Here is a 144179-nt window from a genome sequence, read left to right as displayed (position 1 = left end):
ATAATTTGCTTCTGGCCAACAGAATGTGACAAAGGTGAAGATATTTTGCAAATATGATTAAGGCAGTGATCAGTTAGATCTGAGTTATTCAAGAAGGAGGTTAACCAGGGTGGGCCTGAACTAGGTAGGTGAGGCTTTTAAAAGGGAACGAAGATCAGAGATATTCTCTTCCTGCCCTGGAAGAAGAAAGCAAACTGCTATACTGTAAACTGCCTGTGTAGAGCTGAGGGTCTCAGTCCTACAACCCTGGTAAATGAATTCTGCCAACAACCATGTGAGTTTGAAATACCTAAAAACCCCAGATAAGATGACAAGATTGGATGACGCCTTGAATTCTGCCTGGCAAAACCCTGAGTAGAGAACCCAGCTAACTCATGCCTGAACTGACCCATGGAAACTGAGAGAAAATAAATTTATGTTGTTTTAAGTCCCTAAGATTGTGGTAATTTGTTATGCCATGATAGAAAACTAATACAGGGACGGAGGCCAGACTGCAAGCAAACACCCATGCACACACTCTGTTCCTCCAGCCACTGGCTGAATGGAATCCTGACACCAAACAGATGCATCATTTGAAATCACGCTGCCTAAAACAACCTACTGTTAAAACCCAGTCAGCAGACAGGGTCCCACTAGCCTGCAGTCTCATCCCAGATCATACCTGGGTTCACATGTCCTTTTGAAAATTTATGTCAAATTTCTGGCTTTACCCTCTTATGCTTCGGTCCCATATTCTTACCATTACAACATCTTAGGAAAACAAAAACAAAAACAAAAACAATGTAGTGTCATCTGAATAGTTTTATTGCTGTTATTTGTTAATTACTATAGATAAAAAAACAGACTAAAGAAGTTCTTTAATTCACTTATGTTATAGAGACTCTTGCTAAACAGTAACAAAATAAAACCTGTGAAAAGAGAATCAGCAATAACAATACAGCAACAAAAGGTCACCATTATAAATTTGAAGTCTCAGCAATTGAAATGGAAATTAACGGTGCTCACGAAGCTTTCCTAGATGACTGGTTAGTTTGTTTTCTCTACCAGACACTACTTCCCATGCTAGGCATGATGGCGAAAGTATCCGTGACAAATTCACAAAGGGATACACAGCTACGTCTATAATAAACAAGCTGAAGCAGAAACTGGTAGCATCGTCGCGTACAGCTGAGCTGAAACTCCTTAAGAAAGCAATCTGAATAACCTTGTCACGTCCGTTTTCCACACTTTTCCTTTGGCAAGCGCTCTATGTCCCCGTGAAGCCTCATTTCCCCATCTATTGCCAAAGGCTACCATTTCATATCACACATCAAAGCGTGAGAAATGTCAAGGTAATGAAAACGGACACCGTGGTAAAGAGAAGGTGAGCCACAGCCATTGTGGGGAAAGTGAGGTCAAGGTCCTTTTCAGAAGAGCGGTGCATCATCCTGGCTTTCCTGCAGCTGTGTTTGCCCAAGAGCTGGACTCTGCAACAAGAATATGCCTCTTGAATAGCAGCCACAGAACACAACTTGGGATTCAAAATGAATTCAATGGCAAGATAGGCAAAGCAGCTTCTATATTCAAAACCAAAATCACCCTTGACCTTGAGTGGTTTATTATGTATTTGAAATATCCCTGGCTTAACTTAATAAACTGACCATTGAACTTTTATCCATACATCTGGCCAAATGCATTTAAATCTTCTCAAAGAGAATTATATGTTAAATTATGAATTTGGCTTACTAGCTACCTCTTGCAGAAACAGAGCCATATAAGTAAAGACTTTGGGAGGCTGAAGGCTTTGGTTCTTATACAGATCAAACTCTGGGTCTTTGGCCAAGTCACAGAATTTCTTTCTCCAGTTTTCAATTTCAGAGAGTGAACTCTATTTCAGACCTTGAACTTTTGTGTAGTTCTATTGCCAGGGACTCTCTTATGCAAAGACAAATGTTGGTGCCAAGTCCAAAAAGGACACCAGGAATAGTGATGTAGTTGAGGTAGTCAACGATGGTCATTTATAATGACTGATTTCAACAGTGTTACAAAGCCTTCAAATGCTGTACAGGTGAGATACTTGTGTTTGCTCAGAGGCAAAATAACTCCAAAAGGAGGATAATTTTAGGACAAAGAAGATTAGTATTCTTATTTAGGGTGAGGAATACCTCTTGATTGAACATTCAGAGGTTGTATCTGGATAAAAAAAGTATGCAGTAACAGGAGTGAAGATAGAAACCTAACCAGCCAAGGAATATGTGCTTTTATAAAGAGGGTCTCATGCCATCCTTTTCTTTAGACTTTTTTGCACTATTGTTATTTGGTACTTTATCAGGATTATAAAGTAATTTTTTTTAATGTTTATTTATTTTTGAGAGAGACAGAGACAGAATGCAAGTGGGTTAGGAGCAGAGAGAGAGGGAGACACAGAATCCAAAGCAGGCTCCAGGCTCTGAGCTGTCAGCACAGAGCCCGATGTGGGGCTCGAACTCACGAGCTGTGAGATCATGACCTGAGCTGAAGTTGGATGCTCAACCGACTGAGCCTCCCAGGCACCCCACTTTATCAGGATTATAAATAGTACCAAACTTCCTGTCTTGCTCTATTTCTTATTTTGTTCTGGTTTAAGTTCAAATTCATATCCCTACATCGTTGGTACTGGAGGTAGAACAAGACACTGGAAAGCATCCCACCCCCTGTCATCTATACTAATTACTAATACTAATAATTACTAACTAGTAATTCACCATTACTCAGTTCCCCACCCATGCATGAGCTATGACTTCAACAGTGCTATGTACTCGTTTGTCATATTCCCTCCAATTCTGAATTAGTCCCTCTCACCAAAGACCAAGTTATTTTTTTAAAAAACTTTAGTTTTTGGGGTGCCTGGGTGGCTCAGTTGAGTGTCCAACTTCAGCTCAGGTCATGATCTCATCATTGGTAAGTTAGAGCCCCATGTTGGGCTCTGTGCTGACAGCTCAGAGCCTGGAGACTGCTTTGGATTCTGTCTCCCTCTCTCTCTCTCTCTGCCCCTTCCCAGCTCAGATTCTCTCTCTCTCTGTGTCTCTCTTTCTCTCTCTCTCTTTCAAAAATAAATAAACTTAAAAAAAAGAAACCTTTAGGGGCGCCTGGGTGGCGCAGTCGGTTAAGCGTCCGACTTCAGCCAGGTCACGATCTCGCGGTCCGTGAGTTTGAGCCCCGCGTCAGGCTCTGGGCTGATGGCTCAGAGCCTGGAGCCTGTTTCCGATTCTGTGTCTCCCTCTCTCTCTGCCCCTCCCCCGTTCATGCTCTGTCTCTCTCTGTCCCAAAAATAAATAAAAAACGTTGAAAAGAAAAAAAAACCTTTATTTTTAGAACACTTTTAGATTCACAGCCAACTGAAGGAAAAAGCAGAGTTTCCCATAAACTTTGTGCCCCCATGCAATGCAGAGCCTACCCCATTATCAACACCCCCACTAGAGTTGCATATTTGTTATAGCTGATGAACTTCACTGACACATCATTACTACCCAAAGTCTATAGTTCACATTACAGTTCACTCTTGGTGTTGTATGTTCTATGGGTTTGGACTTATGTATAATTACATGTATCTATTATTAAGGTATCATGCAGAGTATTTTCACTGTCTTAAAAATCCTTTGTTCTGTGCTTATTCATCTCCCCCTGACAACCTTTGGTGACCACTGATCTTTTACTGTCTGCACAGTTTTGCCTTACATATTTGGACTCAGAGTATGTAGTCTTTTCATATTGGCTTCTTCCACTTAGTAATATGCGTCTAAGGTTCTTCCCTATTTTTTTAATGGTTTGGTAGCTCATTTCTTCTTAGCACTGAATAATATTCTATTGTTTAGGTGTACCACAATTTATCCTACTGAAGGGTATCTTGGTGCTTCCAAGTTTTGGCAGTTATGAGTAAAACTGCTATAAAAATCCATGTGCAAGTTTTTGTATGGACGTAAGTTTTCTTGTCCTTGGAGTAAACACCAAGGAGTGCAATTGCTGAATCCTGTGGTAGTATGTTTGGTTTTGGTAAGAAAATGTCAAATTGTATCCCAAAGTGGCTGCACCATTCTGCATTCTCACCAGCAATGAGTGTTCCTGTTGTTCCACATCCCCATCAGCATCTGGTGGGGTCATGTAATGGATTTTGACCATTCTAATAGATGTGTATGTCATTGTTGTTTTCATTTGCATTTGTTGCTTTCATTTGCATTTCCCTAATCTCATATATTAAACATCTTTTCATATGAAGTTCTGTACTCAAAAGTAGAAAATTTTTAAAAATTTTTTTAAAGTGTATTTATTTTGAGGGAGAGAGCAAGCAGGGTAGGGCCAGAGAGAGAGGAGAGAGAGAAAATCCCAGGCAGGCTCCACACTGTCAGCACAGAGCCTGACATGGGGCTTGAACTCACAAATGTGAGATCATGACCTGAGCCGAAATCAAGAGTCAGATGCTTAACTGACTGAGCCACCCAGGCTCCCCAAAACTAGAAAATATTGAAAATAAAAGAGTAGTATTAATGTTCTCTTCAGGGATGTGTCCTATTTTTGTAAACTCCAACTAGCTACTTAAATATTTAATTCATTAGTCCATCAAATATTTAGTGACCACCTATTTTCAAACTGGAAGAAAACATCTTTTTACACATGAAGAGGTAACTGTTTCTTAAAGACAATAAATGATATGCCTGATGAGGGGCACCAACAATAAATAATACATTTGTTCAGAGGATTAAGAACTTCAAATTGGAGTTCAGAGAATGTTTTGTGGGAGGATTCAAACATAAAAACAGTACTGGAGGAAGTATTCCATGAAAGGCAGAGTGATATTTGCAAAGACAAAGGATGAGTCATTTTCCCTATGGATCCTCTACTAATCCTACTCTCCTCCCTACTCAGTGCTTAACAACCTCCAAAAACCAACTTTTGCTTCTCTTCATTGGTGTGGAACATAAATCTCAACCACCACTTACTAGCTGCATGACCTTGGGCAAGTCATTTAACCCCTCTGAGGTTCAGATAATAAATTTATAAATTGAAAGTAACATTAGCTACCAGTTTGTTCCAGGGATTAAAAGACTACATGTATACAAAAGAAACCAGCACAATGATTTGTTTAGAACATAGAAGCCAGTCAAAAAGTATTTCCTTTCCTTTTGCCTATTCAGAACTTTTGTTTACCTAGTGCCAAGGCATTATAAATGTACAGGGGGAAAAAAAAGAGTATGTGAGTGGGCGTAAGCCCCAAGTTCTATTCTTGACTTATCACATAACCAGCCGTGTGGTCTGGGGTGAATAATTCTGGTTTGCCTCAGTTAGTTTCCCTGTGAAATGAGAAGGATGGCCATGAACTCTAAGGTTGCTTCCAGCTCAGTGATTCAAGACTTTGTACTGCTGAGCATCACCTAGGGAATGTTTTATCATAAAACACAATGAAGAAAGATAAGCAGCACCGCCAGAGGCCCTGTGTTCCCCTATCACCTTTTCATTACCCGAAGCGTGTTTGGAAGATACTATTTTTCTGGACAGGACACATTTCAGACTGGTATAGCCTCTGACTCAGACATCAGACCAGTGGTCTCCAGCAGGGCTTTCCAAAATCTGGCTCCGTGAGAAGGCAAGGACACCACACCTTGCCAGAGGACAGGCAAGCTGGCAGGATCATGCCACCCCAAAAGATAAGGATTCTGGAAGCAGATACTTCACCGGCCTTCTGCAGCTGTATGGAAAAAGGAACATGGTTGATGGATTTCCACCTTTCACAAAGCAAGGAAACATTTGCCTTTTACTTGTTTTTTCAGCCTGTGTGGGGGCTTTTCCTGAGCAAGAGTGCCTCCGTCTCAGGTGGGGACACACTGCCACCTGCTGGCTCCATGCTTTTTTACACCAAGGCGTGTTTTCTTAGGCCAAAGCGATGTAGACTGTCCCAGACAGCCTATTAGACATATCAGAAAATACCAATAGTTTCTAATCTACTAATTATGAGTGTATGATCAAAAATTGAGATCCTCAAAGAGTAAAAAAGCACAAGGTAATTCCTCTGTGGATATTCAAGGTCATATGTTTGAAAGAGATCTTCACTAAAATTAACAGCCAAGGATAACTGAGGATTCCTTCCATAATTTCAGCATCTCATTTATATTTAATAGGAATTTTTTAACATGGATGAGTATTTTGAATACATTATGTCATGTGATGTGGAAAGAGCTTTATGACACGTGGTACTTATTCATTTACTATTTACATATACGGCAAGAGACAGTTAAACTGCATTCTTGTTAAGCACTTCTGGCATTTGGTACTATCAGTAATTCAGATTTGCCCTCATTAATTTACACGATTAGGCTCCGTGATTAATCTTCTACTATTGGAATGGTGCAGAGGTTAAAAGTTAATACCGATATAAATGGAACAAGCTCTGTAATTTTATCAGGAAAGTGGTTTGAGGCTAAGAGTTCAGGAACATTTTATTTGAAATGGCTTTTGTGTTTCTCCATCACTGACAGTATTCTTTGGGTTTGGAACCTTTAATTGCCTTTACCCCCTCCCCCTAAATTGTTCAGGGTGTGTGATGGGTATTGTTGTCAATGTCCACACTAGTGCTTGATATTTAATAGTGAAGTGGCCGTCTTCCCTTTTCACCTTGAAATTTGGTCCACAGCGGAAATGATACTGAGATTTTTATGCCAGGCAAATCATGTAGCTCCACATTGCTTTGATTTCCCCCATTTTGAAGCTAGGTTTTTGCTTTGTGTTTTCATAACCAAAAGGTCCATTAAAATGCTGTATTTGGCTCTCTTTTTGGTCCATCTCAAAGGAACAAGAAGAAAAAGACGTCTTGGCATTTCTAGCCAATGAGGCTTTTAAAAATGTTGATGTCCAGTCTCAGATCACCCCATTATAAACCTGATGGGGCAAGAAACAAACTTACCCACCTACCACTCTTCCCTTGGTGTCCCCTTCCTCTCTCTTTCAAGAGACAGTGTTGTCCAAAGTATGGAAACATAAAAAAAAGAGAAGAAAAGAAATGAAGGAAAGAGGCAGATTGATAGATGCTCCTGACATGGATGAAGAAAGGCCAGTGGGACTGAGATCCTACTTCCCACATGGCAGAGCCTCCTCTGAGCGCCCCAGCAAGATGGGGACACTCACAGTGGATGGTCAAACTGCCAGCTGGACTCATTTTGCATATACAGCTTTTACCCACATTGATCTCCTTATGTTTTCCAGACTCTTATTTACCAGACTAGGCTGTTCTCTAGTTTGGAGAGGCAGTGCAATAGAAGGGACATAACCCAGCCTTTGGAGAGTCACACACAGGGTAGGCACCCCCCTTCTGCCATCTTACTATCTCTGCATTCCTGGGGAAGTCACTTAGCCCTTTTATGAAAATGGGACTCATAGTCCCCACCTTGTTCAGTTATTAAAAGCACAAAAAGAATGTAATTATATATCCTATCTGTGGAACACTTGTGTGCCAAGGACTATGCCAAACACCTCGCACAAAATAACTGATGCTCGCAACAACCTCTTTATTACCATTATCCCCATATTTCAGATAAGGAATTGAAACAGAAGACAGACTCAGTAATTTCCCCAAGGTTAAAACGCTGAGAAACAGTAGGGCCTCCCACCAAAGCAGATCTGTCTCCAGAGTTGTAGGTCATTTCATGACATGGACTCCTTGCCTGGGTACTGGCTGGAAAACAGCAAATGAGAAATACATCATAAACATTATGTTAGCTAAGCACATAGACCAAGTCTTATATATCTGACTTCCCAGCCCCCTTGACATTGTATTCTGCACAGAGCAGGCTTTACAGCTTTATGGATTATGTGTGGCTTGCTTGCTTGCTTTAATTGCCATTCTAATAAATACAAACACATGTACATATGCCCTTAACCCAAGAGTTTCCTAGGGTTGCTATCACAAAGCACCACAAACTGGGTAGCTTAAACAGTAGAAATTTATCATCTTACAGTTCTAGAGGCTCAGAGTCTAAAATCAAGGTGTTAGCAGAGCCATGCTGTCTCTGCAACTTAGTGGTTTGTGGACAACCTGTGGCATTCCTTGGCTTACAGATGCATCATTCCAGTCCTCCGTTTTCACGTAGCATTCTTCCCGTGTCTCTTTTCTCATGGCTGTTTTCTTATAGGACACCATTCATATTGCTTAGGGGCCCACACTATTTCAGTATGACCTCATCTTAACTAATCACATCTGCAATGACCCTATTTTCAAATAAATTCACGTTCTAGGGTAATGGGGGTTAGAACTTTAACTTACCTTCTTTGGGGGATATAATTCAACTCATAACAAGAGCCGTCTCTCCTTATCCATACCTGGATGATCTCAACTGAGCAAATGAGCCCTGAGAATCCAGGATCAGATAGACCTACATTCAAATGAGGCATGTATCTTTGGGAAAGTTATTTAATTGACTGAGGCCTAGTTTTCTTATGCAGAAAGTGAGGGTATTTACAGCACCTATCGCAGAGTGGTTGTGATCTTTAAATGAAATAAGACAGAATTCTGAGCACTGTTTCTGGCACATGCAAATCCTTCAGTCCGACTAGTAGTATTGGGTGCATTCTGCCTGGAGTCTCTAGTGGGAAGCACCGCCGTGGAGATGGCTCTCTAGCCTTGCATTGACTGATACTCAGAGCCGTTAGTTAGGCAGTCACAAGCCCAGCCCTTCCTCCAGCCTTCTCTGCTCTCTTTTGAAAACCAGCAAATGGCATCTGCTGCCCATAACACAGAGTCAGAATACTCTCTCTGATCTAAAAGTTAGAAACTTCACTAGCTTGGCATTATCCTTGGAAATCTAGCGGCCCAGACTAAGTTGACTTTGCCTCTCATCATTGTCAGATTTGGCTTCTGATCACCCCACCATGTGGCACAGGAACTGGCTGCAGCTAAAGGAATCACTGAAGCAATTGCAAAGCAAGGGAGAAAAAAAAAAAAAAAAACAACAGTGGCTTCAGATATGCTGGTGTAGAAGCCAGTAGAGCAAAATTAACCCACCTCTTTAATCACAATTTTGCATCCCAGAATCTTCAGCTGACAGAAATGATAATCATTTGGTTCATTGATTCTGGGATTAATCACTGAAGTTAATCCTGGCATGTATTGATTCCATTTCTGCTGGCTGTAACTAAAGTGTTCAAATTACTTACTCCAACTCTGACAGCAATGGGTTCCCAAAACAAAGGAAGTCAAAGATGAGCTATTACACCTGACAGTTCTGCACAGCACCTAGTGACAGCGTTGAGTACCCATCTCTCAGCAAGAGGAGCCCCTAATAGGGTAGGATCAAGTACCTGTTCTTGCTATTATACACTGGTGTTTTATAAAGTTGATCCATCAGTGTCTAGAAGAATTGGAAGTAGTTTTACCTCAAAGATTCTAAACTCAAAATTTGGCTGCAAAGACAAGCAAATCGTGTAGGCAACACAGTAAAACAGGTCCATTTCACCAACTTGACTTCTATCATAAAACACCAGCATCTATTATGCTGAGGTCCTCCAGAGTTTCACAGTACTGACCATTACCCAACAGAAACTTCATTGCAAAAGTAACATTTGCAAAAGGACAACACAGTGTACTCATCCCTTCCTTAACCTGTCAACGTGAACTGCTGGTCTTATAGAAGCAATGGACTATCTTTTACTAAGCACTCTTGTACGGCCTCTTAAAAGAGAAAAAAGGAAACTTCCAGCCTGGTGTTACGGCTGACTAGTGGTTCCAAGTAACCCTCTCACTACAGCACAACTAAAGCCTAGAAGAGATACAATATTAATGGCATGGCTGATTTCACAAAAGGTAGGGAAAATCTCAAAACATGATAATATATAGGGGAGAGAGTAATAAGAATAATGAGGTGGAAGGGGAACCTGTGTGGCTCAGTTGGTAAAGCCTCCAACTTCAGCTCAGGTCATGATTTCACGGTTCGTGGGTTCAAGCCTCTTGACGGGCTCTGTGCTGACAGCTCAGCACAGATGCTGTGTCTCCCCCTCTCTCTGTCCCTCCCCCACTTGCACTCTGTCTCTCTCTGTCTCAAAAATAAATAAACATTAAAAAAAAAAAAGACCTGGGGTATGAGTGGACAGGTCTTTGGTATGAGGGTCTGTCCTATGTGTCACAGGATGTTTTAGCAGCATCTCTGCCCTCTATCCATCAAAGGCAAGTGGCACACATTCCACTCCATTTTAACACGGAAAATGTTTCCAGTCATTACCAAATATCCTCTGAGGGGTAAAGTCACATCCAGTTGAGAACCACTAATTTAACTGTATACTTTTTTAAATCTTATTTTGAGAGGGGGTTGGGGAGAACAAATGGGGGAGGGGCAGAGAGAGAGGGAGGGAGGGAGAGAATCCTAAGCAGGCTCCATGCAGAGCCTGACATGAGGCTTGATCCCACAACCGTGAGATTATAACCTGAGTCAAAATCAGGAGTCAGATGTTCAACTGACTGAGCCACCCAGGCACCCCTAACTTTATACTTTTTAAAGCTAAGCGTATATGGTAAAATTTCAAGGATCGCCAGTAAAATAGAAATACATTCTATAAATTCCAAACACATTGAGAGAAAACAAGCAAATATTTTTAAAAGCCCAAAATAAGGCAAAACACATAAAACTGGGACAAGTACGCATCGTAAAAAATAATGACAGTAAACCAATCTGAGTATGTCTATCATAATATAGAGTTCCACTTCACAAAGGCGGCACGAGGAGCTGTTGTCTCCAGCAAAACAACCATAACTGGCAAAACTTATTTAAAAACAAACAAACATTTAAAGTCTCTGGAAAGTGTCTTTTTTTTTTTTTAAGTTTATTTATTTTGAGAGAGAAGGAAAGAGAGTACAAGCAAGAGAAGGGCAGAGAGAGAGGCAGAGAGAGAGAATCCCAAGCAGGCTCCATGCTGTTAGCACAGAGCCAGACATGGGGCTCGAACTCATAAACCGTGAGATAATGACCTGAGCTGAAATCCAGAGTCAGATGCTTAACCAACTGAGACACCTAGGCACCCCTGTGGAAAGTGTCTTAAAAACATACAGCAAATAAGAAATATTTATTAAATAAAATCTCTATCATGGTGAAAACAGTGTGAACCACTTGAGCCCTCCCCCTCACTTCCCGAATCAGCATGGTGGAATCATAAAGAATCAGAGAGCTTGTTAAATAACACCTTAGGGATGCAATCAGCCAACTCCAAAATGTTAGGAATTGCAGTACAAATGGCAGTATTTCTTTAATGTGTAAATGGCAAGTGACAAAGAGGAAGGCAACATCCTGATTTCCCTGCCCCATCCATGCTGTTTCAGGGAATTTGATGTCATTGTCAACTGCCAGAATAGAGCCCTCAGCTTTGGTGTAGCCAGTCTACTAATCTGTCCCTTTGGTTTCTGTGCATGGTTCACAGGTGATCATGTGATCCAAGGATTCTAAACAAGAACCCAAAATAAAGAACCAAAATAAACTTTGGGACTTCTGGGAAATACAAGTCAAGAGTATACTTTGTTCACTTGGACATTTTAGTATTCATTTGTGCATTGCAGTATGCACATGTAAGATAGGGAATTGCTGCAAAATTTGGACCATGGCAAACCAATCTAAGGAATAAGCTAAGCATAGAGAAACGGTGGATCTGAACCTGCAAATAAATTTTCCCATAACCATAAAAGAATTGTATTCTTTTCAGTTAATGTTAGCCAATACATCCTCTTTATTTCACAAGCCAGTTTGACTTGAAAGGTCCTATACCTTGCAGAAATCTTGCTACTGGCATTTGAATGTAGTCAGAGGGACTATGTCATAAACCACTAGGTCATAAAACACCTTTCCAAGGAATAGGCCACTTATCAGATGCTAGTTTTCCTCACTGATTAACTCACTGGTTCAGTGAATGACTGTGAATGACTGTCATTCAAAGCCATGAAAAACAGTGAAATAATCAGATATTAGATTCATTGTTGTGTTTTTAATTAACACATGTATTTGATAATTTTTAAGCTTTTAGTCCTCCTTATGATTATGCTTTACATCTCCTTTTCTGGAAATTTTTCATTCCCATTTTTAGATTAGTCCAACTGTTTAGGTCAGTCAATGGGTATTGCTTTTCTGCTTTGCTGAAGTTAGCAATATCCAAAGTACTGTCAGTTCCAAGACAAACATAGCGGGGCTCTTCCCTAAGGGAATTTGTGGCCTAAAAGAGGACACAGACACTATATTAAAAAATGCTCAGACTGTATCCTAACGTTCATGAAAGTTGCACATAGAGGAGAGGAGGAAAGGAGGAGGTGGGGATCCTGACAGTTGCACAGAGGAGAGGGGAGAGGAGGAAGTGGGGATCCTGACAAGTGCCCATCACCCCAGCCTAATAGTTTATGTCCTTTTCCCACAAATTGACCATCAGCTGATTCCAACAAAAAGCACTACGTCAAAAATATGATATATATTACACGGCATGTTTTTCATTTGAATCAGAGCAACCTCTATTACTCTTATTAGTTACAATGTAATTAGGCAAAACAAAATTTTACCTTAGAAGTGCAGGAAAAAGGAGAGGCAACAGCATATAGACGTGCATCAATTCCCAGGTTTCCTCCGTTATCAACAGTGTCACCGACCATTTGGACCAAATGTTTATGCTCTGCCCTACCCTCTGCTGTATTTTCAGTTTCTGAGTCTTCATTTTGGGTCCTGTCCCCCTGAGGTCAAAAGACGTGTAGTTCTTACACTTTCATTCAATCTAGTAATAATAATACTAAGCTTCACCCTACCTTCCCAAAAAGAAGGGCCCAACTCTGATGTCTATCTCAATTCCTCTTTGTCTGTTTTTGAAATATCTCAACCATGATATAATAATTTTGTAGAAGTCGAACAATCGATTAATTGGTAATATTTTCTAATAATTCAATTTTAGTGGATACTTTATAATCTATCCTTTCTAAATGTCACCTCCCTAATATATTCTAAGTTAATATGTTTTTAAACATTTGAAAGCTACAGTAGAATATTAGTTTTACTTCTCAACACTACACACACACACACACACACACACACACACACATGAAACATTTACTCTGTTACTCTGATATTTGCTGTCCTTTTTGATGTTTTTAAATTCTGGTTGCAAACCACCACATGATTTCTCCACCAAAAATGTTTTCATGTAACAGCTCAAATGAATCTAATAAGCTACAGAACTGCAGAAATATTTTCTAAGATTTTAGTTTCCAGTTTCAACTTGGTTATTCCTCTTCTCTAATTCTGCTGTCAACAAGTGGGTATTTGGGGAATTTATCAAATAACATCTGGAAGTCTAGCAAATAAAGAGATGGTGTTGCACTACTGAATCCTGTCTACAGTGAAATATTTGGATATACTCTATATATGTAACAAAATTTGTTCATTCTATTAATTTCCTACAAATGTTTCTGCTGATTTACAGTTACTCATTACTCCCAGTTGCTCACAAATTTAACTCACTGTCCCTTGCTATTGAATTGTTTTAACATTGCTAGTTTTGTGCTTGCTTTTCCTCAGCGCCCACATATTACCAGTGACACCAACACGGAATCCACAGGGTGATTTTCATTTTCATAATCATTGCCTACAGTTGTAAAACATTGCTGTCATAAATTTAATTTACAAATATTTCAGAAATTCTCCAATTCACAGTGGCTGCCCTTTTTGTTTTTAATTTCATCTAACTAGATGTATATATAGTCCATAAATCTGACAAAGTACACAGAATGAAATATTCATTAGAAACCCAAGTAGTATGCCAAACTTTGTTTTTTAGCCATATGGTCCAAGATTAGCATTCTTATCTTCATGTACATTCTAATATTGTATCCAAAGAAATATACCAATCTATTTCTAAATTTTTTTTTTTCAACGTTTTTTATTTTATTTTTTTGGGACAGAGAGAGACAGAGCATGAACGGGGAGGGGCAGAGAGAGGGGGAGACACAGAAGCGGAAACACCAATCTATTTCTAAATTAAATTTAAAAATAAATAGAAATCTGTCAACCTCATTCTTGGCTCCTAGTCATGCAGAGTAAGCAGTAGTCAAGCAGACTTGCAGCTGATTGGCTAAGCAATGGGTCAGATGGCTCGTACAATCACTAAGAGTCTACAGGACTCCAACATCCTGGTCCCTGGAGGAGATCCAGAAATATGGAGTATCTGAGGGCAGGTTCAGATGGATCTCCAGCTGTATCTATATCCCTTGAAGACTTGCTCCTCTATTCCCAATAACATCATCCCAAATTTTTACCTTTTCCTTGCAGCTCCAACTTACTTCTTTTAACAACCCTGAGCAGATGATCTAGTCTTAGATTATAACAACAGTGTTTCTAATGGCAACTGACATATATTGAAGGCATAATATGGCTAGGGTCAATTTTAATTAACATACATGTATTAATTCACTTAACACTCCTAACAGCCCTAAGTTCCTAAGGTAGGAACTTTAGTATCTCCCTTTTAAAGGTGAGGAAACTGTCACCTTAAGGTCAACTACTCAAGATCATACAGCTACTACATGGGAAAACAAGAGATGTAAATCAGAAAATGTGACTCCAAAGGTAGAATTTTGACAGTAACACTAAAATAAATTCTCCCAGTCAAAATCTTCCTCAATTTTCCTGCTTGCATTTACATATATCTAACCTGTACCAGTAAATATATGTCACCTATAGCTGGCTAAATACAACCTTCAACTTCTGTTCTAGAATTGGCCCCCTCCAATAGCCACTTGTTCCCTTTTTCTATCCTTTCCTAACTCTTTCTTATCAGCTCCTCAATGTAAAAGGTTACTCATTTGGTTAATGTAAAAGGTTACTCATTTGGTTAATGTGGTATATCGTATTGATTGATTCAAGTATGTTGAACCATCCTTGCATCCCAAGCATAAATCCCACTAGGTCAATGGTGTATGATTCTTTCAATGTGCTGTAGAATTCAATCTGCTAGTATCTTATTTATGAATATTTTTTTGCATCTGTATCCATCAAGGATATTGGCCTATAGTTTTCTTTTCTTTGATATCTTTGTCTCACTTTGGTATTATTGTGACACATTACAAAGAAAAATACCACATTATTACCCCAACAGATAGGGAAAAACATTTGACAAAGTTCAACATTCATTTATGATTAGAGCTCTCAACAAAATAGGAACATACTTCAACCCGTATATGAAAAGCCCACACATATAATAATTGATGCAGAAAGCTAAAAGTGTTCATTTTAAGATACAGTACAAGGCAAGGACTCTCACTGTTATCACCTCTCTTCAGCACAGTACTGGAAGTCCTAGTCAAAGCAATGAGACACAAAAAATAAATAAAAGGAATCCAGATCAAAAAAGAAGTAGTAAAATTATCTCTGCAGATGACATTATCATATATGTAGAAAACTCTAAGAACTCAACAACAAACCTGTTAGAACTAATAAGCAGATCTGTTAAAGTTGCAGGATACAAAACCAACACACAAAAACAATTGCATTTCTTTACACAATGAACTATCTCAAAAGAAACTTGAGAAAACAATCTTACTCACAATGACAACAACAAAAAGATACTTAGCAATAAACTTAACCAAAGAAGACTTGTATGCTGAGAATTATAAAACATTGAGGAAGAAATTAAGACAGATCAATGGAAGGGCATCCTGTGTTTATGGATTGGAAGATTTAATATTGTTTAAAAAGTCAATGCTACCCAAGAAGACAAGAAGCTGAAGATAGGACATTGAGGCCATCAATATAGTTAAGGAATTGGTAGAGCAAAAGGGACAAGAGGAATCTGTTAATAATCAACTCTTTGAGAAACAAAAAGGGAATAACTAGAGAGGATTATGAGAATGAAAGGAGCTACTTTTATTTATTTAAAAAAAATTTTTTTTAATGTTTATTTATTTTTGAGACAGAGAGAGACAGAGCATGAATGGGGGAGGGTCAGAGAGCGAGGGAGACACAGAATCTGAAACAGGCTCCAGGCTCAGAGCAGTCAGCACAGAGCCCGATGCGGGGCTCAAACTCACGGACCACGAGATTGTGACCTGAGCCGAAGTCGGACGCTTAACGGACTGAGCCACCTAGGCGTCCCAAGGAGCTACTTTTAATAGGGAGCTTCAACTATGCCTGATTCTGCTGACTGTATTGAAAAGTTAGAACAGGACAAGAACACTGGGTTCAAAAGGAAGAGATTTTTAAGCCCTTTGAAGATTGTTTTCTGTGAATTTAGGAGTAACTTTGAGGAAAATACACGTAGGCATCCATTGAGGATGGGGGATTGGACTACTTTCTTAAAAAGCTCAGTATGAATGGAAGAAAGATGCACATCTAAACTCAGGATTAGGTGAGGCTTAATTAAGGTGGGTCTCATTGTTTCAGCTTTATCTCTTCTTTCCCCTGCTTTACTGAGGTATACTGATGTAATGAAAATTGTGTAATTTTTAAAAAAATTTTTTAATGTTTATTTTATTTATTTTTGAGAGACAGAGAGAGTGTGAGCAGGAGAGGGCAGAGAGAGAGAGAGGGAGACCCAGAATATGAAGCAGGCTCCAGGCTCTGAGCTGTCAGCACAGAGACTGACACGGGGCTTGAAATCACAGACCGTGAGATCGTGACCTGAGCCGAAGTTGGCCACTCAACTGACTGAGCCACCCAGGCACCCTGAAAATTGTGTAATTTTAAGATGTATAACATGATGTTTTGATTGTGAAATAATTACAGTCAAGCTAATTAACATATTCATCACCTAACATAGTTACAACTTTTGGTTTGTGCGGTGAGAACACTTAAGGTCAACTCTCTCAGCAAGTTTCCAGTATACGATACAGTATTTATTAACTATAGTCACCATCCTGTACATGATACCTCCAGAACTTATTCAGCTGCATAACTGAACCTTTGTACCTGTTGACCAACATCTCCCCATTTTTCCTACCTTCTAGACCCTGGCAACAATCTTCTACTCTTTGTTTTTATGAGTTTGACATTTTTAGATTCCACACATAAATGAGATCATTCAGTATTTGTCTTTCTGTGTCTGGCTTATTTCACTTAACATCATATCCTCAGGGTCCATCCATGTGGTTGAAAACAGCAGAATTTCTTTCTTTATTTTTAAGATTGAATGATATGTATATGTGTGTGTGTGTGTGTGTGTGTGTATGGTATGTGTGTGGATATATATATATATATATATATATATATATACTATTTATATATGGTATTTATATATTTATATGTATCTTCCCATTTTTTATTCCTTCCCTCTCTTCCCACCCCCAAGTTCTAGCTCTAGTGAAATACATCCCCTTTTTTTGTATGAACTACATATTTTTCACTCTTCTGTGCTATTCCCTTTATTGGAAAATGCTCAGCTTCAGAATTTTACACTCATTGCCTTATATTCATCTTTCAATATCCAGTTCAAAGTGTCTGCATCTCTGGGGTCAAGTCATACCTCCAAGACAAATTAAGCTGTCTCTTTCCTGACACCAGCTTTTATTTGTACGTCCCTGGACTGGTTCATGCATCACATCTTATTGCAATTTGTTTATACTTCCCTCTCCCTCACTAATTTTCTAACCTCAGTTCCTAGTCTGTGAAAAACACAGAGTCTCGGTGTTTTAAAATTTAAAGCTTATTGGGCACATGGGTGGCTCAGTCGGTTAAGGGTCCGATTCAGCTCTTGATTTTGGCTCAGGTTATGATCTCCTGGTTTGTGGGATGGAGTCCTGCATCACACTGCTTGGGATTCTCTCTCTTTCTCTCTCTCCCTCTCTCTCCCCCTCCCTCTGTCCCTCACCTACTGGTGTGCACACTCTCTCAAAATAGATAAACTTTTTTTTAAGTTAAAGGATAAATAAATGGGGTGATCTCAGTTGAAAGAATTAAAATGACAAGGGCTAAGATGTTAAGCTGACATTAAAAGCATCCAAGAAAGATTACCACTTACTTGAAATTTATAGAGACAGTGAGAGAGAAAGAAAATGAGAATGAAAGACGGAGGGGGAGAAAGAGAGTGATTGAGACACTTCAGGTGATTCAGCATATCACTCAATGCCTCATTTCTGCAAAGTGAATGTTTAAGCTTCTAGATTCTGCAGTGCAGACAGTAAAAAAGGCAATTGACTAAAATTTGGAAGAGTTAGGGGTCTAGTCCACAGAGCATCACTGATGATTTTTATCTCTTTAAGAAATTGATCTAATTCACAATTCTTAGTTTTATCTTTTGTGACATGTGGACATTACCTCATGGTCCTGAAGGGTCCAGGAAAAAATAGTAGGGAAATAGTAGGAAAATAGTACTAGCTATGTTTTCACCTGCTCCTCCTGGAGCTCCTCACCTTTAAGCTGCAAAGTGAATACAGAAAGGTAAAAGACTACTGGATCAGCACCAGAAACAAGGAAGTTGACCCACCTCTGCCCTCTTCCCACGCCTGAGTTCTTCCTGCAAACCATGGCTTGAGGAGAAACTTCTTTCTCAAATTGTGGGAGAGGATGCGTATTACAGCAGTAGCATGAGCCCTGAACTGAAAACTGTCCCTTATATATTCCATGTTATTTGGCCAAAAGTTGTTCAAATGAAAGGGAATTGGTTAACGCTCACAATTTAGTTTAAATGGCACTTTGATCAGAAAATAAAGTCCCCAGTGACTTGTTTTAGTGATGGTACAGTTTGGGGTGTCCGTTGGGGTTTGGGGAATGGTTTTTGCAACTCCTAAATATTTTGGCTCTTTTTCAGAATGAACGAAGTCTACTTATTTTTGTTTTTTTCTTAAATTTCTAATTCATTCTCAACCAGCATTCTGTTCTGTGTTGTAATTGTTAAAACTCTGAGCAACGTATCGGAGCAGGTCCCCGCAGTACTGGGTACTGGGGGCACTGCGCGGGGTTGGCTGAACCTCAACTTCTGATTAGCCCAGCCTCCAGCCTGTCAGGCTTGGCTGAGGGCACGTTGGGCTCCGCCCCAAAACGGATCGGCTTCAGAACCACTACTCCCCGCACGTTTTCTCTCTTTTCCTCCCAGAGTTTTTTCCTTTCTCCTTCGTAAGTCTCCATCTCTCTCACTCTGTACCACTGTTCCTATTTCTCTGTCCAGCCTTCAATCTTTCTCTTTTTGCAAGAGTTTTTATGTGCGAATATTGGAAATGTTTCTGCACTCTTCCAAACGCCCACCAGAGGGGGCCCTGTAACCCGGCGGTCCTGTCTCCGTCTCTGCGCGCCCTAAAACGACCCTACTTTCTAGGGCTCTAAACACTCAACCGATTCTCAATTCCCTAAATTTCCGTCTCTCCCAGCCCTTAAGGGGCTAGGCTGCTGCCTCTCTAATCCTCATTCGCTATTCTCCTCCCCAGCGCCCCGCCCCACCCCCAAGACCCTCTGTTTTCGGCTTCCTGGAGGGACCCACGTTCCCCACGCTGCTTTCCCCCTCTCTAACTTTCAGCCTCCGATCCTATAGTCCCCGTCTCTGCCACTTCCTGCCCCAACTCTCCAAAGAAATGTCCTTGACAACTGTCAAAGATGCACATCGGTAGGGTCTCCTTTGTGGGGCTGAACTCCCGTCCCGCATCGCTCCCCTTTTGGTGACTCGACCCTAAATGCCTACCTTTCCTCTCCCAGGGGAAAGGGCCTAGGACCCATCTAGGATTCACCTTGAACAGCTCTCCCTCCCGGCTTGATGTTACTCGAAACACCAAGAACAACCCTCCTCCCCCCCGCCCCCATTGCTACCCCCGCCTCCCTGTACCAGGCCACTAGGGTCTCTTGGGTGGGCGGATCTAAGCTTCTGCACACCCGCGCCAGGGCCGCGGTTCCGAGGCCCTCCCATGCCCTTCTGCGCGCCTCGCACTCCTGAAGACCCCCATTTCGTGGGCTCTGGTCATCACCCCTGGTCTGCCCGACATCCCCACTGATTGCCTCTAGTCTTGTAAGCCGGCCAAGGCTTCCTAGAGGACCGCCCCGTTCGCATCCTGGGCGAACCCGCCTTGTCCCCCGCCCGGTTCCACCAGCAGCAGAAACCTGGGGTAGAGACCTCCTTTTCAGGGCTGAAGGCTGGCGGGGGGGGGGGGGGGGGGGGGGGGCGGAGCGAACCCGACGTGGGAAGGGTTCCACGTTCTGATGTCTTGCTCTCCTTTCTGACCACAGCCCCCACTGTCGCACTGTGGTTAGACCTCGGATGCCCTTTGATCCTGCCCCCAATCCCACCTCCACCCCCCACAACCCCTGTCTGCGTTGTTCCAAGAGCCTCGCTTTACCAGCTTCTCGCTCTCCTGTCTTTCTACTCAAAACCTGTCAAGGACACTCTAGCCTGCTCTTCCCTGGAGGCCCAGCCCCCGTCGTCGGCATCCGAGGGTCCCCAGTCTCTTTTCCTAGAGGGATGGGGCTGTGGTTTGCATCCCTCGTCTTCGTTTCACCGAGTGGGCTGTTATGAGTATCCCCTCATGCCCAGTTTAACAGCCTCTGGCGACCCCCAGGACACCCCCCGCTTCCCAGCGCTTCTCCGGTGCTCTTTTCCGCAGCCTGAGAGCCTCTGACCCCTAAGCCCGGGCCTCTGCACCGTCTTCATTGGGCCCTTTAGGTTTCCTGGCTGCTCACTTACAGGCCCTAACCGTCATTGCTGTTCCCCAAATCTCGCTCGCTGACCCCGTCCAGGAGGCACCGTTTAAAACTACTTTTCACAACACCTTTAGCCCTAAGATACCGGTCTACTGAGCTGTTCCTCTACCCACAACCCATCCCAGGAGATCAGTTTTCTCACCTGTATTTAAATGGTATGATGTAACTCCTCCCTCATAAGGTGACTAGGAAGATTAAGTGGAAGTAATTTGCCTCAAGTTTACAACAGCCCCTGACACTTGGTAAGTATTTAGCATGTGTTAGTCATTATTATTGTATGTTAGTGCCCCCAACCCCACAGTAACATACTTCTTCGATCTTCTACCTCCAACACTAGGGGGCGTCCGGGGGCCTACTTCCAGTTCTAACCTAAAACACCAGCGCTTTTGATGAGTGACTCCCTTAGCTTACAAAATCCTCAGTGCCCATCTGCAAGAACTTAATCCTCAAATCTCACTCCAGGGAAAATTTTGATGAAGATTTTGATGAAAAACAGGAGTACACCCCTCTGGTTCTCATTCTGAATCTGATTCTGATTCTAAGAAGGTCCTGTCCATTCATTGTCTTTGGAGCTATTTTACATCTGTGTGAAGCTTTAGATAACATAATGATGTAAATATTTGTTGTCTGTAGACATGCCAAAAAAATACTGTTGGGAACAACCCCTCAATCATTTGTAAATATAACAGTTTTGCAACCACTTGCAAAATGCATTTCAGTATTAATTACAAACAGCTTTCTTTTTTTGGTTTCTTTAAACTTCTTATAATATCTTCCTGGTTCTATCACTTAATAATTAAATAAAATATTTGACAGGTTCATTTTATGTCTGTAGTCATGATTTTACCTGTTTTCAATATACCTTTAACAAAACCTATGAGCCCATTACTATTAATTTTCCCTTTTTATGGAACTTAAAACCGAGATTGTGATTCTCTCTGGCTGACGCTAAGAGAGACTCTCCCCAGGTACTTCTTCACAAGTCCAAACCTTCCCCTTAGCATAACTGCTTCTAAAGGACCTCTCAGTGGTGTCCTCCCAGGCTGCTGCCCTGGCCACTGTGGGAAAACAAGCACCTGCAGCTTGCTCTGCTCCCCAGTCAATCCCACAAGACTACCCCCAAACATGCATCCCAACCCAACCTTTTCCAAGGCGGCCCTGCATCCTGCATAGCTGAAAGCCTGCTCTCCTGCACAGGCTTTAGCCCCAATCCAGCCACATCCAGTTCTCAAAAGGCTGTGTGGATCTGGGCCTCCAGAAGAGGGCGCCCTAGACCCCGGCTAACAGTGGCTGACCACCAGTTCCAGGGACTCCCCTCTGTAGAAAAGGCCTTGCCTGCAGTTCTAGATTCCCGCTCTTCCTTCTCAGCTGCTGCGGCACCCAGTGCACTTCCTGCCCAGTGTCTCCTCTCTTCCGGCCACTCTCCCCACTCAACTCCCACCTCCTGATTTGAAACCAGGTCTGTTTGATTGCTAATCCTATGCTCTTTTCTGCTCGAAGACATCTAAATGCTAGAGGCCCATGGAGTTTGATTAGTGGAGCCTCTCCAATAGTAAATAATGATAATAATAGTAATAAAAGAGCAAAGCTTAACTCTGTCGTGGAGGGTGTAAATGGATAAGATGAAACAATCCTGACTTGAATTATGCCAGCATCTGACAATTTTGTTCTTGTCTCACATCGGCTGGTAGGGTGGGCATTCCTCTTTTGATATTAAAAAAAAATGAACATAATATTTTTGACAATATAAGGAACTTATTCATATTTGAAAATATATTCTTATAAAACTGATTCTCTCTTTTATCCACCCTTCAGTCTTAAGCTACAAGTAGTAGGGAGTTGGAATAGAGGCAAATCCAACTCTCCTTCAAATAATTTAATAGGAGAAAAAAGCTGATTAAACAAATAGTTAAAAGAAACAAGCACATTGACGTATTCAATTTTAGCAGATTAACCAGGTGAATTGCCTTTGCCTGCCATAGGAAGGCATTTCGTGAATGGTGGCCCAGAGCTAAATCTAAGGGGGTGCTGTGTTTTTCAAGGGCTGTTGAGGTTCAGAGTTTGGTGATTTGCTCACTTTGAGTTATTACATCTATATCCTTCATTGATTTGGGGGCTGGGGGACAGGTTGCATTAAATTGCTATGAAATGAAAGAATCACAACATCTTAAATTTGGGGGGGTTTCTAAGAAGCAGTGAGCCCATCCTCTGCAGGAGTCCCATCTCAGAATCACCTCTAGTGTCACCCAAAGTCTGTTCAAAGATGCAGGTTCAGGGAAGTCACGCTCTGGACACCAGACATAACCTCAAAGGATATGAGTGGCTAAGCTGATATTCTTGTTGGAGGCTCTGTCTCATTCTGAGCCAAATATGGACTATAATTCTCATAGAGCCATCTCTGGTATAGCAATAAAACCATTAGTAAATGTAGAACAAAGATTTATCATTAGATTAAAAGACAATATATGTGTGTGAGAGGAAGTTAAAGCCCAAGAAGACAAGTCAGTAAAACCACCTCCTTCGTTCCTGCCATGTCCCTCCTTTAGGTAACAATGATGTTATTACCTTAGGTTCTGTGTTCCAGGCATTGCTGAAATTCTTTCCAAAGTGGAGTGAACAAATACCACTATAATTAATCTAAATTGTAGGCTTTTGGCCTGCTGTTCCTTTCTAGATAATTAAAGAAGCAGGAGAGAAGGTGTATGAGCTTAGACTGGCATTGTAGTGAATTCAACTCACAGGAATCCCTTGGCAGTCGTGTGCAAGGTCCCCTTTCTTTTCTCGTCACTGCATCCTGTAACCAATACAAAGATTTTCCCTCTACCTCCAGCTTCTTCTTTTGAAGAAGGTAGTTCTACCAGGCCTCCTATAAGAAGAAATCACTCTTTTTCCAGATTTGAGGTACTTGAGAATCATACCTGCCAGAAAGGGCCACCTTTGTGATAAGAGAAGTGAATCTGGATATGCTCCAGGAAAGGGGTCTGTAGATCAGAAATCACACATGTGTGTACATGTCCTCTCTTGCTGGCCCAGGCCTAGATGCCTTCTGAGGGAAGATGACTTCCTCTCTTGGAGAATTGTGGGACTTAGCATCCAAATACATGTGGGATATAAAATCTATTCAGCACGTGGCTGACTCGAAATTTACTCTCATCTCTGTTTACTTCTGGCTGGGCCCCTTCATCTCTCTGACAGTCAGTCTCCTCATCCTAAAATGAGGTGTTAGACTAGACCTGGAATCAGCTCAGTTTTTATGAAAAAGGCCAGATATTAATATTTAGACTCTGTGAGCCACACAGTCTCTGTTGTACCTCCTGGACTCCACCTTGGTAGCACCAACAGCAGCCACAGACAACACATAATGGAGTGAGGGAGGCTATGTTTGCAGGCCATAGTTTGTGGGGTACTGGACTAAACGGCCTCTTCGCTTGGGTCAGCCTTATATCTTAGGGTTCAGATTACATGAGGCAGAGCAGAACTTGATGGTCTCCGATTCTGAGAGCTCGGGTCTGCTTCTCTACTTCCTGCTCTGACAAGGTTGTCAGAATCTTGCCGAGACTGACAGTTGGCCACTCCCCTGCTGGGTCTCCTGCCCAACCAGACTAGGGTGCACTGTTACTCACCTGATGCTACCACATGCACACCTGCTCCCATCAGGCAAGAGAAATGATAGCAGCATACTCTCTTCACCCTAGAATCGGCTCTACCCTGAACTTAGCTCCGCTTTGTTCCTGCCCTCAACCGGGGCTGCTGGGACCATTTGCTGCTGTGTGTTGGTTTCTCCATGTGGAAAGAAAGTCTGCCCTATACTCCACAACTCCAGTTGTCAAACCTGACCATTCTTCAGCACTGTGTTTATTGTATCTCCTACCCAGGACCTACCCCAGATAAGGCTTGGTTCCACATCTTAGATCCTTATTCTCCTACCACTGCCCTGCTTAGAGCACCAGACCTGGCTCATTCAAGTGTTAAGATGTATCAGTTATCAGGATAGAGGCTCAGATTTTGGTTCTAGAACTGGAAAGAGGTTTTGAAAACAGGCAAAAAAAAAAAAAAAAAAAAAAGCCCACTTATTAGAATTATTGCACAAGGTCAGAATTGGATGAAGAGTCAAGCTGACAAGCCCGTAGTAAGCTGTCCCATGTTAACCTCTACATGGAGAACATCAGTGAAGCAGGGTGGCATAGAAATCTAAGCGTTAAAATTGAAATGGAAATGCCTAGGCCTTTGGACTCCTTGGCGTGGGCTTATGGTGCCCTCTTGTGTTTACTTCTGAGAAGTGTAGACTTCTGTCTGAAATCTAAAAAAACTTCCATTTAAAAAAATCATTTAAACTGTCTGATTCATTCCCCAGTGAAATTGTAAAGAAGGAAAAATTTCTAAGCATACATATTAATCCCACATTGATCTCGAATCTACATATTATCTCATTTTATCTTCAAAATGTTTATCTGAAGAAGGAGGCCAGACAGGTGTTGACTCCATTGGACTTAGTGGAGGCAAAGAGCCTTGTCTGAGGTCACATAGCTAATCTGTAACAGAGAAGCCAGTGACATCAACCAGGGCTCCTGACTGCACCAAGTCTCATATTTTCACTGGTTATTTCTCAGGGCTTTTCAAGTTGAGCACAAACATCCCCAGTTCCCATCTCTCCTGGGGTCAGAATACCTCCAAAGCAAGCAAGAGTCAGTGGCTTCACAGAGTGTGGGGTGTAAAGTAGGAAGCTGGTGTCAGAAACAAGGGTGGGCCAGGATTAATGCCAACCAGGTAGACTTCTGCATCCTTCCCCACCTGCCCTCATACCTGTGCTAAGTAGCTCGGTAGCAGTGTTCTCTGTGGGCAGTGGCAAAGTGGGGCTGGCATTTGTGTTCTGTGCCACTAAGGGGCTGGGAGTCTGGAGCGGGGCTCCACTGATGAAAGCTGAGGTACTTACAACACATGGAACCTTATCCCTAGGCCCTCTGCCTATGCTCCCTCTGTTCCAGCCACTATCTGCCTCTTCGCCACAGCCATCTGTGTATCCATACCTGTGCATCTTTTCTCATGCTGTTTGTACTGCCTAGGAGCTTTTCCTGCTCAAGCCTTCGAAATCCTACTCATTCTTCAAGGCCAAGTTCAAATGTCATCTCTTGCCTCTGGCTTTCCCTAATTTTTCTTCTTCTGTTACCTCCTTCCCACATACCTCTCCTCCCTGAACTCATAACTGCTTGTGCACCTGTTTATAACGCATGCATTGTTCAATGGTTATTTGTCTCTCCTATACTTTGTGAGCATCACTCTAAAAAAATACACCATACTGGGTAGCTTATGAACAACAAAAGTTTATCTTTCACGGTTCTGGAGGCTGAAAGTCCAAGATCAGTGTGCTGGCATGGCCAGGTTCTGATGAGGGCCCTCTTCCTGGCTCACAGCTGGCACGTTCTTGCTGTGTTCTCATGTGCTGGAAGGGACTCAAGATCTCTGTAGATCCTTTCTTATAAGGCACTAATCTCATCCATGAGGATTCGCCTTCATGACATCAGCACCTTCCTATAGGCCCTACCATCACTTTGGGCATTAGAAGTTCAACATATGAATTTTAAGGGGACACAAATATTTAGACCATAGCATACTCTATACTATATCTCTGCCTCTTATCATTTCCTTCTTTAAAATGAATTTGACTTCTCCAAAAACAGAGACTGGCTGTTCCCCTTTCCCTATTCTCTCCGTGGCATGGCCTAGCATAGGAAGAGGCCCATGTTAGGAACTGAAACGTTCTTGAAAAACTGTGCATGATCCCTAGTTTCTTCAGTTTTCCTCAGCTTTGGTATCCACATCATCGTCCTGTCCTGTGCCAAGCCTAAATTTCACATGCTCTCCAAATCCCTCCACCTTCCCTTTATTCCTTTTGGCACTGAGTTTATGCCTAATCCTTTCTCTCCTGTATCTGTCTGGTCCTCTGAGGGAGACAGCAGCCATCCATAAGGGTGGACCCTGAGGACAGGGCAGGACCAGGGAGGTACTGTCCTAAGTGGACAGGTATTGGAAGCTACTTTTTAAGGTGAGGTCTAAGGAATAACATCATGGCTGAAAAAGGAAAAACAAAGTAAATTGAAGGGCTCCTGGGTGGCTCAGTCGGTTAAGTGTCTGACTTTGATTCAGGTCATGATCTCACGGTTCATGAATTTGAGCCCCATATTGGACTCTGTGCTGACAGCTCAGAGCCTGGAGCCTGCGTTAGATTCACCCTCTCTCTCTGTTCTTCCTCAGCTTGCACTGTCTCTCTCTCTTTCTCTCAAAAATAAATAAAGGTTAAAAAAATATTTTTTTAAGTAAATTGAGTTAGTGGCCAAATTGACACAGAGTGGAGAAGGGAGTGAGTGGAAAGTAATGGTTACAACTGGGTCTAGGGAGATAGAGCCACTTTTTTTTCTTTACTTTTTTTTTTTTTTTTTTTTTTGGGCTGTAGTCCACATGGTAAATGAGTGAACTAGCCTGAAAGTGGCCCAGAAATGTTTCTGTTTTAAATATTGCCAGCAGACTCTATGCATGACCCTGTCCCTAGGAATGCTGTCTTAGAGAAAAAGAAGAGAAGGAGGGAGGGAGGAAGGAAGGGAGGAGGGAAGAAAGGGAAGGAGGGAGGGAGGGAGAGAGGAAGGAAGGAAGGAAGGAAGGAAGGAAGGAAGGAAGGAAGGAAGGAAGGAAGGACAGATTATGAAAGAAAGACAAACCTCCACCTTCTCTCCGTCATTAGAGCAGAAATTACTCCAGGTCCGAATCATTTTTTGTTTTTCAAATCATTTTGGAGTCAGGTTTCTGTGTCTACACCTTGCTGGAAGTGCAGCCAGACTGTCTTTTTTTCCAACCAGTCTTAGTGTTTCTGGCTATAATACCGGAATTTTCCCAGAGAGGGCCACTTCTCAGTCATCATTGTGGGCACTGAGCACAGCACCATACAGGCAGCTAAATTGTTCCCTAAGCCCCATCCTTACCCTGTGGCCAGGATTCCATCCATGGTCTAGGCAGAGCATGGGCCCCTGCATCCTACAGTTTCTAGGATTTTTCACTGGTCTAGTTCTTAAGGTGGTGGTAGGAAAACAGCAACCCGAGCAGCCTTCACCGCTGGGTCATGTCTCCCTGCTGCATAAGTGCACTCACATCTCCCCAAATTGGACATGGCAGGACCTCACCATGGCAGCCAACAGCCCAAATGTATGGTGTCCCCTCACTGCCATGAGTGCCCAATTTGCTTTTGTCAGTCTTCCCAGGCCTGGCATCCTCTAGCTCCTGAAACGACCAAGTCTGTGGCTGAATTAAAAAGTGAGGTCTTGCTGAGATCTAGCCAACCTCCCCTCAGCTTTTTATGCTTTTTTGTATTTCCCAATTATTTTTAATGGATATTTATGGCTCATGTAATTGAGGAGAAAGCAACCAGAGCTGCTGCAAAGACCAAGATTATTTTTAAAGAACGCTCCTGGAGACAGTTCTGATTTTCTCAGAATAGACACCCAGAATTGTTGGTTACAGTTTGCTCTCTGAGCAGTTCACAGTAATGGGATCCAGAACTTAAATGACAGTCCTCTGGTGTGGCAGCTCCTGACATCCATTGCAGAGGGCACAGGAGGTCACCAGACAGCAAAAGACTAGAGCTAGAAGCCAGTCATCACTCCCACATCTTGTCAGACTAGAGAAGTCATGACGAGAACAGCAGAACTATTGATCATCTGGCTCTGTGCTTGAAGCCTGACCTTTGAAGACTGCCAAAGAGATGGAGACATTTTTTGCAATAGTAAAAACGATAAGCATGTATTGAAGCTTTATTATGAACCAGGTACTCTGCTAAAATATCTTACTGAAGATAATATTGAGCTTGTGGGGTAGGTATAATTTCCCTTTTTCTTTTAGACAAAGCCAGTATGCAGACATCAGTCTGACAGATTGCAAAGCAAATTATTTCAAACAATATGCTATATTATCTGTCTTACAACAGCATCTGTATAAGAAAGAGCTAAGCCAGCATGAATCCCAAACACACACACACACACACACACACACACACACACACACACACAGAATCACCTGCTTACTAGATCATTAAATGAATACATGATAGATACATAGATGGCACCATCTATGTTTTGGTCTCACCAAATTCTCACCAACTACTAAAATAACCATTTCAGTTGGGCTTCAGGTTTAGAAATTGACATTAAGATATTAATCACAAAGGTGGTCCCCTTCTAGAAGAGTTTGATATTTGAGATCTGATGAAACCCAGTGGTAGGATTGCAGAACTCCTGTTGACTGTGAGGTAGGACTAAGGCTATACCCCTTTTCAAATATCAGTGCTCTGAGGGAAAGGGACAGGCAAAACTTCAGGATCCTAAAATAAATCACCAAACTGCGGATCCTTCCTCCTGGTTAATATGACCCACCCACACTGAACTTTGAACTCCTTTATCATCATCAAAGTTTTCCAATATGGAAGAGACCTCTTTCTAGAGTCAGTTTTCACAGGAAAAGCTATCAATGGATAACCAAATTAACAATTATCTCTTTGGAAGCAACAACCAAGCCCTGAATCAGATGAGCTTTGCCTTTTTCTCCCCCATTCTTTCTTTGTCCTCATTAAGGGAAGTATATTATGAAAATGTATAATTTTCCCACTTTGTTCCTCATGCTTAATTGATTTCCAGCATTAAAAAAAAAAAAAAAAGATTATTAGCCAGGAAGAGGAAACCTCAAACCTCATGAGTGTCCTCTTAATAACCATTTAATCTTAAATTGTGTTCACAAATGCTAACTATAAACATCTTTAATTGTGCATGCCACCTACCACGGTTGAGTGCAATTCAATTTCTTAGACTTTGACATAATACTCTACTACATCACCAGCCAAGGAACTGTCAGGAGTTGAGCCTTTTTGCTTTCTACTCAGGGAAGCAAAACTGGTCATCAGTTCAAGCCTAGTAAATCAGTATCCATCAGTGAGGAGTATCTTAGGAGGTAGCAGTCCTTGCCAGGACATGGGATATGGCCACTTGCAGCAACAGCTCTATGTTAATTAATAAATCAATGGAATTAATTAATTCACTTACCATGTGCTGTGAACTAGTAGTAGTTCTGGAGACTCAGAGATGAGTTAAGATACAGTTCCTGCCTTCAGAGGCAGTTTACATTATGGAGAGAGATACTCTCCAACTTGCTAAGGCAAACTCTGCTAAAAGCTGTGGTACTTGTTCAGGTAAGCAGTGGTGGAGAGCAGAGAATTCTTCAGGCAGATAAAAGGAGAGAGGGAGATGGAGAGAGACATTCTAGGCGGAGGGAACAGCATGGCCAGAATCTCAGTGGTATCAACTTGTTAGGGGTATTTGGGAGGGGCCTGTAGCCCTGTACAGAGGTGAAGAGGGTTCTGTCAGACAGAGTCACTGCAGAGGCAGGGTGAGATCAGAATAGAGAGGAGCAGCAGTGTTTTCAAAGGGGTCAGGACTTCATCACTCAGGGAGTCCCTGAAGAGCCCTTAAGATGAGAAGTGATCTTACCTACAATTTAATGAGACCATGCTTCCATTTACAAATGCTCCAGATTGGCCTGTGGCTCAGTTTTGTAGGTAATGTTTGTCACTGAAGCCTCAAGGCTCTCATCCGTCTCTTTTTGTGTCCTTCTCTTCAGACCTGGTACCCCCTGCTCCCTTGCAGGAATCCAGCTAGAGCCCCTTTCAAAATAGGTAGGCTCTCAGGAGATCTTGGCTCATCACCTCCAAAACAGTAACAGAAAACAGCTCAGGGGTTCCTCACCTTCTCCCTTTCTGAATGCTTTCACATCCCCATTGTGGAAGAAAGCAAACCAATAAGCAAACTGTGGGCAGCAGCTGCTGTTATGTGTGAAATCCGAGTGCCTCAGGCCACCCTTCAACTTCAGGGGAGAGTCAGAAGCAAAGCCAGAAGTGCTGATGTCCTGGATCTGGGACTGACAGCCACTACCACAGTGTGGGAAGGGGGCAGATATAATGGACTTGGCACAAGTGGAAGCCCAAGAGAGGAGACACAGGGACCTTAGAGGAAGAAAAGGAGCAGAGAAGAAGGCTGTGGAGCACAATAATCAATTTACTAAACACCTGTTCTGCAGTGTTCATTGACATTCTGTGAACTACAGCTCAGACGTAGAAAACCAGGTGGATTTCTTTGTAAATTTTCTCATCTTGCTCTTGACCTTTCATTTCCAATGATAGCGGGGGGTGGGGGGGAGGAAAGCTTACCCAAAGATTTGCGTTTATTTCTAGTTTAAAATTTATTTTCTAGGTAAAGAGGCAATCAAGTTGTAATGATGTAAAAGACATTTGCTTTTAGAGAATATTCATTTTTATTATTGAAGATGAATTTTTGTAAGACTTACTCATCTCTGATAAATATTTTAAGTTATGTTACGTATAGATAAGTGGTTGGTAAGTGGAGTATATGTGTGCTAAACATAGGAAGAGATGGAAGGAGCAAAAGACATGTAATCGTCACGAGTCACCTGGGTACTAAATGATTGTTGTACACTAATTATGCACGAGACTTATGAGGCACTAAATATATGTGAGCACTTTATACACATGAGGCCTTAATTCAGCTGCCCATTGGAGACTCCCACTCTGGCCCCATGTGTCCTCTGCCCAAGGAACACAAGTAAGACAGATTAACCAACTGTGTGGCCAATTGGCAAGCTTAGATGTTGACCAGAGGTACTTTCCCTGAGTCTTTTTGATAGAGCAAGTGTGTGTCATCGGCCAAAACAACTTCCATCTGTGGGCCTCTTGCTTGAACTTCAACTCTGTCCCTCATAACCACACTATCAGTGAGGGAGGCTGCGGCTGACAAAGACAGGACATGAGACTTTGTAAATCCCATCTTTGTACTACCCCATGCAGGTAGTATGTTCCTTCATCTCCACCTGCAGCCTCTCCAGAGTGTGTTAACTTACCCCAATTTTTCCCTTGCTTCTTTTTCATTGTGTTTCCATTGATTTAATGAAGATTGTGAGTTGAGCATTTAGATTTGGTCTGTTCCATGACCTCTAGGATAGCCTGGTAGTGTGTGAGTCTACTGCAACATCAGACTAATTTTCTACTCACTGCAAGTCAAAGTTTAAACTAAACATGTTTCTCCTACTGTCTCTAGAAATCACTTTCTATCCTTGATATCTAGGTGTAGGCTGCATAGGGAGGGCTGCTTGACTACATGCTGCCTTTGGATGTGCCCTGCCCACCTTGTCTGGATATTAAGTGTCCTCTCCAAGTGACTAAAGAGGTCTTACTTGCTTGCCTTACTTGCTGTCTCTAGAGTTAAACTGGCTCCTACTGATGGCAACAGTGTTTTGAATTTGCCATTTGCCTTCACTGGTCAGGTTGCCACACACTCGAACATCCTCATCCCAATCCCAGGCATTTTCCAGTCCACTCAGGCCCTTTGCACATCCTGGGTTTCCTTTCACAGCACAGACAGAGGGCATCAGGAGGACCCCGTGAGGACCTTTTACAGACATGTGGGACTGCTCCTGTACCATGTAGAGAATGGCAAGAGAGAGCACCACATTGAGTAATTTCATATCACTTCTCATTTTTCTGGGTTTTCCATATGAGATTTCTTTCATCTTATCCCTAAAAACAGTCCGTGGGGAAGGCCTGGGGGAATAGGTACTACATTTTTTCGCAGGGTTCAGACATCATAATAACTTAGTCTCTGCTTGAAGATTTAGTATCCTATTCAGTTTTGGAGAATCTGCTCTGATATTATACTCTGTATCTCTCTATGCTATTTCTTAAGGTGAAATTTGTCTTTAGACCTTTGGTGGCTCAATTGGTTAAGCATTCAACTCTTGATTTCATTTCAGGTTATGATCTTACAGTTGTGGGATCAAGCCCCGTGTCAGGATCCACACCCAGCACAGAGTCTGCTTAAGATTCTCTCTCCCTCTCCCCCTGTCTTTCTCTCTGCCTCTCTCTCTCTCTCAAAACAATTTTGTATTTAGAAAATCCTTTTCAATTAATCTTAGACCACAGACTATGAAATTGCCATAGACCTTAAGCTTCAAAATGAGACGGTCATTTCCCCAATTCTAGGCTGGTTTTTCTGCCCTAATGGCCAGGGGATGCTCAATCACCTGATTACATACCTAGACGACCTAAAGATGATCAGGAATGAAAATACATTATGTTAAAGTTCCATTGATTTTGCCCTATTTCAAAGGCACATCGTATGTTGGTGTATACACAACACCATTTAGATAAGTTCATTTAACAAATATTTCTTGCAGGGCTATTATGTTCCAGGAAATGAGCTAAATATATAATGGCAAATCCAATGGTCAGGGTTACCTTCCTAATGGAACTTACACTCTAGTAGGAGATGTTGATCACGACTAAGTAGACATACAGATAAGATAATTGAATTTGTATTGATAAGCAAAATAGTTCAACAAATAACCCCAGAAATCCATTCCTGATAACCTGGCAAGGAATTAACTGAGGAAAGACTCTCTTCCCAGCAATGGGAGGGGACTGCTTCTGATCATCTCTGATAATCCCCATGGGGCCAGGCACACCTAGACAGCTGGAGTTTTCCAACAGTTACCTGAAGAACTCATTCCTCAGTTCAGACTGCTGGTGCCCAAGCCAAAGGCTTTGCCCCACACTGTAAAGTCACCCTTATGTCCAGCCAGTAAAAGGCAAAATAAAGGAGAGGGGCTTCCACAGGGGCTGAGAAAACAAAAGCCTCATTCCCTGCCTTCGAATGCCAGCTGACATCAAGTGATGTTGCCTATACCACATGAGCCTTTTACACAATAGCTTTTACACAATAGCTTTAAAATAAAGAAATAGAGTAATGTGATAGTAACCGGAGGCAGAGACTACCTGCCAAGAGAAGGAAAGTCCAGCAGAGCTTCACTGATAAGCCACATTTAAGTACCTGAACTAAAAGACTAGAAGGAACAAGTCATGCAAATAGTAGGAAGGGCCCATGCCAGCCCAAAGAAATAGCCCAGTGGCAAAGCCCAGAGGTGGGAGCAAACTTGTGTTCCTCAGAACCCAAAGCTGGTAGATGTTCAGGAGCAAAGTGATAAGAGGTGAGGTTGGAGCCTCAGGTTAGGAACAAACTAAATCAGGCTGTTTTTTGTTTGTTTGTCCCTCCAACCCCCAAGTACAGAAGCCATAGAAATGAGGTAGACACATGGGCTAATCTGATAAAATTCTTTTAGAAACTCCCTTAGCATCTATATAAAGAACAGGGATAATATGAAAAGAAGGCAAAAGACCTGACTGGCATCTTTAGTGCAAGTTTGATGCGATGTTGGTCTGGACCAGGATAGTTGCGCTGAGGATGGAGAATGATAGGCTGATTCTTGATCCATTTGGGAGTTGACAGTGGTAAAAATAAGGGGCATCAAGGAACCCCCTCAGATTTTGGCTTGCGCAACTAGGTGGACGGTGCTATTGCTTATTAGGTGGATGAGAAATACTGGGGGAGAGACAAGTCTGAAAGCACTGGGGTGGTATGGAATCAGGATATTTTGGAATACCATCTTTGAGATGACCTACAGACATCTGTATGCTGGGGAGGCACTATATGAGAGAGCTCCTCTCAGCTGTGACCCCTACGGGCCCCTGGCACATAAGCAATAGCCCACTCCAACTGAGCATTGATGGTTCCTTCCCCCCACACTGCTCTCTACTACTTGAGGGTAAGTCAGTTGGCAGTTTGCACAGATGGCATCTCTTCTCGTGACCTCTCCAGAGCTTGGCCACTTCCAGATTATCTCCAGCATTTTTCCTTTGTCTGCCTAAGAGTGGTCCATCTTCTGGCTGCCAACCGGGCAGGCAGTGAAACCCTGTGTCTTCAGGCCTTCACTTGAAAGAAAAGGCAAATGGCAGCAATATAAATTGAAAGCCATTCTTCACCATCTGGAAGCTAGTTTCCTGTTGTCCAGGAGGCAGACGGGTAGGGGTTGGCTCGCCAGCTGCCTTGTCTTGCCTGGATGAACTGCCAGCAGAGGACTGAGTTTACATTTCAAATGTAGGGCCGTTTTCCTTCTCTTCTTTCAGGATCTGGAGAGAGGGGCAGTTACATGATAGAAAGCGATAAAGAATTGCTACACACCCTTTATTTATTAGGTTCCTCCTGCCAGGAATTCAGAAGACTCTCCCCTCCCTTTATATGACCCCCTTTTACACTTGTGATCTCAGTGACCCAATGAGGCCATTCACCTCTGTCAGGAAATGCGTTACTAACTACTTTTTGATTATTACCTTGATGAGCGCTTTCCTTTGTGAAAAATATATTTGCTGAGCATTAGCAGGTTCAAGGCACAAAAGTCCATGCTAATGACATGGCATTACACAGGCCAGGCCTTGCTGTTTTGGAGTTCTTACTCTAGTAGGGGTCAGGCAACAGAGAAAGAATCAAGCAAATGCAAATAAAGGTAATCCTGGATAGTGATGACTGTTGTGGAGAAAATAAGGCAGGGAAATGCAGTGTGTCAAATTATACAGAGGAGACAGCGGGGAAGTTGCTGAGGAGGTGATAGTTGAATTGAGAAGGAACTACTGAGCACAACTCTGGGTAAAGTGTGTTCCAGGTCTTGGATCAGCAAGAGCAAAACTCTTCAGATGAAATTAGATTTAGAACGATGTGGGCTGTGTGGCTGCAGCCTGTTGAATGGTGGAGATTGCAGTTTGAGGTCTGGTCAGAGCCCAGAAGGTATCACATCTTGAATCCTTGCATGTTCTCAGGGCACCCTAATTAGTGTGGGATTAGGCCAATAGCATAAAAGACACGGTTGGAATGGAATTGAACCAGATTTAAAGGGAATTGGTGAGGACCCAGTTGGGTCCAAATAGCAAATTATAGTTTCTCCTCCTTGCTTTGTGTTACACTCCAGCTTTGCCAGTCAGCTTGTTGCCACCTGCATACACCTGCAGTGTGCTTGATGACCCTTGGGATGTCTTCCTTCTCTACCTCTCTTTGGATGGCTAGCTTCTCCTCACCCTTGAACACTTCTCTCAATGTCACTACCTCCAGAAGCACCTCTCCATGAGTTGTGATAACCAAAAATGTCTCAAGTCATTGCCAGAAATCTTGGTGGGGGCATGAGGGGATCTCCCCAAGCTGAGAATCCCCCTACCCCCGATACACCTTTCTCTCTTGTTAGGGAGAGAGGGAAGGCAAGAAGCAGCAAAATGTCAGGAAATAAGCAGCCTATATCAAGTTTTGTTGCATTGTTATAAAGCTGTCCTGGGCTAAACCCACCTTAAATTAGTGCAGCCTGTAGTATTTCAGGTGCACAAAAGACACAACTAATGAAAAACCTGAGAAAGAGTCAGATCAGGAGACCCACTGAGGAATTAAGGTTCTATTTTTGTACTCATCAGCCTAACAACACTGTTAAATTTCAGGTTGGTGAAGTCAGGACTACACTAAAAAATGTTACTACTTTTTAATTACTGTTAATTACTGTCACTATTATTTGCATGTTGGTTTGTTCAAATACCTCAAAAATGTGAGGACTTTGCCGCCTGGCCTTGATAACATTTTTGTGTTTGTAACTTCTTGCCAACCCGTGTTCTGGGAGGATATTCTTCACCCTTACTCAGAAGGAAGACATTACCCCAGAAGCAGCTGTGTGTATCTAGAGGATACAGAATGTGAGAGGCTGGGATTAGAACCCAAGTGCAGATAAAAGCTCCAGGGTTCTGCCCATGATGATTGAGTTGGATAAGGCAGGCGTTTAATTCAAGCCTGGCAGGTATTCCTAGGAGTCAGGCTGTGTTTAGGCTAAGCTGTTCACTTTTTCCTCCAGATTCTCTGGAGAATACGTCCGTGTTCAGCCAAAGGTCTGTGGGTCCTCAGGGAAGTACCTCCTTTAGGCCTCTGAGCAAAATATGACAGGTTTGTCAACAATGGAATGCTGGCAGGTTTTTCTCTGAGTCCCCAATCTGTCTTTTTTGTGCTCATTCCACATACAGGCTTTCTGCTCCTCCCAATATTTTAAGGTCATTTGCCTTTTTTCCTCAACATTCTGGCCCCAAAACCCAATTGCAGGAAGAGCTTCTAGATTCTCATTCCATGAGGAATTGAGGGCTGCTAATGGCCTAATATACTGTATCTTCCAAATGAGCCTACAAGTTAATCTCCCATAGTAGAATTTATCAGCTGGAGGAGGAGGGAAAATTTCCTTTCCTTTTCTTTGTTTTTAAATTTTACATCTACATGGTATTGGTAGTGTTTCATCTCTTTGCAAGGTCGTACTATGTTTAAAAAAAAAAGCATGATTAATAATTGCACAGAGCTCTGCTGTTTCACACTGTAGCCACTAGTCAGCTGTGTCTGTTGACTAATTGAAATATGGCCAGTCTGAATTGAGATGTCCTGCAAGTACAAATCAAACTGGTATTTGAAGAATTAGTGTGAAAAACGGTAAAATGTCTCACTAACAATTTTTATATTGATTACATGTTGAAATGATATTTTCAATAATATTAACATTATACATAATAATATATTAGGTTAAATAAAATATATAATAAAATTAATTTTACCTGTTTGCTTTTATATTTTTTTAGGTAGTTACTAGAAAATTTGAAGTTACATAGGTGGTTTACATCTTATTTCTATCAGACAATGCTGATCTAGAGATTTGTACACCATTAAAGTACTTCTGTAGTCATTTAATCCATTAGGGGATTGATCATTATTCCATTTAACCAAAAAATAAAAACTAAAAATGTAAGAGGTTGGCAGTTTGTTCTTGATCACAGCTAGCAGTAAAAATAGATACTGAGTCGGCTAACTACAAAAATTACCCTCTGTGTTGAAATCCAAGGACAACATCATCTTTTTTGATAAAAGACTGGACTTGGGGTTCGGACAAACAAACTTCAACACAAAGCTCTCCTTTCTAAAACTTTATATTTCCCTTAAAGCAGCGTTTCCCTTTTTAAGTTGGAACAGCGAAGACAGATAGAAGGGTCAGGAAATCCCATTGCTCTGGGGGCTCAGAGTGGTTCATGCCTGGTAAATGGTACTGCGGGACAATAAAACAAAAAGTACTGGTAAATAAGAGTCCATAATACCCCCCCCCCCAAAAAAAAAAAGAAAGGAAGAATTAAGTCCCCTTTTCAGGGAAAATAATTTAGCTGACTGCATAGTTATTTTTCCTCAAACACTTCTTCCTAAGCTTTGCAGAGATTAATTACTCACACCTTGCATTTTGCTATTACAGACTCTGAGTGGAAACACGCCCTGCTTTTCTTCCCCAAAACACCTGCTGCATCCTCCCTGCATCAACAGTGATGAAAATAAGATTAGGCTGTTGGTATCCCATCTCTAAAATTATCTGCATGTTGTCCTGCATTCTGGCCAGAACCTGTGATGTCTGTGATCCATTGTAATGGGTGAGCCCAGAGTGAGGGGCAGCAAAAAGACTGGGGCTGGAATGAAAACACTTGGCTCAGGAAATTCCCCATTATCAGAGGTACTTAGACTTTAGGTAGAATTGATTTGGATCAAATTTTGTATATCTTCCAATCCCAAGAGTCAATAATTCTATGGCAAATAAATTTTCTTTTTTAATGTTTATTTATTTAGAGAGAGAGAGTACAAGGAAGGGAAGGGCAGAGAGAGAGAGAGAATCTCAAGCAGACTCCATGCTGTCAGCACACAGCCGAACCTGGGGCTTGATCCTATGAACTGTGGGATCATGACCTGAACCAAAACCAAGAGTTGAACACTCAACTGACTGAGTTTCCCAGGCACTCCTATGACAAAAAAATTCTGTAGAGGAATAAAACCCTTTAGAACCCTTTCTAGTTGGCAGCCTAACCCATTCTCCATTCCCTCTGCCTTTAGCCATTGCTGTAGAGATGACCACTTCACTGCTGTTGAAGTGTCTCTTCCTGATTCCAGAATATTTGTGTCTGAAAGGCTGAAGATAAATGCAGCAATTCAGTCTGATAAACAAATAGTCCTGATAATGGAGCTCAGTGGAGATAGTTGTGCCAGGAATATTTAGGTGTTGAATGTAATTTCAAAGGTCAGTAAATATGCCAAGTGAATGCAGTCTGAAGCTGAACACACAGTGAGAGCGGGTGAGGGACTAGACTGTTTTCCCACCTCCCTTGCAGAAAGAGCTTAATAGTCTACCTCCAAGTTGACATTTTATTTCTATATTTTGCTATAGGCTAGGACCCTTTTCCTCTTATGTTTCTTTCTTTTTTTTTTTTTTAATAATTGGAGACCTTTGTTGCAGAATGGCAGGAACAATAAATCACAAAGCCTTTATATTTATTTACATTATTTTACTTGTCACAGACAGCTGGGTCTAGAAAATTTCCAGGAACTGAGAAGTTATCTAGATGTCTATTTCCCCCCCATTTGGAAGTCTTCTGTACCCAGCCCCACACTAGGTGGTATATTAACAGGACAAAGACACAATCCTCACCCTTAAAGAATCTTGATGTAGTTGGAGAGACATGAACAGATGAATTTATGAACAGCACAGCATAAATGTGGCAAAAGAGGGGTATATGTGCTGCTTTACCTATACTACAGACTTCCATGCCTTCTCACTGATTCTCAGCCTCTGGCATTTCACTGTTTCCATTTAATTCTCTCCTCACCCACACCAAGGGATTCAGGGGTCATCTCAAATAAATGACTCCACTGTGAAACTCGAAACCTGACCTTATTCCTAGCCTTGAGCCTCACATTTCCTCTTGGAATTGCTGCTAAAAACTTAAACTAACATATCCAAAATCAAAATAATCTCCACTTCCCATAATCAAAATTGTCATCCAGGTGCATATATTACTGTTACCTAGACTCTAACTAGGTTTACATCTCACTAAATGTGTACACTTGGAAAGGCCATGTATCCTCCCTGAGGCTCAGTTTCATCACATGTAAATTTGATTACTAACATTTGTTTCTTATACCAAGGAACCATTGGAAAAATAATAAAATGATAAGATCAGGTGCACGTATCAAGCATCACTAATACTCTTGTGTTAGTAGTTTGGGTATACATTCTTTTTTGTCCATATAGCATTTGCAATCCCTGACTGGTCTCCCCATCTCTATCAGCTCTATCACATTTTAACTCCTATTCTTACCATTCCTATACTGAAGTAAGCACATAACATTTTTCCTGGATTCTTAGTTTTAGCTTTATCCTCCAAGTATCAGACTGAGCCTAAGCTGTGTCTAGATCTTGGGTTCAGGTATGTTTCAGAATATATCTGGAAATGCTCCAGCCAGTCATAATATTATTTGTTTGTAGGAGGTTGAGGAGTCTTTTGGGAGAGAATTTACCAAGAAAAGAGGATTGGGCAGACAAGTCTGACTGTCACAAAACCTGAGTTATGAGAGAAGAGGAGGGATTCTGAATAAGGTGTCATAATCATCACACGAAACCTGCCCCAGCCCCATTGCTCAGATCCATGTCTGTTCCTCAAGAGAGAGAGATAGCTGTCTAGCCAGAGACAGAAATGGCTGGGTCAGTAAACATCATTGGAACAATGGGTCTCAGGGGCACCTGGGTGGCTCAGTCGGTTAAGCATCTGACTTCAGCTCAGGACTTGATCTCACAGTTCATGGGTTCGAGCCCTGCATCGGGTTCTGTGCTTACAGCTCAGAGCCTGGAGCCTGCTTTCGATTCTGTCTCCCTCTTCTCTCTGCTCCTCTGCAGCTCATACTCTGTCTCTGTCTCTCTGTCTCTCTCTCTCTTTCTCTCTCTCTTGAAAAATAAATAAATATAAAAAAAACAAAAACAAAAACAAAAACAGTGGGTCTCAGGCACGAGGGATCCCAAAGCAGTAAAGATGTTGGCACTGCATTGGAAATCCTCCCTCAGTGTATACCATGAAGTGGGAAGGTCCATCTTCCCCTCCTCTATCTCACACACACTTTTTGGCTGCATGTTATAGGCTGTCATGTGAGCATTGGCGACATCGCCCCTTTGAAAACTATGCATCAGTGTTAGTGCCTGGTGGGAGACTTCAGTGGAGACCCTCTCTGGAAATTGGAGTTGCAATATCAGAAGACCTGCCCACAAGCACTTTTGAGGTAACCCCATGAACCTGCAGAAGGTCTTGAGGTGACATGAAGGGATAGAGAGATTTTACAGAAGGCTCTGTATCAGCAAGAGTGGTCAAAAACCAGTGAATTTCAAATTTTTGTTCCTAAAGGGACTCCATTCAAATCCACAATTAGAGAAATTTGGGTTATAGTTATGTGTACCCTCAAACTCCCAGAAATTCCCACATACAAATGAATATAGTTTGAGTATGATGACTTCCCATACATTAGCTAAGTAAATGTTGAATGAGCTCCAAATCTCTAGTATCACATGAATATTTCATGTGGACCATTTTTAAGGTCCATGGAAAACCGTACCCTTCATAAATACCTACATAACTAATACAAACACACACACACGCGCGTGCGCGCGTGCACACACACACACACACACACACAGAAGAAAGAAAGAAAGAAGAAAGATTTTCCTGGGTAGCTTGCCATGGTGCACAGAATGAGCACATTTGCTCTTGCTTAAAGAATAATGTCTCCACGGGGAGCCTGGGTGGCTCAGTCAGTTAAGCATACAACTTTGGCTCAGGTCATGATCTCATAGTTCGTGGGTTTGAGCCCCACATCAGGCTCTGTGCTGACAGCTTGGAGCCTAGAGCCTGCTTTAGATTCTGTGTCTCTGTCCCTCCCCCACTCACACTGTCTCTGTCTCTCTCTCTCTCTCTCTCTCTCTCTCAAAAGATAAGTAAACATTAAAAAACTTCTTTTAAGAATAATGTCTCCATAAAGGTCTTATAACATCTCATTAAGCAGTTAATTTGAAAAATTACTTAATTTTTATCTCAGAGAAACAGAGTAGGGGTTTATAATTCCAGGGTAAGGAATAAACAAATTCTGGTCCTCAAGATGGATTTCAGCTGGAGTAGGTTGGACCGGGCTTCATGAGAAGATGAAAAGTAATAAATAGCTGTGGGCCTCAATGAGGCATCTTACACGTACAGGCAAAAGGGATTTGGGAAGGAAGAGTAGGCATGGAAAGTGGTCATGATGTAGAAGCTATTAGGTAATAGCAAATATTTGTTCATCCTATAAAAAAAGCCTGGGTATTAGATGTTGCCATCACCATTTTATGGAGGAAACAAATTTAAAAACTAAGGCTGAGATGAGGTTAGCAGCATTCAGGCACACAGTCAGTAGGAGAATAAAGTAGAATGTGAACTTACAGATGACTGGATCCAAAGACTACACCAGCCTCATTGCCCTCGTGCAGTGCAGAGAAAGTCAGTGTTTCTCTTTGATCCTCAGAAGAATCTGAGATATTGTCTCCATTTTATCACTGAGAAAAGAGATGCAGAGAAGTTAAGTTACTTGACTTTGTTCACGTATCCAGAAACTGTGAACATTCAGGTGGATACTGTTTCTGACCTGAAACTCTCAGTTTTTCACTCTTGTTCAAAACTTCACTATGGATAGAACCTGATGTTCCCTCAGAAAATAGCACCACATCCATGATGATCACTTGCTACTGGGAGAAATTTAGTAAATATGCTGTTAAACAGCTCCATGGTTGCCTTGCTTGTTGCATTCTGATTTTATGAGGTGAAAGAAAGGACCTTAACACTTTATCTAAAGCATATATAAAGTGTGTAACCACAGGGACAAAACTACTTAGTTGCCACCAACCATTCCCCCTGTGAGAGGATTAAAATCCATTTTAGGGTATCATGAGACATTGGTTATGGTGGGGAGAGGGGTGATTAATGGTTATAATCACTGGTTCAAAGATCTCTGCTTTTGTCTTGAGCTTAAGCCAACACCAAGGTATGCATGTTCTGCTAAATAATTCAAACACTTGGAGCTTTTCTTGCTGCCTTCTCCATTTGAAAGCAATGTCCCTGACCACTCTTTAGTCCCCATTAGTAGTGCTGAACTGTGACTCATATCCCCAGCAAATATAATGTCTTACTGAGTTGTGTTCACCCCCTGAAAGTTGAGTGCTTGCATTTATGAACAGCTGGTGGGCTACAAAGCCAAACCTTGACTTTCCTCAAACCATATATACTAAGCCATAGGACGCTAAGGAACAAACATCCAAGGATTCAAGTTCCTACTGGTCTTTCCTCTTAATAAAATAGAATACGTAGAGCTGTCCACCTGTTCACTTAATAGAAAAATATAAATGTTCACCACAATGAGCATCACTAAAAGTTTATATAGGAAAATTTGTTTTGAGGGAGTTAGACGCCAGTTTCAGCTCTGTTGCTGACTTTGAGTGAGTCACGAGTTGTTTGGACATCAGTTTGTGGGATTTCAGTCCAACTGATCTCATTAGAATGCAAGATGAAACTTGAGATGTAGAGCACCTTGAAAAAAATAATGTTAATATCATCTGTTTATCCATGGTTACATCATAGTTTTCTCAAAGCATCTTTATATCATTAATCACTAGATTATCGTATCATACCTGTGGATTAGAATGGGTCATGAGAACACTGTTTCTCAGGAATGGACAATTGACACCAGACACGTTAAGAGTAAATTCACTGATGATCTAAACAAGCCAAATGGTGTATTGGACTAATAACACCAAATCTTCTATTGGAAAATTCTTTCTATCTATACTGAATACCAATGGATTATAAGTCAGGAAACCTGGATTTTAGCCTCAGCTCCAACAATACAGTCATATGGCCTGGGTCTTTAACTTGTAAGTCTTAGTTGGCTGAGATTCAGGTCAGACCCAATGCTAAGGATGAAGACAGCAGTAAACAAGAAACTGTAGTCTTTTCCTTTACTGAGCCTAGAGCCTAGAGGGGAAAATAGAAAAATAATTGCAATAAAGTGCAGACAGTTAGTATGTTATGGGAACATGTAGCAGAAGAACCTTATCTAGACAGGACCTCAGGAACACTCTTCCTGAAGAACTGATGTTTAAGCCAGAACCTAAGTGATTATTAGGAATAAGCTGAGGAAAATATGAAGCAAGGAGCAGATGAGTGTTTCATAAGGAAAGATGAACCTGTGTCGAGTTGCCTGAAGCTGGAGAAAACATGGCTTGGTGAAAATATCATTTCTCCACACTGGTTTCATCCATCTCAGACACAGAACCAGTCCTAACAAAGGTAGCCACTGTTCTCATAGATCTTCCCACTATCTTATAGAATTTGAATTTACTCTTCCAGCCTAGAAGCTACTGACTGTGGAGTAAATCCTCAGGTTACCCTTGAGAAAAATTACTTTCCCACAAACCATTAGGCTATTCAGTTTGCCTGGGTTTCAGCCTTCATTTCATTATTTGCACCTGAGTTCAGCAGGGGCTCATAGTTCAGTTTTGAATATCTATTCTTTATGACTGATGATACCTTTCCCTAATACTCCTAATATTTCCTTGTATAGCCTCAGATCTTCCAAATTCTGAGGCCTAAAACTACTTCAGCTCCCAGGGCTTAACATTTATCCTCAATCCATCCCCTAAGATGAAGAAAGCTGTGTCTAATGGACTTCTGTTTGTACCCATTCCTTGGATTTGCTGTCCTGGATTTGGAAGAGCTGTTCTCTTAAAAAGTTTTCTCTGTACTCTTTAGCCATGTGGATTATCATACCTTCCCAGTCCAGAAGGATTTCCCGGAATATACTGCAATCAAGCTCTTGTATTACCTAAAACTGGAACAATTGTAGAAAAACTTACCACCAGAAAAATCTTGAAACACGTCTTAATTTTCGCAAAACAAGACAACCTTTCTCAACTGATGTTTGCATATATGTGTACCTAAATTCACACATGTTAGCACCTATACTTACCCAATAAATCCCAGTGACATTATTAAGACTCACAGTGCAACTTAATGACAAGAATGACATGGAACAATTCCTAGTTGCAATCAAAAATTAATTAGACTAGTATTCCATGCAGTAAATATCTTTGTATAGAATGACATTTAAACTCTGCATGAGGCTTAGAAAAGGTAACCAACCAATCACCCTCTGAAAATTCCATTAGCAGAAAGCAAATAAGATGTTCTGAAATTAATGAATCCATCAGCTGAGGTGAAACCTTTCAAAAACCTATCATGTCAAAGAGCAATTAATTGGATCTTTTTCAGAATTTAGCTCATTGCTGATGAGTGTCTGAAGAATTTTAGTTAAAATATAGTGCAGGGTCTAGTGTCAAGAAGAATGAACTCAGGAGTAGAATTAAGTTCTCATCCTGACTTGGTCACTAATGTGCTGTGTCACAGACTGAATCAGTCTCCTTCTCTGTTCCTGAATTGTTCATTGTAATGTGGAAATAATTAATTAACATCTGTCATGCCTAACATACAGGGTGGTTTTGAGGATTTATTGAAAATATGGGTGGTATTGGGATTTTAGACAAATGTCGACATAAAGGGAAATTGGAATTCTCAGCATTTGGGTGATTTACAGGGTGAGCAGGAACAATATCAGTTCTTTTCTAGAAATAAGGATTGATGGTTTTGTATTTTAAGTAAGTAAAGACAATCTGATAACTCTACTGAACACATTCTTTTTCTTAGTGTCCATTAGGTTAATGTAGCTTAACAAGTAATCACACATGGCTGTTGGTCACAGAATTTCCCTGGTGTATTCAATCTCTTCAATGCCTGATTTTCTGGTCTTCTAAATGTCAGGTCCATCCCAATAGTAAATTGAACATCTTAGGAAAAATATTTCCTGTCTCGTGGTGCAGAAGTTAATGGCCTTGCAGCAAAGGCCAGTGCTCTATTTTCTTTTTTTATAGAAAAACAACATCTTTTCCCTCCACAAGATGTGTGTAATGGTGATTAAAAGCATAGCTTTGATGTTTGGGTTTTAATCCCCATTCTGTTACTTTTGGGAAACCATAACCAAATTGTTTAACCTCTCCAAAGTTTTGTTTTCTTATGTGAAAAATGAGGGAAAACATAGCTCTTTCATAATGATGATATGAATATGATATAGGATAATTTATGTAGAACTCTTAGCACAATGCCAGACACAAAATTAATGCTGAAAACAATAGTAGCTATTATTAGATGAGTTCCTGCACAAATTAGTCTGGCAGTTCTCTGATAACAATGAATTTATGAGTAAAGTGCTCTCTTGAATTAATAACATCTGAATAATTTTTTAAAATAAATATTAGTTCATTGTTTTAAGGATATATAGAGAATGAAGAAGGCTGGACAAACATTGCTCTCCTGAAGTTCTCAAGAGAACATTGTTAAAGGTTAAAGAATAGATCAAAATGGTTGCAACTAATAGCTAAGCTATGAAATGATTCAGAGGAGTCACTTCTCTGAAACCTCCATCTGTAGATCATAGTTATGCATTTATGCCATTCCACTGAAAATTATTGGGCATCTATTATGGCACTACCAGACACTGAAGATAAAATTGTTAGCTGCCACTGATTATGTGATTATATGTGCTAGGCACCATGCTTAAAGATATCCATACATTATTTTAATTCCCACCAAAACCCCATGAGGTGGGTTTGTTTTCCCTGGGAGCCTAAATAGTGAGGCACTATGCCTCACTGATTTCCCTTCCACTAGCCCATTGTCTGGAAACGTACATGGGAATGAGTATCTTGAGGCCCAAGGAAAAATCATGAGTAGGAAAGAGAGTACAATAACCTTAAAGCATCCATATTCTCTCAGAAAATTTCAAGCCTAGAAATCCTACTGGGAATCCCAAACTCACATTTTCCCCTACTACATACACCCAAGGTTCCCTACTCTGGTTGAGTCACCTAATTCCAAGTACTTCCTGAGAGCTGGGACTGGTACTTCTTACCATATCCTGAGAGCACTGTCCATGTGAATTTGTCTTACGAGTGTTTCTTTCTCTGACATTCTCAGTTGTTTTAGATCAATTCCAGCTTTGAGACATGCCGTTCCTTTTCTGCCTACAACTTATTTTGGGGTGTCTGGTTATTTACCTCCCTTACCTAGAAGTCCATCTCTATCTAATCCTCTGGTTGGTGTCTCCATATTGCTTCTGCCCTGACTCTTGATCTTTCTTTTGATTACAATGGAATATTATTGATGTTTTCTTTTTCTCTCATAAGCAACTAAGATTGATCTATGAAACATAAAAAGGAGGGAGGACGTGTGAAAAAAGGAAAGTCTTGGATATCATTCATTGTGCTTTGAGTAGAATTTTTTATGAAATTCCTTTCCTCTTTAAACTCACTTCAGACCATGAAACATGAGGCATAAGGAGTAAAACTTTCTTTACTCCAAGTTCTTAACTCTAGCTAATCCAAAAGATCACCTACCTTGAGGGATTTCAGATTATCTATTTTCCTTCTGCTTTTGATATTTATTTTCTTTTAGTAAACTGGTCTCTAAAAATAAACCTTCAGAACACTCTCCTCCATAGAATATATTTCTGCATTGACCTGTGGTCCCTATTCTGCTCTTTGTCATAACCCAAATTGCTATCTTTACTGGACTCAAATTAATTCCTAGAACAAAGAAGAATTAGAAACAGCACCATCAAGTTTTACTAATTTTTGAAAGACTTTGTGAAAAAAATATGTCCTTCTAGTGATCAGATTCTCCCCTGGTAATTTTTCACATATATGCCAGTAGCAATTTTAAGTACTTTAAGCAAAGTGTTCTTTCTTCTGAAGCCTCATAGATTCTGAGCTCACAGAACTTAATAAATTATTGCAATTTGAATACAATTATTTAACTTAAAATACTATGTGATAGTTATTTATATTAATGCAAATATGCACAGACAGCTAAGTGAATGCATGTTTTCATTTTGGAAATAAGTTGTTTCTAATAGCTGATACTAAACAATAGAGTGAAAATTCTCTGTGATGGCTTCATTTCCAGACTGGTTTCATGCTAGTGTACTTCTCACAAAGCTTGCTCACAAATGGAATAAGATGGAATCTTGTTCTGAGGGAATAATATATGAAGATGGCCTTCCCAAAGATTATCTGATATTTTAATATGGGAACAATAACTATTTTCCAGAGGCTCTCTTGCCCCATACTCATGATATTCCAGCGTTCCAGCCAACAATAGAATTGTAGAATGTCCCCCAGAGAGCTCTTTGTCCAACATCCTCATTGGAAAATTGAGAAACACAGATCCAAGGAGGGGAATATAAAGACGTCTACTCAAAATAAGACAATAATGGGAGAAATAAAGTATTCTAAACCATAAAGCATTATGAAATTAAATGCAGTTGCCATAACTATAAAAATTATTATGCATTAATATATTAATTTATTCAGTAAACATTACTGAATGTTTAATGTTCTTAATGCTGGGGAATATAAACTCATGCTTGACCTATAGAGTATGGTAGAAATTGTATAATGGCATTGCTCAACTTAGGTCTAAGAGGACTGACAGCTTCTGCTTTGCCCTCTGGGATCCATAGCCAACAGTGACATAAGTCCTACTATTCTGAAATTTCCATGCTATAAGAAGTCCAAGTCACACAAAAAGACCCTGTGTTGACACTCTAGTTAACAGCCCTGACTGAGTTCTTGACCAACAGTCAGCATCGATTACCATCCATCTGTGTGATCACATTTGAAGTCTGTTCCATATGATCCTTCATATGACTTCAGCTCCAGCTATTATCCGCATGAGAAAGCCCAAGGGAGAACTGCATAAGTAAACCCAATTAACTCACAGATTCATGAGAAAAAATAGTAAGTTGTTTAAGCCACTAACTTTGGGATAGTTGCTATGCAGTAAGAGGTAATCACAAGAGTATGTAATGAAGAAATAGTTTAAAGATTTTAAACAAGAGAATGATGATAAATTCAGTTTATAATTGAACATGTTGGCTAGCTAGGGCCCTAGGGATCAGATTCTTTAGATGATAGGAAATAAGCATTCTATCTTCTACTAGTCTCTTCTACTAGTGAGACTAGTAGACTAGTAATACATCCAAGTTCAGTTGGAGTTTGAAGGCGCTGGATGGAATTGAGTGAAATTCCTCCTCTCATGTACAAATTATACATGTTACATAGATTCATAAGAGTCTCCTAGGGGAAAAAAAAGTACCAGGCCCCTTACACATGATTTTTGGCTTGTGACTGATAAAGTATCAGATTCCAACTCTGATAACAGGCTATTAAGGTAGCGCCCAATGAACCCTGATTCCTAGTATTTATGCTCTTGTGTAATTCCATACCATATTGGAGAGGGGTGACCCACTGAACCAATAAGATATTGCAGAAATGACCATGTGCAATGTCTGAAGCTGTTTTAAATGGCATTGAAGTTTTTGCTTTGTTCTTCCTTGGGTCACTCATGCTGGAGGAAGCCAATTACCACGCTGAAAGGATACTCTGAAAGCCTTATGGAAAGATCCATATGATGAGGAAATGAGCCCTCCTGCCAATGGCCAGCACAAATTTAGCATGTTAGTGGAGTCATCTTGGAAGTGGATATTTCAACCCTAGTGAAGCCTTCAAATGAATGTAGACTGGCCAATATCTTCATGAACCTTTATCTGAAGTTCAACAGTTGTTTTAGATTGATTTCTATGAGCTAACTCCAATAATTTGAAGGCCATTTGAAATTATTTCTAGTCTCCCTACATTACTTAGTTCAATTAAAATTAAGTATTTTTTCTTTAATTTCTATTATATATTTTATGTGTAGAAGACAATATATATAACATGTATATGATTAAAAATATTTTTTTTAAAGTTCAAGTACATTTAAAATATATAAATATATATACCTACTAATTTAAAATATATATAACTACTAATATATTTTAATCTTCCTGTATCCATATTCTACTAATTTTTTTCTCCCTTGATTTAGATGTAACAGTTTGGAATTACAAATTTACCATTCCCCTACTTAGTATAACTTTATTACGCATATACATATACCTAAATGATATATTATTGTCTTATTTTGTTTTGGGCCCTTAAAAAATGAAATTATACATTATATAATCTTCTATATTATATTTTGATATTTTTCATCAATATTATATCTTTGATATTAACCTTACTGATGCTTGTAACTGTGATTCCCTCATTTTTACTGCTGTAATGTTTTATTTTTCTTATTTAAACCACAAAATACCCAACTCTGTTAATGGACATTTGGCTTGTTTTTTGTTTTTTTGCCATTGTAAATAAGGATGCTATGAACATTCCTGGATATACCACTTGGCATGCATATTAAAGTTGTAAAATCCTAGGAGTTGAATGATTAAGAATCAGAATATAAGACAATGCCAGTTTTCCCAAGAGCTTCTATGAATTTATACCACCATCTATCAAAAATACAGAGGACTCATTGCTTCAAATCTTCACCAAAATTTTGGGAAATAAAACTTTCTTTTTTGGCAATCTAGCAGGTGTATTATGTTTTATTTTATTTTAATTTGTTTAATTTATTTTTATAATTTAAATTTAAATTTAATTTGAATGTCACTCATTGCTAATGAAGTTGACATAGTGTCATATATGTATTGTTTACTTTGCTTCTTCTTTAGTGAAATCCATGCTCATTTTTGTCACTTTTCTAATTAATGGATTATTCTTGTTCTTGTTGATTTTTAATGTTATTAACATACTCCAGATATCACTTGTGTCAATTATGTGTCTAAGGCATTCTTTCTCATTCATGTTTATACATTTACTTTAATTTTGTATTTTATTTTAATGTGGTCATATTTAGCAATATTTAATAATGTGTGCCTTTTGTGTTAAGAAATACATTCCAAACCCAAAGTCAAAAATATTGTTTTTAAATTATCTTCTATATAACTTTACATTTTTGGTTTTTTGTATTTAAGTCATCAATTCTCTTGATTTTTTTTTCTTGGAATGGGGGGTTGTCATTTTATTTTTGTGTTTTAAGAGATAGATTCTAATTACTTTGGTTCATATGGATAACCAATTAACTGAAATCATTTAGCCCATCCTCTGTTACTGATCAGCAATGATCTGTTTATATTTACAGTTTCCATTAATCATAATTATATTTTTAGGCCCTCTCTTCTATTCCTGGTCACATTTGCTATTCCCACATAATACTTTATAGTAAAAAGTCCTCATGTATGGTCAAACAAATTTAATTTTTTTATGTTTATTTATTGTTGGGGGGGGCAGGGAGAAAGAGAGACACAGAATTGGAGCTCAAACTCACTCATGTATCGTCAAACAAAATTACTAATCTCATTGTTTTTATTCAGAAATTTGTTGACTATGTTTATATTAGTTTATCAAATTACCAAGAATATCCTGTTAGTATTATAATTGTACCTCCATTAATCAATACAGATAGACAAAGCATCTTTAGGGTATTGATTGTTTCTCTTTATAAACATGATAGATTTCTCCATATATTTAGGTCTTCTTCACTGCTTTTTATTGGATATATTTCTTGGTAGGATATCTTTCTTAAAAATACCTTTTCTAACTCTGTTACTGGAATGCAATTCAATCGGAAATTATATGTTGATTTCTTTCTTGCTTGATAAATTCTCTCATTGATACTAACAGTTTGGAGATTCTTTGGGGTTTTCTATGGAGAAAATATATCATGTACACAAATAATAATTCCCCTTGTTCTCCTGCATGTTTAAATATTCCTTATCCTTTCCAAGTGTACTTTTTTGATGTTTATTTATTTCAAGAGGGAGAGAGAGAGCATACAGAGGGGAGGGGCAGATCAAGAGGGAGAGAGAGAATCCTACGCAGGCTCTGTGCTGTCAGTGCACAGCCCAATGCAGGGCTCCAGTCCATGAGATCATGACCTGAGCTGAAACAGAGAGTTGTATGTTCAGCCCTTCAACTGACTCTGAGCCACCCAGGCTCCCATCAGGGTACTTTTTATAACATGGTATTGTTGAATATAATCAGGGAATATAGAATGTTTTTTCTCCTGATTTTTAAGGAAATGGTTCCATTGTCTTATTTTTGAATCTCTGTAGGTTTCTTTATCATCTTAAGGAATTACTATCTATCCCTTCTTTGTTAAGAATTTTTATACCAGGGGCACCTGGATGGGTCAGCCAGTTAAGTTTGTGACTTCAGCTCAGGTCATGATCTTTCAGTTCATGGGTTCCAGCCCCATGTCGGGCTCTGTGCTGACAGCTCAGAACCTAGAGCCTGCTTCGGATCCTGTGTCTCCTTCTCTCTCTGCACCTCCCTGCTCACACTCTGTCTCTGTCTGTCAAAAAAAAAAAAAAAAGAACCAAATAAAAACATTAAAAAAAAAGAATTTTTATACCAAAGAGAATAATACCATGAACCTCTGTATCTACCACCAAGCAATGATACCTTCGCCTCATGGGCTCTCATTTCACCTATATTTCAATTACACTGGATTATTGTGCATCTTTTAAAGTTTATTTATTTGTTTTGAGAGAAACAGAGAGAGAGCAAGCAGGGGAGGGTCAGAGAGAGGGAGAGAGAATCCCAAAAAGGCTCTGTGCTGTCAGTGCAGAGCTTGATGCAGGGCTTGAACTCACAAATCAGGAGATCATGACCTGAGCTGAAATCAAGAGATGCTTAATGGACTGAGTTACCCAGAAACCCGTCACACTGCATTATTTTTAAGTAAATTCTGAACAACTTATTTCGTCTGTTAAGTATTTTATGTATCTCTAAATGATGAGAACACTTAAATAATATAATTATAATTCCATAATCACACCTAAAAGCAATATAATCACATAACATTTTCAATGTTCACTTTTAGTCAGATGTCTAATAATTATTTTTCCCATTCGATTTGTTCAAATTAGGATTTAAACATAGTTCATACATTATATTTGATTGGAACATCTCTTAAAACTTAAGTGTGTTATATTGCATTATTTTCTTAAATTCCATGTTTAAGAATATGGAATCATTTGTCCTGTAGAGTTTCTAGACTAGAGATTGTATCCCTGTGTTGTAACGTGAAATCTGGGTCCAGATTTTCTAGAAATTGATAGCTTAATGTTAATCAGAAGTTCTCAAATTGTTCTGATCTGAGGATACTTTTACATTCTAAAAATTATTGGATTCTAAAGAATTTTTATTCATATGATTTACTATTTATAATACTACGTATTAAAACAGATATTTTAAAAATATTTACTAACTTGTTTTTATCATATTTGAAAAAATATCAACAATATGCCCATATGCATATAACTAAAGTTTTTCTGCTAGTCCGTTTTTCAAGAATTGTGTTCCATGAAAACGTGGAATAAAACTCCATGTTACAAATGCTTTTCTTCAAGACAACCATTATAGTTTAGCACGCAGATTCCCATTTAGTCACACAAAATAGTAAGAGCAATGTATTCAAGGTTTGCAATTACTAAAATTAAATGTATTTACTGTTCTATCAAATTCCTCAAGGATAGTTTTAAGTGAAATGTCTTTTTTGTTTCTTGTAAATGCCTGGAAATGAAGGATACAGGTTGATGCCATTGCCTTGATTAATGCCATGTCACCAGAACTTTTAACCACCATTGCCTTTGCTTCATCAATGCAAATGTCAGCACAGTAAAAAAGGCAACTACCATTTTAGTATTGTTATGAAAATTACAACTTCACAGTCCCCCTGAAAGGGCCTTGAAGACACCCATGGGTCTGGAACTCACAATGGAAATGCTACTTTGATGTATCAGATTACCTACTCAGAACTAAACTGAGGAACTATTTCTCAGTCTTCCTACACAGAGACAGCTAGATGGCAAGTCTACCTGCTGTTCTTTATGAACCCGGCTTTCCTTCTGACTTAGACACTATCGCTCCACGCTTCCTTCACACCTTGCCATAATATTGAGGAAGCAGCTCTGAACTTGTTCCTGTTCGTGTTCTTGGTTTCAATTCTTTCTTTTCCCTCAACTTTCTTTTCCCAATACTTGGCACTCACCAGCACTTCCAATTCCTATACCCACCGATTTATACTTACTAGTTTTTTTTTTTTTTTTTTTTTTTTTTTTACTGGACAAAGTTTTTACTCTTACTGGCCAAAGTTTAAAAAAATTCATATATATGCTTACAGGAATGAATTTTTGACTGATTAATCAAATACCCTCTGGACATTTTCCTTAACTATCCAATGCTACTATATTTTCTAAGCTATGTACATCAGAATTTCTGCCGTAGGGCTGCCTCCCCTGCCTTAAGTTTTTCAGAACAAAGTATTTGGCAAAGAACAGGGAAAGTTCAAACTTCACCTGTTCTTGGGGAAAGTACTGGCCTGTTAACAGGAAAGAGGCAACATCTGTGGCAATTCACAGGCTTTGCTGGGAAGACACTTCTCCCCATGGCGGGAATCTCCTGGAATATAGGCCAAGCCCTTCCCCATGACCCTTGTTCTGGTTCCACATTCCGGTTATTCATTTGAGTGCCCCTCCTTCTAATTTTCTTATAAAAGCACAGTCTTCTCTGACATGACAAACCACTGCAAATCCCTGCAAGACAGGTGAGTGGAAGCTGACAGAAGATGAGACCATGGCAAGAGCTATACTGTACATATTTGGGGGAAGATACAGGAGGATCTCTGTCAGATACAGGAGCTCTGAGACTCAGCACAGGCAGGCTTGGGAGGTCTCATGGGGTAGGAGCATGTACAGATTTTCTAGTTCTTTCCAGAGCTATACAAGGGGATGGATGTCACTAAGATGAACTTATTCCTAGGAGACTAACAAAGGAAAGACAAGGATCTGTATATGTCCTCTCTCTGATCACACTTCTCTTAGTGAAATCTGATTGCTTCCTCAGGTCACAGACATGATGCGGCCTCACACGGACCTCCCCAGCATGTCCTGGATGCTGTTCTCCTGCCTGATGCTCCTGTCTCAGGTCCAAGGTAAGATTTCTCTGCCTCTAACACTGGGTCCTTGCGAATGCTCAGGGCCAAGAGGAGAAGGAAGACTCTTGTGGTACTGGTGACATATATCCCCACACCATGAAATGGCCTGTAACTCGTCCATCACCACACCATCCTTCAGGGTAACCAGGGGTGGCAGGCATCACAGTGGTCCACTAGCACCGCAAGGAGGTCCTTTGCTTCTTGTCAGTGCACTCTCATTTATGTTGGTAGGCAAAAGAGGAAAGTGTGAAGGGACAGAAATAAAATAAGGGGAAGGAAAATGAGGACCCAGGGCAAGAATGTGTATCCTAGAGCGGGGAAGGGTTGGACTGTGAATGGGAAAGATGAAAAGAAAGGAGAGGTTTCCTCATTTAGTGGGGCTGGTTCAAGAACAAGAAATCCTGAAAGTGTTGGCAGTGGTGAGAGGCAGTCAGGACTTTGGCATCACTTCCCAAAGCACTGACCCCATAGATGTTCCTCTAGGTCACCTCCCACCCTGATCCCCAGTCTCCTATTCACCTCTTCTCTCTCTTTTGTGTCCTTCCATCCTAGGTGAAGACTCGCCCAAGGAAGTGCCCACTCCACGGATCAGGTGTCCCAAAGGCTCCAAGGCCTATGCCTCCCACTGCTATGCCTTGTTTATGACACCAAAATCCTGGATGAACGCAGATGTGAGTACTTGGATTTGCAGGTCAGGGTTTTAAGGGAAAGTACACTAGAGACCTGGTGGTGGTGGGGGTTCCATTCTCCAGAGTTCCTTGGGGGTGACGGTGAGCATCCTCATCTTTTGCATATATACCTCTTCTCCCCTACCTCTGCACTGCCCGTCTCCCAGTGATGTCTCAGGCCTCCCCTGAGTCTCTCCCTTCCCCACACAGATGGCCTGCCAGAAGAGACCGTCGGGACACCTTGTGTCTGTGCTCAGTGGGGCTGAGGCATCCTTTGTGGCCTCCCTAGTACAGAACAGTGCGAACACTTACTCAAACATCTGGATGGGGCTCCATGATCCCACAGAGGTATGAATACATCTTCTCTCTATAACCTCTCAAGCTGCTATCACCACCCGAGCCCACTCTCCGTCCCCTGTGTCTGCCCAGTAAATGCCCTAGAGAGCCTTGGAGCTCAGAGATACAGGAGGATATTAGGGGAAAAGGGAGGACCTTGTGGCCAGCTGAACAGCTGAGTTCTGTGGAAGTCTCTTGCCTCTGCTGAAGTTAATCTGCTTCTTAATTTGCACGTGAGGCCATGTAATTCAGTTCTCTGAGCTTCACAGAGTCTACACATATTGTGCAGAGTGATTCCTAAATGACGAGACGATCCATTTTTGCTCTATGGAACAGACACTGTCTTTGAGGTTCAGAAGCTAATCACATATGTATCACTCGTTGTTGTTCAGTCAGTGACAGGTTACTCTGAATGGGTCTATTGGTCTTTGTGTTTATGGGCTTCAGGATTTGTCAATAAGAGCAAGGAGTTAGGAGGAGTCTCCCAGAGGAGAGCTTTGGCTCCCAGGCAGCATCTAGAGGAGCAGACCAAATTCCATGATGCTGGGGAGGGGTTCCTGCAAGGAGCCCTTTAATGGCCACTCAACCTCACTAGACTCCATCCTCTCTAGGGCTATGAGCCCAATGCAGGTGGGTGGGAGTGGAGTAGCACGGATGTGCTGAATTACCTTGCCTGGGAGAGACACCCCTCCACTAACCCAAACCCCGGCTACTGTGGGAGTCTGTCAGCAAGCACAGGTAAGTAACAGAGGAGCTCCTTTCTGCCAGACCTCTCCATCCTCTTTTTCCCTATTTCTCAGTGTGACCGTCAGAGAATCCCCTTGAGCAAGAAAATGTAGGGTTGGTTTATCTTCTCCCACCCCTTCTCATCTCTCCTTTCTTTGAGTCCCATTCCCCTGGAGTAGGACACTGCTGAGGATGAGGGAGAGGCTGTGAATCCTACGCCAGAATCTGGGCTGCCTGTACCTTGGGTTCATGGGCTCCACCAGCCACATCTACCTGAGCTCCTCTGTCTCTCTAGGATATCTGAAATGGAGAGATTATAACTGCGGTGCGATGCTACCTTATATCTGCAAGTTCAAGGACTAGGTCTGGTGGGACGTCAGGAGCCTGAGTTTTGTGTGCAGCTCATCATGGATATATGACCAAGTGTGAAAACCTACCCTGGAAAGGAATAGTCTCCCCCTACCCTCTAACCTGACCCTTCCTTCTGATCATTTCTCCTCCCTATTCATTTAACTTTATGTTCTTTTTGTGTATTACATGGCCTGAGATTGCAGAGAGCAATAATAAATACTTCATTCCACGTTGTGTGCTTTTGTGCTCCTATCTCATAGCAAGAATATGAAGAACAATCGGTATGGGAGGAGTTCTAGGTCTTGCCTCTGTCCAATGTTATTTATTCCCCCAGGGAAAATGCTTAAATGTACATCCCCACCAGTGTGTTTATGATCAGTATATAGTCCCTGTTCATGTACCTTTGTGTTGTTTATAGAAAAAGACATTACTCACCTACACGTTCTATTACACATTCCTCCTATTTGTAATACTAACAGCTTTAGTGGTATCTGAAGATCTTAGAAGAGCACATCTGTAATCATTTGCTATCACTGATATTTTTTTTTCTTTAATTTGCAATCTTCCTTGGACCCTGACTTTTATAAAATACATTGAAAAATGAATGGGTTTCTGATTATAGTGCTTACAGGTAGAGCATTAGAAGTTGTCACTCTCTTCCTTAAAACAGTTCTATTCTTAAACTAACCACCAGAAAAATGTTTGAAATTGCGATAATTTGTGGTGACCAAATTGGGATTCATCTCCTGGGACTGGACTTAATTGCCTTCCATACAAAATCAGATTAAAAAAATTTTTTTAAACATTTTTATTTATTTTTGAGGGACAGAGAGAGATAGAACACGAGTAGAGGAGAGAGAGGCAGAAAAGGAGACACAGAAACTGAAGCAGTCTCTAGGCTCTGAGCTGTCAGCACAGAGCCCAACGCCGGGCTCAAACCCAAGAGCTGTGAGATCATAACCTCAGCCAAAGTTGGACACTTAACTGACTGAGCCACCCAGGTGGTCCTGATTTTTTTTTTTAATGTTTATTTACTTTGAGGGAGAGAGACAGCATGTGAGCGGGGGAGGGGCAGAGAGAGAGGGAGACACAGAATCCCAAGCAGGCTCCAGGCTTCGAGATCTGAGCTGTCAGCACAGAGCCCAGTGCAAGGCTTGAACTCATGAACCACCAGATCATGACGTGAGCCTAAGTCGGAAGCTGACTGAGCCACGTAGGCACCCCCAAGATCAGATTTTTTTTCAGAATTTAAAAATAATGGCTTTTGTCAAGTCAGTCAATATTGTCTACTACACCTAGAGCCATGCTTGAGTTCCTAAAATACTAATCACGGAGGCTTTGTTGCTAAATTCATAGTCTGTATTCATAACCATTTATATCCTGAATAATCATAAATTTATTTCTTCTAGTGAACTCTTATGAACTTTTGTATCTAGAAGTCTAGAACAAAGGTAGGCAGGGAGTTTTTATCTCTTCTCTATCTGTTCTCTCCCACTGAACCTTCCATAATATAATGCCCTCTGGGTAGTTCCAATGCAGTTGATAAAAATGCTTCTCTCTCCTAATAATAACAACAATGATAATAATAATAAATAGTAATAAATAATCTCTTATTTTCTCTCACTAAAAATTACTCGTACACCAGGGAAGAAGGTGTGGGTTCTCCAATTTGTGATGGAGCCCTGGATGCCTAACATGTATGCAAAAAACTTTTTGTTATATCCAATATCTGAATTCCCCATAATTTCTTCTTTCAGAGTCCAGCTGGGTTGCTGACAGCTTGTAAGTGCCTTGCCTGAGACACACATAGGCTTGTGTTAGGCTGACTCAGTGTGGACTATTTGGATATAAGCTGCTGACATGCATTCTAACTCACTCAAGCAAAGGGGGAGGTTTTGGGAAGTATGTGGATTTATCTCAGTGCAACAAGATTAGGGAAGATAGCTGAAGGACTAGGAAAAGGAAAAATAAAGTTAGGAAATGAGGTTAATTTCTTCTTCCTTTTCTCTATTTTATTTCACTGGGTGTGATTTCTTTTAGCCAATCAGTTTCCTTGCCCTTGGGATAACTCAAGGTGACATGGCTAACTCATTCTACCAAACTTTTCACTCCAGGGATTCAAAACTTTAAGTACATTTTCAGTAAACAAATTTCTTTTCAGGAGAATATCTGATTATTCCAGCTAAGACTGGGTATTCACCTCAGTCTAGTCAGCTGAGGGAAAGAATTTGAGTCATGTAGTGTTACTATGGGAGCCAAACTCACCTCTTAAGTAGGATCTGTGGATGTGACCCAGTTTGTAGTGAAGGGGGGCAGGAAGGCACTCCAACAGAAGTTTGCTGCAGTAAACATGACTTAATTGTCTCATTGTTTTGTTCTGACCTTGGCCTGTTTTCTGATTGAATCTTATTCTTTGGGTACTCACATATTGCCACAGGTACCATACCTGCCTCTGTTCTTGGACTGTCCTCCAGACTTTCAGTAGTTGTCAGCTGGCTATTGTGCTTACTGTGGTCATTGTATTTACCCAATTCCTGTTTGTTTTGAGGACTGTGAATAACCTGTCATGATGTGGATTTCTGCCAGTCATTGTAAGCCAATGAATTGGACAAAACCTTCCCATTTGGATCAGCACATCACCACAGGCTCCTGGGCCTCTTTATGGTGTTTCTGTCATGGACTTTACTCTCATCTAGAGTTCAGGAAGCAAAACAATTTGATAGAAATAGCACCTACAAAGAACATCTGGATAAGAGTTAGGTGAACTGAAGCACCCTATTTCCTAATATCTCTGAATGTAACTTGGCGATTCATCCCTTTAGTTTTTTTTGTAATTTATTTTTTAATTTTTTTTAATGTTTGTTTATTTTTGAGACACAGAGAGACAGACCATGAATGGAGGAGGGTCAGAGAGAGAGGGAGACACAGAATCTGAAGGAGGCTCCAGGCTCTGATCTATCAGCACGGAACCCGACGCGGGGCTCGAACTCACAGACTGTGAGATCAGGACCTGAGCTGAAGTCGGAAGCTCAACCGACTGAGCCACCCAGGCACCCCTCATCCCTTGAGTTTTAACAGAGTTCTTCCCTTTCCACCTCCAAACCTCCTACCACCAAACCACCTTTGTCCATTCTTCTTAAGTAGTTTTTCAAGTGCACCTCCAGGGTACCGTAGCACATCAACCATGTAGATCTCTGCAATTTATGTGTATATCTAAAACATGGATTTATTTATAGATTTCTCCCATATGTCTAAAACAGAATTCTCTAAAATTGCTTTCCTTGCAATACTCATTTCGTGAGCTACTCATGGACAACAATTTTGTTGTGTGTGTACATTTTGGAAATACTCCTTAGGAAGTTCTAAAGTATACAGAGTTAAGTAGGTTTCTTTACTGCATGGCTTTTCCAAGTATTTCTATGCAAATGTATGAAAATAAAGTCATAGGGTTGTCAGCTCATCAGGCATTTATTTGGTCACACGTTTCTGTGTGCCTGTTTGTGTATCTATATTTGGGAGAAATACCTATTAATAGATCATAAGTTGAATTCAGTTTTAATAATAGTCAAAAGTACTGTTTTTTCAAAGCAGGGATTGCAACTTACAGTCATTCGAAGTCATTAAATCAATTTAGTGGGTAATACAAATATATTTTCTTAAAAGAGAGGAGAGTAATATAGAAAATTCTGCAGGATATTGCACAAAAATGTTTAATACTGTTTGAAATTTTGATTCGTTACATATATATGTGTGTGTGTGTGTGTGTGTGTGTGTGTGTGTGTGTGTGAAAAGCATTGGAATATAAAATATACTTCATATTGTAAATAGCAGTCAACATTTTGAATGCTAGTCTGAAGCATAGGCTTTTAGCTAACTATAGGAGAATTAAATGAAGTACCACTAGGGGGAGAGGTGGCCTAGCAGAGAGTGTAGTACTGGGAAGATAATAAATAAGAATGATCTGGCTGCTTCCCCAGAGAGGGTTAGAAAAAAGACATTAGGGAAAGGGGGGAAAACAGGTTTATTCCTACATCCTCTAAGATGAAATGTCTGCTACACATCCCTGGGAACAGAAGAAACAAATCTTGCAAGTGAAAATGTACAGAATATAAATAGCGGAAGATTCAGGATTGGGTAGTTCATTGTGTCCCTAATTAATAGAAAGCCAGGAATATATATACAGAATGCTGGACACAGAAGTAAGACAGAGAGAGCTGGGACTCAAGGGCTCCTTATACCATCAGAAACTGTGAGTCATTTGCAGTTTTGTCTTCTCTTGGCTACTCAGAGTGAGAATGCTTCCCGTGTGTTGAAGAATGTCCCCTTGATATGGTTCATGGTGAGAGCAGAGTCACAGCTCCCATTATAGAGGCAAACGTGGCAGATATCTAAAGGTGGTAGATAGTTCTCTGGAGGTTAGGGGGTATGTTCAAAGCATGACAATAGGATACCTTAGCCAGGTAGTAGTGCAAAAAGAAACAATTAGAGATTATTCACAAAGGCTATGGAGCTTGGGGTTCTGCAGAAACAGCAGTGAGGGTTCAATGGTTATGACTCACATGGAGTTTCATCATCAAATTTTTCTAACTGCATGGTCTTGCCTGTAGTTTTAGCTATTAGACTTTCCTGGTTCCTTCTTGTTGTACAAACCTGGGGCTCCAGGCTCCCAATGAATCTCTTTTTTCTTTTAAGTTTATTTATTTATTTTGAGAGAGAAAGAGAGCATGCACCAGCAAGGGAGGGACAGAGAGAGAAGGAGAAAGAGAGAATCCCAAGCAGATGGTGCAGAGCCCAATGTGGGGCTTGAATTCATGAACCATGAGCCAAAGTCAAGTTTCAGAAGCTTAACTGACTGAGCCACCCGATGAATCTTTGATCTAATGAAAAACCTTTATATTTTATTTGTTTTGATCTTTATAGTTCATCAAGGTGTATTTGAGATGCAGTAAATTGCAGTATATATTCAAAATATAATTGATGTTTTGACATACATATACACCCATTAAATCATCAAAATCCAATAATAAGCATACTCGTCACCACTAAAGACCTCCTCTGCCAAGCCCACCTCTTACCTTCAGCTTCTCCAATCCCTCAAACCAAGGCAACCACTGATCTGTTTTCTGACACTATAGATAAGTTAAATTTGCATTTCCTAGAATCTTATATTAATGGAATGATACATTATATACTTTTCTCTCTGGTTTCTTATATTCAGCATAATCATTTTGAAATTCACTTATATTATTGCATGTATCCATACTTCATTTACTTTCATTGTTGAGTGATATTCTATTGTTGAGTGATATTCTATTGTGTGGATATGACATAATTTGTCTATTCTGTTGGTGAACATTTAAGTGATTTTCAGTTTTTATCTATTATAAATAAAACTACTGTGAACGTTAGTATACAGGTTTATGTACAGATAAATCCTTTTCACTTATCTTGGGTAAATATCTAGGAGTGGAATAGCTGCACCGAATGCTAGGCATATATTTAAGTTTTTAAGAACAGCCACACATTTTCTAAATTGATTTTATCATTTACATCAACACCAGTGGTGCATAAGATTTCCAGTTGTTTTACATTCTCAGTATGGTCAGCCTTTCTAATTTTAGTCATTTAGATAGGTATAAAGTGATATCTCATTGTGATTTTAATCTGCCTTTCTCTAATAATGAAGTTGAGAAATTTTTTGTGTGCTAAATTCCAGTCTTATGGTACAGCTAAGTGTCTTGATTGTAGTGATGATTACAAAAAGAAACACATGTGATAAAAAAGTGTGTGATACAGCTACACACACACACACACACACACACACACTCTAAGTATATGTATAAATGGCAAAATTTGAATAAGTTATCTAGATTGTGCTGTCAGTTTCCTGGTATCAATACTCCAGTTATGCAAGATTTAACACTGGGAGAGGCTGGTAAAGGGTTCTGGAACCACTTGTATGCTTCTTTGCACATTCTTATGAATCTGTAATTATTTCAGACTACAAACATTTTTCAAATTAACCCTTTCTTTTTTTAAATTTTATTTTTGATGTTTATGTTTTGAGATAGAGAGAGAGAGAGAGAGCAAGCGAGAGCGGGGGAGGAGCAGAGAGAGAAGGAAACACAGAATCCGAAGCAGGCTCCAGGCTCTGAGCTATCAGCCTTTTGTCTCCCCAAGCTCCTTCATATTTAATTCCTCACCTTACCTAATTTTTTTAAGTGTTGCCTGTGTAACCATGTTCTATTTCATATCTCCATTTTACTCTTAATGTGTTAGAGATTCACTGTTGCCGAACTGTGCTGTGTTCTGAACTCTCCTGATACCACCAAAGTATTCAGTGAGCCAGCATTTGTATAATTATTTTTCTATCCCTCATCTAACCAGACTTACCTCTGTGGTACTGTTAATCACTTTTTCCTTCCTGAAGACCTCTAACTTCCTTGACTTTTTTAACACCACACTTTTCTGGATCTTCACATCTGTAAGTCTCCAACTCCTATGTAAACACTTGAACTCTATCTAATCCTTAAATGTGTATATGTTCATTTAGATGCCAAAATACAGATACAAAATATTAAACACAACATAAGTTTATTTGCCTCTCATATCAGATTTTGGATCCAAGCTTTTTCATCTTCTTGCTGAGGCGTCTAATTGAATTGTTCTTGTCTGCTTAACTGAAGCAGAGACACAGCTCTGTCTACATTTCAGCTAGTGGGAGGGAGAAGAGTGGCATCCTGAGCCAGCCAACTTACCTCTAAGTTAGAAATGACCCAGCAGTTGTGCACATCACCTCTCCTCCTCTCCCAGAGCCTAAACTCAGTCAGTCAGCCATGGAGCTACAGATGCTGGAAAATGTGGTCTCTGGCATGATGGGCATGAAAACAGCTATAATTTTATTACCATGGGACAGTGGGAGAATGGATTTGGAAAGACCTCTAGCAGTCTTTTATTGGTAGTATTCCTCAGGATTTCATCCATAGTGAACTTATTCTTTTATTTTGTACATTTTTCAAAAGGTAATTTTATCTATTTTCTTGATTTTCACTCACTTTATTTTAGTCCCAATTGTGGATCTCCTTTGCATCACCTTCACTAGCCTTTGAAATCAACTATCTACTCACCTGCTTGACTTCTGCAGGTAATCACTTTTCTATCACATTTAGAATGGTGGTTTTCAAATGTAGCCAATTTGCAACTCTGAGGACATTTGGCAGTCTCTAGAGTTTCTTCATTGCCACAACAGTGGTGGTGGTGGGGGGAGGTATTCCTCCTGGCATCTAGTGGGTTAAAGTCAGGATGTTGCTAAACATACTGCAATGCACAGTGTTGCCCTCTACAACAAAGACTTAGATGCCCCAAAATGTCAAATTGCTGCTGTTTAGAAACGTTGCCCTAAAATATTGCCAGTTACCTAGTACGTGTCAATAGATTTTGAGAGAATAAATGAAAGAATAATTCAGTAGAACATGTAGAAAATGTAAACTCAGTAGTCTTTATGACATAAATAGTAAACATGAGGATATCATATGTTCTCACTCATAATCAACTACTCAGTAATGCTTACAACTTATTGAGCTTTGTGTATCTCATCCCATTTAAAATGAACAAAAAGTCTGTCGGGTATTAAAACATTGCACAGATGAGCAAAACAAGGCTCACGGAGCTTGAGTAATTTGCCTATAATCAAAAAGCTATGCCTCAAACCCAGGATTTCTGTGGCCATGAAAGCACCCCACAGCCTCTAGGATTCATCTTCCTTCCACTATACACTCAGTCCTTTAACCTTGAATGCTTGAACAGTTAGGAGATGGATTGGACCTCTTCTTCTTTCTCTACTGGTGGTCACCCCAGGCAAGGATAAACTCTTGTGTCAGCATTTATGTTCCTCCCCTTGACAAAGTTGTAGTATCACTTTAGCCTAAAATTTTCAGAAGAGGGAAAACTAAGAAAACCCTTACTTATAACTCTGACCTTAGTAATGTTTTGAGCTGGCTGAAAAATTTCTGAAGACCCTGGTGACCCCACCCTAGCTCAATCTCATTTGGAAATCCTAAGTGCTTGCTCTTCTCACCTCTGAGATTCTCCAGTCCTCAAGTCAGTGAAAGGGAAGCATCTATAAAGTACTTTTTTTGGCATGTAAAACCTTGTCATCTATCTTTTCCTTACTCAAATCCATACTGTGTTCCTCAGAAGTGTTAGAAAAGTTTTTCCTTTTAAAGAAAAATAGGAAAATATTTTCTATGAGAGATGGTTAAGGAACAATATGGCATAAATAGAGAAAAATAATAATCTTTCCAGGGATATATGCATCCTGAGAGAAGGGAAAGAACAGAAATGCCTTTATAAAGTTCTCTTCTTCTGTCTTCTGAATGCCCTCAATTATTCACTCAAGAGGCTGAATGGAAGAAAAGGAAGGATTCTGTAGGAAGACATGCTGAGGTATTAGAGAAGAAGTCATAGTACAGACAAAGGGATTTTTGTTCATTAGCAATTTTAATTATGTCAACTGATAATTATCAGAAAAGGACAGTAGAAATTGTAGGGGGGCATCCCATTACGTTAAAATTGACATGCATGAAATTATCCTATATTCTTTTAAGCTAATCCTGTGTTTCCTTTTTATCTTGTTACCATATTGTCTTTATAATTCTCAGCTAACTAAAGTCAAGTCAACAAACTACAGACCCCCTATAATATCTAGTATACTAGAAATTATGTCAAAAATACCCTAGAATGCTAGTGTTGGAAGGGACTGTAATACTGACTGTTTAACACTTTTACTTCATTCCTCAGAGTTCTGCCCTGAAAGGGAGTAGCAGGCAAGGGAGCAGTTACCCATAAAGATAGTTAATGTTAGGTGTTTTCAGGTAATGATGAGATGAAGAAATCAGTTGAAGTTACTGACTTATGATTCTTATTTTTTTAACTTGATCAATAGTCAGAAAACTGATATTTTCAAATGGTTGACATCTACTGAGATGTCCTCCAATGATCCCTGCTTCCTGGTATTGACACCCTGTTTTTAATCCCTTCTCCTGCAGGTGGGATGGCCCTGGTGACCTGCCATTTACCAACAGAATATAACAAAGATGATGGGATAGAGTTCCATGATCAGGTAACAAATAACTGTGACTTCTCTCTTACTTGCATTCTTTCTCTCTTGTGCTCTCAGTCAACCACTCTGATGAGGAAAGCTGCCATGTTGTGAGTTGCCTATATGGAGATAAACTTGGAACCTATGTGGCAAGGAACTGAAGGAAGCCTACAGCTAGCAACGAGCAAGGAACTGTGGTCTCACTCCAGCAGCCCATGAGAAAATGAATCCTTCCAATAACCATGTGAGTGTGAAATCTAATCTTTTTCCTGCCAAGCCTTCCATTGAGTCTGCAACCCTTGATGTTGCCTAGTGAGAAACTCACTAATTTCATAGCTTGTAGGTCAGCAATCTGGCCCTGACTCACAGAAACTATGAAATAATAAGTGTTTGCTTTTAGGTTACTATGTTTGGGATAATGTTTAGGTTACTATGTTTGGGATACTATGTTTGGGATAATATCACAGGGGATAAGTAATACAGTCAATTTCCTAGCATAATATAAAGGCAAACATGAATACAACTTTAAGGCATATGGTTATTTTTCTAAAAGAAGGACCAACTTGGGTATATTCTTTATGCAAATTAAAACAGCTCGCCATTGTTGAACTTGAATTCAAATATTTTAAACTAGAACTGAATTGGGGTACTTGAATGACTCAGTCAGTTAATTGTCCAACTTTGGTTCAGGTCATCATCACATGGTTTGTGGATTCAGGCCTCGTGTCAGGCTCTGTGCTGACAGCTCAGCTTGGAGCCTGGGATCTGATTCAGATTCTGTGTCTCCCTCTCTCTCTCTCTCTCTCTCTCTCTCTCTCTGCTGCTCCCCGACTTGCGCTCAAATGGAATGTATGTTGTAGTGGTTATATTTTCTGGACTTTTTTTTTTTGGAGATGTGTGTCTGTTATGGATGGTTGGTTTGATTATCCTATGTGCATTTATTATTCTTGTCCATATGTAAAGGAGTGGGGATGGGAGGGTGTTTTGTTCAACAAGTTTGTCCAAGAATGTCATAAGCTGATCTTCACTTTAAGTTAGAAGTGAACAAAGACTAGCCTGATCTTGGCTAAGCACAGCCAAAATCAAGGAATGGATGTTTCATGTCTGAGTAAGTTAATAATGAACAATGCTGGGATATGTCATGATTTTCTATGTTATTGTATTGTGAATCTCCTTAAGGTAGAGATGGGGCAGCTATTGTCAACTGTCCCAGGTAAGAGTGGACCTAATAAAGGAAATAAGTAGTAGCAGACCTTAGCCTTAAAGGAGAAGAATTTCCTTCCCCTTCCTAGGTCTCTTACTACACGACCTTAAGTTTGAGCAAGAAGGGCATGCTCTAGGCCTTGGTATTCTAAATATGATCTTCAGTATTACTCTGGAGCTTGGTAGAAATGTAGAACCTTATGCCCCACCTCCAACCAATTGAATCATAATGTGCATTTAAACAAGATTCCCAAGTGACTTAAATGCACATTAAAATTTTAGAAGTACTGTTCTAAAGTACATTTGAGTTAGATAAACTGGCCCCTAGCTCAGGGCATCAGACTGCAGACCAGGCAAGGAAGTATCCTCTGGGGATGAGCTATGATCCAGGCTTGTAGGATACAACCTTTAGTTGTTAACTTTCCTCATATGCTAATAAAGTCTTTTAAAAAACATAGCCTGGTCCCAGCTATAACTGAGGACACTGAAAGAAATTTCTCTGCTTATGATTGCCATTAAGCCACACAGTAGATACCAAACAACTTGAAAGAAGCTGGTCCTGATTTGCTAGAGAGGGCCCCTGGAAGAATAAACAGAAAATGTAAGTGATGCAGATGGAAATCGTTGACTGAAGAGGCAAGCAATGCCAGTAGGGTTCTGTGGAACATGCAGGCATCTCCTGAGAATTCCCAGAATGACACAAAGGGGGGACATTATAAAACTTGGGTTCCACAGAGTCAAGTAGGATGAGAGCTTCGGTATTAGTGAACTAAGCATTGCTACCTCATCTGATGGTCACATATTGATTGGTGAGATCCTGTCAGTCTGAGGGCACAGATAGATAGCCCCTACTTCAGAAACTTTTCATTTCAGCACCAGGTTCTATTCTTGCTAGTTACACCCTTAATGTGCTCCCTGTCCCTGTGTGGATTTGGCTGTCAGATTTTTTAAGTCTTTGCTACCCACTCCCTTGCAGCCTCTTCCACTGCCTTTCTAATTGGAATTTAACAGGGCTTGTCCCTAGTTCTGGATATGCATTGGATTCTTTTGTTTCAGAGCCGTTTCTGGCCTATTTTCCTACTCCATTCCCATTACAGAGCTCACAGCAGAATCTGCATCTACCTTTCCTCTGTATCTCCTCACAATGCCTGTTTGCGGGATAGTGAGGGGCAGGGTGGTAGAGGGAGGGCTAGGGTATGTGCAGGAAGGTTCTGGGCATGGCATATGGTGCTAAGTTGCTGATCATAAGCAAAACTCACTCAGAAGACATAAGATTTCACTAAAGAACATAATAGCTTACCATTAAAACAACAAGAAGTGACAAAGCATATGCTTGTGACTTACAAAAACTGCTAATTAAACAAAATATGCGCATGCTGGCAGCTTACTAAATGTGGTATGTCACCACTTAGATTCCTGGCACCCTCAACACCTCTCCACCCCCATCTGCCAACGTAATCTGAGCTTTGCAGACCATACATTCCATCTGTTCTTCCATCTCGGCAATGCCAGATCTCTCCTGAGAAAAACTCAGGAATACTCACCAACAAAGACATGTGGGAGATCTCATCAGAAGATCCTAGCCACTCTCTGGATCTTGGTATGAAGTGAGAACAGCTGGTATCCAAATCTTGCTAGCTTCAAGCTGACAGCTCTCGACACTATTGGACTCCAAATAAGCTGTCCTCTGACAGGAAACAAGCAGTAATTGGAAGTGTTTCAAATTTGACACAGTCTATTTATTCTCTCCCAGATCTAAATGCATCCACATCCAACCGCCAAGTTTCTAAGATGTATGCAAACCTACAGATTCTCTCAGGTAGAAAACTAGTTCCCTACTGAACAAAAGCTATTGGGTACTTTGCTTCTTCATATTTCTCTATGGTTTCCAGTGTTTTCATGACATTCTTCTCTTTCTTTTACCTCATTCTGCTTCCCCACTATCAAACCTTCGGTTTAAACTTCTTCCTGTCTTAGAATAAAAATAAAAACATCCTTATCTCTGGAAAATGGAGTCCATACATCAGGGGTTAGGCCTGGGAGGAGATGGTGAGTAGATCAGGGTTAGGGAAAACTTCCTAAAGTAAATTCCAGTAAATTCAGAGGATTCAAAGCACTGAGATCCAAAGGTAGTACTGTAACCCATCTTGTGGAAAACTAGCAACACCCAAAGATAAAACTTTACTCTGGTTACTGAGTGACCCTCCAGCAGATCCTTCTCTTCATTCTTCAGACATTCTTTCAGAAATGATTTTCAATTGACCCTGAAGGGAAAAGAATCCGGGATCTTGAAACTCAGTCTTCCAGAAAGTACCATAATCCTATATGAACAGTGGCCTGCCCCTAAATTCTGGCTTTCCAGACCAAGTGTGTTAAATCACAGGAAGGAAAAATCCTTTCAACATTGTAATATTGGTATTTTGTGTCTTCCCTCATCCTCCATATCCTCTTCCTCCTTCCCCATGTGAGGCTATAGTTTTTGAATTAATATTCCTAAAGGAAGCCACTCATGTAATTATTCACACACACACACACACACACACAAAAATATCCTGAAACCTTTTCCTGTAGACTGAGAACAACTGGCATAATTTTTAAAGTTCTGCTTCAGTAGTCATCCTATTACAATTGATGTGCTTATCCTCAAAACTGATTGTCTCACAGATTCCTTTAGGCTTTGGACACACAAGACTTACCATTTATGAAAAGGGATTCATTTGGATATTACTTCAGAATGGACACTGCTCTTATCCAAATAATAGCCAACTTCAATTTATTAAAGTTGCCCAAGGGCAAGACATTTTTATATAGTTTCTATATATATTAACTTATTTAATCAAGAAACCAATGCTATAAAGCAAGTACTATTACTATCCCAATACTATGTATAATATGCAGGAAGGGGATATACTTAGAGCATCTAGAGTGAGGGCAACCTTGCCTACACCTTGATTTTTGTTCCAGTGACATTAATATCCTATTTTTGGCCTCCAGAACTGCAAGAGAATACATTTTTTTTGTTTTAAGCCACCAAGTTTGTGGAAATTTGTTACAGCTGCCATAAGACACTAATACAGTATGTAACAAATGAATGGGCAGAAGAAATTTTCCTTGGTCCAAGGTTCTTCTAGCTGGACTATGAATTAAACTGACAAGTGACAGATTAAAAAGAAAAAAAAAAGTTTTAGTATGTGTGAACAAAGGCCCAATAATGAAATTAAGACCTAAAGAAATGAATAAGGTAAGTAGTTTTTATACTTTTTAGACAGACAATAAATCTGTGAAGCACTGACAGGATAAAGAAAGCTTAATTTTGGGACCTTCAATTAGTAAGGAATTCTAAACAGAATTTGGGCTGGGGTAGTAAATTGGTAAAAGTAACACAAGTTGTTTACATGGGTTTCTTGGCTCCAAATTTCCCATCTCTGGTGATAAGAATATGTCTTTACCTCCTTGTACAGAGAGGGTATCTTTCATGTGGAAGATTTATTTCCTGCTTTGGGGGGACAAGGGAGGTTCTGAATATCCTTCTTGTACAGGGTGTCTCTTAAAATAACTTTAATTTAAAATATTTAATATACCAAAATGGCACATTTTGGGGTGGCCAGCACTTGGCACTTACAATAGCTGAATAGAATCACAGAAGACCCTCAAGTGTATGCCAGTTATTTCCAAGATTTGGACAGACTAGAGGAGATTAAGAAAATCTGAAGATTTCAGTTATAAAATTTACCATCTGCTTAGTTCACCCCTTCAGGCTTCTTTCTGCTAGAATCACAGATATTTTGTATCCAAACTGCTTTGAGGCATAGACAGGTGGGATTTCTGTACCAAGGAACTTGCCCATTCCTCTACAGAGACCATTTCTCAGATAGACGGGAAGAGGCTATTATGGAGAAATCACGGATAACATTCTGAAAGATAGCAACAGATATTTGTAAAGTGTCTGTGACAAAAAGTGACTTTTAAGCTGATGAGGGAATTTTCAGGGGGATCTTTAGAAAGTTTTGGGGCGCCTGGGTGGCGCAGTCGGTTAAACATCCGACTTCAGCCAGGTCACGATCTCGCGGTCCGGTCCGCGAGTTCGAGCCCCGCGTCAGGCTCTGGGCTGATGGCTCGGAGCCTGGAGCCTGTTTCCGATTCTGTGTCTCCCTCTCTCTCTCTGCCCCTCCCCCGTTCATGCTCTGTCTCTCTCTGTCCCAAAAATAAAAAAAAAAATAAAAAAAAAAAAAAACGTTGAAGAAAAAAAAAAAGAAAGTTTTGCCACTAACAGCATTTTTCAGTATAAACCATACCCAGCTGGCCTAGTTTGAAAAAATGAACTAGCTGAATCCTTCTAAGGGAGTCTACTGAGAATTAGTTACTTATGATTCAGTATATTGCTTATGACCCAGTACTCAGCTCCTTAGACCCAGATGATGCTAATATTTCATTCAAAACTGTCTTCCTCCTTAATCCATCTTTCTTTTTCCAATAGTACATTGATAGATTTCCTTCTACTCTCTGTAACTATGGAGTCCTTTCTTTGGTATTAGGCATGGATAGTAATTGTGGGGGCGGGGGGGGGGCGCACGAATCCAAATGACTAAGAATAATTTCTGGTGGCTTTAAGTGGTTCTTCCATTTCTTTTCCAGCTCAGTAACCTCTCAAGACCCACTTTAGGAAGCAAGAGTTAGTTCCATAAATTTAAAGATGGCCACTAAGTTTGAGCGTAATAACATGACACAGATGTTCTCAAAGTATCTAGCAGGAACTCTAGAGACCTGATGCCTGAGGAAACACAGTGTAGTTGGATATGAGCCTGGGTTTCTAGGTTCATCAGAGCTGTTAGTGTGAATTCATTGCCTCTGAGATGAGGCACTGAAATTGAATACTTACAGGAATCACCAAGAAATATACGCATGAAATCTAGGGAATATAAGCCAATACAGAATGCAAGTTTTGGGGGATCCATTAAATGTCCATTCAAAGAAGGATGGGTATATCGAGATAAATGGATAAATAAGATATAATGGAGTACTAAACAAAAGTTCAGTCAAATAAGCTAAATTTTGACATAACATTGAATGAAAAAGAAGTCATTTGTAAGAAGTTACTACTTGATAAAGTTTTTATATTACATTCAGACATAGATTCATGCTACATATTATTTATTGATTAATTGACATGTAGTTTAAAAATTAAAAAAAAGTAGAAGAATATACAGAGAAATTTATTGTGGCATTTGCCTGGAGAATTTACAATGAGGTTTCTTTTTCTTTTTATAAAGATTGAGGATTTTAAACAAAGGAGACATTTTATTCTGACTGGTATTTGTTTAATTAGTCTCCATTTACTGAAAATAGTTTACTTTTTAAAGAGCTTGTAGACAAGGAAAAATAACCTTTTTTCACACAAGAAGGGAGTTAGTGCAAGTAAGAAGAATCCAGTACATTTTGTACCATGCTGGGTTTCTCTTGCTAAAAATGAACAAAGGAATTAATTGTTTAAAAATTAAAACAAACAGTACTTTGTGGCATATTTCTTTTCAAAGTGAGACTTTCCATTCCTTCAAGAAGACTTCAAACAAGCAGTGAGTTTCTAGGTACAAAAGACCTAATACTTTACAATGCATGATAAAAATCTGTTGTAGCTAGCATGATCTAGAGAGGGAACAGCTGCAAGATTTTAAAAGGGAGATTTAAAACAAATAACTACTGACATAGTTCTCTCATCAAAATCTTTATTGCCCCCAATAGCTGCATGCATATTGAGATAGTTATCCTTATTGTTTACATAAATGGCTGGCCAAATTCCTCATGCAAAGTAATAAAAATCAAGGACTTTTGCTATGTCCAGAGCAGTGCTGTTTTCAGGGAGGCCTTATTTCCCACTCCTTCAATATCATCTTCTTATCCTCACAAGCCTCAAAGTTCTGCCCTCTGACCTCACTTTGCAAGGTTCACAGGAGCTCATTTCAGGTCTTCCCCGTTATATGTCCTCTGGAAGTCTTCTGACAGCTGGAAAGCAGTACCTGGCCATCTAGTGTTAATGTGTCTCCAAGTGGAGTAATTCTTAGTAAGTCTCCAATAAGGCTTAGGACGCTTCAATGCTATGACTGATACGTGGTGCTATTAGCCTCTTCCAGTAGCTGTGTACTACTTTCTACCCTTGTACTAAGTATTTTTATAGAGATGTTATCTCCCTCTTGCTTTAATCCTTGGAAGTCACGTGGATAAGAGTCTGTCTACCACACATTAGACTGTGGAGAAAAGGGGTGAAAGAAGTACAGGATGGACTGAGATCTTCCTATTGGTTCTTTCTGCTTGTATTCTGCAGGTATAAGGAAACCTATTTATAACTTAACTTTGTACTTAAAAAGAAAACTCTAAATGATTTAATACATACTTTGTTTTTGTTTTTTTTGGGTTTGTTTTTGTTTTTATTCTTCCTAGCACTCTAACTTAAAAAAAAAATTATTTAACATAGGAATGCCTTGGGTGGCTCAGTCAGTTGAGCATTCAACTCTTAAAAAAAAATTATTTATTTTTGGGGCGCCTGGGTGGCGCAGTCGGTTGGGCGTCCGACTTCAGCCAGGTCACGATCTCGCGGTCCGTGAGTTCGAGCCCCGCGTCAGGCTCTGGGCTGATGGCTCCGAGCCTGGAGCCTGTTTCCGATTCTGTGTCTCCCTCTCTCTCTGCCCCTCCCCCGTTCATGCTCTGTCTCTCTCTGTCCCAAAAAGAAAAATAAAAAACGTTGAAAAAAAAATTAAAAAAAAAAAATATTTATTTTTGAGAGAGCAAGAACAAGCAGGGGAGGGGCAAAAAAGAGAGAGGGAGACAGAGAGTCTGAAGTGGGCTCCACACTCTGAGTGGACATCACAGAGCCTGATGTGGGACACGAACACACGAACTGTGAAATCATGACCTGAGCCAAAGTTGGACACTTAACTGACTGAGCCATCCAGGCACCCCAAGTGCCCAAGTGTCCAACTCTTGATTTCAGCTCAGGTCATGATCTCTCATTTCGTGAGATTGAGCCCTGTGTCAGGCTCTGTGCTTACAGTATGGAGCCTGCCTGGGGTTCTCTCTTTCCCTCTCTCTCTGCCCTTACCCCACTCTCACATCCATGCTTTCTCTCTCTCTCAAAATAAATAAAAATAAATATTAAAAAATGTATTTAACATACACTTCCGTTGCATGTTCTGTGTGCCAGGTAGCATCCTAACTTCTTTACAAATAGCAACCTATTTAATCTCCATAACAGTCTGATAATATAGGTGCTATTATTGAATGATTTAAAAGATGAAGGAACTAAAGATCAGAGGCTAAGTAACTTAAGATCAAATAGCTACTAAGTATTACAGCTGGATTCATTTGAACTCAAGAAGTTCTACTTCTGGATCATTTTTTTAAATTTTATTTTTTATTTTTTAAAATTTATATCCAAGTCAGTTAGCATATAGTGAAACAATGATTTCAGGAGTAGATTCCTTAACGCCCCTTACCCATTTAGCCCATCTCCCCTCCCACAACCCCTCCAGCAACCCTCAGTTTGTTATCCATATTTATGAGTCTCTTCTGTTTTGTCCCCCTCCCTGTTTTTATATTATTTTTGTTTCCCTTCCCTTATCTTCATCTGTTTTGTCTCTTAAAGTCCTCATATGAGTGAAGTCATATGATTTTTGTCTTTCTCTGACTAATTTCACTTAGCATAATATTCTCCTGTTTCATCCATGTAGTTGCGAATGGCAAGATTTCATTTTTTTTGATTGCCAAGTAATACTCCGTTGTATATATATACCACATCTTCTTTATCCATTCATCCATCTATGGACATTTGGGCTCTTTCCATACTTTGGCTATTGTTGATAGTGCTGCTATAAACATGGGGAAGCATGTATCCCTTCAAAACAGCACACCTGTATCCCGTGGATAAATGTCTAGTAGTGCAATTGCTGGGTCATAGGGTAGTTCCATTTTTACTTTTTTGAAGAATCTCTATACTGATTTCAAGAATGCCTGCACCAGCTTGCACTGCCACCAACAATGCAAGAGAGATCCTCTTTCTCCGCATCCTCGCCAACATCTGTTTTTGCCTGAGTTGTTAATGTTAGCCATTCTGACAGGTGTAAGGTGGTATCTCATGGTGGTTTTGATTTGTCTTTCCCTGATGATGAGTGATATTGAGCATTTTTTCATGTGTCGGTTGGCCATCTGGATGTCTTCCTTGGAGAAGTATCTATTCATGTCTTTCACCCATTTCTTTACTGGATTATTTATTTTTTGGGTGTTGAGTTTGGTAAGTTCTTTGTATTTTGGATACTAACCCTTTATCTGATATGTCATTTGCAAATATCTTCTCCCATTCTGTCGGTTGCCTTTTAGTTTTGCTGATTGTTTCCTTTGCTGTGCAGAAGCTTTTGATTTTGATGAGGTCCCAGTAGTTCATTTTTGCTTTTGATTCCCTTGCCTTCAGAGACGTGTTGAGTAAGAAGTTTCTGCAGCCAAGATCAAAGAGGTTTTTGCCTGCTTTCTCCTCAAGGATTTTGGTGGCTTCCTGTCTTACTTTGAGGTCTTTCAACCATTTTGAGTTTATCTTTGTGTATGGTGTAAGAAAGTGGTCCAGGTTCATTCTTTGGCATGTTGCTGTCCAGTTTTCCCAGCACCACTTGCTGAAGAGACTGTCTTTATTCCCTTGGATATTCTTTCCTGCTTTGTCAAAGATTAGTTGGTCATACGTTTGTGGGTCCATTTCTGGGTTCTTTATTCTGTTCCATTGATCTAAGTGTCTGTTCTTGTGCCAGTGCCATACTGTCTTGATGATTACAGCTTTGTAGTATAGCTTGAAGTCCAGGATGGTGATGCCTCCTGCTTTGGTTTTCTTTTTCAAAATTGCTTTGACTATTCGGGGTCTTTTCTGATTCCATACAAATTTTAGGATTATTTGTTCTAGCTCTGTGAAGAATGCTGGTGTTATTTTGATAGGGATTGCATTGAATATGTAGATTGCTTTGGGTAGTATCGACATTTTAACAATATTTGTTCCTCCTATCCGGGAGTATGGAATCTTTTTCCATTTTTTGTGTCTTCTTCAATTTCTTTCATAAGCTTTCTATAGTTTTCAGTGTATAGGTTTTTCACTTCATTGGTTAGATTTATTCCTAGGTATTTTATGGTTTTTTGTGCAACTCTAAATGGGATCGATTCCTTGATTTCTCTTTCTGTCACTTCATTGTTGGTGTATAGGAATGCAACCGATTTCTGTGCACTGATTTTATATCCTGCAACTTTGCTGAATTCATGAATCAATTCTAGCAGTTTTTTGGTGGAATCTTCTGGGTTTTCCATATAGAGTATCATGTCATCTGCGAAGAAGGAAAGTTTGACCTCCTCCTGGCTGATTTGGATGCCTTTTATTTCTTTGTGTTGTCTGATTGCAGAGGCTAAGACTTCCAATCCTATGTTGAATAACAGTGGCGAGAGTGGACATCCCTGTCTTGTTCCTGACTTTAGGGGGAAAGCTCTCAGTTTTTGTTTTTGCTTTTGTTTCCCTTGCCTTTGGAGACGTGTTCAGTAAGAAGTTTCTGCGGCCAAGATCAAAGAGGTTTTTGCCTGCTGAGGATGAGCAGCATGAGGATGATATTAGTGTGGGATCGTTCATATATGGCTTTTATGATCTTGAGGTATGATCCTTCTATCCCTACTTCCTTGAGGGTTTTTATCAAGAAAGGATGCTGTATTTTGTCAAATGCTTTCTCTGTATCTTTTGAGAGGATAATATGGTTCTTGTCCTTTCTTTTATTGATGTGATGAATCACATTAATTGTTTTGCGGATATTGAACCAGCCCTGTATCCCAGGTATAAATCCTGCTTGGTCGTGGTGAATAATTTTTTTAATGCATTGTTGGATCTGGTTGGCTCATATCTTGTTGAGGATTTTTACATCCATGTTCATCAGGGAAATTGATCTATAGTTCTCCTTTTTAGTGTGGTCTCTGTCTGGTTTTGGAATCAAGGTAATGCTGGCTTCATGGAAAGAGTTTGGAAGTTTTCCTTCTGTTTCTATTTTTTGGAACAGCTTCAAGAGAGTAAGTGTTAACTCTTCCTTAAATGTTTGGTAGAATTCCCCTGGAAAGCCATCTGGCCCTGGACTCTTGTTTTTTGGCAGATTTTTGATTACTATTTTGATTTCCTTAATGGTTATGGGACTGTTCAAATTTTCTATTTCTTCCTGTTTCAGTTTTGTTAGTTTATATGTTTCTAGGAATTTGACCATTTCTTCCAGAATGCCCATTTTATTGGCATATAATTGCTCATAGTATTCTCTTAATATTGTTTTTATTTCTGCTGTGTTGGTTGTGATCTCTCCTCTTTCATTCTTGATTTTATTTATTTGGGTCCTTTCCTTTTTCCTCATAAAACTGGCTAGGGGTTTATCAATTTTGTTAATTCTTTCAAAGGACCAGCTTCTGGTTTCATTGATCTGTTCTACTGGGTTTTTTGTTTTGTTTTGTTTTGTTTTGTTTTGTTTTGTTTTTTTTGGTTTCGATAGCATTAATTTCTGCTCTAATCTTTGTTATTTCCTGTCTTCTGCTGGTTTTGGGTTTTATTTGCTGTTCTTTTTCCAGCTCTTTGAGGTGTAAGTTTAGGTTGTGTATCTGAGACCTTTCTTCCTTCTTTAGGAAGGCCTGGATTGCTATATTATTTCCTCTTATGACCGGCTTTGCTGCATCCCAGAGGTTTTGGGCTATGATGTTATCATTTTCATTGGCTTCCATGTACTTTTTAATTTCCTCTTTAACCTCTTGGTTAGCCCATTCATTCTTTAGTAGGATGTTCTTTAGACTCCAAGTATGTGTTACCTTTCCAAATTTCTTCTTGTGGTTGATTTAGAATTTCATACATTGTGGTCTGATATGCATGGTTTGATCTTGAATTTTTTGTACTTACTTAGGGATGATTGTGTCCCAGTATTTGGTCTATTCTGGAGAACGTTCTATGTGCTCTGGAGAAGACTGTATATTCTGCTCCTTTAGGATGAAATGTTCTGAATATATCTGTTAAGTCCGTCCAGTCCAGTGTGTCATTCAAAGCCATTGTTTTCTTGTTGATTTTTTGATTAGATGATCTGTCCATTGTTGTGAGTGGGGTGTTGAAGTCTCCTACTATTATGGTATTACTATCGATGAGTTTCTTTATGTTTGTGATTAATTGATTTATGTATTTGGGTGCTTTCACATTTGGCACATAAATGTTTACAATTGTTAGGTCTTCTTGGTGGATAGACCCCTTGATTATGATATAATGCCCTTCTTCATCTCTTGATACAGTCTTTATTTTAAAGTCTAGATTGTCTGATATAAGTATGGCTACTCTGGCTTTCTTTTGTTGACCATTAGCATGATAGATGGTTCTCCATCCCCTTATTTTCAATCTGAAGGTGTCTTTAGGTCTAAAGTGGGTCTCTTGTAAACAGCATATAGATGGACCTTGTTTTCTTATCCATTCTGTTACCCTATGTCTTTTGATTGGAGAATTGAGCCCATTGATGTTTAGAGTGAGTACTGAAAGATATGAATTTATTGCCATTATGATGCTTGTAGAATATTTATATATATTCATCTTTTCTCCCCTCAGAGAGTCCCCCTTAAAATTTCTTGCAGGGGTGGTTTAGTGGTCACAAACTCCTTTAATTTTTGTTTGTCTGGGAAACTTTTTATCTCTCCTTCTATTTTGAATGACAGCCTTGCCGGATAAAGAATTCTTGGCTGCATATTTTTTCTGATTCAGCACACTGAATATATCTTGCCACTCCTTTCTGGCCTGTCAAGTTTCTGTGGATAGGTCTGCTGCAAACCTGATCTGTCTTCCCGTGTAGGTTAAGGACTTTTTTTCCCTTGCTGCTTTCATGATTCTCTCCTTGCCTGAATATTTTGTGAATATGACTATGATTCTGATGCTGTTCCTTTTTAATGAGTCACTGATTTCTCTAATTCTTAAATTGTGCTTTTTTTTGCCTTAATCTTCCTCTTTTTTTCTGTTTCATTATTCTCTATAAGTTTGTCCTCTCTATTGCTGAGTCTCTGTTCTGCCTAGTCCATCCTTGTTGCAACTGCATCCATCTGTGATTGTAGCTCAGTTATAACATTTTTCATTTCACTCTGGCGATTTTTTACTTCATTTATCTCTGCACAAAGGGATTCTAATCTACTTTTGACTCCAGCTAGTATTCTTATTATCATGATTCTAATTCCTGGTTCAGACATCTTTTTGTATCTGTGTTGGTTAAATCCCTGGCTGTCATTTCTTTGTGCTCTTTCTTTTGGGGTGAATTCCTTTGTTTTGTCATTTTGAAGGGAGAAAAGGAATTAATGAGGTAGAAAACTTGAAATTAAAAAATGAAATTAAAAAATATTAAAATAAAAAATTAAACACACACACACACACACACACACAAATCGAATAGATGATGCTAGATCCTAGGTGTGTTTTGGTCTGGGTGTTGAAAGTGGTTTGACAGATTAGAGAAAAAAAAGGGGGGCGGGAGAAAAAAAAAGGAAATCATTTGAGAATTTGACAAAATGAATACACTGAAGTAGACTAAAATGAGATGATGTGGGTAAAGTAGAATTTGAAAAAATATACACAAAAGGAAAGAATATAGTAGAAAAAAATTAAAGAAAAATATTTTTAATAAAAATTAAAAATAAATACGAATTTTTTTCATTTTCTGTATTTAAGAGAAAAGAAAGAAACAAAAAAGAGAAACAAGATTTAAAAAAAGAAAAAAAAGAAATCATTTGAAAATTTGAGAATGTGAATATACTGTAGTAGACTAAAATAAAATGATGGAAGTAAAATAGAATTTGAAAAAATTTACATAAAAGCAAAAAATATACTAATGAAAATTAAATAAGAATATTTTTAATAGAAATTGAAAGTAGGGGTGCCTGGGTGGCTCAGTCGGTTGAGCGTCTGACTTCGGCTCAGGTCATGATCTCATGGTTTGTGAGTTTGAGCTCCACATTGGGCTCTGTGCTGACAGCTCAGAGCCTGGAGCCTGTTTCAGATTCTGTGTCTCCTTCTCTCTCTGACCCTCCCGTTCATGCCCTGTCTCTCTCAGTCTCAAAAATAAATAAACGTTAAAAAAATTTTTTTAAAGAAATTGAAAGTAAAAATGAAGTTTTTCTCTTTCTGCATTCAAGGAAAAGAAAAGAAACGAAAAAGAGAAAAAAGAAAAAGAAGGAAAAAAGGAAATTGTTTGAAAATTTGAAAAGGTGAATACACTGAAGTAGACTAAAATAAAATGATGGAAGTAAAGTAGAATTTGAAAAAAACTACACAAAAGTAAAAAATAGAGTAATAATAATTAAAGATATTTTTAATAAAAAATGAAAATAAAATGAATTTTTTCTCTTTCTGTATTCAAGAAATAGAAAAGAATTATAAAAGAGAAAAAGAAAAAAGAAAAAAAAAGAAAGCAAATTGAATAGATGAACCTGCTGACAGACTGAAGTAGGACTGAAATTGCGTCCTTTTCCCCTAGAAGTCAGTCTATGTAGCTCTTTATGGTCCATAAATTAAGCTGGCATTAAGACTTGTTTTCTTGAAAAGCGATGTTGGCCCCGTTGGGCGGGGCTCAGTGTAACATCTCCGCTGTCCACTAGATGGCGCTGCTAGCCTACTGGGGTGGATTGTTGCGGAGCTCATAGGTGCGTATGTGCATGCGCGGGAGTGGTGAAAATGGCGCCACCCAGCTACCCAGTCTGTTCTCCCGATCAGTAATCGCGTACCCATACTCTTTCTTCAGCTCTCATCCACTGCCTGCTTTTTCACTCTCCGTGACCAGGCCCAGGCAGTACCTCTCTCCCAAGTTTTGTCTCAGATGCGGCTGTTTTCCCCAGCCACTTACTTCCGAAGGACTGCATCTTTGACCTGTTCTGCCCCTCTGCGGGAGGGTGTCACTGAGCAATGACCGAATGAGCGATGGCTGAATGTCAGCTGCACCCAGGAATGCCCCCTGAACCTTGTTGTTGCTGAGACTGTGGCCAGGTGCCAGCCTGTCCCAGAAAAAGTTCACAAGATAGTGTATCAGCAGTGTTTCAGGGATTATGGAAAATCACAACACACATCTGGCACCAGGCTTCACCCTTAACGACCTTGCCCAAGCACCAGCAAATGTGGCTGCCTTCCGGGGTCTTCTGGGACCAGGTGGCTTCAACAGTCTCTACCAAATGTCCTTCCAGCAGTGGAACCGCTTTTTCCTGTGTGGCCTGAGAACCTCCCAGACCCCACTCTGTTCCTGGGGATTCTCCCTTCCCACCAGAGCACCGTCAGGTATCGAGCTGCAGAGTTGCAGCCTTTGCGCTCCCCTTGTTTACAGTCTTAATGGAATTTAAACCCTCTCCTTTCTCCTTTCTCCCTTTTTAGTTTAGTCCCTGCGGCTGTTTCCAGTTTTCCACCTTCTCTCCAGCTGCTTTTGGGGAAGGGTGCTTTTCCCATATTCTCCCCCTCTCCCCAGTCTCCATCCTCTCTCCGCCTGCATAAGTGGTTCCCTACCTTTCGCGGCTTCTCGCTCCCCAAGTTCAGCTCTCTGTGCTGTGTACCCGCTGAATTCTGTGGTTCAGGTTGTGGAGATTGTTGTGTTAATCCTCCAATCAGTTTTCTAGGTGTGTTGGATGGTTTAGTATTGGTCTGGCTGTATTTCATGGACGTGAGACACACAAAAAGCTTCCATGCAGTTTGCTATCTTGGCTCCTCCCCTGGATCATTTTTTTTTTAATTTTTTTTAACGTTTATTTATTTTTGAGACAGAGAGAGACAGAGCATGAATGGGGGAAGGTCAGAGAGAGAGAGGGAGACACAGAATCTGAAACAGGCTCCAGGCTCTGCGCTGTCAGCACAGAGCCCAACGCGGGGCTCGAACTCACGGACCGCGAGATCATGACCTGAGCCAAAGTTGGACGCCCAACCAACTGAGCCACCCAGGCGCCCCTGGATCATTTTTTTTAATAGATACAGAGCTTGCTGATCTCTTTAGTGTCTTTATAATCAATACATCCAGCTCTCTGAGGCTTGACTGACTTCAATAATTTACTACCCATCATTGATCATGGCCATAGTCATAAAGACCCCACGAGAAGAGCTCAAAAAGTAAATAAACGGAAGACAACAAGCACCCAATACTATTTTTATTGAAGTATAGTTGACATACAGTGTTAATTTCAGGTGTACAACTTAGTGATTCCACAAGTCTATGTTATGCTATGCTCACCACAATGTAGCTACCATCTGTCACCATACAATGCTCTTAGAGTATCACTGATATTCCCTATGCTGTACCTTTCATCCCCATGACTAATTCATTCCATAACTGGAAGCCTGTATCTCCTACTCTCCTCACCCATTTTGTCCATCCCCCTATCTCCCTTCCCTTGGGCAACCATCAGCTTGTTCTCTGTATTTATGGGTTTGTTTCTGCATTTTGTATGTTTGTTTGTTCATGTGTTTTGTTTTTTAGATTCCACATATAAGTGAAATTATATGGATTTGTCTTTTTTTGTCTGATGTATTTCACTTAGCATAGTACCCTCTAGGCCCATCTATGTTGTCACATATGGGAAGATCTCATACAGCTCTGTTAGAAGGGATGCATAATATTGCATTTCATATATATACCACATCTTTTTTCTCCATCCATCTATTGATGGAAAGCAACCAATTACTTTCACTCACAATTTGTCTTTCACATACAGCAGCATCACAAATGTGTATGTGTGTTTCGGAGGGGTGTATTGTTCTTCCTCATCTCAACATAGGTATAAGCAAGGCCCACCCATGGTCACAAACACATGGGGTCAGATAAATTGAAATTAGGATGGAGGCTAGGAGGGACAGAGAATAAGTCAGACCCTCCACCTCTCCTTCTCTCCTAGCTCAGTTTGTGTCCAAGGAAATAAAAGGACACAAAAACTTTAGGGAAAGAACTAGCTATTATAGAAAAGTGTCCATGATCTCTCCCTCCTCTAAATCTCGGATCCTTGAATAGTTAGAAAGGCATATTCTATCAAGCTACCAGCTATTTTATTTAGTTAATTTCTGTATGGGGTCTCCAGAAAATTTGTATATTCCTTAAATCCAGAAGCAGCTCTTTGCTTCTAGATTCCTCTTCTGTATAACTTTGAGTTGCAAAGGTAAAGGCAAGGGTAGAAGCTCAGAGGCCCTACAGAGGACACTGACATAAGGAAATTGTGGCATCAGGAATAGCCTCTTCCTGGTACACCCTGGGAATTGTCACAGATGAGGTGTGGTTGCCCTGCCAGTAAGCAGGTTGGCAGACTGTACAAGTTGAAGGAGGCTTTGCCTTTCCCCAGCAGCAATCAGATGCCCAGTTCCCATGGCCCTGAACAGCCCAGGAAGGAACAGAGTCCTTCCAGGAATAGTGACAGCTGGATTTGGGGGATAGTATGAGGAGACAGGCAGAGATTGTGTGAGTCTGTAATAGGATAATCTGAGGAACACAGGGACAAGGGAGGCAGAGAGATAAGATACTAGTGACCCTGCTTGCAACAGTGGAGAAAGCACTTTGAGATTCATGTAACTGACTCATTCAACTTTATACCATGGAAGAAAAAGTGGATAAAATTCAGCTCTTCTCCCTTCCAGTCTGCCTTTCTTCCTCTTCTTTTTAAGATCATGTTGTTCTTGGGGAACCTGGGTGACTCAGTCAGTTAAGCCTCTGACTTCGGCTCAGGTCATGATCTCACTATCCGCCAGTTGGAGCCCCACTCGGGCTCTGTGCTGACAGCTCAGAGCCTGGAGCCTGTTTCAGATTCTGTGTCTCCCTTTCTGTCTCTGCCCCTCTCCTGCTCATGAGCTTGTGCTCTCTCTCTCTCAAAAATAAATAAAGATTAAAAAAAAATTTAAAAAAGATCACATTGTTCTTTCTTTTGTCCCTGAATACGGCCCACCTGCGGAGTCCTGCTGGGTCCTTGTTTGCTGGCTCTCTCCCGCCATCTGTTTCCTGACCAGTCCTCTGCCTGCATCACCCTGATATATCTCACTGTATTTACCAAACCACTCCTTCATTTGAACTTCTACCATTTCACAGGTAAGCTGGAAAGCCCATGCTGTTCTTCCTCTACTGAGCACCCTTTAAGATAATCAAGATCACACTCTGCCTATTGTAGCAAGGCCTCCCAGGATCTTCTAAGCATCTTCCTGATGGGACCCTGCTTGCTTGCCCTCATATCCTGCCATCTGATAGAACTTTCTATTGGTTCTTTTCATCATCTGTGTTTTCCTTATACATACATACAGAATGCTAATTACAGAATTTTGCTAATTAGATCAGAGAATTCTCTTTCAGAATATTTTTCCTTAAGCAAGGCCTAATAGAGGCTTAGGAAATACTGGAAAATAGGTTAAGATCTGTTCAGTATTATCTAGGAGGCACAAGGTCCTTGATTCTCAGAGGTGATTGTGGCTCACAAGAGGGATTCTAGCCTACCCCTCACATATTTCATCCCATGGAAACTCAGGTTGTTAGTTCACTTTTACTATGTAACAAACTTGCATTCTCATTTAGGTTATTTTCACAAAATTCACTTTGTTGCAGTTATAGGACTGAGGTCCCTACTTCCTTGCTGGCTGCCAGCTGAGGAGCCATTCTCAGCTCCATTTTTGGGCATAAGGTTACCTCTAGCTTCTAAGCCAGCAATGGCACAATGAATCTTTTTGATGCTTTGAATTTCTAGACTTCTCCTTATGCTTCCAATCAGAGAATTCTGCTTTTAAATGGCTTATGTATTGGATAGAACCCACTTTAATAATCTCCCAGAAATCTCCATTTTTATTAATTTACAGTCAACTGATTAGTGACCTTAATTGGCTCTCCAAGACTTTAACTCAGGGGTTGATAGCATATCTACAGCCTCTAAACACAGATGAAGGGAGATATTATAATAAGAACAGGGATCATTGGGAGTCATTAGAATTCTGCCAGACTTCTCTGCCCTTCTTGCTTTCCTGAGATGGACCTCATGCAAACTTGTATAATGGGAATAATTCCCCTGTTTCTTATATGAAAGCACCTGAAGTACATGAGACCTGAGAAATTTCCTTTCTGACTTTGCATCTACTTACCCCTGTGGCCATTCTCCCAACCAGCATCCATTTTTAAAGAACATCAACCCCTAATTTCTTCTCCCTTCTCCTTTAGTGAAGATTTAGGTTGTGCAAGTTATGGCTGCTAATCCTCACAAACAGTTCCTTTATTTTTTATAGTAACCGAACTTCAAGTTTCCTTCCCATAGTAAAGCCTCGTAAAACATTCCACCCTCTTGCCCCATGTCACAATGTTCCTTGGAAGGCTTATCCAGCGAGGCATTCTCAAATAAAAGCTAACGGTTCTTGGCATGATTTTTTTCCCCACTGTTTGGTTCATTGACTTGGATAGGATTGGACCCTCTACCACTCAGCTCAGCCACTTCCAGAATCGGTTTCATGTGTCCCCACCCTTGAGTCTCACAGACTGGCTGGCTGAAGAAGGCCCCTCCTGAGCAGCACTACACTTTTAACATTAAAGCGTGGTCTATGCCTTTATACTCTCTCTTTGTCCTTAGTAAAAACCTCTTGATTTGATTTGTTTCACTACTCAGTGTTATCAGGACAAGGTGGGATTGGAGTGCTGAGGAGATCTGGGTTTAGTTTCTTATATATTTTTATCATTTGAATATGAACAGCTACCAGTTATTTAATGAAATTCAGAGTCATTGTCTGCCTTTTTAAAAATTTTATGTTTTTAATTTACATACAAATTAGCATATAGTGCAACAATGATTTCAGGAGTAGATTCCTTAGTTCCCCTTACCCATTTAGCCTATCCCCCCTCCCAAAGCCCCTCCCGTAACCTTCAGTTTGTTCTCCATATTTATGAGTCTCTTCTGTTTTGTCCCCATCCCTGTTTTTCTATTATTTTGTTTCCCTTCCCTTATGTTCATCTGTTTTGTCTCTTAAAGTCCTCATATGAGTGAAGTCATATGACATTTGTCTTTCTCTGACTGACTAATTTCATTTAGCATAATACCCTCCAGTTCCATCCACACAGTTGCAAATGGCAAGGTTTCATTCCTTTTGATTGCAAGTAATACTCCATTGTATACATATACCACATCTTCTTTATCCATTCATTGGGTGCAGCCACTCTGGGAAACAGTATGGAGGTTCCTCAAAAAACTAAAAATAGAACTACCCTATGACCCAGCAATTGCACTACTAGGTATGTATCCAAGGGATACAGGTGTGCTGTTTCAAAGGGACATATGCACCCCAATGTTTATAGCAACACTATCAATAATAGGCAAAGTATGGAAAGAGCCCAAATGTCCATCGATGGATGAATGCATTCTCTGCCTTTTAACATGACAAGGATTATGGTGCCAGTAGCACTAAACATTTGAAGTTCTGGTAGGATTTTATGAAAGACAATTTAGAATTTCAGTGGCCTTTGAGGGGAATTTGTGATATCAATAAGACAATCTCTTTGTATGGTACTTTATAATCAAATGTTCAAAGTTTCCAAATATTTATAGACTTATTTATTTTTAAAGTTTATTGAGAGAGAGAAAGAGAGAACAGGGGAAGGCAGAGAGAGAGAGGGAGGGAGAGAACCCCAAGCATGCTCTGCACCATCAGCACAGAGCCTGAAGTGGGGCTCAAACTCATGAACTATGAGAGCATGACCTGAGCCGAAATCAAGAGTCAGACACTTAATCGACTGAGCCCACCCAGGCATCCCCCAAATTCCAAATATTTAATCATTAGTTTCATTAAAATTGTTGTGAAGATGCTGTAGAAACATAGAAAAACTAAAAAGATTATAATATTCCTTCCATTAAGTATTACTGAGAATAGGATAATAAAAACATGGACAATCTAACTCCCAAACTTCAATTCTGGTGGGCTTTCTTCCTACTTGTTTTCTTACAAAATTCCTCAGTCTATGACCCTCTCGAAGTTCATCATATTTGATATTAGCAAATATTGCAGAAAAGTATTTGACTAAGATTCAGTTTTCCTTTGGAGAAGGAAAGAATGCTCTTAAGGGAAGAATGACAGGACTATCCTTGAAATCATGCAGGACTAGACACTGTGACAGGATGGGGTCAGTAGCACTTGAAGATCTATGAAGGCAGGGAAAGAGAAAAATTCATGGTAGGACATGGAGGGAAGGGTACCAGGGGAGGGAGAAGGCCAGGATAACACAGTTGACAGGTGTAAGTAAAAAAACAAGAAAACAAAACAAAACAAAAAAACAAGGAACTGCATTTTTCTGAAAGCAACGTGCAATGGAAACAGCAGTAGAAATTAAGTGAGACCCAAGACTCTTTTGTTAAGTTTCTTCCAGTGTGTTATAGGAGAAAAGTTACTTAATTTCAGGTCAAGAACTATGACTTCTCTGAAATATTGCCCTGCTTACAAGCTAAGTTGGACTTTGTGTTTCACTGATATTGGCCAAAGGCAAAGGACTTGACTACTTAAGGAGCATGAGCTCCCACTCAGTGTGGTCCCCCTCACTCCCAAGTCCCAAGTCCCAAGTCCCATGGGTGTGGGAACATAGATGGGCTGGCACAGATGCCTCTATATGCACTGGGTTATATTATAAGGGAGGACTATTTTTATAATTATGCTATAGGAGCTTAGGAAACCTGAATCTTCATAGTGGGCTTAAATGTAGTCTTTATTTCAAGGGGAGACATCTTTATTATATCGGAGAGTAAGTATACCTTTCTTTCTTTTCTCTGGATGGAAACACTATCTCTATTTTCCAAAACTGAAAGGAAGCCTGTCTTTTGCTTTGGAAGAAAATGATATCTCAACTTTTTTTTTTTAATTCCAGCATAGTCAATGTACAGTGTTATATTAGTTTCAGGTATACAACATAGTGATTCAGCAGTTCTGTACATTACTCAGCGCTCATCGTGATGTGTACTCTTAATCCCCTTCACCTAGTTCACCCATTCCTCCACCAACCTCCCCTCTGGAAACCACCAATTCATTCTCTACATTTGAAATTTTTTTTCTTTGTTCATTTGTTTTGTTTCTTAAATTACACATTTGAGGAACTTACATACTGTCTTCCACAGTGGCCGTATCAGTTTACATTCCCACCAACAGTGCACAAGGATTCTTTTTTCTCCACATTCTCTCCAACACTTGTTGTTTCTTGTGTTTTTGATTTAGCCATTCTGACAGGTGTGCAGTGTGCTTTTTGGCTTTTTTTGTTTGTTTTTATTTCTAGGTTTATTCACTTATTTTGAGAGAGAGAGAGAGAAAGAACACAGAAGGGGCAGAGAGAGAAGGAGAGAGACAGAATCCCAAAAGAGCCTCCACCCTGTCAGCACAGAGCCTAATGAGAGTCTTGAACTCATGAACCCATGAGATCATGACCTGAGCTAAAATCAAGAGTAGACACTTAACCAACTGAGCCACCCAGGCACCCTGCCTTTTGGTTTTGTTTTGGTTTGTTTTCAAAAATTTTTGAAAATGGTTATTATGAGAGAGAGAGAGAGAGAGAGAGAGAGAGAGAGAGAGAGAGAGAGAGAGTGTGTGTGAGCAGGGGAGGGGCAGAGAGAGAGAGAGAGAGAGAGAGAGAGAGAGAGAGAGAGAGAGAGAGACAGACTCCCAAGCAGGCTACGTGCTGTCAGCTCAGAGGCCGATGTGGGGCTCAATCCCACTAACCACGAGATCATGACCTGAGTTGAAATCAAGTCGGATACTCAACCAACTGAGTCACTTAGGCGGCCCTGCCTTTTTGTTTTTAAACAAATAGACATTCTTGAGAAGACAGCCTCGAACTAGAGGGTGGTTAGTGTCTCTGCTTGTAGCAAGTGCAAAAACATGAGAGACACATGGCAATTATCTTTCAACTCTCCTTGGAATATTCTTTTCTTCCCCAATAAAACAAGAGGGTTCTTCCACTTGTGATAGCCAATGATTTTTAGAAAGAAATTATTTGTATGAGTTTAAGAGTCTGTATGAAGTTGGCAGTGAGAGATGCTGAGCATTTGACAGTTTTTAAAAGCATGGAATTAAAGAATGAATGCACAGAATGCATTATACAACTAGAAAAATTGTATCATACCTATGACAAATTCTCAGTAGCACCTAAGCTATTACAGGCGTGTCCTGCAGACAACATCTCTGGTTAATATTTTCTTAAGAGAATACCTCTTGGTGTTAGTTAACCAAATTCCAAACACATATACAATGTGTATATACCCCAGTGCAACATTTTTTAGCCAAAGCTTATGTAAGAAAATTTTATATATGCATTCCCAAATCTCAATATAATTCGTTTACTAAAATTACAAGTGGGCTAAACCTTGTTACATTCCAAACACAGTGGATAGAAGATCAGGATCATGTACTCTGTGAAAAGAACCCTGATGGTCAACAAAGGGCACACAAGTCACAGATGTTACTGGTGCAAAGAGAGACATTGTATGTCATATCATACAAATAAAAGTTTTAAACAATACATTTATTGTCCTCCTCCTACCACATGTACATTTTATAATTTAACAAACCTGAAACATTTCAGCATAATTTATAATGGTTAATATTCAATTCAATAGTTGTACTATAATTTTTAAAACTTACCTGGTTTGTTGAATGTTTATATTATTTTTAATTTTATTTTAGAAGATAGGAATAAATACTTCATGAATGTTTGTAATGATATTTCATTGTTTTAAGACAGTACTTATTTCTGGGAAACTATTTGGCAGCAAAGAACTGGTTATGAATTTCCTGCATTGTTAAGGAATCACTAAGAAGCCATTTGGTTTATAGACTTAGAATATGGATACCAAGTGGCCTTGTTGGAGTTCCAGGTAAAAATTATAATTTTTAATACATCCTTAGGAGAACATTGGTGTCCAGTCTAAACCTGATTTGAGAGAAAAGTTTTCAAAAGATTTAGTAAGTTACAATATCACAAATTTTTCCAAGTGTCCTCTTAATTCTCTATTTTTTTCATTGTTCTGATAAGAGGGCAGTATTTTGATTATATCTTTACCAGATGACTTATTCACCTCTCTAAAATATATAGCATCACCAGCCTAGGTTTGAAAAATCATGTCATCTGAACTTTAAGTGCCAGTGGGTTCAAGAGAGGCTAAGAATAATCGTAGCATATTTACATAACTATTTGGGCAAAAGAAAGTATAAAGTAGCATTCACAATGTAAGTTGGCAAAGATAACTGAAAAGGTACAACTGAAGGTATGATAAAAATTGAAGAGTGATATTTTATGACAAGAAGTCTCCAGAGAAATGACACCTGAGCCCTGACTGAACTGAGCTCAAAGTTTACCTTACTTTTAGATATTTCAGTTAGGTGATCTAATACATACCTTTACCTTTACTTTTTGAGCCAAATTATGCTGGGATCTTTTCTTACCTGCAACCACAATTGTCCTATCTTGTACCATGGGATTCTCCAACTGGAAGAACATAATCCGGCCCCCAGAGTTCCTCTCCAAAGGAGGAACTCAAACTAAAATAGGAATTGGCATAAGCACTGTCACTGTGAAATTTTCTAACCCATTTTTTATGACTTGAACGACAGAAGATCAAGACCCATGGTGTTGCACATCATAAATTAATTTAAATGATGAAAAAGTGTTTCCACCAAAAAATGCTAAATGGGCATTTATTCAAAGCAGTCTATCTTTGAAAAAGCAAAATAAATTTACCAAGTAATTATTTTTTTTAAAAAAATGACACTGTCCATTCACGTGTCCGTTCATCTATCTGTTTGAGAAGCAATAACTTTGTCTAGCAATGTTGTAAAATTCTTTGCTCATAGAGAAAATTTTGCCAGTGGTTCTTGTGTGACAACTTCTTTTCCAGATTAGGGTACTAGCCAAATACACTTTTTTATATAATAGAAAGATGTGGCTATGGAGGGGTTGTGTTAGATGGAAGGCAGATTTGTGGTCTTGATATATACAGATACTTGACAAACCTGAATCTTGCCTTCATTCAGTTAGAGGGAATTTCTTCAAAAAAACATAACTTTTTATTCAAAAAATATTTTTAAAAACCATATCAGATGTTAAAGTCATCCCAACTCCAGTCCTGACTGAGGTCAGAATGTTTTAAGGGCAAAAACCAAAGGACCTAGTAGTGTCTTTTTTGCCCTTTAAGGACAGGGCAACACATACTTCAGTGGACCAGTGCCAGCTGACCAAGGCAAGGAAGTATAGAATTTGAAAGTTATCAGTAAAAGGTACAATAATTTGACAGATCACTTATATGTCTGTCAAAACTACTAACAAAAAAATTAGGTCTCCATTTTGATTGTTTGTTTTATATATTTAATTTTTAAAAAATATTTTTTCATAGTCTATATTACAGATATTGATGAAGCTTATTCATTTTCCTTCACTCTGATAGTTTAGGAACACTATCCTAAACATTGTCTGAACCTCTAGACTGATGTGTCATACTATCAGAGACCTGGCCTGGGGGGACTTCGTGGGCAAGAGACTGTGTGGGAGAGCAGTGAGCACAATCCAAATCCTACATGAGCAATGCTGAAACACAAATGTGCTGCTACGGATGCATATTTAGTTATTTATCTAGGAACAAGGGTGAAATTGGGCAAAGAGAAATCTACAAAGACTCCTCCCTGAACCATTTCAGAGTTTTTCTATGAGACTAAAGCACACAAAAGCGGCAATTGCAGACCAAATTTCTTATTTTTTATTCTGCCTGTTGAAACTCAAGTTATAAAAGATACAGAAGAGTTTGAAATGAGGCTGAAGAGAAGGGAAGGTCAAATGAGGTGGTCAAGTTTGAAAGCATGGGAGGCTGTCCCCTTCTAGGGTGGGTTGTCACACTTGGTCCTGTGTCCATGATGAGCTGCACACAAAACTCAGGCTCCTGACGTCCCACCAGACCTAGTCCTTGAATTTGCAGATATAAGGTAGCATCGCACCGCAGTTATAATCTCTCCATTTCAGATATCCTAGAGAGACAGAGGAGCTCAGGTAGAAGTGGCTGGTGGAGCCCATGAACCCAAGGTACAGGCAGCCCAGATTCTGGCGTAGGATTCACAGCCTCTCCCTCATCCTCAGCAGTGTCCTACTCCAGGGGAATGGGACTCAAAGAAAGGAGAGATGAGAAGGGGTGGGAGAAGATAAACCAACCCTACATTTTCTTGCTCAAGGGGATTCTCTGACGGTCACACTGAGAAATAGGGAAAAAGAGGATGGAGAGGTCTGGCAGAAAGGAGCTCCTCTGTTACTTACCTGTGCTTGCTGACAGACTCCCACAGTAGCCGGGGTTTGGGTTAGTGGAGGGGTGTCTCTCCCAGGCAAGGTAATTCAGCACATCCGTGCTACTCCACTCCCACCCACCTGCATTGGGCTCATAGCCCTAGAGAGGATGGAGTCTAGTGAGGTTGAGTGGCCATTAAAGGGCTCCTTGCAGGAACCCCTCCCCAGCATCATGGAATTTGGTCTGCTCCTCTAGATGCTGCCTGGGAGCCAAAGCTCTCCTCTGGGAGACTCCTCCTAACTCCTTGCTCTTATTGACAAATCCTGAAGCCCATAAACACAAAGACCAATAGACCCATTCAGAGTAACGGGTCACTGACTGAACAACAACGAGTGATACATATGTGATTAGCTTCTGAACCTCAAAGACAGTGTCTGTTCCATAGAGCAAAAATGGATCGTCTCGTCATTTAGGAATCACTCTGCACAATATGTGTAGACTCTGTGAAGCTCAGAGAACTGAATTACATGGCCTCACGTGCAAATTAAGAAGCAGATTAACTTCAGCAGAGGCAAGAGACTTCCACAGAACTCAGCTGTTCAGCTGGCCACAAGGTCCTCCCTTTTCCCCTAATATCCTCCTGTATCTCTGAGCTCCAAGGCTCTCTAGGGCATTTACTGGGCAGACACAGGGGACAGAGAGTGGGCTCGGGTGGTGATAGCAGCTTGAGAGGTTATAGAGAGAAGATGTATTCATACCTCTGTGGGATCATGGAGCCCCATCCAGATGTTTGAGTAAGTGTTCGCACTGTTCTGTACTAGGGAGGCCACAAAGGATGCCTCAGCCCCACTGAGCACAGACACAAGGTGTCCCGACGGTCTCTTCTGGCAGGCCATCTGTGTGGGGAAGGGAGAGACTCAGGGGAGGCCTGAGACATCACTGGGAGACGGGCAGTGCAGAGGTAGGGGAGAAGAGGTATATATGCAAAAGATGAGGATGCTCACCGTCACCCCCAAGGAACTCTGGAGAATGGAACCCCCACCACCACCAGGTCTCTAGTGTACTTTCCCTTAAAACCCTGACCTGCAAATCCAAGTACTCACATCTGCGTTCATCCAGGATTTTGGTGTCATAAACAAGGCATAGCAGTGGGAGGCATAGGCCTTGGAGCCTTTGGGACACCTGATCCGTGGAGTGGGCACTTCCTTGGGCGAGTCTTCACCTAGGATGGAAGGACACAAAAGAGAGAGAAGAGGTGAATAGGAGACTGGGGATCAGGGTGGGAGGTGACCTAGAGGAACATCTATGGGGTCAGTGCTTTGGGAAGTGATGCCAAAGTCCTGACTGCCTCTCACCACTGCCAACACTTTCAGGATTTCTTGTTCTTGAACCAGCCCCACTAAATGAGGAAACCTCTCCTTTCTTTTCATCTTTCCCATTCACAGTCCAACCCTTCCCCGCTCTAGGATACACATTCTTGCCCTGGGTCCTCATTTTCCTTCCCCTTATTTTATTTCTGTCCCTTCACACTTTCCTCTTTTGCCTACCAACATAAATGAGAGTGCACTGACAAGAAGCAAAGGACCTCCTTGCGGTGCTAGTGGACCACTGTGATGCCTGCCACCCCTGGTTACCCTGAAGGATGGTGTGGTGATGGACGAGTTACAGGCCATTTCATGGTGTGGGGATATATGTCACCAGTACCACAAGAGTCTTCCTTCTCCTCTTGGCCCTGAGCATTCGCAAGGACCCAGTGTTAGAGGCAGAGAAATCTCACCTTGGACCTGAGACAGGAGCATCAGGCAGGAGAACAGCATCCAGGACATGCTGGGGAGGTCCGTGTGAGGCCGCATCATGTCTGTGACCTGAGGAAGCAATCAGATTTCACTAAGAGAAGTGTGATCAGAGAGAGGACATATACAGATCCTTGTCTTTCCTTTGTTAGTCTCCTAGGAATAAGTTCATCTTAGTGACATCCATCCCCTTGTATAGCTCTGGAAAGAACTAGAAAATCTGTACATGCTCCTACCCCATGAGACCTCCCAAGCCTGCCTGTGCTGAGTCTCAGAGCTCCTGTATCTGACAGAGATCCTCCTGTATCTTCCCCCAAATATGTACAGTATAGCTCTTGCCATGGTCTCATCTTCTGTCAGCTTCCACTCACCTGTCTTGCAGGGATTTGCAGTGGTTTGTCTTGTCAGAGAAGATTGTGCTTTTATAAGAAAATTAGAAGGAGGGGCACTCAAATGAATTACAGGAATGTGGAGGGGACAGGGGTCATGGGAGGGGCTCCTATTTGTTCAAGGAAATTGCCACCACATGGAGGAGTCTCTTCCCAGCAAAGCCTGGGAATTGCCACAGATACTTCCTCTTTCCAGTTAGCAGGCCAGCACTTTTCCCAATAATAAGTGACATTTGGTCTTTCCCTGTCTCTTCCTTGTTATGGACTGGTTACACAAATTGTGGCACTGGAAAATGGAGTCATTCTTCTGGTGGATATCTCAAGGACTCCCTTTGGCATACATATGTATTTCTTTCTATTTTGTATAATATAATTAATATAATTAATTATAATTTCATGATAAGTGGAGGTGAGTATGGGAATTACAGGTGAGGGCACAGAAGGATCTGAAACTAATAGGACAGATGGTATTTCAGGGTTTCCTCTTAAACACGGCGGCAAATTTTAATGAAAATTCAGAATCATCTGATGACTCAATAGGTAACCCAAGATATTAAGGAAAATGAGATGATTAAACTTGTCTTGCCAGTCTCCTGAGCAATGGAGCTTACCTGATGGATACTCATAATGTTATAGATTAAGAAGAAATGGAAATTAAAGCATAAGGAGGACTAGAGTAAGATGAAGAGCCAAAGGAAGAAAGCATGAGGCTTAAAGAAGGGTCAGAGCAGGAATTGGTTGAAATTGTAGATATCATCCTACCTTGCCGGTAAGTTAGAGGTGTGGCATCAAGATGCTCACTGCCCTGGGCTGCTAACAACCTCCCTTGCAAGGCTATCATTTGGCTTTAGATGAAAAGACATTTATTTCTGTTACATTCTTACTGGGAGGGGGGCCAGCTTCCTGTGGGGTACTGAGAAAAGTTCCTCAGACAGGTTTACTTTCTGAGTTGGCAATTTTGCCGCAGTGAAAAACATGTGGGTCATACGATGTGTTTCAGGGGCGTTTGGGCCAGTCCTAGACAAAGTTAGGCTGGGAGTTTCTACAAACCCTTTTTTAAACTATATTTTTATAGGCAAGCTTGTGTGTAGGTGTCTATGGTAGAACTTTGTGATGAGGTCATGCAGTTAAGTTCATCATTGATTCATCTCCTCAGAATCCAAACTCAGTGGATCCCACAAATGATCTAATAAGAAATATAGCCAACAGATTCTTTTGTTAAAACGGGAAAAAATTATTACTTTACAAACATATACAAAAATATGTAAATGCAATCCTATGACTAACAGTGAGAGCTCAGTGGAAATTGAAGTTTAAAAGTATAAAAATAGTATATCATGAAAATATGATAGTTAAGACGATTGGGAAATTAATCTTGCTACATTAAAAGAATTACTTGAGGAGAAGTTAATAATGACAATTAACAAATCTGGAATGGACTGTGGTCCTGAATTCTTGAAAAATTCAGTGTAATGGAGCAAAAAATCCATTAAAAATTTTTTTTTTAATATTTATTTATTTCTGAGGCAGAGAGCGACAGAGCATGAGTTGGGGAGGGGCAGAGAGAGAGGGAGACACACAATCAGAAGCAGGCTCCAGGCTCTGAGATGTCAGCACTGAGCCCGATGCGGGGCTCAAACTCACAGACCATGAGATCATGACCTGAGCCAAAGTCTGATGCCTAACTGACTGAGCCACCCAGGCACCCCACAAAGAATCCATTTTAAATTAAAAGAACCTAAAGAGATATAGCAACCTGATTGAGTGAGTAAATTTTAATTGGATCTTGATTAATAAAGTAAGTCATTTCAGGAACAACTGTGAAATGTGAATATGGACTGATATTTGATAATCCTAGAATTTTAAATTCTCTTTCTTGTGATAGTGGTATTATAGTCAGTAGATTTCCTTATACTTCTGATATTTATAGTGAAGTATTTATAGGTGAAATGTCATGATATCCACAACTTATTTTCAAATTATTCAAGAAAATGTCTGTGTGTGGGGTGGGGAACAGGTCAAGGAATGATAAATAAAGCAAATATATTACAATATGGTAACATTACCAAATCTAAGTGTAAGGTGTAATGGTATTATAATATTCTTTCAATTTTTTCCATATGTCTAAAATTTTCCAAACAAAAGTTATAGGGGCACCTGGGTGGCTCAGTTGGCTGAATATCCAACTCTTCATTTCAGCTGACAATCATGAGATTGAGCCCCACATTGGGCTCTGAGCTGAGTGTGGAGCATGCTTGAGATTCTCTCTTTCCCTCTCTCTCTCTGCCCCTCCCCAGCTTATGCATTCTCTCTGTCTCTCTCAAAATAAATAAACTTCAAAAAAATAAGCAGGTATAGTTTAACTTACATGTTCACTATCAATAATAACACATATGCATTTTTCTCATCATTACCATAATCTACAAATAGCATAATATAGAGCAATATTCATGTAGAATCATATGTACTCTACACATTAAAAATAAATTTTACAAATTCAAATGAAATACTAAAGTATTATAAATAAATAATATTTAACAGTTAGCTATGTAAACAATTAAATAAAAACAAGAAAAAGCAATGAGGTAATTGATATTCTATGTCCAACCAGATAAAAATTGTATCTTCAGAGTTAAAAAGATACCATCTTTCAAAGCAGAGTTTAAATAGTTGTGAAAATGGAAAACCTCTGAGTCCTTCATTTATCTATAAGAGAAGGAAGTATATGTGGCTCTCTAAAATTTCTCTTCTTTTCAAACTGTGCTTGGTTTACTGTCCTCCTGAATCTTCCCTGTTGCCAGCTAGAAGGCAGTTAAATTCAGATACTCCTATGAGAAGTTATTAAAACTCAGTTTTGTTTTTATTTTAATTCAAATAATGTTATATTATAATAAACCTTGAGGCTATAAAATCCCTAACTGCAATATAAGACTTTGGTTTCTAATGACAGCTCACTAAACTCAGTAAAAGTTAGTTGTTATTGTTTTATTTGTAATTGTTCTTCCAAACAATCCTCATTAACCAGGCACTGAGAAGTTTGCTTAAATGCTATCTTTAAGGGAGCTGGTCTTAGGTTATTTACAATCCACTTCCTGGTGGTGGGAGAGGAATCCTTACTCTTGGAATAGCCAAGATTGAGCTTTAAGAAGTTTCCTTTGCCAAAAGATATGATGTCCAGGTTGTACTTCTTATCTCTATTAACTTCCAAGTCCAACAATATTTGCAGATAAGCCTTTGTATGGTTATTCCTAGAATTTATACAAGGGGGAAATGACCACTTTGCGGAAATCTAGTATATTTCTCCCAAGGATGGTGAAATGTGAAGGGTTCCTGGAATAGCCTTGAAGTATATTTTATTGGAGATTTATCACTAAAGCACACCCAGTTGGGATATATTAACCAAATACCCAGGATGCGACTTTGGTCCTTTCACCTTATCCTAAGCCTGTCAGAAAAAATGGGAACAACAAAAAAAAATGAGGTGCCATACACTTTGTGAAACAAGGCAGGCTGGCAAACCTCAAAGTCCCTGAGGCCAATGAGGGAAGTTATCAGAGCCCTGGAGAGTTGATACCATAGCTGCTGACATCTGGTTAATTATATGCAAGTAATGAACAGTAACTATTTTTATCACCTGTGCAGTTATTGGGGGCAATAAAGCTCTTATCAGGAAACTGTCAATTTTCATTTGGTTTCAGCGCCTCACATTGGTCTTAGAACAATTCCCTGTTGCGTATCATGTTGGTTCTTCCAATATATTTGAGTGTTTGATAAAGGCTATTTTTTTGTTACTTAATTGTCTTTTAGGATAAACTAGTCATAATACAAAATGTTCTTCATTTGGGAAAAAAGTGAGATTATATTTCCAGCTGATCACCATCATTTATAATCAGTTTGTTGGTGGAAACTGCAGATCTGAAATGCATTTCCAGAGTTTATATTTCTTTTGGCAGCAAATAAAAATAAAAATCAGAAATGCTTTCATAGCTGTGCTGCTTTTCTTTTTATTATGCATTGTTTTTATGATACAGAAAAAATTAATAAACATGTATGTATTCACCATCTAGAATGAACAGCAATCATATCTTGCCATTTTCACATCTTTATTTTTTTAAGAAATAAAGAAGTAAACAAGAAGTAATGAAGAAATAACCTAGTAGCTATTTCTTACTTCTTACTTAATTTTTACTTTGTCTCCATTATGAATTTTCTAATCATTCTTCCCATTTATATTTTTGAGCATTTGTTGAACATAGATATATCAACTCTATGTAGTATTATCTTATATTTCTAGATTAACATATATGTGTCGTATTTCATATAACATTCTACAATATTTTTGTTCATTTGACCTTAGGTTTTAAAATCTACTTTGAGATAAATAGTCTAATTCTTTGATTTTAAATGCAATGTAGTATTTACTCATCTAAGTATTTCAAAAGTATGTATCCTTTCTTCTATTGGTGGAAATTTACCACTTTTCATTGATTTTAAGATTTGTAATTTACCCCATTTTAAAATCTCTAAAATCGGGGGTTGTGTGGGTGGCTCATTCCATTAAGTGTCTGACTTCGGCTCAGGTTGTGATCTCTCACCGTTGGTGAGTTCGAGCCCCGTGTCGGTCTCTGTGCTGACAGCTCAGAGCCTAGAGCCTGCTTTGGATTCTGTGTCTCCCTCCCTCACTCAGCCTCTCCCCGGCTTGTACTCTGTCTCTGTCTCAAAAATAATGAACATTAAAAAAAATTTGTTTTTAATGTCTAAAATCTAAATGCAGTGGTAATAATGACAAACATGGTCTTCATCTTTGCTGTGTAGGACAGTGGTTAGCAAACTTTTGTAAAGGACCAGATAGTAAATAGTTTGGGCTCTGTGGGGCATTCTGTCTCTGAACTCTGCCATTGTAGCATGAAAGCAGCCAAAGGCAATATGCAAATGATGGACATGTTTGTGTTCTAGTTGAACATTAATTATTAACACTGAAATTTGAATTTCATATCATTTTTATGTGTCACACAGTGTTACTTTCAGGTGTACAACACACTGATTCAACAATTCTATGCATTACTCAGTGCTCACCATGATAACTGTAGTTAACCATCTGTCACCATACAACATTATTACAATATCAAAATACTCTTCTTTTGATTATTTTCGAACCATTTAAAAATGTAAGAAAATTCTTTGCTTATAGGCCATATAAAAACAGGCAATAAACCAGATTTGTACCACCGACTACTTTGGTGACAACTGGGACATAAAAAATTAGAAGTAAAATAATCAAATAGTAGTATAACTAATCAATTATTTATAATATAGTAAGAGCCCTGAAGAACTAGTATAAAGATTTTGATAGCATAAAGCAGGAGGGGTGTGACCTGATCTTAGCAGACAGTTAACAAGTTGGTGTGATTCCAAAAGGCACTTATTTTGATAATTTTTGTTCCAATTGTAAAAGAAACAGATGTTTAATCATGAACCCAGTCTAATCAAAAGAGCTCAGAAAAACACATCCATTTCAAATGTACTTTTTCCAAATAGTTATAGTAAATTAAGTTCAATGAAAGCATCATTTGTGGAAAAAAAGCAGTATAAGAAAAAAGGTTGGTCTCAGATACTCTTCTCCAAAGTAACATTACCAATTCAAAAAAATCTAAATTCCAACCGAAGATTGTGTTCAAGAAACTAGAATATGCAGGTCCAAGTTCTCCATCCAAAATCCATTTCCAGATTAGAGGTCCACAGTCAGCATCTATGACCAAAGTGAAGTCTAGGTCCTTGTCCAAAGGCCGGTCCAAAGTCCATATCTACCTAAGGACAAACACCATCCCCAAGGTTGTATTCCTAGGTATATTTCCACTCTGGATCTTGTCCAGACATAAGGTCCAGGTCTAATACCTGGTCTGAGATCTAGGTCAAATTCATTTTTGATTTACAGAGTCAATATTCAGGTCTAGATAAAAGTTCTAAGATAGTGGTAAAGTTCTAGAGTCCAGTTTCACATCTGTGTTTAGAAATGAAGTCCGGGGCACCTAGGTGGGTCAGTCAGTTAAGCATCTGACTTCAGCTTAGGTCATGATCTTGCGGTTTGTGATTTTGAGCCCCGTGTTGGGCTCTGTGCTGACAGCTCAGAGCCCAAAGCCTGATTTGGATTCTGTGTCTCCCTCTGTCTTTCTCCCCCACCCCCCACCCCCCCTCCCCTGCTCACACTCTGTCTCTCTCTCAAAAATAAATAAATATAAAAAAATTTTTTTTTAAAAAAAGAAAGAAATGAAGCCCAGGTCCAAGTTCTAGGTCCAAGGTCATGTCCAGGTCCAGACTAAGTCTCAAGTCTGAGATTAGATGTCTAGATAAATGTCAAGGACAAACTCACAAGTCCATGACTATGGAGCATGATTAAGGTCAGATTCAATGTTCTGCACAAATTCAGATCCTAGTTTTAGGTCTCCTGTCTCATTCCAGTGTATAAGTCTAGAGAATAGGTTCACATTAATGTCCAATATGTGAGATCCAGGTCTTGGTCTAAAGTTTAAGTTTGAAATTATGGAAATTTCAGGTAAAAGGTCCAATGTCAAGTTCCAGTCCATATTCAGTACAGGCTTATGGTTCATTCCTATAGTCCAGATCCAGTGTACATGTCCTAAGTCAGTCCTATGTTTGTGGCTGGAGTCTTGGTCCAAGGTTTAGGTCTACATGCACACTTAATGTCAGTCTCAACTTTCAGGTCATTCCAGGTTCCACGATTTTCCGACCTCTCCTCCCCAACAGCATCTCTGTCTTTTTTATAACATCTGTCAATTCCTCTAGATTTTGTCCTCCCTTTTCCTCCTTCCACCCAAATCTAAAATTTGTTGATCCTCCATAATTTTTCCTCCTTCTATTCTTTTATTCCTCTCTTCCAACACCTGCTAATTCTCCCCCAGTATTTTCTCCTATTCTTTTCCTTCTCTTTTCTTATGACACTTGCTAAATCTCCAGTATTTTCATAAGCTTTATGAGAACAAGAATGAGAACATTCCTCTCAATTTCACTTTCCTGTTATTGGTGGTTTTGTCTCTGTACAATGGCTGCTTACAATAAGATTGATAATTGTACCTGGAATGAAGGATCTTATGTGAACAAGGTCCCTGCATTCTGACAAAGATTCACCCTTTAAGTGAAGAGCAGTGATAGTTGCATGCCTATAGTGCAAACAAATACCATCCATGTTCAGGATTTTCATACTTAATGAAGCCTAATATGTTGGTCCTATGTATAATTAGTGAACATGTTTCCCCTGCTATTCTCATCTATCTGGCTATTTGGTTTATGAATATGCAAATCGCAAAATCTTAATACTTTAATATATGTACTACATGAAGGCTTTTTTTTTTTTTTTAATTTTTTTTTTCAACGCTTTTTATTTATTTTTGGGACAGAGAGAGACAGAGCATGAACGGGGGAGGGGCAGAGAGAGAGGGAGACACAGAATCGGAAACAGGCTCCAGGCTCCGAGCCATCAGCCCAGAGCCTGACGCGGGGCTCGAACTCACGGACCGCGAGATCGTGACCTGGCTGAAGTCGGACGCTTAACCGACTGCGCCACCCAGGCGCCCCATGAAGGCTTTTTTTTACTAGAATGTAGCAAGCTCTTATATATTGTTTTTGATAAGGTGATATGCTCAGAATTAGAACTTAGATTCATAATTCACATGCATAAGCAGTCTACAAAAGGCAGTTCTTAGTATGATAAAAACAGCAAACTATAGAAGGGTATGTTAATAACATAATTTACGTAAAAGTAAAACACTTCTGTGATGCAAACTATCTAATAAAGTAAGTAGTCAAAAGGCAAATCTGGGAACACCCATTTTTAACTTATACCAAAAATATACCTAATATACAATGATTTTCTAGAAATCAATTTTAAAATAACAATAATTCAGTAGAAAAGAATTGCAGAGAACATAAACAAATATTTCACAGTAAAAGAATTACAATTTTCTTTATACTACAGTATGATTATTCTATTAAAAATATGCTCACACAATAAAATAATTGCAAATTAAAACTACACTAAATCATATAGGAACTCTGTACTTTCTGCTCAGTTTTTCTGTAAAATTAAAACTTCACCAAAAGTAGGTCCCTTAATTAAAGTAAAACTGTACTGAATCTAGCATAGTGGCAAAGATCTACAAGTTTGATTATAAACTGTATGAGCAGGACTGTGAGGAAGCAGAATCTTCATACATGAAGTGAGGAAAGATAAATTAATGTGATGCCTGCCTTTCCCTAGTATAATTTGGCCACATATATCAGAATTAAAAATAGATATATTGGGTTGCTTGGGTGGCTCAGTCGGTTAAGCATCTGACTTTGGCTCAGGTAATGATCTTGCAGTCTGTGGGTTCGAGCCCCATGTTGGGCTCTGTGCTGACAGATCAGAGCCTGGAGCCTTCTTTGGATTCTATTTTTCCCTCTCTCTCTGCCCCTCCCCTGCTCATGCTCTGTCTCCCTCTCTCTCTCTCAAAAACAAATAAAACATTAAAAAAATAAAATTAAAAATAGATATATCCTTTTGTCATAAAGTTTTACTTCTTAATATTTATTATACAAATACATTTACATATGATGCAAAATCAACTATGTTCAAGTTTGCTGTTACAAGATTAGTAGTTACAGAAAAAGATTAGAAATAACCTACATATACATCAAAGGAGCAGAATAAACTATGCTGCATCCATTCAATGAAAGATCACTTCATAGTCCCTGAATCAGATTTGTTTCAGAATTTAGAATTTTTGAATTAAAAGGTAATATGGTAATATGTAATTGCATATTATATTGCCAGGATAGATGAGGACAGCACTTTTTTATCAGCCGCATTAACATTTGGCAGCAATATGTTTGAAAAATCACATTAAATGGGATATACATAAAGACCATAAGTTTTGAAGTATCTTCACTTCAGGGCAATTCAGACAGGGTGAGATTGCATCACTGGATTGGGCAGAGTGATGGTCCCTCAAGGATGTCCATGCCCTAATCCCTGGAACCTAAGAGTTCCAGGGTTACATGACATTACATTAGGTTGCATTTATTTGGTTACATGACAAAAGGAACTTTACAAATGTAATTAACATTAGGGACATTGAGATGGGGAGATCATCGTGTATTTTCTAGGTGAACCCAATATAATTACCTGAGATGTTAAAAATAGATGACCATCTCTGCCTGGAACAAGAGACAGAAGAGAAGAGAAAGAGAGATGTGCTAGAAAGGAAAGCCACAGAGGACTGTATGCACCACCACTGGCTTAAAGGTAGAGGGGCAAAAGGAATATAGATGTCTTTAAGGATTGAAAGATACCAACAGCCAACAAAGAAATGGAGACTTCAGATAGATACTAGGAACTGAATTCTGCTAACAACATGAGTGAGTTTGAAAGCAGATTCTCTCCTAGAACCTCCACAAAAGAAGATGCTTAGATTTTAGCCTTAGGAAACTTGGAGCAGATAACCAGAACCCATGCTCTAACCGAGACTTCCAAACTGCAGAATTGTGGATAATAAATTTGTGCTGTTTAAAGAGTATAAGTTTGTGGTAATCTGCTCTGACAATAGTAAAAAAGTAATTCAGTCACCAAGTGAGTGATAAAAATGTTTGGTTTTTACTGCTTTTTTTGCTCTTCCTTTAAAAAAAAAAACTTTTTATCAAAGTATAATATATATGAAAAAAAGTCCACAAGTGGTAAATGCATAGTTTAATGAGTTTTCATTAACTGAATACATCAGTATATCCAGAACTCAGATCAGAAAATAGTAATTACCAGCATCCCAGGAGATCCACCTCTACTTCAAATACTTAAATGAGTTTAGCATTTTCCATACGTGACATAAATGGAATCATAAAATATATATGTCCAGTGAGTGGCTTCTCTCAATCAACTTTGTAGATACGTTGAAATTATTTTGTGTAAGTGTAGATTATTCATTCTAATTTCTGTGCAGTCTTCATTGTGTGGATATAATGCAATTTATTTATATTTTCTTGTTTGTTGATGGACATTTGGCTAATATCCAGTGTTTGGCTTTAAGCATAGTGCTGCTAGGAATATTACTTGACTTGTAGTATATCTATGTATACTCTATTCTTAAATATATACCTAGGAGTGAAATACTGAGCAATTTAAAGTTTTATTTTGTTTTTCTGAAATGTAGATGAGGAATTGAGGACCCATACTATGTAGCTGTAAAAAAGAATATAAAAGCTCTTCATGTACTGATGACAAAAATGTCTAAGGTATGATTAAAAGTGAAAAAAGGTACAAAACAGAGTGTTTATAGTTTGTCTAAAAAGGGAAGAAAATATATTAATGCTTGCTTTTATATGCATGAAAAAACTCTTAGAGGATAAAGAAGACAGTAATAAAGATAGCTCCCTTCAAATATAAAGGGTGGTGCTGTGCATCCAAGAAGATGGGTCCAGAAGTAGGAGGAAAACTTCTCATGCACACATGTACACACACGTACACATACATGTATGTGTATGTGTATGTGTATGTGTGTGTATATATTATATATATCCTACAATTTTTAATTGTGGGAAAGTCTACTCAAAAATGAAAATAGGGGCACCTGGGTGACTCAGTAGGTTGAGCATCTGACTTTGGCTCAAGTCATGATCTCACAGTTTGTGAGTTCAAGCCCCGTGTCAGGCTGGCTACTGTCAGCTTGTCAGCCCAGAGCCCGCTTCAGACCCTCTGCCCCCCTCTTTCCCCCTCCCCCACTTGTGCTTTCTCAAAAATAAATAAACATTTTAAAAATGAAAGTAAAATTACTGTGTCAGGGGTAAAACCTTTGTAAAGGTGATATTCCCTTTTTCAGACATGGTTACATTTGGCCATAGAATTTCTCAGAAATTTACCCACTTTCTAGCCAGTTTCCTAGAGAGTAGCTTTCAGCCCCAGGTTTTAGCAGTGCGGTCCTTCCCCCAGGGCAACTGCTGCCTTCCCTGCTAATGTCAGTTCTCTCTCTAGAATGAAGGCGGCTAGAAGCATTAATTGCTCTGTTTTATAATGAAAACGAACAAACGAAAGCATTTTTAATTATTAAACTAAATAATTATATTTTAAAATAAAATATCTTCATTTTGTTTAAGGCCTTAAAGGGAAAATCCTGCACCTAATTTTCCCTGATTTAAAACCATGGCATGTATTCCCAAGTGAAATTTCATAACAGAGAAGTTAGCCTAATGAAGACCTGCTACATATTATCCAAATAGGAAAAAATATAAATCCGAGAAATCAGGAAGTGTCTTTCAAATGGCCAAAATGATGAGCATCTTCATCTATAATATATATTCCCATGGCAGCTTGGCCTCCCCAAATGAGCAGCCTCAAGGCAAGACTTGGCTAGCTGAGCCTGCTGAGCCTCCTTCCCTCCTCACCTCCTTTGGCTTTGGCCTGTAGGGAAACACAGGGAAGTACGGTGCTACCTACTCTGCCCACACATAAAGCCAAAAGACATGATTATAACAATGACTCACTAACTTCTGGCCCCAAGTCAAAGCTCAGTAAAGGCTTATACCCCTCCTCCTCCAGTTGTAAATCTGGCTTCTTCTGCCTAAGAGGCCATTATAATTGATGGCTACATTTCAAAGACAAAATAGTCAATATAACGGGCAAGTCTCCCTATCCATTTCTCGTAAGCCATACATGCAATTTATAACCCTTCTACTGATCATCACTCCAGGAATGTATTGATTTTTTAAAACCACATAGTTGACATCTGTGATTGCTGGCTCCAAATAGAACTGATATTTAAAGAGCAAAATCATTCTAGCCTTTACATTTGTAAGGGATTAACAATTCCCATCATTTCACCCCACTTTATGCAAGCTTCCAGCCCTGGGAGAATCTGTGATTTATGGTCTTTGTACTGAAGGAACAAATCAGCATTTTTTTCAGTGCAGGAGCTCTGTTAAGTATTGTGGTTGGCAAAATTTTAAAGATGCTCCCCCCCCAATATTTCTGCTCCTGGTTATTCAAACACTAATATAGGTAGTATGGTAGAGGAACTTTGCCCATGTAACTAAAGCTACTAAGAAGCAGACTTTAAAATAGGAAGATGATCTTGGAAGATTAATCTTGGCATTATCTAATCACATGCACCCTTAAAAGGAGAAGAGGAAGGCAGAAAAGTCAGTCAGAAAGATGTGGCAGAAGAAGTCAGGAAAGAAAAGATAAAAGGAGAGAACAGAGAGATCTCAAGTATGAGAAGAACTTGACTGATCAATGCTGTCTTTGAAAATGGAAGAGGGGCATGAACTAAGGAATGTAGTTATTCTCTGAAATCTGAAAACAACCTCTACCTGACAGCCAGCAAGACCACAGGGACCTCAGTCCCATGACCAAAGGAACTGAATACTGCCAACAAGCTGAAGGACCTGGGAATCAGATTCATCCTGGAGCCTCTAGAAAAAGAATACAGCCCTCCTGTCCTGTTGGTTTCAGACCTGTGAAACCTGGAGTAGAAAAACAGTTGAGCCATGCTATGCCTGAACTTCTCACCTCCATAACTGTGAGATGATAGAAGGGTATTGTTTTAAGTTGCCAGTGTTGTAGTTATTTGTTATGGAAACTATTTAAAAAAACCAAACATTAGTTCTTATATAAGAAGTAAAGTTTTCCTATTAAACATACTAGGGCTTCACACAAAATTTACTATTCACCTGCCAGCATAGTCATCAATATTCTTATGTGCATCTGCCTCATTCTGTCATCATTTCCACTGTGCTCTCCTCATGAAGAGCAACTGTAACTCTATCACTCACGAGTAAATGTGTTTCAAAGGTTTTTGGCAAGAACTGAGTCTTAGTCATTGTTTGAATTTTCATAGCACCTGGGATAGAACCTGGCACATAGTAGGTCTTCAATAACCACTTGTTAATTTGAGTTAATGATTTATATTTTTCCCATAAATACCATCCTAAGACTGTTTATTTTTTCCTGGGTTGTTATTTCCCACCTCTATATCTATTGAATAACTCCAACGCTAACCCTCACTGAGTTGTACCTTCCCAGAAATGGGGCTAGGCAATGTTAACACAACCACAACCCCTGACACTCTGTGTTTGTGAAACAGGTTATGGTGTTAAATTCAGTCCGTGATTGTGGCTAGAGATCAGAAGGAACACAAAACGAGGGGTCAGCTGCAGGTATATGTAGGAATCAGTCTGAGAAGAGGGGTCAAGTATTGGTCTATAGATCGAGAAATGCGTATGGATCAGCTTGTGCCTGGTATTGATGGCAATTTCTGCTTATGTTCATGGTAGAGTTCTAAATTTACTTTGGAAATTCATCCTACTCTTCAAATTATTTCTAAGACTTCTTCTGTGTATTTACTATGTGTAAAAATGACAAATCTCTCCTAACTAACCAGCTAAGCATCTTCAAGAAAGCTCTTTACACACATCCTTAGCCCCCAGAATTGGGAGGGAGACTATGTGAGACCTGTGGTAGCCACCGTTGATAATAATGTTGTTGCCATGGGAAATTGCCTTAATACAATCGTAGACTCCCAGTCAGAAGTCATGGAACAAAGAGACTTACCAATGAAGTTAAGTTGCTCAAACCCTGCAGTTTATTGAATCAATTCAAACCATAAGGTAAGAATGCAAGGAGGATAGATATGGTAAGTTAATACTTAAGAAAGGGTACTAACAGAGTGGAAAGACCACACTACCTATTTGGGGCTAAACAGTTATAATTCATTGTTATTTATTGCTAGGTAACAAGTTGCCCCCAAAGCCAGCAGCTTAAAGCAACAAATATTTATTATACCACAGTTTTGTGTTTCAGGAATGCAGTAGAATCCTGGAATAGAAAAAAAAATCATTGGAAAAATACTGAAGAAATCTGAATATGATATGAACTTTAGTTAAAGAAAAACTCAACTGACTTATTCATTTAAATGTGGTTTTTTTAAGAAAAAGTTTGCGAGTGCTACAAATATTAAGACTCTGCTTTCTATTATTTTAATCTGAAAATGATATCTTGGCTGGTTATGAAATTCTGTTAGAATAGACATTTTGTCCCCTTAGCTTTTTATGCAAATGGTCTATTTTCTTCTGGAGTCCAGTGTTTTGTGGAGAAGAGTGAGAGTAATATAATTTTTCCCTCCTTTGAAAAACATGAGATCTTTCTACCTGGGTTCATATGGTCATTTATTTTTTTATGTAGTTAGTTATACATAATAAATTGTTTACTTTTTTAGTTCTCCATTATATTTTAACCATTTCTCAAGCCTGTCTTAAAAGCTACTGATATACTTCTTTTTCATCTCAGGTCTGTTCCTTAGTGCTTCCTTAGTTTCAGATCTATGATAAATTTTATTTCTTGTTTTTCTTCTGAATCTTAATAAAAAGATGATATATATGGAATACAGATCATAGAGACCAAAAGACTTATAATTTGTCCAATTGAAGAAGAAAGAACAAAAATAACAGAAAAGTTAGTCAAGGAAAAAATAAAAATAAAACTTTACAGTAAAGGGCTATATGAATCCAGAACCTTCTGAGTTCCGGAAAAGGAAGGAGAAAGAGAAAACACTTACTGTCAAGATGGCTTAGAGCTAGATGAAGGAACTTCAAGAATAAGAAAAAGATAGCACCATCATAGGTTTTTCTCCATGTCATTCTATCTTCCGTCTTGAGTAATCTCACTGACAGCTTCTTATTCTTTTGAGAATACAAAGACACTTTTGCAAAAGTTGTTGCTGTTTTTTTTTTTTTTTTGAGTTTCAACATGTATTCTGTACTTGAACTTCACTTCTAAAGTCTATGTCCTTCTTTTTGTTTGACATGGCATGTTTACAGAGATCTAAGGCTGGATCATTTATTTACTCATCTTTGAGTAGAAGTTCTGTGTCATTATTTTGCCTTAGAAAAAATATTGGAGGATTGCACTCAACTCCTTTCTTTGCTTTCCTGGATATTTTTTTTCATTTTTCACTTAGTGCCTGAATTGGAAGGCTATGTATTGGTGGTATGGAATCTCTGTTAGATCTTGTGTTTTTTGGGCGTGGGAGGTGGCCGTGGTATCTGGAGTGAACTGACAAAAGGAGCATTTGGCAGCTGGTAATTTTATTCGGGTAAGCTCTCTCTTAGCACTTGCCAAATTTGAAATACCATCTGCCTGAGGGCTGTATGTGCTCCCTTGATTAGAAGTGTGAGGCTACCTCAGAGTTTATCCTTCCTCTTGCTTTGAGGAGAGTGAGTTACATGTTGGCAAGTGAGTGACTGTGAAATCCCCTTGGTCCCCCAATTTTTTGTTTTATGGTTACTAACTTATCTCAGTTGATTTTTGTATGAAGCTACAAACCTGAATCTCAGCTCATTGTTACCCAATATCCCCTACCCTGCTTCATCTTTTATCATTTAGGACACATTTTGAGTGAAGAAATCCAATGGCTTTAGTAGTAGAGTTTTTGTTTGGTTGTTTGTATAGATAAAAATACAAAAGCTGAGCTAATTTTATGTAGGGACTGATCTACCACCAAAGACCCGGCATAGCTCTGAACGTGTTCTGCCTACTTCATTTATACTTGAATATTGTTAAAGCTGAGTAATGGACGCAGGCGGTTTATTACATTATTTTCTCTGCCTTTGTATGTACTTGAAAGTTTCAATATAAAAAGTAAAATGAAATTACCAAAATGGGGAACTCACTTATGTCTCTCCTGTTCTTATTTCAAAAAAAAAAGGGTTGTTTTTAAGTCCTTTTCCCGCCTTTCATCTACATTCAGACCTCTGTACTGTGCTCAACATGCGAAGTGTCCTCTGTAGCTGTGTTTCTTTTATTTGATCCAGATTTCATGTTTCTGTTGAGTTTGTCATGTGGACTTGTGGCACATTGACTGAAGATATAATGCATTGCACTATTTTAGACTTTTATTCATTCACGTGGCCTTTGGAAAAGGGGGTTAAATAAACAAGAACTTTTCCCTGACAAGAGAGTCTATTGGGAAAGATGTTTATTAATTTATTTGAGCAGAGGTGTCAATATTGCTCTACAAAACACAAAACTGTACTGATATAAATAATCCACAAAAAATCATGACCAAATATATATAATACTTTGTTGACAGAAAAGAGCACTCAAAAAAATCTTTACCAAGTTTTCCAATTCGCTGTATTAGCATGGTCCTAACTCCTTCTCTATTGAAATTACAACAATTCTATTTCAAGGCTCCTGCACCTAGTCCTGGGGACAGTGCAATTTCAGTCCAAGGGACTATTAAGCCTTCTTCCAGTTTATAAAATAAGTTTAAAAATACTATATCCTCAATCCCATGGTGCCACCTTTAAAAAAGCAATTGACAAAATGGTATATTATTAAAGAATGGTTTTTCCATAAAAGGCTACATAATGATTCAAAGAATTTCTGACTTCAGAAATGTGAATATGATAAATGCATTTGCTAGAGGTATAGACATCTAAAAGTCTTCTGTTTCTCTTAGGCCCAAACAACCTAGGGTTTCTTAGAACCCTAGGAGTTAAACCAGGTTACTCAGCTTCTGCAGCCCTTCTGGGGCAGTGCAGGGTTGGGAGATGAGGGGTGGGATGGGAGAGCAGGTTGTCTCAGTCTGACCTTTCCTGTGTGAGCTGTGTCTTTGCAGGGGTTCCTTGTGGCCCCATGTGTGGTTTCCCAGGATACCAACCTTTCGCCATATGCCGGCTGTCTTGTATCGTCTCTATCACTTCTTTCTGTCAACTCTGTCTTTTGGCAAATTCTTGAATTTTAAATCTCCCTCACTTTTATCTTGGAATGAATTTACTATTTCCAATTCAGGTCTGCATCTTTTACCATCATTTTCTCTTCTCTGAGATTATGAAACTGCCTGATCTTCTCACTCAGATTCAAGGAGAGTGAGTGAGAACTCTTAGAACTATCTTGTCTGTCATCCTGTTGTTTGGCCATGTTAGCTGCTTCACAGATCAATAATCTACACTATTGTAGATATTTCCATATCCTACCATTTCCTTGTTCTTTGTTTAGCATAGCATGCTACCGTGGTTTATATCGATTGCAAGGAGTCAGTGATGACAGTGTGTTAAAACCAAGAATTGGGAACCTCAATACAGTCGTCCTTGGGAGAGTGCTCAATTCAGTGGCTACTTTATTGGTTAACACAGTGGGATCTGTTTTTCAGAGGGAAAGGGGAAACTGATACAAAGGAAAAACTCTGTGAGAGAGTCCCTGGGGAACATAATAACCATCTGCTTTGTCTGGAACATGTGGAGCCTTCTTCCCAAATAAACACACAGCCAGCAGATGCCACTGCCATGTCTTCATTATGGACAATTTTTTTTTTTCAGGGGAAGAGAAATTCAGCCTAACAGCTGTCATATCATGTCTTTTAACATCTCGTCCTTTTATGATGAAGGAATCCACAACCAGCTGAGTGAGAAAGAAGTGACTGCTAATGTTCTGATTTAAATCAGTGGAGGTCTTCTTTTCACCTCTGCAGATCTTGAATGTTCTATAACAGCAGCTCTGAACTGCTTATACTATGTTACTGAGGGAAAAATAAAGAATTTGGTGGGATAAAGCTAGCTCAGTTAAAAATTTCCCCTGTGATTATGTTTTTAATGTATTTTGAGGTATTAGAATATCCTCCATTTATAAAAAATTATGAGAATAGATGGTAAGTTCTGTTTTGTTTTACTTTGTTTTGAATAAAGTACAGATTAGCAACCCTCCTATACCTATCACTATACCTATTCCGATATCAAATTTGTGAAATCAAAAACCTTGATAAGTACTTCTATAATTCTTGAGTACTCCAAATGCTTGATAATATTTATAATAGCACAATGTCTGACACAGAAGTGCATTTAATAAAATGGTTGTTAACATACATCTTTACTTTTGTTTATACCTTTACTGCACTGACCCTTGAACAATATAGATTTGAACTGCATGAATCCACTTATATACAATTTTTTTACAAATAGATTTTCTCTTATGATTTTCTTATTAACATTTTCTTTTCCCTAGCTTACTTTAATTATAAAAATACATAAATAATATGTATAACATACAAAATATGTGTTAATTGACTACTCATGTTATCAGCAAGGCTTCCAGTTAACATTAGCCACTAGTAGTTAAGTTTTCAGGGAGTCATAAGTTAATATGCAGTTTTCCTACTATGCAGGGAGTCTGCATTGTTCAAGGGTCAGCAGCAGTACATGTATCCCTAAGTACCATTTTGTGCTAATTTGTACAATTTTACATTATATATAAACATTATCATATATTCTTCTGCAACTTGACTTTTTTTCTTTCAATATTATTTTTGTGAGATTTATCCATGTGTGTGGTATTCCACTTCTTAGTTACACTTAAATTTATTTATTCTTTTTTTTTTAATTTTTTTTAACGTTTATTTATTTTGAGACAGAGAGAGACAGAGCATGAACGGGGGAGGGGCAGAGAGAGAGGGAGACACAGAATCAGAAGCAGTCTCCAGGCTCTGAGCCATCAGCCCAGAGCCCGACGCGGGACTCGAACTCACCGAACATGAGATCGTGACCTGAGCTGAAGTCGGATGCTTAACCGACTGAGCCACCCAGGCGCCCCTATTTATTCTTCTCTGGATGAAAATTTCAGTGGTTTTCCCAGTCTGTTATTAGACAGTGTTTTTTGTAGTTCCTCTTTACCTTCCATTTTGGGGTTCTCATTTCCAATAGGGCATCTCTAATCACTCTTGAGAGAAGTAATTGCTTAAATGTAGCCTAAGGAAACAAATAGATTTCACTCTAAAATCGATGTGACCATACACTAAGCATGAGATATGGCCTATTGATAGGAATTTTCTACTCCTCCATTATGCATTGATGGAAATTATATGATATTCCTCAGTTTTCTCATCTGCCAAAAGGAATAATAGTGGTATCCATCCTACAAAGTGATTGTGAGGTTTAAATGAGTTAATACACATAAATGCTTACAACAATGTCTAGCCTATAGTATATGCTATCTGAGTGTTAGCAACTGTTATCATTATGGTAATACCATGGCTCATATTTTGCTATTTTCATATGTATTGTAGTGACTTTATATTTATTGTTTTTCTACATCAAATAGACTATTGCTCAGGCTGGGCTTGGGTATTATATATTCAGGGACATGAACAGACATTGTTGATAAAAATTTCTGTCCTTCACAAGCCTACCTTCAAAACTTGGTATCTTTGGTATTCCTTCAGATGATATTTCTAAGTATAGACGCAAAAAGATGCAAAGGACCTTTGAGCTGCTGTGAGGAAAACTGTTGTTAGTGAGAGCAAGCTAAGGTGGTAGGAGAGCTGGAAAATGGGAGTGCAACAGAGTCAAGAGACTGCAAGAAGGTGCCCCTAGGGCAAGCCTCTCTATATCCTAAGAAGGCAGGAGACTGGAAGAATGTCATTAGATTTCATCTCACTTCAGGCTACCTTAGATGATTACAGCCTTTGATGGACCCAGAGTACCTAGACCCAATAGGTTTATCCCAGGCTTTCAGTCTTCTTTCTGACTGACATATCCAATCCTCTAAATGGGGTGGGGATCAGCAGGTAGGTTTCAGGATACTATATTATAAATTCTATTTTAATTCTATTATAAATTCGTTCCTAGAGCAAACCTACAGTCATAGTGATACAATGTTAGTGCCTTCTCTGTAGTTCAGTGCTAACCTCCAGATAGGTGTCCAACCTTTCAGGTCAGTAATTCTTAAGACTCTGCACGGGTAGAGCTGCTTACCTTATCTCCTTCAGTCATCACTAAGTTCCCACACTGCCTCTCCGTACCTCCTTCAGAGAAATTCAAAGTGTCTGAAAAAAATGATTTGCTTATGAAATCACAACAATTTTAGGGATACTTGAGGATTACATTTTACAGTGGAATCTAGAATGTTATTTTTGTTGTGGTTTCATGATTTCTCAGAGGATGTATTTGCCATTCTGCAACGCAAATGCCAACATTTTATGAACTGTCTGTTCTTTAGGATTCTTTCAACATTGCTGCTTAGGGAATAAGGATAACCATAGCCCTTTGGAATTGCCATGATGGGGAAGGCTTGAGAATTCAGGTCTCTCTTTTTGAAGAACTCACAATGTATTTCTGAGAAGTCTCTAGTGCCCAGTGACCCCCTCTTTGAGTGACTACTGCTTTCTTACCAATGATATATCTAGATGCATTTGCTATTCCTATCTGTTACCAAGGATACCCAACTGGTAATCCTCCCTCACATCATGATAGCACTGAATCCCTAGTTAATTGCTGCTTCTCTTAATCCTACCTCAAAAATAGCACCCAGTGGAGAAATGGGACCCTTCTCAGAAAACTTTATCAGGAACTGGAAGCTTAGAAAAGGTGCATTCCTCTTCCCTCTTGGACAGCAGCAAATAGTTCCTTTGAGGTGCCCTCCCTCACTGACTTGGGTCATTATATCTTATTTTGCCGTAGTAAAGCCTTGTTTTTGGTGGTCTTTGGCTCACCGGGCTTTAATAGAAGCAAAGCTTTTAGGATCTGTGCCCTCAGTCTCCCACCACAGGTGGTACCAACTCCTCTCAATTTTGTCCCACTAATCTGGAGAGCTTTCATGTTACCCATCCTTCATGTGCAGCTTGCTTCAGAACCAGGTAACAAAAACTATTATACCCACAGCGTCAGAAGAAGGAAAGCCTGACATGACACTGCCGACAGGCCTTTGCAGCACTTTCCCAGCCCAAGGATTTCAGTATGTTTATATCTGCCATCAACCTTTTCGCCACAGGAGTCTGAGGAAGATAAAGATGGGTGGGTAATATCATCTGAGGCAGAAGCGAGTTTTGTCACTTCTGAATCCACAGCAGAGAGAGCAAGGCCCCGCATATGGAGTTAACTCAATAAATATTGTTGAAGTAAAGTCCTATGGCCTAAAATGTAAAAGGTAAATAATAAACTTGGGGTAGGGATGCTGGGGTGGAATGGAAGTGAGGGAGTGACGTCTGTTTTATGTTTCTGGAGTTCAAAATGTAGCCCTTTTAGGCCTTGTAAGTGACACATAAGAATTTTTAGTGCTTTGATAGTTGTCAACTCTTTCACGTTGTCACTCCAAATCGAGCAGCTCTGAAACAGACTGAAGCCAACCTCTTGTTATTCAGTGCCTTTTCAGGAGTCATTGAATTTCTGCCTCTATTAACCCTGTGATTTTCACTTCCGTAAAGTTATATACCATAGAACATGTTTTTTTTTTTTTCTCGCGGTAGAAAACTATGCACCATCTATTATTAGAGTCTAGCCCTGTTCATGGTCATTGTCTTCAAGCTATTTTGCAGCTCTTTATATAAATTGTAGGTAATGTATATGTTCCTGTCTAGCAGTGATTTGGTTTCTTCCCCATCTCACTCCTACCCTGCCTGAGGAGAAAAACAGTCCCATTTGCAATTCACTTTGTCCCATTTGCTATTCATTTTGACATTTCTTGTACCCATGTAAATAAATCTGTGCTGTTTTGACTTTTCTTTGGAATTGATTACAATTTCTGCCTGGCTCCCTTATATCATATGAGTGAAATAAAAATTTTAACGTGTTCAATCAGTATGAGAGTCTAATTTTACCTTTTTCTAAAACTTAATCTTTGAACTGTGTCTATTTCACAGGATTGTCCCGTGAGTGCCTCCTACTTAATCATCATTTTGCTTTGGCCCGTGAGTAAAGCGTTGTATAATATTAGCAACTTTTTGAGGTTTCTCTGAAATTTTTCAAAATGTTTACTTTGGGTACCAACTTATTTCACGTCGTTGCATAGGAAAGTCATTACACTGTAGGGAAGCGGAAATTACATCGTCTCAGCAAAACTGCAGTATGGTTTACTTGCAGAGATGGCGTGGGGTCAAGGGTTGGTATGATCAGCTATTTTTGTTGTCGTTATTGCGGGATTCTTTTTTAGGGGAACATACTTCTCAGCATCTCTTATGGTTCTAATTTATGTTTTTAGAGTGAAGAGTGAGATGGTTCGGTTTACCTTGGTGACATGACATGCCTCTTCTCTAGATTCTTTCCCGCATCATTGCAAGGTTTGCTTCCTTTCTCTGGATCTGTTTCCTCATCCATTTGTGAATACCAGTCCCCAGGAAGAACTTTTGCAATCATTCTTCCATACTTTGAAGCATGCAAAGTACTGGAAATCACATTATCTCAACTTGCATATCTCTGGTGTTTTCTCACCCAGAGATATGCACTGTGTGGAAATAAACAGAGACCACCACATTAGAACAAATAGATTCTTTACACAGAGCTTGCTATAGCAAAAGAGTCACTTGCATTTAGCTGAGACTCAAAGCCATCTAGGGGAATAAGAAAGCTTTATAGTAAAACATGAGGGAGGCTCAGATATGCCCTGATTAGAAGTTGCTTACATGGCGAAGCTGGAAGTGGATGATCAAGAAGTGGTGCATCTTATGTGATTGGTTTGGAGGATATATTCGGCTTTCTCTAGTTGGTTGTCAACTGGAAGACAGGGCAAAAATCAGGAATGCTGACAGTCGTTGGCCAAGTCCTAACTGTTCTGGGCTTACTGCTGCAGAGGCCATCACTTGGCTTTCCAGGCTGCTCGCTGCAGAGGCTGTGGGCCAGGGTTCTGTTGTGATGTATAGTCTGGCCATCATCAATTTGCTTATTCAATCTCACACTAACTTCATTTTATAATGTTAAATGATAATTATAAATCTAAAGAAATCCAAACAAAAAAGGCTTTTTGTCACCAAGAATTTTAGGTCTCATCCCCTATTTTTTTTTTTTTTTTTTTTTTTTTTTTTGGTGCTGAAGGTTAATTTTTGTTGTGAGTACATGGTAAAGTAGATACTGTGTTGTGCATTTTACTTACAGCATATCAAGTGGTAATTGCATAGTCTTTGCCAGCTGAACTTCAGATATGTTAACAAGGCTGATGAAAGCTACACACTAGAAGACAGAGTGTACAAAAACCTGAATCCAAATCCTAGAACCATTATCTAGAAAAAGGAATGGAAGAATTACACAAAACTTTTAACTTCCCTCTGAGGATCCAATTCATAAACTATTTTGTAAGCTTAAGTTACACACACACATACACACACACTCACACACGAATTAGTTTATTTCAGATAACAAACTTATATTAGTTATTTGAAGGGGTTTGTTTTTCTTGAGGAGGTTTATATAGTAAGATACCATTTGCAGATTAACAAATCAACAGGAGCAAAGGGATTGCATATTCTTTTTTTTTTTTAACTTTATTTACTTATTTTGAGAGACAGAGAGAGTGAGTAGGGGAGGGACAGAGGGAGAGGGAGAGAGAAAGAATCCCAAGCAGACTCTGCACTGTCAGCACAGAGCCCAATGCAGGGATTGAACTCATGAACCATGAGATCATGACCTGAGATGAAAACAAGTGTCAGATGCTTAACTGACTGAGTCCTCCAGGTGTCCCAGGGATTGCATATCTTAAGAGATATTCGTATCAAGTAAAGTAGTTTAAAGACTACTTATTTGGGGGTCGGAGGGAAGATGGCGGCGTAGGAGGACGCTGGGCTCACCGTGTGTCCTCCTTATCACTTAGATTCCACCTACACCTGCCTAAATAACCCAGAAAACCGCCAGAGGATTAGCAGAACGGAGTCTCCAGAGCCAAGCGCAGATGAGAGGCCCACAGAAGAGGGTAGGAAGGGCGGCGAGGCGGTGCATGCTCCATGGACTGGCGGGAGGTAGCCGGGGGCGGAGGGGCGGCTCGCCGGCCAAGCAGAGCCCCCGAGTCTGGCTGGCAAAAGCCGAGGGGCCTGACGGACTGTGTTCTGACAGCAAGCGCGACTTAGCGTCTGGGAGGTCATAAGTTAACAGCTCTGCTCAGAAAGCGGGAAGGCTGGAGGACAAAGGGAGGGAGAGCTGCTGAGCCCCGGGACGACAGAGCTCTGCTTGGCGGGGAACAAAGGTGCTCGCCAGTGCCATCTCCCCCGCCCATCCCCCAGCCAAAATCCCAAAGGGAACCAGTTCCTGCAAGGGAACTTGCTCACTCTGCGCAAACACCCAACTCTGTGCTTCTGTGGAGCCAAACCTCCGGCAGCGAATCTGACTCCATCCCCCTGCCACAGGGCTCCTCCTGAAGTGGATCACCTAAGGAGAAGCAAGCTAAGCCTGCCCCTCCTGCCCCCGTGCACCTTGCCTACCCACCCCAGCTAATACGCCAGATCCCCAGCACCACAAGCCTGGCAGTGTGCAAGTAGCCCAGACGGGCCACGCCACCCCACAGTGAATCCCGCCCCTAGGAGAGGGGAAGAGAAGACACACACCAGTCTGACTGTGGCCCCAGTGGTGGGCTGGGGGCAGACATCAGGTCGGACTGCGGCCGCGCCCACCAACTCCAGTTATACACCACAGCACGGGGGAAGTGCCCTGCAGGTCCTCACCACTCCAGGGACTATCAAAAATGACCAAACGGAAGAATTCCCCTCAGAAGAATCTCCAGGAAATAACAACAGCTAATGAACTGATCAAAAAGGATTTAAATAATATAACAGAAAGTGAATTTAGAATAATAGTCATAAAATTAATCGCTGGGCTTGAAAACAGTATAGAGGACAGCAGAGAATCTCTTGCCACAGAGATCAAGGGACTAAGGAACAGTCATGAGGAGCTGAAAAGCGCTTTAAACGAAGTGCAAAACAAAATGGAAACGACGACAGCTCGGATTGAAGAGGCAGAGGAGAGAATAGGTGAACTAGAAGATAAAGTTATGGAGAAAGAGGAAGCTGAGAGAAAGAGAGATAAAAAAATCCAGGAGTATGAGGGAAAAATTAGAGAACTAAGTGATACACTAAAAAGAAATAATATACGCATAATTGGTATCCCAGAGGAGGAAGAGAGAGGGAAAGGTGCTGAAGGGGTACTTGAAGAAATTATAGCTGAGAACTTCCCTGAACTGGGGAAGGAAAAAGGCATTGAAATCCAAGAGGCACAGAGAACTCCCTTCAGATGTAACTTGAATCGATCTTCTGCACGACATATCATAGTGAAACTGGCAAAATACAAGGATAAAGAGAAAATTCTGAAAGCAGCAAGGGATAAACCTGCCCTGACATATAAAGGGAGACCTATAAGACTCGTGACTGATCTCTCTTTTGAAACTTGGCAGGCCAGAAAGGATTGGCACGATATCTTCAGTGTGCTAAACAGAAAATTTATGCAGCCGAGAATCCTTTATCCAGCAAGTCTGTCATTTAGAATAGAAGGAGAGATAAAGATCTTCCCAAACAAACAAAAACTGAAGGAATTTGTCACCACTAAACCAGCCCTACAAGAGATCCTAAGGGGGATCCTGTGAGACAAAGTACCAGAGACATCACTACAAGTATAAAACATACAGACATCACAATGACTCTAAACCCATATCTTTCTATAATAACACTGAATGTAAATGGATTAAATGCGCCAACCAAAAGACATAGGGTATCAGAATGGATAAAAAAACAAGACCCATCTATTTGCTGTCTACCAGAGACTCATTTTAGACCTGAGGACACCTTTAGATTGAGAGTGAGGGGATGGGTAACTATTTATCATGCTACTGGAAGCCAAAAGAAAGCTGGAGTAGCCATACTTATATCAGACAAACTAGACTTTAAATTAAAGTCTGTAACAAAAGATGAAGAAGGGCATTATATAATAATTACAGGGTCTATCCATCAGGAAGAGCTAACAATTATAAATGTCTATGCGCCAAATACCGGAGCTCCCAAATATATAAAACAATTACTCATAAACATAAGCAACCTTATTGATAAGAATGTGATCATAGCAGGGGACTTTAACACCCCACTTACAGAAATGGATAGATCATCTAGACACACGGTCAATAAAGAAACAACGGCCCTGAATGATACATTGGATCAGATGGACTTGACAGATCTATTTAGAACTCTGCATCCCAAAGCAACAGAATATACTTTCTTCTCGAGTGCACATGTAACATTCTCCAAGATAGATCATATACTGGGTCACAAAACAGCCCTTCATAAGTTTACAAGAATTGAAATTATACCATGCATACTTTCAGACCACAATGCTATGAAGCTTGAAATCAACCACAGGAAAAAGTCTGGAAAACCTCCAAAAGCATGGAGGTTAAAGAACACCCTACTAAAGAATGAGTGGGTCAACCAGGCAATTAGAGAAGAAATTAAAAAATATATGGAAACAAACGAAAATGAAAATACAACAATCCAAACGCTTTGGGACGCAGCGAAGGCAGTCCTGAGAGGAAAATACATTGCAATCCAGGCCTATCTCAAGAAACAAGAAAAATCCCAAATACAAAATCTAACAGCACACCTAAAGGAAATAGAAGCAGAACAGCAAAGGCAGCCTAAACCCAGCAGAAGAAGAGAAATAATAAAGATCAGAGCAGAAATAAACAATATAGAATCTATAAACACTGTAGAGCAGATCAACGAAACCAAGAGTTGGTTTTTTGAAAAAATAAACAAAATTGACAAACCTCTAGCCAGGCTTCTCAAAAAGAAAAGGGAGATGACCCAAATAGATAAAATCATGAATGAAAATGGAATTATTATGACCAATCCCTCAGAGATGCAAACAATTATCAGGGAATACTATGAAAAATTATATGCCAACAAATTGGACAACCTGGAAGAAATGGACAAATTCCTAAACACCCACACTCTTCCAAAACTCAATCAGGAGGAAATAGAAAGCTTGAACAGACCCATAACCAGCGAAGAAATTGAATCGGTTATCAAAAATCTCCCAACAAATAAGAGTCCAGGACCAGATGGCTTCCCAGGGGAGTTCTACCAGACGTTTAAAGCAGAGATAATACCTATCCTTCTCAAGCTATTCCAAGAAATAGAAAGGGAAGGAAAACTTCCAGACTCATTCTATGAAGCCAGTATTACTTTGATTCCTAAACCAGACAGAGACCCAGTAAAAAAAGAGAACTACAGGCCAATATCCCTGATGAATATGGATGCAAAAATTCTCAATAAGATACTAGCAAATCGAATTCAACAGCATATAAAAAGAATTATTCACCATGATCAAGTATGATTCATTCCTGGGATGCAGGGCTGGTTCAACATTCGCAAATCGATGAACGTGATACATCACATTAACAAAAAAAAAAAGATAACAACCTGCATCCTGCATTCTGCATCCTGTCAATCGATGCAGAAAAGGCCTTTGACAAAATCCAGCACCCTTTCTTAATAAAAACCCTTGAGCAAGTCGGGATAGAAGGAACATACTTAAAGATCATAAAAGCCATTTATGAAAAGACCACAGCTAACATCATCCTCAACGGGGAAAAACTGAGAGCTTTTTCCCTGAGATCAGGAACACGACAGGGATGCCCACTCTCACCGCTGTTGTTTAACACAGTGCTGGAAGTTCTAGCATCAGCAATCAGACAACAAAAGGAAATCAAAGGCATCAAAATTGGCAAAGATAAAGTCAAGCTTTCGCTTTTTGCAGATGACATGATATTATACATGGAAAATCCAATAGACTCCACCAAAAGTCTGCTAGAACTGATACATGAATTCAGCAAAGTTGCAGGATACAAAATCAATGTACAGAAATCAGTTGCATTCTTATACACTAACAATGAAGCAACAGAAAGACAAATAAAGAAACTGATCCCATTCACAATTGCGCCAAGAAGCATAAAATACCTAGGAATAAATCTAACCAAAGATGTAAAAAATCTGTATGCTGAAAACTATAGAAAGCTTATGAAGGTAATTGAAGAAGATATAAAGAAATAGAAACACATTCCCTGCTCATGGATTGGAAGAATAAATATTGTCAAAATGTCAATACTACCCAAAGCTATCTACACATTCAATGCAATCCCAATCAAAATTGCACCAGCATTCTTCTCGAAACTAGAACTAACAATCCTAAAATTCATATGGAACCACAAAAGGCCCCAAATAGCCAAAGAAATTTTGAAGAAGACCAAAGCAGGAGGCATCACAATCCCAGACTTTAGCCTCTACTACAAAGCTGTAATCATCAAGACAGCATGGTATTGGCATAAAAACAGACATATAGACCAATGGAATAGAATAGAAACCCCAGAACTAGACCCACAAACGTATGGCCAACTCATCTTTGACAAAGCAGGAAAGAACATCCAATGGAAAAAAGACGGTCTCTTTAACAAATGGTGCTGGGAGAACTGGACAGCAACATGCAGAAGATTGAAACTAGACCACTTTCTCACACCATTCGCAAAAATAAACTCAAAATGGATAAAGGACCTGAATGTGAAACAGGAAACCATCAAAACCTTAGAGGAGAAAGCAGGAAAAGACCTCTCTGACCTCAGCCGTAGCAATCTCTTACTCGGCACATCCCCAAAGGCAAGGGAATTAAAAGCAAAAATGAATTACTGGGACCTCATGAAGATAAAAAGCTTCTGCACAGCAAAGGAAATAATCAACAAAACTAAAAGGCAACTTACAGAATGGGAAAAGGTATTTGCAAATGACATATCGGACAAAGGGCTAGTATCCAAAATCTACAAAGAGCTCACCAAACTCCACACCCGAAAAACATATAACCCAGTGAAGAAATGGGCAGAAAACATGAATAGACACTTCTCTAAAGAAGACATCCGGATGGCCAACAGGCGCATGAAAAGATGTTCAACGTCCCTCCTTATCAGGGAAATACAAATCAAAACCACACTCAGATATCACCTCACTCCAGTCAGAGTGGCTAAAATGAAGAAATCAGGAGACTATAGATGCTGGAGAGGATGTGGAGAAACGGGAACCCTCTTGCACTGTTGGTGGGAATGCAAATTGGTGCAGCCACTCTGGAAAGCAATCTGGAGGTTCCTCAGAAAATTAAAAATAGACCTACCCTATGACCCGGCAATAGCACTGCTAGGAATTTGCCCAAGGGATACAGGAGTACTGATGCATAGGGGCACTTGTACCCCAATGTTTATAGCAGCACTCTCAACAATAGCCAAATTATGGAAAGAGCCTAAATGTCCATCAACTGATGAATGGATAAAGAAATTTTGATTTATATACAAAATGGAGTACTACGTGGCTATGAGAAGGAACGAAATATGGCCTTTTGTAGCAACGTGGATGGAACTGGAGAGTGTGATGCTAAGTGAAATAAGCCATACAGAGAAAGACAGATACCATATGATTTCACTCTTATGTGGATCCTGAGAAACGTAACAGAAACCCATGGGGGAGGGGAAGGGAAAAAAAAAAAAAAGAGGTTAGAGTGGGAGAGAGCCAAAGCATAAGAGACTGTTAAAAACTGAGAACAAACTGAGGGTTGATGGGGAGTGGGAGGGAGGGGAGGGTGGGTGATGGGTATTGAGGAGGGCACCTTTTGGGATGAGCACTGGGTGTTGTATGGAAACCAATTTGACAGTAAATTTCATATATTAAAAAATTTAAAAAAAAAGACTACTTATTTTGTAAATATTCTATAATAGAACTCTGTTGCTTTAAAAAATTTGTTAATGTTTATTTATTTTTGAGACAGAGACAGAGAAAGAAAGAGAGCAAGGGGCAGAGAGAGAGGGAGACACAGAGTCTGAAGCAGAGTCCAGGCTCTGAACTGTCAGCACAGAGTCCAACATAGGGCTTGAACTCACAGACTGCCAAATCATGACCTGAGCCGAAGTCGGAGGCTTAACCAACCAAGCCATCCAGGCACCCTTAGAGCTCTGTTGCTTTTAAATAACTGATGCTACTATTTCATCTATCCACTTATCTATCCATCAAATATGGAGCTCCTAATGTGTTTTAGATATGGTGTTGGTAATTGAGATTAAAAACAAATAAGCAAAGTATGGCCTGTAAGAGGTTTAGGTTTTTCTGGTTGTTAAAAAATAATTTTCTAGAAAAAAGTATAATCCTGAGTCATACAGATATGAAAAGATTACACTGTTAAGGATTTTATTTAACTTATTAATGAGGAAACTGATAAGATGGGTAAGTTGTTACAAGCAGTTCAAAGGTAAATCTAGGGAACAAATTTGTGTTTTAGAAATATTGAAATGAGTATGCAAATGGGGAACAGAACTGCTTCCCTGAGAGAAAATATGCCAATGTACAGAATTCATTTGCATGTTTATAGACAAGAATTATTTTGCATTATTATCAGTTATCTATAATGTACAGAGTTGTAAAATAGCTCCCATAGAATCAGAATCAGATAACCAAGAACACAATGCTCCAAATACTGCATTATTTTCTACTGAAGCATTATTCTGTTCCTGTAGAGCAAAGACAAACTTATAGCATGTATGGCAGATGTTGTTATCTGGTCCTTCAATGTTCTTCTCTACCAGCCCTCCTTGCTAATGAAACCCTGACTTGTTTAGGCAAATGAAGAGTTCCCTACTCCAGCGCCCATGAATTAATGATACCTCATGATTTATCTTGGTCTTTCCTGATACAAATGTTCAGTGGCAGCTGGCATAGCCCTTCCTCTTTCCCTTTCCTCTTTTTGTAGCTAGAATGTACATATAATTACTAGAATTCAGCAGCCATCTTGTGGCCATAAAGTGACCAGCATAAAAAAAAAACAAAAACAAAAAACAATAATGATAGGTGTATTAGAGTCCTCAGGATGCTGTAATGAAATACCATAGGCCGAGAGAGTTAAACAACAGACATTTATTTATTTCTCACAGTTGTGGAGACATGGAAGTCCAAGATCAAGGTGCTAGCTGATATGACTCCTGTTGAGAGTTCTCTTCTTGGCTTGCAGACAGCCACCTTCTCACTGTGTTCTCATTTGGTGGAGAAAGAGCGAGTTCTTCTCTTATAAGGACTCTAATCTCATCATAAAGACCCTACCTTCCTGATCTCACCTAAACCTAATTAACTACTAAAGTCCCCATCTCCAAATACTGTCATACTGCAGGCTAGACTTTTGGTATATTAATTTGGGGGAAAAACAATTCAGTCCATAATAATACTAAAGCTTATGTAGCACTTACTATGTGCCTGGTATTCTAAGTGCTTTTCATATATCGGCCCTTTTAATTATTTAGTTACCCTGAGGACAGATATTAATCTCATTATTTCACAAACAAAAAGACTGATGACATGGCTTGTCCACAGTCACATGGCTAGGAAATAGTGGAGTCAGGATTTGAACCAAGACTGTCGGGTGGCAGAAGCTGTGGTCCTAACCATTATGTGATCCTACTTTCTTACAAGAATCACAAAGACACTGGCCCCAACTTCTTTGAGCCACTGAATCGATGCTAGCAGCCCTGTACTTCTAGACTTCTGATTATGTAAGACAAATAAAGCTCTATCGTTTTAAGCTGCTAGTAATTAAATTCATAATGTAGTACAACCTTTCATCATTTAATTTTGCTGTAGTTTTTGTTTTGTTTTGTTTTGTTTAGGTTTTTGTAAATGCCATTTATCAGATTAAGGGAGTCTCCTTCTTTTCCTGGTTTGCTAAACAACTGTATCGTAAAAATTATTTATAGGAGAAAAATTGAATTTAGGATGATTATCTTCCTTCAGAGAGGAATTTGCTACTTTGCCAGATGCCCAGCCCACCGACAATAGAACTACCCTAATCCAACCTCAAATATTGATCTTTCCTGGGCCTCTGAGAAGGTAGGGCTGTCTAACTTCTGGTTTATTCTGAGTCCTGGGGTCCAAACGAAGCACAAGGTTGGTTTTTCTCCAATTTTTGGCACCCCAGCCCTGGGAAGCTGTTATATGTGCTGCTCTCATCTCTTTTCTGGAATTATCTGGTGTCCCCAGGGCTAAAGAGGTCTCAATACCATACTCACCTCTCTGCATTTCAACATCTCCTGGGTGTTGTCTCAGTTATTCCCTCCTAGCTCTTAGCTCTTCAATATTCTCACGTAGATTTTATTGAAAAGCCCCCATTCTTCCTAACTAGCCTTAGCAGAAAGGCTATCTGAAGTACCATTATTGGAGACACAAATTCTCTTTTAACCTAAATTTCAGCTGACTTGATGTCAGCATACCTTCCTTACTTCTGAGGTCACCACTGTCTTTCCTATTACAGTAACAGAGCTGAAAGTTACATCCCCTGTACTAGGCAAAACCCCTCTCAATATTTTTATAGGTTTCAGAGGTGGGAGGGCTTCTGATTTTCTGGTGTTTTTCTTTGTGACAACCTGCATCCCTGCCATCATACAGCCTAGAAACTGTTCTCACATTGCTCCTGACGTGGAATACAACATCTCCTTATTTCATCCCCCGGCATATTATGATTGCAAAGCCTTGGGCACATTTACTATGAAAGCTTTGAGATAATAGAAAAGGTTCCACTGAAGCATGGCAAACACAGACCAACATGGTTGGCTGACCAGTAGACTTGAGTGTCTTTAAAGTTTTTAAATTCCCTCTTCCATGTAGAATTTCTCATTTGTCTTTCTCCTCAGCTACCTTCCCTGCCCTACTGTACCCTCCACCTCCTAGTTCTCTCCAGCCTCATAGGTCACCATATTATTTAGTCTCTTGCACTTCTTCCCACAGCTCTGTGGTTGTTTGATTGTTGTTTCCTCCTTTTTCTAAACCTGCCAGTCTTCAGTCTCCAAAATCCTGTTCATTGCTACTGGAGAACAGTTTGGGTCTCTCACCAATCACTACTTTAAATTAAGCCCAGGTCCAACCTTATGTTAAAAGATACTTTCCAGAAAATGGAACAATCATAACTCTCTTACAGATATAAAAATGAACACATTTTAAAGATTTTAGTAAATTTATGTAATATAAAGGAACTAGTTCAGAAGAAATGTCAAAAAGAACAAACATATAAAGGAATTGAATTGCAAATGGATGCAAAATGGATTTTCAAAGTGGGAAGAGAAGTCAGGAGGCTCTAGTGGACAAGACAGAGTTTATATATCTATCAGTTATCTGCATTTTAAAAACAGGTACAAAATAGCTCAAAGATCATGAAAAGCCTTAGAAACAGACTGCCCAGAAGGCAGTAGACAATGTACTTCAATGAAGTACAAATTCTTTTCTGTATTTAGCATATCTAAAAATGCATTAACAGTCCTGTACTGCTGGACAAAAAGTCACCAAGTCTGGGGATCCTCCCTTTGAGAATCAAAGCCCTCACCAGTGCTCTTAAAATTACACTAATGAGTGCTCTTAAGTTATACTTTCTTCTTTACTATTATCACACTGGGAGGTGGTATCTGAGCATCAAAGAAAGCAATATGTTTTTGGCTACTTTTTTTCCAGTGCAACTTCCCAGGGGTTATTTCTTCTTTTATCTCTCATCTGAATTGTATAAAATATGGCAGCTGTCTCTTTTCATTGTCACCTGAGTATGTTGTCTGTTGACATCCTGGCTATGGTGTCTTTCACCAGTAGTGATTTATCTCAACTTATTAAATGTTGGCCACAGATGATATTAATAGCCAAGGGCCAAGACTTAATTTCTGTTCTATTAAGAGGATGTTTAAGCATTTAAAGCAATAATAATGGCATTGCATAATGTCAGAACCAGAAGGAGCTATAAAAATGATCTGATTCCATATTGTATTTTACAAATGAGGAAGGGACCCCAGAGGTGAAGTGATCTGCCAATGAAGGTCACTAAGGGTCAGTGGCACATGTGAGCTGGCACCCAGGAATGCCAGGCTGACATTCAGTTTGTTTTGCCTTTTGGCACCTGTATCTGAACCAGCCACCTTAGTCCCATTGGTACCCTCCTATAGTCCTCTGCCCCACCACAGGGATGTTTTCCCCACGCCTAATGTTCCTAGTGCTTAATTCTCATGGATTTGTATGCTGATTCTAAGTTAAATATGAAATCAATCATGGATGAAGCCCTAATTCCAGAGACTTTTTGCCTTGGATATGTGACTCCTGAAAAGCCCATCAGAATTAAAGGAGAAGGAGGAGGAGGAGGAGGAGAAGGAGGAAGAGCAGGAGGAGGAGAGGGGGAAGGAGAAGGAGAAGGAAGAGACTTTCTTATGGTGAAATGACAGTCTTTGTGGAGAATTTAAAACATGTCTGCAATTCTTTAATACTCCAGTCACTAAGAGGTGGAGTTTAATTTCCTCACCTTGAATATGCCTTCAATGACTTAATTTTTCTGAAGATTAGAATATACTCCGAGTGACTCTGCTGACTTCTGCTGGGGCCTCAAAACTCATAAGCCTTCTGCATGGCTTTCTCTTGGGACATGTGCTTATGCTGGTCAGAGCTGAAGAAGTCAGCTACCCTGATTGCCATGCTGGAAAGACCATGTGGAGAGACCATACAGAGAGATATTTCTGAGGCACCCCAGTTCTGCCCGCCTACAGCCATTTGAATCTTCCAAAGGGCATGAGTGAAAAAATCTTTTAAATGACACAGATTCCAAGCAAGAACTGCCTAACTAAGCCTGGTAAACACCCACAACTGTGAAAAGTAACAACAATAAATAGCCATTGTAGTTTGGGATGGTTTATTACACATCATTTAGGTGATAACCAGAATAGACCCTCTGAAAAGTAGTCAAATATTTGAGTCCTGAAGACTTCAGTCTAGTCATAAACAAGATTGTTAAGGAATAGAGGAGTCTCTAGTTAACCAGCATGCTGTTCCCGTTTCTTCAGCTTGACGGCATATATAAGAGCTCATTACAGTAATTCACTTTTCAACAGGAAAGATTGAAGTGATGATAGACCCAGACACTAACTAAACATAGGTCCCTACTTCCCATGGCAACCTTCATTGACAGTGAAACCATTTTCCCCAGTGCTTGGTGGAGCTTCATACAGTAGCAGTATAATGAAATAGAACATTCCTGCCCAGGAAACCTCTGCCCAGTGCAATTCCATGCACCTTGAAAAGCCAAAGATGATCTAATTTTTGACACAAAAACACATCAATCATTTTGCAGATGGAAACTGGTTCAGGGAGATGAAATGATTTGTTGGAGGTCTCCTGATATTTCTGCTACACATGGTTTTGAATGCCTATACCTTTCTTGTTTTTCTCCCATTGAATTTCAGAGGTTCAGTTTCCTGCCTTTTAGGGATCTCAAGAAACTAAAACCAGCAGAAAGCTTCAAATCTCCATTTTAAAAACAGATTTGAGATTGTAAAAGCAGCAGTGAGGGTGGAGGGTTTCCTCTATCAATGTTTCTTCATTTCTTTGTTCATTCATTTACCAGATGTGTATCTATTTTATAAACATTTCCAAGCAAGCACTTCAGTATTGTATCTTCCCATTACACAAAGTGCCTACCTCTGTGTTGGGACTTGAAGATCACCCAGTCCTGAGTGGCAATCCAAAAATTAAGGGGAAAAGTTCCTTAATATAATGTTTTAATAAGAAAAAGAAAACCCTGAGAAGTGGCTTGAAATATGATAAGAAGCAGGGCTCCCTGATTTGGAGCAACATGGCCAATATATTTCATTGCAATTATGTCTCCCTAACCAGATGAAGATAAATAGTGCCAGTTCTCGACAAAATTGTGAGTTCTATCTTTGTCAGTCTTGATATCCTCTTTATGTACCCTTGTAATCCTTCAGCTGTCTTCTTTTATACTTCAAGCCTCCAAAGCTTTCCTATTATTCTCCCCTACCTTATCTGCCATTCTGATTGTCTCCTGAATACCCATTCCTCTTCTTTGTATAGCAACCTTGTTACATGAGTGACAAGGATACATCCCCAGCTTTAGGAGGACCCTAATTGCTACAGTTAAACCTAATCAGCTTCAGGAGGACCTTAAACTAGCTAACATCACTGAATATTGAGCATGAAGAACAAGTTGTAGTGGTGAGGGCTTTTTATTTATAGAGAGACACAGTGATAAGTTCAGTGTTTGTTGAAAGAAGCTCTCCTTTCCCCATAACCATGAACAAGGAAGATATAGTACAATTACTTTTAGCACTCATTTCATAAAGCCAACTGGTAGATGAAGCCAACACACAGAATCAAGAAAATCATGGAGAAACCATGATAAAGCCCTAATCAGACAACTCCTGAAGCCCATCTTAATCTCAGTTATATGATAAGTTATTGCATAAACTAATATGAGTTGTGTTTTCTCTTCCTAGCAACCAAATATATCCTAAAAATCAATGATGGCCCAAAGGAGCTTCCATTTTTGGTAATATGGCAGAGTGCATTGTTGGGACCAACCCTGTGAGGGAAGTCAACTAAAAATGTCAAATAATCTATTAGAAACATATTCTTATAGGCATCAGATGATAAAATGTTAAGAAATTATTAGACAAAATATCAGTGAAATCTGTAATCTGAGCATTTAAGCTGCTTTTTTCCTGAGGACATTTGCAAAAAAGGCAAAACTGAGCATGCATTTTGAACACTTCTTTGGGAGGACAGTAGAATTCATGAAGGCTGAATATACACTTCAAAGCGCAGGCCTCACTTAGGGTGAATGTCTAGTAGGAAACTCTACCTCTTTAAACATGGAACCCCCTAAACCTACCCCTTAAAAGTAAGAGAGAACCAGAAGTAAACTCCCATCAACTTTCTATCTTGAGGAAATTGTAAGAAAATTTGCCTTGTCATTGAATAGAATGACGATATGAGAGTCACTGAGAAGTTGGGACCATACCTGCAGCCCAAATTACCATCATTTGGATTATCCCCTTCCAAAAAACAAAAAGAGTTTTTTGCAGATTTCTAGAAGAGGATGGTACAATAAGACAGACAGTATGACCATTTGTGAAGAAAGTGGTTTGTGACCTGAGCATGAAGAACAAGTTGTGGTGATTGAAGGCTTTTTATAGAGAAGTGGCTCCGTGCAGGCTGACCTGCCATGGCCATTCAGGAGATGCATCGAGGCTGTGGTGAAAATCTTCTTTGTCATATTTGCTGGCCTTTGCCTATTTCTTATGATTCAGGATGAAGGAGAACATCAGAAGGGGTTGGGGAAGGCATATTAGGAGCATGACTTCCCCAGCAGGGCACCAAAGAACTGCAGTGTTTTGAGAGTTTTTCTTTTGGAATTTGGGATAAGGAAAGATTTGAGTGGTGATGATATTGAACTTTACCTCAGCCTTGTGCCCCCCAAAACAGTGATAGTTAAGAAATTCTGCTATCCTTCTGTGTTCTGGGAAATGTTTAACCGAAAAGCACTAATTTTCCTTCACATATTTTTAAATGTTTATTTATTTTTGAGAGAGAGAGACAGAGTGTGAGCGGGGGAGGAGCAGAGAGAGAGCAAGAGAGAGAGAGAGCGAGAGGGAGGAAGATACAAAATGTCAAACAGGCTCCAGGCTCTGAGCTGTCAGCACAGAGCCGCACATGGGGCTCAAACTCCTTCCTGAACCATGAGATCATGACCTAACCCGAAGTCGGATACTTAACCAAGCCATGCAGACCCACTTCCCTCATATATTTTAAGATATGATCAGCCTTTCTTCTCCCTCCAGACTCCCACAGACTTGCATATGAAATGGATGACTCCCTTGTCTACCTGTGTCTGCACATCTTCAAGGCACTTCCTTGTATTTAAAATGTTCATCATTAAATGTTATTAACAATGAACATTTCTCCTATTGCAATAACCTGAATAAAGTAATCTCTTTAATGATGTAGTTAATTTTGTCTATCACAGGTGATAAATAGACTGGTTCTACAATTGATGTAAATGAGTAATATTTGGAGTTTTGAAACAGTTCAAGATTCTTCAAGAATAGACTCAAGGCTGGGAACAAAGTATATCTCGCCTAGCTGAGAAAGGATATGTTTGCTAGGGGTAGGCTGATCTAATCAGGAGGACAAATCTTTCATCAAAACCTATTTTCTCGTTAGCTTGGAGGATTTAAGAAAAACAAATGAGAGGAAAAAGACTAGAAGAGATAAATTGGAAAGGGCATGCACCTGGCATTAGGCCAACATTTGAACTCCAGGCTCTGTGGCTAACTAGCAGTGCAATTTGGGGTGAGCTTCGTGTAATTGCTGTTCCCAGTGGATACTTCTTTTACTCTTCCAGCTGAATCTTGGCAGTCACTCAAGCCACACATCTAATTTTAGGCTTTTTCTGTGTTAGTGGGTATATCTGGTTTCAGTCCAGGACCCTCTCCATTTCTCCTTCTCAGTGATCAGTGTGAGTAAGCTGTCATGATTTGTCGTTGAAACGTGTTTCATGACAAAAAATGACTTCACGTTTAAATTTGTGAATGCAGAGAAGTGGAAATAGGGGCTTATCAGGGATGACCTTATATTAACCTTGCTTTTCTCTTTGACAGAGACTAAATGGGTAGATCAGAGATATGTGGTAGAAACAGGGCTCCACCCTCATCAAAGTATTTGACAAAGATATTCATTGTGGATGAGATGAAGAGATAAAGAGAGATGATAATAAACTTAGATAAATGTGAGCTAACAGTAAATATCCTGACACCAATGGAGAAATTGTGTTTCAATGGAAAACTGTGCAATGTCCACATATAGCATATTCATATTATTTACAAATAACACAGTACTTCTAAGTTATCAGATTCTAGTCTTCTGTTGTCTTTAATATATTTTATGACTCTAATTTGCTAGATATACAAATGCTACCTTGTCCAGTAGAGTTTTGAGTTACTTCCCTCTGGGGGAAACACCAGTTTTGCCTCCATTTGCAATTCAATTCATTTACTCAATATATATTCGTCCTTTGGGGCACCTGGGTGACTCAGTCAGTTGAGCATCCAACTCTTGATTTCGGCTCAGGTCATGGTTCAAGTCCCACATCGGGCTCCATGCTGGCATTGTGGAGCCTGCTTGGGATTCTCTCTCTCTGCCTCTCTCTCTGCTTCTCACTTGTGATCATGCGCTCTCTCTCTCTCATAATAAATAAATAAATAAATAAATAAATAAATAAAGTTTTTAATCTTTTCCTTTGGGTTATGACATCTACCTGATTCTCTCATTAAATGAGTAAAATATAATCTTTTAATACATGTTCATTTTTATATTAGTTTAAGAGCTGTGATTTCATCTTTTTCTGAAAATTATATTTTAACACTAATGAGAACTGAAAGCATTAATAGTATTTTAAACAATACTGGGACCAGGAATACTTTCCTGTGCTTGTACTCAACTAGCTATGCCAGAAAACAACCTGCTCCTGGAAAATGATTAAAATTGCTTGTTTAGCCTGGTGAACAGATTTGCTTTTCAAGGCTCCCTTAAAGACCATTAACCTGCTAGACTGCCAATTGAAAGCTATTAATAACATCCCAAACTGCCCAACTACATCAGGTCCTAGCCATACTACACTTCAAATAATTCAGCCCAGGCACTAAAAATCCTATAAGCACTTTTCCCTACATTCCTCCTTTTGACAAACCACTGGTTCTGTTAAAAAGATGCTTACCCTTGCTATGGTAAGTTAAGTTTAAAATCTCTCTTTTACCTAATTAACAGGTATTCTTTGTTGTGTGTGTATGTGTGCGTGTGTGTGTGCATTTGTGTGTGTGTGCGTGCATCCGCGTGTGTGTTAAAGTGAAGGAGATTGACAATGGAAATTATAACTATCAGCTGCTTCTAACGGATGACATATTAGGTTCTCAATTTGGGATTATGCAGTCAAGTTACTTTTTTTTTTTTTTTTTTTTTTTTTTTTTAAATCAGAAGTCAGGTCAGGTCTGCACTCCATGCTAGGGATCCAGATCAGGATATGTCAACATGTAACAAACTGTTACATATATTCGGTGCCTAAAAAGTATTTGAAAGTATTTGCAAATGATAAGAGATCATTTTTTTCCCTAAAAACCCAATAACTTAAGGAAAAAGTTTAAATAAAAGAAAAAATCAGATTTCATTTCAGGTTTGTATGAATAAAAAGAAAGGTATGTATTACACCTTCAAATGTATTCATTACACTTAAATATGCAGAGGAAATACAGTATAGTTCATTTATTTTTTTCTAACTAAAATGATCTGATCTTTCCTTTGAGTGCCCCCAAATTCTCTTCCCTCCAATACTAATCCCAGTGTTTCTGTGTCCCTCTTCTCCCTGCTAAGGGTCCTGGCAGCTGCAGAGGAGGAAGACTGAGGCATCTGTAACTTTACCTCCTCAGTATATGTATTTTCTTTCCAGTTACCAGAGCTTAGAAGTCTTTGCTTCAACTTATCTACCCAGGACTTCCCTAATGCAAAATCTAAGAACACATCCAAAATAAAGGGTGTACAAGGAGTTTTCAAGAGTGCACATATATACAGTATTGGAGAAAATAAATCTCCAGGTCCTCCATTTCTTTTAGGTACTCCTTTCAAATCTGATTGGCCTGAGGAAGCCCCATGATTTTTTTTTTTTTCTATCTCCTGTTTCACAGTCTCTCCTGTCATTTAGCAAAGCAAACTATTCATTTCCCTACCACTAATCTCTCCATGGCCTCTGGGTGTGAAACACTGTAGCACACTGAACTAAGAGAGGATTATAGTTGATTGAGCTTCAACATAAACTCTGACACCTATAGCTACACAGATATTAAACATAGCCTAACTCCTGGCTAGATAATATAAAATCTCCCACATGTTCAAAACATTTGATGAAAGGAGAAAATAAAGAGGATTACTTGTTGATTAATGAACATCTGTACAATAACAACTAAAAAACCTAAATGCCTTCTGTGGTTCAGGCACTTTACTTAAATTATTATAATTCCACAGAATTCTCCATGTAGAATTCAGAATACTGAAGCCAAAAAGCTTAAGGCATAAGGCCAGAAGTTGGTAGGGGTCTGAACCCAGACAGGCAGTCTAGCTCCACCATGGCAAGCTCCCTCTGGTGTTCAGGGCTTTCCTCACCCTGCCTGCAAGCGAGCGGCAAGTGGAGGGAGAGAAGCAGATGAACCCAGGAAAGTCTGAACTTCCTTTCATAAGCCACAGACTGGAGTCTTCATTAATTTGAACCAGTTTCTGAAAGAGACAGTTAGAAAAGAGACAGTTAAAGGATAGCGACAGAGACGCAGAAAAGACCCTCACTTGGAACACTTCTGAATATGTAAAATGTTTTACTGATTTGGTTCCCAATGAGTGAATGAAGGTAACATTGGGCTCAGGTGTTAAACAAGTGCAGCACTACAGGGAAAATCTGAAGACCACTCAACTGCCCTGGGAGGCCTCAGTGGCATGCTACAAATTATAAATTTATGAACTTCCTTGGTGACAAAAAGCATGCCAATGATTTATGCATGTGAGTATTTATATGCATACTCAAAACTGTACATGAGTAAGAAACTTTAGTTTTTTAAAAAGTGAAGAACCAGAATCTTCCAAAACTCATTTTAACTTTTGATCACATCCTAAAAGTTCTACATTATTTTTATAGATTATTCTGTTATTAATCTTTTTGATCTTGGAAAAAGATTGAAAATAAAGTTCAAAGAAGAACTGATAATATTAATCACTGATAATATTATGATCTCCTTATTTTTATGTAAGTATACACACACACACACACACACACACACACATATATATAGTATAAAATTGCCAAATTTAGAATTATGTCATATAGTCATATGGATATACATGTATTTATAAATGTATATACATACTTCTGCTTTCTCTTTTTTGTCCTTAAAATTATAACATTCCCCCATATTCTAAGAAAATACTAATTTTAATGGTTATGTAATATTCCAGCACACATTTATATCACAATTCAGATGACCAAAATTCTATTGCAGGACATTTAAAATTTTCCCACTTGTTAGTGTTATAAATAATGGGAAGAAGCAGCACTCTTTATTCTAATTGCACCCATATTCTAATTGAAAAAACATTAAGGAATATTAACTCAGCGATTGAAAAGAATGAAATCTTGCCATTTGCAACAACTTGGTTGGAACTAGAGTATATTATGCTAAATGAAATAAGTCAGTCAGAGAAAGATAAATATCTTATGACTTCACTCATGTGTGCAATTTAAGAAACAAAACGGATGAACATAGGGGAGAAGAAGGAAAAATAAGATAAAAACACAGAAGAAGGTAAACCATAAAAGACTCTTAAACACAGAGAACAAACTGAGGGTTGCTGGAGGGTGTTGGGTGGGGGGATGGGCTAAATGGGCATTAAGGAGACCACTTGTGGGGATAAGCACTGGGTGTTATATGTCAGTGATGAATCACTAAATTCTACTTCTGAAATCATCATTACACTATGTGTTAACTAACTTGTATTTAAATAAATTTTTTTTTTTTTTAATTTTTTTTTTTCAACTTTTTTTTTTTATTTATTTATTTTTGGGACAGAGAGACAGAGCATGAACGGGGGAGGGGCAGAGAGAGAGAGGGAGACACAGAATTGGAAACAGGCTCCAGGCTCCGAGCCATCAGCCCAGAGCCCGACGCGGGGCTCGAACTCACGGACCGCGAGATCGTGACCTGGCTGAAGTCGGACGCTTAACCGACTGCGCCACCCAGGCGCCCCTGAATAAATTTTTTAAAAAATCTCTAAAAACAGGGGCGCCTGGGTGGCGCAGTCGGTTAAGCGTCCGACTTCAGCCAGGTCACGATCTCTCGGTCAGTGAGTTCGAGCCCCGCGTCGGGCTCTGGGCTGATGGCTCAGAGCCTGGAGCCTGTTTCCGATTCTGTGTCTCCCTCTCTCTCTGTCCCTCCCCCGTTCGTGCTCTGTCTCTGTCTGTCCCAAAAATAAATAAAAAACGTTGAAAAAAAAAATTAAAAAAAAAATCTCTAAAAACAAACAACCAAAAAGAAAAAAAAAAAACATTGAAAAATCAGTAGAAAATTTTGTAATAATGGAAATGTTTTATTCTGCTTTAGTCTGGTCACCACTAGCCATATGTGGCTGTTGAGTTTATACTATGTGGTTAGTGCAACTGAGGAACTGGATTTTTCATTTATTTAATTTGAATAAATTTAAATTTAAGTACTCCCAAGTGACTTTATTGGTCAAAGCAGAACTTGAGTTCAGTGCATTAATTTAGGTATTTACTTGTATGCAGGAATACCCCCATCTTGTGGCGTTTTGGAATATTGCCTTTAAAATTGTTTGAAACCAAGGAGTATTTGTAACTAGGAACACAATTTGTAGTTGTAATTTCATAATGTTTGTGGATCACAAGAGTACACCGAATAGTTTGTATAAAGTATCTGCAAATTTAAAGATTGACATTGTTAAAACACAGTAGGTTCTCAGGGTGAATGAATTCACGTGGGGACATTTAGTGCCTTGACAAACCCTAAGAATAGGCATATTTGCTTTGCCATTTGGGATAGTCACTCTTTTTGATTTTTTAATAAACAGCTGAAATCTCTAAGAGTTATTGACATGTAAAATTAGGCCCTTTATTTGTTTTGCTATTCAAAAGTCTTCTTTGTTTTAGATTATTTAAAACATTTATCCTCCTACCAGCTTTTTCTGTTTATCTTCACATTATGTCTACTGATATTCCTGTTCTACAGATCCACTCAGTATTTTTGTTATGGAGTCCATACTGTAAATTCTAGTATATCTGTCCAATATTTCTAACTGATTCAACTCTTATTTTTTGTAAAGTTTATTTATTTATGAGAGAGACAGAGAGAGAGAGATAGGGAGGGAGGGAGAGTAGAGGAGGGGCAGAGAGAAAGGGAGACAGAAAATCCGAAGCAGGCTCTGTGCTGAGTGTAAAGCCTGATGCGGGCCTCAAACTCTGACTGATTCAACTCCTAATCCTTTCCCCAAATCTAGCATGAATTTCACAAAATTGGCTCAATATATGTGTAAGTGTATGAATATATATATATGTGTGTGTGTGTGTATACATATAAACATAAGTGTATTTATATGTCTTCTGAATATGAATTATTAGTGATTTAAAGAGGAATAAAATTAACATCTCCCCTGTAACCCCAACTAAGTTTCTAATTAAAGATAGACAATGATGGAAAATAGGTGAAGACAAAAGCATAAGTTTATTACTGATAGAAGTATTTTTTTTAAGTTTTTATTTTAATTCCAGTACAGTTAACATACAATGTTATATTAGTTTCAGGTATATAATATGGTGATTAAATAATTCTATAAGTCACCCAGTGTTCATCACAGGTGTACTTCTTAATCCCCATCACATATTTTACCCATCACCCTAACCACCTCCCCTCTGGTAACCATCTCTTTGTTCTCTATAGTTAAGTGTTTCTTCATTTGTCTGTCTTTCTCTTTTTTCTTCCCTTTGCTCATTTGTTTTGCTTCCTAAGTTTCGCATATGAGTGAAATAATATGCTATTTGTCTATTTTCTGACTTATTTTGCTTGGTATTATACTTGCTAGCTCCATCCATGTTGTTGCAAATGGAAAACTTTCATTCTTTTTTTATGGATGAATAATATTCTGCTGTATGTATGTGTATACACACACACACACACACACACACCCCACAACTTTTTTATCCATACCCAGCTGATGAACACAGGCTGCTTCCATATCTTGGCTATTGTAAATAATGTTGCTATAAACATATAGGTGCATGTATCCCTTTGAATCAATGTTTTTGTATTTTCTGGGTAAATAGCCAGCAATGTAATTGCTGAGTCATAGGATGATAGTTCTATTTTTAACTTTTTGAGAAGACTTCATACTGTTTTCTACAGTGGATGAACTGGTTTTCTGATCGAGGCATTTTTTAAATATGATTTTGTGGCATGGCAATAATGGAAATTCTAATATTGAACCTCAGAATTAGACATTTCTACCAACTTACAAACAGCTCTGGAAAACCATGGGCCTTCCCTTAACGGCAGGTCCCTTTAAAAATTATAGGACATAGGGGCAGAACAGAGGGGCACATACTATGGTCATCTGGCTCCAGGGAGAAGAGATGGTTGGAGGAGGGAGAATGGGAAGAAGAGAGTCTACTATGAGCAGGGCAAATGCCTCACATTCTATAAGATATACTTTATTCTACTTTGGGAGAAAGAATTAAAGGCTGGGCAGATTGTTTGGGGTAACTCCCTCCTCAGAGCAACTGGAAGACTGAGAAAAAGTATTTACACTAATGGATATTCTAACATGATGTGGGTAAAATTTTAGCTCTTTGGCAAAGTAATTTCAGCTTTGCCTGAGAGCTGTTGAGGAGAAAAACAGATTTTTATTCATCTTTGCCCAGCTCTATACATCATTGTTCATCTTTTCCAACCTGAAGGGAACATAAATTATGTGAATTTAATAAATGACTCTAAAATGAGAATAAATACTGACGTCAGACTCATTCCTCTCAAAATGCTGCTTCGGTTTGTCTGGAAAACTTTGAAAACTGAGTTTGTCTGGGAAACTTCCAGCTCAAATACAAAAGAATTAGCTCAAAAGTAACTATATCATAAAACTGTTTAAACATCTTTCAGTTACAATATAAAGGGAAAAATTCAGTGACTGCATAACAGCACCATAGCGATAATAAGAAGCTACAACATAAAATAGAAATACCTCATTCACAACAGCAATAAAAGTATAAAATTCTAATTGTAAGAATTCAACCTAAGGATATACATGCCATTGTACATAACAGTTTATTGTTTATTATATATATATATATATATATATATATATATATATATTCATCACAGAAGTGTTTATAATCATCCTCATAGAATTATGGTGATGGATGTTTTTAAACGTGCTAACTTGGCAAATTTTTAACACTCTCTTACAACTCTTTATTGTTCCCAACACTAAAGACTCACCAGTCCATGAAACAATAAATCTGAGAACAATTTTATTAGATCTACTAATATGTCACTCTAGGAATTGGTATTAAAGATAATAGTTTGTATCTATATAGATTGTAGACAACTCAGCCAGAGATGGTCTTCTCTAGTGAGAAAAGATGCCCAGAAATTCACTTTGATTTCAGTCATTGAAGGTGAGCACCCTATTTGCCACCATCAAATATCCCTGAGGATATTTGTGATCATGGAGGATAATCACTCTGAGAAATGTAAGAGGTATAGGCTGTTGTTCCAAAAATGATTTAATCAGGTCTTTTCTGTGTCAAGAGATCAAATGGGATGCTGTCCAGCTCCTGGCATTGATCTCCGAGGAGAGAAGGAGATGATGCCCTATTCCAGGACAGAGTTCTGAAAACAAGTTATGCATCACCTGAAAAGGCCAAGTTCAGAGATCCATAATATGAGAGTCAAAGTATGGTGCTTCTTTGATTAAACCTAGCACCATGATTAAGATGGTGAACACAAATACTGCCAACCAGGCAGTATAAAAGTTTGTATCAGGCTGGGTGCAAAACAGAGAGACAATAATGTTTGCCATGAAATGTGTGCTGACATATTCTGAAGGTCCACAGGCAGCCAGTGAGTTAATGAGTTATTCCTTCTTCAAAGAATCACAACTGACCCTACCTTGTAGGAATCTGGTCAGGCATTCTCTATGCTGGGCACTCAGGTTCTTTGTATGGCGAGGACCAGTGTCAACAGTGACACCATGTGACAGTGAAGGGCACTGGCACTGGCAATGTGACTTCATCCAACTTTCAGTAGATACTGAATTTTCTATTGATAGAACAGGTGGGGAATTTAAAATTTAACCAGGAAAATAATAGGTAGAATAATTCATGTACAGTATAGTCTTAAAGCATTTGTATCATTTTCAGAGGTTCCTCTCAACCTCCCTGCCTTCCTCTTTTCTCTCCTTCCTCCTCTCCTTCTTTCTTCCCACCGTTCCTCCCTCCCTCCCTCCTCTTTCTCTCAATCTATCCTTTTCCTCTCATCAGTCTGTGAACTATTTCAGAGTACATTACGAGGTCTCCCTTCTCAGACTGGAGGTTTAGCAGAGTGGACAGTATGTCTTCCTAACTACATGAGGCAGTAGGACTACATCTCCCTCATGGGTCTAAACTGCTTCCCGCCTGTACATGCTATCAATATATCCATTGATCAGAATGCACTCTGAAGATAGAACTCTTTCTGTGAACTGCCCCCATAGCCACCAATTGTTTCTCTCCTTTCTATTCTCATACCCACTTTCCCATACCCAGAAATATGAACGCAGTATTGTTGACTGGTACATGAGCTAAACTGACAGTTGGTGGCACTGCTTCTCAACAAAAATTCCTAAAGCATAAGAATAAGAAATTTTATCTCTTTATTTACCACAAGAGGTGATCTAAACTCTAAGACATGAGAATTGCTAGGGGAACAGACTTCTGAACCCAAACCCTTAGAACAAATAGCATAGTAAGTCTTGAAATTTGTAGGTTTGGCTAGTGTTCCAAGTGGTTCCAATTCAGGTAGTACATAAATCACATTTTCAGAGGCTAAGACATGGGATAACAGGGCTTTGAACTCAAGAATAGGATGGGATAAAATTTTCCTTCAAGAGTATCTTTCTGATCTGAGAGGTTTGCCAAAGTCTTCTGTGATATTGTGCTTGTCTGTATATAATAGATATATTGTATGTGTATGTGTATGTGTACGTGTGTGTGTGTGATGTGTGCGTATGTATGTGATATGGTGATATCCAAATGTAGGTGATATGTATATATAGAGACTTAGGCCTGCTGATTATCAGTCTCAGTTCTCTTAATGATTCCCTTTCCATCCATGAGCAAGATCAAAATGAATGTTAATTCTGCTAAACCAGTGAGTGGCTGAGATTGTTATATATGTGTTTATTTAACTATGTTTCTGACATTTCACATTCATTTATGAGCATTTTAAATTACACTGAAAAGTAAAACACTTTTATCATGAACACCCAAGTCCTTACCACTTAGATTCTGCGATGAATATTTTGCTATCCTTATTTCATCAATTGTCTATACATCTATGCATTCCTCTGTTATCTATCCATCTTATTTTTTGATATATCTTATTTTAATATAGGTTGGAGTCAGAAGTACAAATATTTCACTATGTATCTCATTAATTAGAGCTCAAGATTGTTTATGCTTTTTAATGTAAAATTTATATGCAGTGGAATCTTTTGGATATCATTCAGTGAGTTCAGACAACCATATTCACCTGTGCAATTCCTTGTCAACATGCAGAATAGTATCATAATCCCAGAAGTTCTGTCATATGCCTTCCCATATGAGTGGATCCTGAACTCCATCTCCCAGATCTAGCCATTGTTCTAATTATTTTCCACCATAATCTGGGTTTGTCTTTCTAAGATTACACATAAATGGAGTCATATATTAAGAATGTTTTGTGTGTAAGTCTTTTATTTAGCATGTTTTTTGAGATCCATCCATGCTCTTGTGAATATCAATAGTTTTTTTTTCCTTTGGCATTACTGGATAATATTACAATCCACAAATATAATAGTTTTTGTATCTACTATATTTGATGGAAAATCAGGCTGTTTGCATCTTGGGACTATTATGAATAATCGTGCTATCAACATTCAGGTACAAATATTTTGTGGAAATATATTTTTATTTCTCTTGGATTAGTACCTAGTCATGGAATTGCTAGGTCAAAAAGGAGGTCTTTGTTTAGTTTTAGAAAAAATTGGCAAAATTTTTAAAGTAGTTCTACCAGTTTAACCATTTTGATTTCCTACCAACAATATAGGAGAGTTCCAGTTGCTCCATGTACTCAGTGACATTTGGCATTGTCAGTCTTTTTAATTTTAGTCATATTCATATCTAACAATATCTAGGCTTTAACTGACCTAAGTGTCTGCCTTTTTTAATGACTCCTGTGGCTTGTTTTTATATTCAGAGCTATCCAAAAATAACTTCTAAAAACGTGTTTGAGTGTCTACTCTTATGTGTAGATTTACTAGGAGATGTGGGGGCATCTGAGTGGCTCAGTTGGTAGAGCATCTGACTTCAGCTCAGATCATGATCTCACGGTTCATAGATTCAAGCCCCATGTCAGGCTTTGTGCTGGCAGTGCTGGGCCTGCTTGGGATTCTCTCTCTCAGTCCGTCCCTCACTTAGACATTCTTCTTCTCTCAAACTAAATAAATTAATTAATTAAAAAAAAAAAAGAATTACTGTGAGGTGTGTGAAAAGTGAAAGAGAAAAATAGCCCATCCTTAAAGGGCTTACATTCTTAACATCTACAACACAAGGCAATAAAATACAAGGTCTGTGTGACTAAACTGGACTCAAGGTGCAAGATCGGTATAAAGATGGTCATTACTAGAGTTAATTGCCAGGGAAGTTTTTAAGCTACAGATTGAAAATTAGTGTTATTTAGCTTTTAAAATAAGGTGAGAAAAGAGGTTAGCATTTCTCTGGGAAAATAGCCAGAATGAGGCCCTAAGCTCAGAACAAGCAAGTCGTATGGAAAAGAGATGGAAATGCTCCATGTGCAGACTTTTGCAACACTCAGGCTTTCACAAATGTACCACCACCATTAGATCCCATGTCAAGATTTAGTTGTCTGGTCATTTTTCTTGCTACCTGTTTGCAATTAAGTTATTTTTTATTTTATACCACAAAATCCAAACCAATATCTCAGTGTTCTAGTGACATATAGAGGACTTGCCTTATGTGAGAAACCAAATGAATGCCAATGACAAAGACATATATATTTTCTGTTATTGTGGACTGGGAAGCACCATGGATAGCTCTTTATACATAAGCAGGCGGCATTCTGAAATGACTGCAATTTCATTTTTGCTCTTTTTAAAATGGGCCTGAAACTTCCTCCATCAGCTTTCATGCTGTTTTTCCTTGGGAGCATATATGACATAGTACATGAGAAAATAAACTTCGCCCTCAATCAGATACACCTGAGATTACAGTCCATCTCTTGAGCACCATATACCTCAGCTTCCTCATCTCCAAAATTGAGATGGTGGTAGAACCAACCTCATAGAGTTGTTGAGAGGATTACGTGAGATAATGCATGATAAGTGCT

General features: G+C 39.5%; 2 protein-coding genes and 1 long non-coding RNA gene across 5 annotated transcripts; 1 reads left to right on the top strand and 2 right to left on the bottom strand.

Moving 5' to 3' along the window:
* Positions 1-41903: 41903 nt before the first annotated feature.
* Positions 41904-68749, bottom strand: LOC131484843 (uncharacterized). Its single transcript, XR_009248467.1, has 3 exons — positions 68427-68749; positions 44278-44332; positions 41904-42011 (listed from the first exon to the last, which is right to left on the bottom strand). It is a non-coding gene; the product is annotated as an uncharacterized LOC131484843 (long non-coding RNA).
* On the top strand, positions 54070-56808 carry LOC131484841 (lithostathine-like). 2 transcript variants are annotated; one of them, XM_058683549.1, is made up of 6 exons: positions 54070-54108; positions 54408-54495; positions 55051-55169; positions 55377-55514; positions 56114-56240; positions 56524-56808. In XM_058683549.1, exons 2-6 carry the CDS (start codon positions 54417-54419, stop codon positions 56589-56591), a joined length of 531 nt encoding a protein of 176 aa, XP_058539532.1. In that variant the 5' UTR covers positions 54070-54108; positions 54408-54416; the 3' UTR covers positions 56592-56808. The 2 variants fall into 2 exon arrangements, with proteins under 2 accessions (XP_058539532.1, XP_058539530.1); XM_058683547.1 differs by lacking the exon at positions 54070-54108 and adding an exon at positions 54115-54243.
* Positions 68750-91608: 22859 nt separating the features above from the next.
* LOC131484842 (lithostathine-like) lies at positions 91609-94353 on the bottom strand. 2 transcript variants are annotated; one of them, XM_058683551.1, is made up of 6 exons: positions 94316-94353; positions 93929-94016; positions 93255-93373; positions 92910-93047; positions 92184-92310; positions 91609-91900 (listed from the first exon to the last, which is right to left on the bottom strand). In XM_058683551.1, exons 2-6 carry the CDS (start codon positions 94005-94007, stop codon positions 91833-91835), a joined length of 531 nt encoding a protein of 176 aa, XP_058539534.1. In that variant the 5' UTR covers positions 94008-94016; positions 94316-94353; the 3' UTR covers positions 91609-91832. The 2 variants fall into 2 exon arrangements, with proteins under 2 accessions (XP_058539534.1, XP_058539533.1); XM_058683550.1 differs by lacking the exon at positions 94316-94353 and adding an exon at positions 94181-94309.
* Positions 94354-144179: the final 49826 nt, after the last annotated feature.

This window comes from Neofelis nebulosa, chromosome 9 (assembly GCF_028018385.1).
Source record: "Neofelis nebulosa isolate mNeoNeb1 chromosome 9, mNeoNeb1.pri, whole genome shotgun sequence".
NCBI classification, from domain to species: domain Eukaryota; kingdom Metazoa; phylum Chordata; class Mammalia; order Carnivora; family Felidae; genus Neofelis; species Neofelis nebulosa.
The sequence above is the reverse complement of the archived record's forward strand: the minus strand, read 5'-3'. Positions and strand labels throughout refer to the sequence as shown.

Excerpts from the sequence above, each read along its gene's own strand:
- LOC131484842 (XM_058683550.1), bottom strand. The coding sequence starts at position 94,294 with ATGAGACCATGGCAAGAGCTATACTGTACATATTTGGGGGAAGATACA. Across the intron at positions 93,374-93,928 it reads GCTCCTGTCTCAGGTCCAAG|GTGAAGACTCGCCCAAGGAA; the intron begins GTGAGATTTCTC and ends CTTCCATCCTAG. Across the intron at positions 92,311-92,909 it reads GGCTCCATGATCCCACAGAG|GGCTATGAGCCCAATGCAGG; the intron begins GTATGAATACAT and ends CATCCTCTCTAG.
- LOC131484841 (XM_058683547.1), top strand. The coding sequence starts at position 54,130 with ATGAGACCATGGCAAGAGCTATACTGTACATATTTGGGGGAAGATACA. Across the intron at positions 54,244-54,407 it reads GGCTTGGGAGGTCTCATGGG|GTCACAGACATGATGCGGCC; the intron begins GTAGGAGCATGT and ends TTGCTTCCTCAG. Across the intron at positions 54,496-55,050 it reads GCTCCTGTCTCAGGTCCAAG|GTGAAGACTCGCCCAAGGAA; the intron begins GTAAGATTTCTC and ends CTTCCATCCTAG.